Below are 144,179 nucleotides of genomic sequence, written 5' to 3' on the forward strand. Positions count from 1 at the left end.
CTCATTAGCAGGTACAATTTGGGCCACGAAGGGTCACTAAACATAGTTTACCATCTGGTTTAGGTTAAAGGTTCTCATAATGTTCATGGGTGTAGATGTAAAAGTATAAGAAGTTATTTGAAGTTAAAGTAGTATTAAATCCCTCAGCACTAGTTAGTAGTACAGGTGTAGCACTACCCCCATAGGGGTTGCAGATGACAGGGTTCCCCACTCCTACGCAAACAGCCTCTTCAGCTTTCATTCAAACACAGTTAACAGTCCTTGAGCTTTGTTTTGTGTTTTTATTAGGGGTAATGATGTAGCACCCTGGAGTTTAGGCAGGGTTGCTCCTCAAAAATGTACTTGCCAGGAATAGTCATCTTGGCTAATTGTTAGAGATCAATTAATTTCTCCTTACGTTTGACATTATTGCACTTTTCTCTTCTACCACTAGGTGGCCGGGTACCTGGTGGTACTAGATACGAGAAGGGCATTGCAAGATCGGATTATGGGGTATATGGGGTGTCTTGGCCAATGGGCAGGGGTTTTCTTGAGGCCTGCTGAGAAAACCTATATATTCGGGTGGAGTCAGGTGATCAGTGTTTTGTGCCACCTAGACGGCTGTCTGGGTGGACGTGTGTTTTACTGCCAGGGCTGCTAGGTTGGAGATTGGGCCTATCCCAAGCACACCTGGCTGCTAGGCTGTCTGAGGGCCTATCCAGAAGCAGGAGAGAGCAGCACAGGGTTGGGACTGCTGCTTGCAGTCCAACCAAAAGTGACGGTTTTGCAGGCCAGAGAACTTGTCGTAGTCGGAGGTAGATGGGAAGCTGTCGCCACTAAGGAACCAACCACCTTGTAACCAGGGACCATAGTGAGTAACTGAAGCAAGTATCGGAGCAGCATCCTCACCAACCGGAGACGGTGAAGAATCGGGATACTTTAGTGGGTATCAAGCCAGGGACCCAGCCAGCATGGGTTACACTTGCAGAGCAGCCTTGTGTGTCAAGCCAGGGACCGAGCAGGCCAGTGGGTTGAAGTTTGAGAGGTATCTTGAGTGCCAATCTAGGGACCCAGCAGAGAGGCACGGGTGACGCTTGAGGAGGATACCACTGTGAAGATTGGAGGTATTCAGTGGCAGTGAATCATCTAGTCTAGTGAGAGACTAGGAGCTCAGTGGGCTGAAGAACTATAAGAAGTGATTGTAGTGGAATTAAAGAACTGTTACGCTTTATGTTAGGAACTGTTAAAGACTGTTGCCATGGGAGACAGCATTCCTACACATGCAGATGTGGCATCTCTCTGGATGCCTTTCCCTGCATGGTTGTCCTCCTGTCTCGGAGTCTGCCAATTGAATTTGCAACTACCTAAGGGTGTCCTGGCCCTAACCCTCTCTCCCCCAAACGTTTGTTAAGAGAAATAAACTCTTTTTTGCATTCAAGAAGTGTCTGGCGCCCAGTTACTTTAACTACCTTGCACCCACTATGCCACACAACCCACCATATACAGAAGGATGTCAGCTGACCCTGGAGGTTCTCATTAGACCAAAGGAGGCCTGGGACCTTGCTACAATAACTTGGATGGGGAGAGGAATTATGAGATGCCCAACTTTATAGCAATAAAACCAGGGACCACTTCCTCCCTATGTACAGCTCCAATTGATTCTTCTCCTTTACTATGTACAACTCCAATTGATTCCTCTTCATTGGTCTGTACAGCTCTGATTGATTCCTCTTTTAGTAGCTAACAGTTTCTGTTAGATCAGCAACAGCCCCTTACAGGCTAGGAACTCTCAGTGCCTTTGAGAAGTAGCACAAAGTGTTGTAAACTGCATCCTGGATTACCCCATTTCATTTGTAGACACTGATCCTAGCTCTACCACTCCGGGAAATGCTAGCCCACCTGGCTGCTTCTCCATCAGCCCACCCGACCGACTTTTCTCCAGTTTACCCGACTGACCCTTCACCAGTATAACCAGACTGACTCTGCTGAGATCTCCCAGGGCAAGGTTTCAGGAGATTTAGACACACTGCTATCTTCCAGATAAACCTGCTACATATGGCAGTCTCTCCCCTTGTAAGTCCCTGAACCATGCTGTAGTACTCACACTGTTCTCTCAGGGAAGACTCCTTTCAAGCTTCCCCTGTTGTCAGGATCCTCCCAGGGCAGCTCCTGAGCCCCCAGCCCAAGGAATAGCACCCCCCCCCCAAGAATAGGGGGTTTGCCTCAAGGGCCACCGACAGTCCCCTCAGCATTCTGTCTCCATCTTCCACTGACTCCCCTGCTGGCATGACTCATTCATATTGAAGGGCTCACTTAGTCCCTGCCAGGCCCACCACCTGGGGATTGGCTAAGCTACCCTAAATATGCAGGACAACCCTCCTGGCTTCTGCCCTCCAGCTTCCAGAATGTTCTTCAATTTTCCAAAACCAGGGGGAGGCACCGGAGAGCTGCCTGCATGAATCACCCAGCCCTGAACTATAATAACACTGACCCAGATTAAAACTCACAGGTTTTAAACATGAGTCAGAGTTTAATTTTCCTGCACTCACAATAATAGCACACTAGAGGGTGATACAGAGGCAAGAGTCAATGCTCATGATGGACCCGAAAATTCAGACTATACCTGATTTCAGTGCGCTGCTTGGCGCTCACATGACTGGCTCTCTCCTCCTCTCCTCCCGACTGCCGTCAGTGAGGGATTCTGGGCCCCTCCCACTGCAGCTGTCAGTCGGGGAGAGGAGAGAGGCAGCTGGTCACATGAGCTCCAAGTGGCGCTCTGAAATCAGGCATAATCTGCATTTTTTTAATAAATTACACACACACAGGGGCACACAGGTTTAGGAGAAAGAGCGGATAGTATAATGAGCTCAGAAAGGCTTAACAACCACTTTAAGTAAAACAACCCCTATTGACTTACTTTGAGTCTAAAGTTAAATAAAAATTGAATACCAGCACAACTAACTCAATCAACATTTGTTATTTCATTTAAACCCAAGACTTTTGTTGTTGGATGGGGTGGGTAGTATGCTAGCATAGGCTCCTTTTTGGTTTGTAGAAAAAATGATCCGCACTCCGGTTGTTGCTCTTAAAATTTCTTCATTTTATTGAATAGCCACAGTGAACAAACGCAGATTAAGTCAGTTGACGTGTTTTAGCCTATAAGGCCTTAGTCATAACCACATTACAGACCTAAAACTTTGAAATAAATAGTAGCTCTAAAGATCACAGGCTCCATCCATTGATTGTCTTAATTGACCGCAGGCAATTATCCAAAAAAGAGAATCAGCTGCAATACATATTGGGTGATCCATGTGTATGCCACTAATTTTCACACACCTTGTAGTGTTAATATGCACATGTATGTACACACATGTGCATGCATTCATACACGTATAGACATATGCATAAGAATGTACACCATAAAATTCAAAAAACATGAAATAAAAAAATGAAAATAATAATCCAGGTATGTGAAAAAAAAACAGAAGAGAGAAAGGAAAAGAGAGAGAGGAGACTTTGGGGAGAGGCATTCTTAATTTAAGTGCAAGTCCAGATCCCACCTCAGGTTTAACACCTGAGGCGATCTAGTTTTTAATCTAAAAATCCACAATGCTTCTCTCCCCAGTAGCCTTCTCTCCCTGTCACCTCTTTTGGGCGAGGGAAACCACCGTTCTATTCCTCTGAAGCAAAATGAGGAAAGATCGCCCCGATGACATTATCTAAAGTGACGTGTTGCATTCGAAATATTTCTAGCATTTGGGTTATTTGTGTCACAGTAATGTTGCCCTATACAGGCTCTCAAAGGATGTGTGGTACAACCTACATATTGGAGGCTGCATGAAATACAGGTGATCAGGTAAATTACATAGTTTGTGCCACAGTTGTATTGCTGTATAATGAACTCTTCATCTGTGGCTGTGGCAACAAACTTTTTACCCAAAAGACACAAATTACGGTACCTACAGGTTTTTGTATTACAAGGGTAACTTCCAGGATAGGAGAGCCAGGTGGGTTGGCATTGTTTAGATGAGAAAAGACTAGGTGATAGTGCAGTCCCTAATGTGGGCGCACATTGGCTAGAAAAATGGCAACCTGCTTGCAATATCCCATTTAAATCTTTATCTGTGTATAGTATGGGCAGATTCTTTTTTATTATTCTGACTATTTGATGATATTCTTGGGAAAAATTTAGTTACAAACGTAATAGCTTTGCCCGTTCTTCTATTTCTAGAGTTGTAAGGTTTATAAGATTTATTCTTATTTTTATACTCTCTCTTGGTTTTAGGCTTATCTGACATTAATTCCTCTCTGTCCATTATCAAAACCCTTTCCAGTCCTTGGTATATAACAGATTCGTTATAACTTCGGTCCAGTAATCGCTGATGAATGACGTTGCATTCCAGCTCAAAGGCTGAGTCTGTTGAACAGTTTGGTTTGGCTCGAATAAATTCCCCATGAGGGATGGCATTAATGGTGTGGGATGGATGACAACTGGCTGCAAAAAGTGTAGTGTCACCAGAGCATGGTTTCCTGTAGGTGCATGTTGAAACATCACCTGTAGTTGGATTGCCCATTAGGGTGATGTCTAAAAAGTTGATACTGAAAACATCATGCTTAATTGAAAAATGCAAATTTTACTGACTGTCATTAAAGCATTTCCAAAATGAATGCATTCCTTTAGTGTCACCATCCCACACCATCACGAGGTCATCGATATAGCTACCATAACATACAATCTGCCTGGCAAAGAGGTTGCTGGGAGAGAAAAAAAATTGTTCCTCCCACCAACCCATGTAGAGATTCGCCATGGACAGTGAGGATCTAGCACCCATCAACACCCCACAGCGCTGGACATAATACACGCCATTGAATAAAAAATAATTGTGCTTTAATAAGAGCGCAACAAAATAAACTCCTGTAGCTCCAGAGAATAGGAGCTATAGCATTGAAGATGATATTGGATGGCCTGCAATCCAGCGCTGTGGGGGATCGACGAATAAAGTGCCCTCACATCCAGTGTAGCCCACACATAGGTAGATGTCCATTAGACAGATGTAATATGGGATAGGACAGTGATCGCATCTCTAATGTAACCAGGCAATCTGTGTACTAAAGGTTGTAGGTGCCAGTCTACCCATTCTCCCAAACACTCCAATAAGGAACCAATTCCGGCCACGATTGGTCGCCCCTGTAAAGGACAATCAATTTTGTGAATTTTGGGGAGATGATGGAAGACTGGCACGACAGGTTTCCCATGAATATCATCAAATAGTCAGAATAATAAAAAAGAATCTGCCAATACTGTATACAGATAAAGATTTAAATGGGATATTGCAAGCAGACTGCCATTTTTCTAGCCGATGTGCGCCCACATTAGGGACTGCACTATTACCTAATCTTTTCTCATCTAAACAATGCCCACCCGCCTGGCTCTCCTATCCTGGAAGTTACTCTTGTAATACAGAAACCTGCAGGTACTGTAATTTGAGTCTTTTGGGTAAAACCTTTGTTGCCACAGCCACAGATGAAGAGTTCATTATACAGCAATACATCAACTGTGGCACAAATTTACCTGATCACCTGTATTTCATGCAGCCTCCAATATGTAGGTTGTACCACACGTCCTTTGAGAGCCCGTATAGGGGAACATTACTGTGACACAAATAACCCAAATGCTAGAAATATTTTGAATGCACTTTAGAGAATATCATCAGGGCGATCTTTCCTCATTTCAGTTGAGAGGAATAGAACGGTTGTCTCACTTGCCCAAAGGAGGTGACAGGGAGAGAAGGCTACTGGAGAGAGAAGCATTGTGGATTGGTAGATTAACCACTTCAATACTGGGCACTTTTGCCCCCTTCTTTCCCAGACCAATTTTCAGCTTTCAGCGCTCTCGCACTTTCAATGAGAATTGCGCGGTCATGCTACACTGTACCCAAATGAAAATTATATCATTTTGTTCCCACAAATAGAGTTTTCTTTTGGTGGTATTTATTCACGACTCTGTTTTTTATTTTATGCGATATAAGCAAAAAAAGAGCGGAAATTTGGAAAAAAAACATTTTCTTTTTTCTATTTTATTTGCTATTTTAAAAGAAATCCAATAAAATCAAATTTTGTAATAAATTTAAGCCAAAATGTATTCTGCTTCATGTCTTTGGTAACAAAAATCCCGTTAAGTGTACAATAATTGGTTTGTGTGATCATGGACATTTGTATGCAGATGATCACGTACAGATGTGCGCAGATGATCACATACAGATGTGTGCAGATGATCTCGTACTGATGTGCGCAGATGATCACATACAGATGTGTGCAGATGTTCATTGGGACATCTGATTTTACTGTTACATATGTGGGACAGGTGTTTTTACTGGGTGGGGACATGTGTGTGTGGGAACGTGTTTTGGGGACACTATTTTGGGGACGTGTGTTTACATTGTGTGGGGACAGGGGACATGTGTGGGGACACTGGGCCGGTGATCAGTGTGTAAAAAGCTGTAAAAAACAGCTCATACTCACTGATCACCGGCTGACTGCAGAGATCTGCTCTCCTCTCCTCACTGACAACTTCCGAGTGAGGAGAGGAGAGTCGATCGCCTAACAACTGGCTCTCTATTTACATCACATGATGGCTGTGATTGGACACAACCGCCATGTTATCAGGAGGGCCAATCACAGAGCCCTCCTGCCGATCGGAGATGCGCCGTGTCCGGGTGACACGAGTGCATTGGGATCACGCAGCTGCGCGGGCACGCTTGCATGCGATCTCCCTCGTTCTGAGTGGGAAGTAGTTAAAAACTAGGTGTTAAACCTGAGGTGGGATCTGGACTTGCACTTACATTAAGAATGCCTCTCCCCAGATTCTCCTCACTCTTTTTTCCTTTTTCTCTTCTGTTTTTTTTTCACATACCTGGATAATTATTTTCATCTTTTTTATTTAATGTTTTTTGAATTTTATGGTGTGCTTTCTTATGGATATGTCTATATGTGTATGAATGTATGCACATGTGTATATACATGTGCATATTATCACTACAAGGTGTGTGAAAATTAGTGGCATACACATGGATCACCCAATATGTATTGCAGCCGATTCTCTTTTTTGGATAATTGCCTGCGGTCAATTAAGACAATCAATGGGTGGAGCCTGTGATCTTTAGAGCTACTATTTATTTTAAAGTGTTATGTCCGTAATGTGGTTATGACTAAGGCCTTATATGCTGAAACGCGTCAACTGACTTAATCTGATCTTAATTTGTTCACTGTGGCTATTCAATAAAATGAAGAAATTTTAAGAGCAACAACCGGAGTGCAGATCATTTTGTCTACATTATTCTGCTCAGCCAGCGACTGTGGATCGAGCACCTGGGAGATCTGCTATCTATGTGGTGTATGGGTAGTAGCACTGACTTTTCTGTTTATCCTTTTTGGTTTCCCAGTGTTCTACAGCCTTTCCAAGCTTGAAAATGTGTCTGGTGGCGCATTGTAGCAGGAGCACACAATGATGTTGATAACACAAGAAACTACAGTTGATGGTGGTATTGACATTGGAGACTATGGATAATAACATTTCTCCCCAGGCACAAAGCTATCATAAGATGTGGGGATGAAATCTCTGTGCAAATATCATATAAACACATATAAAATCTGCTGAATTGCAAGACACTTAAATAAAAGATGACATCCTTTTAGCGCTGACAAAACACTGCATGTCAGCTGGCAACAAGCCTCCACACACAGAGTGATTGGCGCACTCAAATCGCATGATCATTCATGATTGTGATACCCATACAGTGGGGCAAAAAAGTATTTAGTCAGCCACCAATTGTGCAAGTTCTCCCACTTAAAAAGATGAGAGAGGCCTGTAATTGTCATCATAGGTATACCTCAACTATGAGAGACAAAATGTGGAAACAAATCCAGACAATCACATTGTCTGATATTTGAAAGAATTTATTTGTAAATTATGGTGGAAAATAAGTATTTGGTCACCTACAAACAAGCAAGATTTCTGGCTCTCACAGACCTGTATGTTCTTCTTTAAGAGGCTCCTCTGTCCTCCACTTATTACCTGTATTAATGGCACCTGTTTGAAGTTATCAGTATAAAAGACACCTGTCCACAACCTCAAACAGTCACACTCCACACGCCACTATGGTGAAGACCAAAGAGCTGTCGAAGGACACCAGAAACAAAATTGTAGACCTGCACCAGGCTGGGAAGACTGAATCTGCAATAGGCAAGCAGCTTGGTGTGAAGAAATCAACTGTGGGAGCAATAATTAGAAAATGGAAGACATACAAGACCACTGATAATCTCCCTCGATCTGGGGCTCCACTCAAGATCTTACCCCGTGGGGTCAAAATGATCACAAGAACGGTGAGCAAAAATCCCAGAACCACACGGGGGGACCTAGTGAATGACCTGCAGAGAGCTGGGACCAACGTAACAAAGGCTACCATCAGTAATACACTACGCCGACAGGGACTCAGATCCTGCAGTGCCAGATGTGTCCCCTTGCTTAAGCCAGTACATGTCCAGGCCCGTCTGAGGTTAGCTAGAGAGCATTTGGATGATCCAGAAGTGGATTGGGAGAAGCTCATATGGTAAGATGAAACCAAAGTAGAACTGTTTGGTAGAAACACAACTCGTCATGTTTGGAGGAGAGAGAATGCTGAGTTGCAACCAAAGAACACCATACCTACTGTGAAGCATGGGGGTGGCAACATCATGCTTTGGGGCTGTTTCTTTGCAAAGGGAACAGGACGACTGATCCGTGTACATGAAAAAATGAATGGGGCCATGTATCGTGAGATTTTGAGTGCAAACCTCCTCCCATCAGCAAGGGTAATGAAGATGAAACTTGGCTGGGTCTTTCAGCACGACATTGATCCCAAACACACTGCCTGGGCAACGAAGGAGTGGCTTCGTAAGAAGCATTTCAAGGTCCTGGAATGGCCTAACCAGTCTCCAGATCTCAACCCCATAGAAAACCTTTGGAGGGAGTTGAAGGTCCGTGATGCCAAGCGACAGCCCCAAAACATCACTGCTCTAGAGGAGATTTGCATGGAGGAATGGGCCAACATACCAGCAACAGTGTGTGACAACCTTGTGAAGACTTACAGAAAACGTTTGACCTCTGTCATTGCCAACAAAGGATATATAACAATGTATTGAGATGAACTTTTGATATTGACCAAATACTTATTTTCCACCAAAATTTGCAAATAAATTCTTTCAAAAATCAGGCAATGTGATTGTCTGGATTTGTTTCCACATTTTGTCTCTCATAGTCGAGGTATACCTATGATGACAATTACAGCCCTCTCTCATCTTTGTAAGTGGGAGAACTTGCACAATTGGTGACTGACTAAATACTTTTTTGCCCCACTGTATATTAACCCCTATATGGGAACTGGGAGACATATTAAGCTATCATTATACAAGAGTAGGGGAAGATAATGCTATCAGTACCGCCACCGCTTAATGTGCCAGCATAAAAACCTTTTGTTAGGTCACCTTGAGGCTAGTTGACAGATGCACACCGTTGGGATAAGGAGTGCACCGCAAGGTAGTGGACCCTGTGGTTGACTGCTGCGGATGGGAGTCAGGGTGGTAAGGAAGGCAGGGCCGCTCGAACGCCAACAAGGATCCCACTGGGGTTAGAGCGTAAGATTCATAGGCGTGCACAAGGGGTGTGCCAGGGCACACCCTAATCCTGGAATTGGCAACCCATCAATTGTGGGCAGGTGACAGGTAAGCCGCGATCCTTACTTGCAGACCATCAGTACCTGGACAGGATATGCGGCTGGAGTGGAAATTAAGGGACCGATCTGTATTTTCTTCTGCAGCAGCTGAAAGTAGGCTTCTCCTCCTCTTCCTCTCGCCGATGTTCAGCTGCCACGGGAGGAAAATACAGGGGATTGGTACCAATGCATGCCACCCCTCTTGTCCCAGTTCCTTTTATTTCTGCTGCCCAGGTCCCCCTGTGTGCTCACCTGCTCCCCCCCCCATTGTTTTAGAATGACGAGTGGGGAAGAGGCCGGTAATACGTCACAAACGCATATGTGCTGGAGCTTTGAGGTGCACACCCTAATACAATAGGCTGCGCACACCTATGGTAAGATTCCCTGGGGCGCAGAGTCTATGAGCCAGCAGGTGTTCACCAGAGCCTCTAGTGGTGAGGATGGACTGGGCTGCAACTGGCTCCAGGTCGTGACCCCCAGGGTCCCCCAGCTCACACCCACAGTAGGCAACAGGAGGATAGGGATAGTAAGGGAATAAGGTTGGGCCACAAACAGATAAGGACAACAGAGTTCACGCCAAGGTTCAGGGTCACAGGCAAACAGGGATAGTTGGGGACACGCCAAAGGTCAGGGTCACAAGCAGACAGGGAAAGTCGAGAACAGGCCAAAGTCGGTAACTGGAATCAGACATAGGAAACACAGCAAGTACACACAAAGGCTAACACACAATGGTTGATCAGCACTGCTGGCTTGCAGTGCACAGGTTAATATAGGGTTCCCTGATAGGGCCTGGGGTGGGGTCATGCTTAGAGGAGAGGTTAAAAACCAGCCAGGTGTGAGTGGCTGGCCTGTTTGTCTGAACACATGAGGAGAAGGTAAGCTGACAGAGAAATATTACTGCATAACCATGACACCTTTGCACGTACACAAAGCGATCGGTGCATCCAACCACGAACCGCCCATTGGCCCCAATGCATATCGGGCTCAAGCACCACTTACACTTGCTGAAAAGGAGCAAGGCTAATTTGTGAGATCTCTCATGACTAACGTATACTGTACTTCCACTTCCATTCATAGTTCCAGAACCTATAAGGACGATGAACAAATAATGTGGGTTAGCATTATCCAGCAACCAAACACATAAAGTCTGTGCAAACGACCCACAGATCAACAAATGTCTAACCTGCATCCCAGTGCACAGACCCATATATTTAATGTAACAATAAGAAGGTCAATGAGATTCAATCGGCAAAAAGGGGGCAAGGATGACCGGTAAGGGACTTGCTACATATGTCAGTGACGCACTAACACCCACAGCGACTGATGTGCCCGATAAAGATCCAACTCTGTGAATGTATCCCAATATGTAGTCTAGTCATCCTTTATCCCCAAAGGTCAATCCATAGAAACTTTGCCATTGCATATATGTACGTACTGCTTATTACTCGAATTTGCACTTCATGTTTACACAAAAGCCTGAATGGCTCCTCTCTTGGGGGTAACTACTTTTTCAATCATTTGTATTTGTATACCCATATGCCCCGTACACACGGTCAGATTTTCCGACGGAAAATGTTCGATGAGAGCTTGTTGTCGGAAAATCCGACCGTGTGTAGGCTCCATCGGACATTTTCCATCGGAATTTCTGTCACAAAAAATTAGAGATCTGGATCTCAAATTTTCCGACAACAAAATCTGTTGTCGTAAATTCCAATCGTGTGTACACAATTCCGACTCACAAAGTTCCACGCATGCTCGGAATCAAGCAGAAGAGCCGCCCTGGCTATTGAACTTCCTTTTTTCTCGGCTCGTCGTTGGTGTTGTACGTCACCCCGTTCTTGATGTTCGGAATTTCCAACAAGATTTGTGTGACCGTGTGTATGCAAGACAAGTTTGAGCCAACATCCGTCAGAAAAAATCCATGGATTTTGTTGTCAGAATGTTCGATCATGTGTACGGGGCAATAGTGTTTCCAACATGTATGTCAATCTATGTTTGTGTCATGTTTTTTTATGGTGTTGTATTAATGTTCTCTAAGGCGATCATGTAATCGCCTTGTATGTCTCAAGTATTGTATGGCACACTCTGTGCATGTAATAAGATACACTATATTACGTGTTGCAGTTCATGAAAGATCTCATCTCAAATTCTTTACCACTAGTAGTTGATCTAAATCTGCTGCCCTCCATAATCCTAGGACAACAAGGGCAATTATCACTGTTGCATTTAAAGTGTCCTTTAAATTTCAACCAGTGTGTACCCCTGGTGCTTGTTGTGGAAAAATGACTGGTAGATATTGGCTCAAAGAAAGAGCTTGTCTATAGACTACCCTGACACCCCTTTTTAGGACCTTTTGCATAGATCTCATCTCTATAAAATATGGGGACGTACCGTTCAGCTATATTTCTGACTAGGAAATTTCAAACTATATGAAGTGGAAAAAACTGATATGCTTTATTCCTGCTTCTTCATTTTCCTTTCTTTTAATAGAGATGTTCTGGTTGTACTTTTGGCAATGTCTAGAGCTCTATTCAACACTGGTTGTGAATACCCCCTTTCGTTGAAACGTTGGCACATTGCTTATGACTCTTGCTTGAAGTCCATATCTTCTGACAAGATACAGCGGACTCTTAGTAGTTGTCCTACTGGGAACCCCCTAATCAATTGTGTGTCTAGGATGACCCAAATCCGCTCTAAGGACTGTATTGTTGATAAGGATTTCCTATATATGCCCGTCACCACCCTTTAATATTGTATGTTCATCCTTATTTGCTATAAATTTTAGTTTAAGTGTATTGTCATTAAGATATTCAACAAAGCGTTCTAGAGAAAAATCATAATCCTCAATGTCAAAAATTAGGTCATCTATGTAGCGATGGAAAAACTTTATCTGACAGTAAAGCGGATTTCCCTCACCATAAATGTGTGCCCTTTCCCACCAACCCTTGTATAGGTTGGCAAGAGATGGGAAAAACCTAGCGCCCATGGACGCTCCACACCTCTGGCAAAAGAACTCACCGTCAAATTTGAAAAAATTGTATGTCAGAAGATAACCCAAACTATCTAGGATAAACTCCTTCTGGATGCACCTAAGGCTACTATATCTATCCAAATAGAAATTGATGGCTTCAAGGCCTAATCTGTGAGGGATTCATTAATACAGGCTGGTCACTTCACGTCACCCAAATATAATTTTCTTTCCATTGAAATTGTTCAAGAATGTCCAGTATATGTTTGGTATTCCTTAAAAAACTGGGCAAAACCTTCACTAAAGGTTGTAACTGAGTCTCAACCCATTGGCCCAGCCTCCCACTTAAGGACCCAATCCCAGCCTCCCTACTAAAGGGATAAGACCCTTATGGGTCTTAGGGAGATGGTAGAACACAACCATTACTGGAAATTGAGACACCAAAACTTCACCCTCCTCTTTATCCAGAACCCCTATTCTCACTCCTTTTTCTATTAATGCTGTTAATCTTTCTTTATATATTTTTGTAGGGTTACTTCTCAAAGGTCTCATCATCATATAACTGTCACAAGGCCTCATCTTTATACATGGTAGCATCCTGAATGATAATGAGTCCCCCTTTATCTGAACTTTTCCTAACAATACTAGGAGCCTTACTTAAGTTGTTAAGAGATATACATCAGACCTATCTCTATCATTACTGCTAACATCATCTTCAGAATAATAATGTTTGTGTAATGTAATTGCTCTCACAAATTTATTCACATCGAGTATTGTGTCAAAGAGGTTAAAATGTCTTTTTGGACAGAAATTTAGTCCCTTGGATAGCAGGGCAATATCCCATTGTCAGTTCTTTTCTAGAGAGGTTTAAAACAATACAGGTTCCCTCCTGCTCAGTCCCCTTAGCCACCCTTTGTATTCCTCATCTTGTTTTCTTGAGCAATGTTTTTTTCTTTTTCTTGGCGCCACCATGCTGATTCCTGTTTACACGGGAGTCTCCTGGTGTACTTGCAGCAGCTCCCACTGTTGGACGATGATTCCTCTCCTGATGTGCCCCAAGTTTGATCCAAGGTATCTGTCTCTGTGTCTGAAAAGCTCACCCTTTTGCCGGCATTACCCGGACTATTTTCCGTTTCCTCTATCTCTGTTGGAACCAATGAGGTTTCCTCCATAAATAAGGAGAAAAAAGGGTTTGGGACTTTATATGAGGCACAGTGCATGTGCCTCCATCCCTAATTGCTGAGATACATGGGAGAAGGGTTTGGGGCTTTATATGAAACATGCAGCCAGGGAGGCATCACGGCATTTATGTGTCTGGCGGGTAATTGTGAGTTTGTGACCATATATATTGCACAGTAACATAATACATACAAAAATGTAAAATAGGTAGAGTTTTTTCCATACAAAATACATAATAACATGGTAGCATAATAGCATAGCAAAATATTGGTTCACAATGATATCATCATATAAAACACCAAACTCATTATTGAATATTTTGTATATCCCCTATTTCTTTCTATAATTTATCAGATTCCTGGGTTTTTGCTGCAATAATCCACTTAAGATCAAACAAACAGGCAGTCACTGTATTAAGCTACTTCTTTTTATGGTCTTCATCTACAATGTTAAATGTAGGAAATTTTTTGATTCTGCGTCACCTTGGGATCATTGCAGTAGTCGTCTTTCACCATTTAACCGCTCCAACTTGCGGAATAGCAGTTTCAAAGATTCTGAGCCGTCAGTATTACTGGTCTGTAACTGCTGTCTTGGTTCTATTCTGAGTGGGTTATCGCTGGGGGTCCACAAAGTTCTACTGTATCTGTCCCCAACACCGTTGTCTTGTGAAGAAGTTATCTTCCAATGTAAAATAGCAGTAGGAATCCACAAGTATATAAATGTTCAAAGATTACACTCACTGAGCTGGCTTGAATGAGATCCGGAATACAAACACAAAGAAAAGCCTGCATTTTAAGAGTGAAGGTGCAAGCACAGCTCGCCTGCAGATTCACACTAAAAAAAAAAGGGATCCGGAATTCACTGCAACTCTTCACCTTTATTATTCCTCTTGTAAAACAGTGACAGTGTGGGGTACAATAAAAGTTTATGCGTTTCACACATGAGTTAGCACTTACTCATAACCTACCATACTACAATTGAATCAACCCTTATAAGCTCTATGCATCAAAAAAATCAATTACACCAGTTAGAGGTTCCCTCCCATCCCTTCGGGAGGAGGGGAGATGTGCTCACATAATCCATTTCCAGATCCTTTCTTTTTGAGTGTGCATTTGCAGGCGCGCTGTGCTTGAACCTTCACTCTAACATGCAGTAGATGGATGGCTGATTACTCACCTGGAGCGTTTTTTCCATGTGTTTGTTAACCACCACTTCACTTTGAGATTTGACATTGGCACTCTTAGCAATACCGGACAATAAGTGAGATGTTTCAGATGAGGAAGAGCTTATAGTGCACAGTACTTTCTGCCCATCCTTGCTTTGCCCACATGAAGGATAAATTGTAATTTTGAGTACTTTGAGATGCTCAAGGCCCGTACACACGATTAGAAAATTGTAAGTAAAATTTCGTACAACGAACGATCCGCCGATTATCTGATCGTTAGTATAATGCTTTTGACAGCCGATTCCAACTTTTCAGATGACAAAACCTGAAGTTTTTGTGGAGCACTCAGAATTTTGTGGAGCACTCAGAATCTGGCGCAGCGCTGCATGGTAGCCAATCAGCTTCTAACTACAGCTTGTTCGATTAAGCTTTGGCAATAAAACCTGGAAGCTGCACAAGATTTTGCACCCTCTAGTTTTATTAAATAACCCCTATCAGGACTGATACTAAAGGCAGATGGGCTGTTCACTTTGCAGATTTTCACTTAGAATGTGGTGGAAATTCCATTTGCAAAGAATATCCATTTATGTGCGAGGAAAATAAAAAATAAAAATTTTGGCTTGCACATAATTAGATGATGTAAGTCAGCAGAGCTTTACCTCGTTCACTAAGCTAAGGGAAAATTCCCTTGGAAAGTGAAAAGGATGTTTAACTTTATTAAATCAATCCCACTGTCTTGTTTTCTTGCTTTTACGGTCAATCTGTGCTACCTGTGTGTTTAAATGCTAACATTTCCATGTTGGACTGAAGTGTACCTTAAAATGCATGCAAATACTGACACTCATTTGGATGTTTGCAATGCACTATCATAATTTTTTTTTGTTGTCCATACCATATTCATATGGGTCAATAGGACAGTGAGCATACTCCACCTGTAGTAAAGGGACTATTCGTACATTTAAAAATATTTATATCTTTTTAAGATGATTGCATCTTAACAGAATAACATGTAATGATGTACACAAAGGAACAGTCTGGGTCCCATGTAAGTGACAGGTTCCCTTTAATCCTCAGTCCTTAGTCTCATTATTTAGATACCCTTAAGCCGATTATACACACTGGATTTATGTAGCATAAGTACAGCAATATTCAAAAGCTCAGCAGAAGCCACCACTACACCCTGGTATATAAATATCTGCATAATAGTAAATTTCCTCTTTCTGCAATCTCCCAATGTTGGTATTCACAGAGTGCACATTAGCCTTGGCTCAGTTAATCATTTCTTTAACGTGTGCTATCATGCGTAAATATATGTATGCTGCATACATGTGTTGCCCTTACACGTTTTAATTGCTTCAGTTTGATAGCTTATGGCACAAAAGTAAATTTATCATGGTATACCTTGCCCTTGCTTTTATCACATTTCTTAAGAAGTGTTCTTGTTCACAGTTGCCTAGTTATTATGTTTGTTTCACAGTATTTATGCTCTTTGGGTTCTTGGAATTACAGTATCTCCAAGAAGTATCCTTTATTATGCAATGAAAGCAATTTCTATTTTGGCTGGTTTGCTGCAAGTCATTGACATAAAAGGTGAAACCTAGCTAGGGCAAAATTAACCAGCAACATTACACAGTCTGTAGACTGAAAAATAAAGGGTCCAGTTCAGTAACCTGGTAGACCTCTTTTGGCCCTGACAACAGCTACCATATCATGGGAGCTACTCTGCAGTGGCCCTAAAACACACCCATGCAGACATAAATATATATTGCAAATGTCTAAGTGGCTGAGTTCATCTTCATACTGAAGACATTGTACCATAACCTGAGTCTACCATCTTGGTGATTGCGCAAACATCCCAACTTTGTGAAATAATAAAGTGGGACACCTGCTAGCACATAGTGAGGTTGATTAACTAAAACTGGAGAGTGCAAAATCTGGTACAGCTCTGCAGAGAAACCAATCAGCTTCCAGGGTTTTTTTTTCAAAGCTTATTTGAACAAACTGAAGTTGGAAGCTGATTGGCTACCACGCACAGCTGCAACAGATTTTGCACTCTCTTTTTTGAGTGAATCAACCCCAGTTTTTAGGCAAAGGATATTTCCCTGCCACAATCCTGATCAGGGCTGTCTTTAACATGGGGCAAAAGGGACAGCCATTGTTGTGGGCCCCAAAGCAGCTGCCCATGGAGCCCGTGCTGCGCACCGGCTTTTTTTTCAGACGGAGTTTAGTTCACCTCCAGGCTCTGCAGCCTCACTCACTTTTTTTAGGTGGTGGGAGAGGATTTGGTGTGGGAGGAATGCTTTGTATTGAAGGGTGGGGAGGAAGATCTAAACTGGAATCTGGGGGAGGAGAGCTCTGTATTTGGGAGGGGGGTCTTGAATGTACACAATACACCCCTAAACCCTGCACCCTGTACATAGAGCACCCCTCAACCCTGCACTTTATACAAAGCACACCCCTCAACTCTGCATCCTGTACATAGCACACCCCCTCAACTCTGCACTCTGTACACAGAGCACCCTTCAACTCTGCACTCTGTACGCAACGCATCCTTCAACTCTGCACTCTGTTCACAGCACATCCTTCAACTGTGCACTGGGGCACCCTTCAACTCTGCACTCTGTACACAGCGCACCCTTCAATTCTGCAGTCTGTATGCAGTGCACCCCTCAACCCTGCACAAAGTGCCCCTTCAACCCTGCACTTCAAGCAAAGTGCACTCCTCAATCCTGCACTCCATACAAAGGAAACCCCTCAATTCTGCACCCTGTACATAGCGCACTCCTCAACCCTGCACTCTGTATATAGCGCATTCATCAACTCTGCTGTCTGTATGTAGCACACCCCTCAATCCTGCACTCTTATATAGTTCACCCCGCAACCCTGCACTCTGTATGTAGCACACCCTTCAACCATGCACTCTGTACGTAGCTCACACCTCATTCCTGCACTCTGTACGTAGTGCACTCCTCAACCCTGCCCTCTGTACATAGCTAACCTCCCAACGCTGCGCTCTGTACGTAGTGCACTCCCCAACCCTGCACTCTGCATGTAGCGCACTCTTCAACAGTACACCGAATGCAGCTCACTCCGGAGCTTTACACTCTGTATGTAGTGTACTCCTACAGACTTAAATGTAGTGGAATCATCAACACCAGTATGTAGGCAAAGGATACTTCCCTGACACAATCTTGATCAGGACTGTCTTTAACACAGGGCAAATTGTTGTGGGGCCCAAAGCAGCTGCCCCTGAAGCTCCAGCTTTTTTTCAGCCGTAGTTCGGCCACCTCCGGGCTCTGCAGCCTCACTCTGTATATAACACACTCCTCAACCCTGCGCTCTGTATGTAGTGCACTCCTGAACTCTACACTCTTTATGTAATGCACTTATCAACCTTGTACTCTGTATGTAGTGCACTCCTGAACCCTGCAGTCTGTATATAGTGCATTCCTGAACTCCTGGTATGTAAAAATGCCTCACTGTTAGTGCAGTTTGGCCACACTTACAGTCTGATGCAGAGGGACGTCCCCGTCCAGCCCCCTTCCCTTCCAAAGTGCGGCGAGGTTGAGTTCCTGCACCTATTCTCAGAACAAAAAGTCTTGCTGGCCGCAAATAGCTTTGCCGACTTTAGCTTTCCAGCGCGCACACTGTGCAATAAGTGGACACACAACACATGCAGCCTCCACCCCAGGAGTACTGCAGCATCCTGCCCAATCAGCAGCAGCCCGATGGTAGAGAGGAGAGAGAGGTTCTGGCTGCCTCTGGCCACCCGACAAGGAGCTGCACCAGGAGGACAAACTTTGTATAAATCTCACTTGTCCTGTGTGACTTCTCTATTCCTGGCTGGTCCTTCTACTGCAGGCAGCATGACTTGGGCAACCAATGCTTGGGGATACTCCTCACATTGGGCTCTGTTCCTACCTGCACTCAGTTAACCTTCATAGCTGTGTGTGCTCTGCTCATTGCTAATAGCAAGTTCTAGGAGTTTTCTATTGGTGGGTGCCCTCACCTCCTCAGTCCATGGTGTGCAGGCAGTGAGAAAATGATATGCTGTAACCTTCAGCAACCAATTAGTGAGCTGTGACGATGTGCTGTAACTTGATCTCAAAAGAGGGACAATCCCTCCAAATGAGTAACAGTTGGGAGCCATACAGTATGTGTAGGATTTAACAGAGCAAATAATGCTTACATTTTTTGCAGTCATTAACCACTTCAGCCCCGGAAGATTTTACCCCCTTCCTGACCAGAGCACTTTTTACAATTTAGCACTGCGTCGCTTTAACTGACAATTGCGCGGTCATGCAATGCTGTACCCAAACTAAATTTTCGTCCTTTTTTCCCCACAAATAGAGCTTTCTTTTGGTGGTATTTGATCACCTCTGCGGTTTTTATTTTTTGCGCTATAAACAAAAAAAGAGCGTCAATTTAAAAAAAAAAAAAAAAAAAAACAATATTTTTTTACTTTTTGCTATTATAAATATCCCCCCCCCCCCCCAAAAAAAAAAAACCACTAATTTCTTCAGCAGTTTAGGCCAATATATATTTTTCTACATATTTTTTGTAAAAAAAAAAAAAATAATATCATAAGCGTATAATGATTGGTTTGCGCAAAAGTTATAGCATCTACAACCTATGGGAAAGATTTATGGCATTTTTATTATTTTTTTTTTTTTACTAGTAATGGCGGTGATCTGCAATTTTTAGCAGTACTGCGAAATGGCAGCAGACAGATTGGACACTTTTGACACATTTTTGGAACCACTGACATTTATACAGCGATCAGAGCTATAAAAATGCACTGATTACTGTTTAAATGTCACTGGTAGGGAAGGGGTTAACACTAAGGGCAGATCAAGGGGTTAAATGTGTGTTCCCTGAATGTGTTCTAACGGTATGGGGATAGGACTGACTGGGGGAGGTGACATAGTTTGTTCCTAGTAAGTAGGAACAGCAATATGTGTCTCCTCTCCCCTGACAGAACAGGGATTTGTATGTTTACACACACAAATCCCCGTGCTGTCTCACGTGCCCGTGATCGCGGGTGGCCGGCTGAGATCGCCCACAGCAGCTCTTAAAGGGAACAACGTAACCATACGTTGCTTTGCCCAGCCGTGCCATTCTGCCAACGTATATCGGCAATCGGTTAAAGTGGATGTAAAGCCACCAGTCACCCAGTATAAACAAATGGCACAGTATTAATGTATATATACACATGCAAGCCTCCTGCATGTATCCCTACCTTGCAAATGTCACCCCCTCGGCAATAGGAGCCCCATAAAACTCTGGAATCAGTGGGTGGGCCTATTTGCTGTAGCTTGGTGGGCGGAGTCATGATGTCACAAGACTCCCCGCCCACTTCTACACACTCCTACTCTTCAGTCACACTGATCATGCCCCATGATGAGTAACATCCCGTCAAAACTCAGGAAAGGCACCACATGTCTTCAGCATGCCCAATCATGCTGAGGTGTGGAGTAGCCAATCCTGGGAGAGCTGGAGAAGAGAGGAGGGGGTTTGTAAGGCTGGGTTCACACTATCGTCGCATGCGGCTCACAGCAGGGGTCTGGCGCGTCTCCGTTCAATGTTTCAGGTCCGATTTCAGACCAAATTTTGAGGCTGAATTCGTACCCGAAATGGACCAAAAGAGACTCGGGGCTCCTGTGTAAATTCACACCGGAGCTGCAGCAGAGATATGTGAACCGGCTCCATAGAGAGCAGGTCAAAATCTCCTGCTATTACAATTGGATGCGGATTCTCCACATCCAATTCGCAATAGCATGAACCCAGCCTGAAGCTGGAATTGTAACACACACTCTGCTCTCTGCTCAAATAAATGAGATGTCAGTCACAGCAGTGGGGGATGTGGCAACTTATCTGTGTGTTGTTTTTTATCTTACTAAAAAAGCACAAGAGGATTGCTCAGAGCTGTATTAACTCTTTGTGGCAAGACTGGGCACAGATGACTTGACATCCTCTACTGTACCAGGTTAATATCCACTTTAAAAGTACAGTCCAAATGTTTGTTAGGTGAAAGCAAACACTTATGGTGGTTTACTAAGGCTGATCATACACAGCCCAAATTTGTTTCGCAAATTCGCACAATTCCCCCACAGCAATTATTGCTAGCAGCTATAGTAGTCGATACAGAAAATTGCAAAAGAATTCCTGCAGGTTGGTTGTACCCAAGTTGACTGATCAACTTGGTACATTCAGCCTGCCCATTAACGGTTTGAATTTGAACCGTGTATGGCAGGCCTAAGTGCGATTTAGCGAAAAAGTTCCAGCAGTATCTGGAAGTATTGTAACTTTGCCTGCTCAGAACAGTCCCAAAAGTCAAGTCTATTCTTTTAATGTATTTGTTTGTGAGATGGAAGGTGAATACATAACCAAAGGAGGCAGTAGCATGGATAGCTTTTTGCCATGGACTTACCTACAGCATACTTTTATACAGATGGCAATTGTTCACAATTTAGTCAACATCTGGGATCTAGTCAGGCACTGGAAGGTTTTTGGTGAATAAGTGCTAATTTGAGTAGTCTTATGATTGTTCCTTCCCCATTGCCTCTTCTGTGGCTTTTGCTCCACTTGCTTCCGCTGCTTCTTCCCCACTATTTACTTCTGAATCCATTGCTTTATCTTTTGCCTTCCCTCTTCCTGCCCTGTAAATTCTCTATGACCTAGCACATGCATCAGCTAGGCATCTTGATCAGCCTGGCTTAATTTTTAAGGACAGATCATTTTATTCTAGTCACTTGGAGTTTATAAACTCATGAACGCAGATCTGGCAAATCTAATACAGCCACAACTCGCCTGCCAAGAGATTTACAATGTCTGCAAAACACATTCTTCTTGGCCACAATCAGAATCGCTGCAATGTCTCCAACTTTATCCTGTATAGCAAGTGAAGAAGATGCTGCAGTGGAGGAAAGGAATAGATCAGGGAAAACTAATCCCAATGAGTTATCAGGGCATCTACCGCAAATCCCTAGGCATAGGCGTGCCCCCTTGCACCCTGCTCTTTTACATGTACCTGGATGGATGGGGCCCAGATCTAATAGAGGAGCTGCAGGATACTGGTGATTTCATTATATGTTGAGCGCTGAATCTTACTTATGTGCATTCTGGACATAAATAGGTAATACGGTTTCATCTCTGCATCACCTGAGGTTAGTCTTCACTTCATGGGTGTATGCAAGGGTTTACAACCAGAAAGCAAGATCTTCTCAATCCCCTTCTCTGGAATGGAGCATATGCTTTGCCCAAACTAAGTGCTTGGCAGACCCCTACCGCAGTCATTGCTGGCTGCAGAGCTGCTTCTTCCAGGGAGAAGGAAGCACCAAGAAGGGCCTCTACTCGCTTATCCATTGGGTCTTTAAAAACTAGGAACTCATGCCCCAGGACTGTCATGATCTTTCGTATTAAAAATTTGCACGTTTGAAAGCCATGAGAAAAAACAAAGAACGAGACAGCCCCAGACCTTGAGATTTCCCCCCAATAAGGGCTCATCTACAGCATATTGTCAATGCTTGAGAGCTTCACTCTCTCATCTGTCAGGATGAGACTAAGTGGTCTCATCTGTCCAAAAAAAGGGCAGTCCACTCCACCTTTTTCCTGTGCAAGGTCATGGCTTGCTGAGGTTCTGTAGGCCATTTATAACTTCAGGGATTCTACTCTCCCTCTGGAGGATCAGTGCCCTGAATCTGAAAAACACCCCGTAACCAATTTTTTTTTGCTACACTGTACCCTGGAGATCGCTGCCCTAAGGATCCAGCACCAACGTTAACAACTGATCCGCATGAAGCCCTCCTCTGCCCCAGGAAGGATGTTATGAATAGGCCAAGCATTCAAAAGCCAACAAAAGCTTCAGGGAGACATCTATAGGCACAGCCATCACCTAAGGCTAAAAACTGGGGAGGTTATGCCTGGGTGGGAACTTATGTCTTTTTGGCCAGTGTCGATACACCTGAAGGTTACAGCTTTGATCAAATAGTCATGAATACACAGTGTCTGTGTCCTGTGATTTCAAATTACACAATAAAAGGAGATCTATGATCACAAAATACTCATTTTAGAACATCAGCATTGTAATAGCAATACAAACAGTATATTGCAACATATGCTTACTTGAAAACTCTCCTTTCATGTCACAAGTGCTGCCTGCCTGCACACTTTGAAAGTAAATGGTAGAGAAGAAATTGCAATTTCTAAGGACTATGAGGGTTATTTACGAAAGGCAAACCCCCTTTGCACCACAAGTGCAGTCGCTGTAAATCCGAGGAGGGACATGCAAGGAAAATAAACAGCATTTTTTGCTTGCACATGATTGGATGATAAAATCAGCAGAGCTTCCCCTCATTTCAGATCTACCCCTCAGATTTACAGCGATTGCACTTGTAGTGCAAAGGGGATTTGCCTTTTGTAAATAACCCCCTATGTATCTTGTAGTACCCCGCTGCAAGCAATTATTTCTGTACTGACTCCACCTTTTGAAACTCCTACTTTCAGCACCTCTGTAGTTCAGAAAGCGAGCTCTCGGAAACGTGTAACAGCAGTGCTGACTTACAGGGCCTCCTGAATAGGTCAATGTGTGGGGATCTTCATAGTTTACAAACTTAGACTGTGCAGATTAACCGCTTGCTGCCCAACCACAGTACATCTACTGCAGAGGGGTGGCACATGCAGGCAAGATCACATATGTACGGTGTCTCCTGCTTCTCAGGGCGTGCAGCACACCATTGCCACAACCCTTGTGTCCACTAAGGGTGAGCACACTGCCAACAAAGTGGTTATGAATGAAATTTACTCATAATATCTGTGATTCCTATAGTGATGCTTTGCTTTGGCTGGCCCACAGCTATCGCATGGTACCTGGGCTAATCACAGCACCCTGTACACAATAGTAAAATCGCAGCTGTTAAGAATGTAACTCATTCAAAACATCGCTGTTACAGTAACCAACACTGTACCAGCAAAGTGAAAAAAAAAAAAAAAGTTGTCAGTTGGGTGTATTTGTAATGTCCTGGCATTTTAAGGGCCTCAAGAAATAAGCTAGGCCATCAGTAAATCAAATAATAAAAACTGAGCAATTTTCTACAATTTATATTATACACAGATTTTATTAAATCAAAGATATGCAGCAGAATGCGTTTGCCTAAAAATTTTTTTGGAGATAAAGAGTTTTATAACTGAATATAGAAAAAATAACTTTTGTTTCCTTAAAAGGGCTCATTCACACCTATGATTGCGATGCAACATATGCACACAGATGTGAATGGGCCTATAGGCCTCATTCACATGTGTATCTAACATACATATGGTCAAAGGGCCCTCTTTGCCCACATGGGATGCACAGATGGTCCATGCATGCACAGACACAGCCACTGGTCGCAATTTGACAGCCATGCAGGTGCATGTCCCTGAACACACACCACACAGTCAAATTTGGGACAAGTGGCTGCATCTGTGCAACTTCTGCATCCTAATCTCCTGAATGGCACCACACCCACACACCTGTGTCCGTGCAAGCAAAGACAGCCCTTTGCACAGGTGTATGGATATACCCATGTGAATGAGAACTATCTGTGCAACAAAAGACCCTGTTGTAAAAGACCGTGCCATTTTTGGGCCCACCTAGCCAAAATATACACCAGTACCAAGAGTATTGGCCCGCCTGCCTTTACAAACTTTAATGGCATCCCAGACTTTGTTCGTAGGGTTCAATGTAGAGTTGGCCCACCCTATGCAGCTATACCAGCTTCAACTCTTCTGGGAAGGCTGTCCACAAGCTTTAGGAGTGTGTCTATGGGAATGTTTGACCATACTTCCAGAAGCGCATTTGTGAGGTCAGGCACTGATGTGGATGAGAAGGCCTGGCTTGCAGTCTCCGCTCCAATTCATCCCAAAGGTGTTCTATCGGGTTGAGGTCAAGTTCCGACACCCCAAAACTCGTTCATCCTTGTCTACCAGTCCAAGTCATTGGGGGGGGGGGGGAATTATGGTGTGGGGTTATTTCAGGGCTTGGGTCCTTAGTTCCAGTGAAGGGAACTTTTAAAAAGGTGTCAGCATACCCAGACATGTTTGGCCAATTTTATGCTACCAACTTTGCAGGAACAGTTTGTGGATGGCCCCTTCCTGTTCCAACATGACTGCACACCAATTCATCCCAAAAGCGTTTAAATCAGGTTAAGGGCAGGAATCTGTGCAGGGCCAGTCAAGTTCCTCCACCCCATGGACAGCCTTCCCAGACGAGTTGAAGCTGTTATAGCTGCAAAAAAGGGCGGACAACTCAATATTGAACCCTACGGACGAAGTCTCAATACTTTTGGTAATAGTGTACCTATGCAAGATGCAAACAAGATGGCCAAAATTAGTGTACAGCGGACTAGAAAGCAAATACCAACAATACTGTGCAACACACATAGGGTGGACAAAACAGTGGAAACATAGCAAAATCACCTTTTTTCCCAAGGCATCCATAAGTTGCTTTGCCAGGCTACCCATTCTGTATAACATTTGGGGCATAGTCAACCTTTCTAATCAGTAACAATGGTGGCTCTGGGATCTCAGATGCAGATTACTGGTCAAATGGACAGGTCAGAATATGCTGGGTTCTTGACACGAGTGATATACAGTAGTGTTGCTAATACACAACCTTGTCTACTTATGTACAAACATTTGTATGCCATTATCCACCTAACCTATACTATTCCCGGAATGGGCACAATTTGCAAGTAAAATGAAAAAAAACACAATATACCACAGAAACATTTTATTTAGTTAATTTTAAATAAAAAAAAAAAAAAACCCACATATGGGTTTGTCTCAAGACAAATACATTTTGACCTCTATTTACAGACAAAAACTTATTGGGGGGGGGGGGGGGGGGGGACGCTGGGGGAAATGGGCTGTATAAAAAAAAAAAAAAAAAGAGAAGAAGAAGCAGGAGGAGAAGAGTGGTCTGACCAAAGCAGCAATAGAAAATTGAAATATACAGCAACTAGTTCTAGTAAAATGATGCATAAAAAACAATGGTAAAATACAATACACCGTTATGACTGGATTGTAGGCAGAGGAGGGTGGCAACCCTGTGTGAAAAATAATGAACACTCCTGTTCATGCAGGTTTTACCTTCAGTCATTACGCAGACATCCACTGGCATGTGTGCACGCCAACTCAAATCCATCAAGGTCAGAAAATATTGGTCCTGCCACTGACCACTTTGGTTAGAAGTTGCAAGTTCCCTGGCCGTTTGGCATGTCCTCCAGGTTCACCATTTAAAACCCAACTTAATGACTTTTTAAACAGAGGTTCACTTGGAAATGCCTTAAATACCTTTTCCTCTTAGAGGAAATGTGTTTCCTACCGCTCCCCCACAAGTGCTTGATGGCATAGCCAAGCAATTGCCTCAGCTCCTACAAGCATCCTCACTCAAACTTGTAGCGTTGAGGGAGGGAGATGTAGCTGACCAGATCTGTTAAGATTACAGGAATGAATTCAGAAGTATAGTCAAGGCTAGTGCTGAATGAACTGTGCAGGCATACAGACACCACTCAACCGATAACAGAATATTGGAGGCGAGAATAGTAAAAATGTATCTGTCAGATGTAGTCACAAAATATCAATTTCTGTGACTCCAATTGCTTTTCCACAAGTCACAGGCCCAAACATGTTCTGTTCTGCATACAAAGTCTCTGGCTCTCCAAATAATGAGGCTTGGAGTATGACACTCAAAGGAACTAGAAATAGCCCTAAGAAGAAGTCCCGCACTCATTTCTGTAATCATGGGTTCAAAGTAAAATGACCACACGACCCCATAGTACACCAACTTCAGCTATGGTTCTTAACAGTCATTCAAAAGGCCACGCTAGTTCCTACACACCCCGATTAGCATAGAAAAGAAGGCAAGTGTGTGTAACACACTATAGTATCACAACACTAAAGAGTGATACCCAACACCGCTCTTAAAAGAGAAAACAAGAGGAATGACAATAGTTTTACCTTGATAGCAAAAAAAACCTAGTTTACAAATGAGGTTTTATACATTATGAAAATAGCTTAGCTACCAAGTGCCATATTTTGTACAGGGATATAAAGACAGAAAACATCAGGTCTGCTCTTTACTAGTGGGTCTCCTTGAAATGCCTCATGAATTCTGCAAGCTTCTCAACATCATCCACAGTTACCGCATTGTATAGTGACGCACGGATTCCTCCCACCGATCTATAAACAAATAATAAAAAAAAACAAAAAAATAAATAAATAATTAAAGCACAGCTGTGACATGTCTGAAAGTTAAGGGAATTATAAAATTTAAGTACATTGGAGAATATATATAAAAAAACAAAAACAAATAACTCATGTGGTACACAGATTAGTCCTGTCAATTTAAGAAGGTGTTCCTAACGACAACTCCATGGGGGGGGGGTGCTCATTTACGAAAGGTAAATACACTTTTCAAAGTGCACTTGGAAGTGCAGTTGCTGTAAATCTGAGGGGTAGATCTGAAATGAGGGGAAGCTCTGCTTATTTTCCTTGCATGTCCCCCTCGGATCTACAGTGACTGCACTTTCAGTGCAATTTCAAGTGCACTTTGCACTTGTAGTGCAAAGTGGATTTGCCTTTATACACATAAGGGGGGTTTATTTACTAAACACCTGTCCACAGAATCTGCCTTCCATTCAAGCCTCACCATCACAGGCAAGACCAAAGAGCTGTTAAAGGACATCAGGGGCAAGATTGTAGGCCTTCACAAGGCTGGAATGGGCTACAAGACCATCAGCAAGAAGCTTGGTGAGGAGACAACTTATTATTTGCAAATGGTAGAAATACAAAATAACCATCAATCGCCCCATACAAGATTTCACCTCATGGGGCAAGGATGATCATGAGAAAAAGTGAGGGATCAGCCCAGAACTACACAGGAAGATCTTGTGCATGATCTCAAGGCAGTTGGGACCACAGTCACCAAACAAACCATTGGCAACACAATACGCAGCCATAGATTGAAATTCTACAGTATCTGCAAGGTCCCCCTCAAAAATCCACATGCACAGGCCCATCTTAAGTCTGCAAACGAACATTTAAATAATTCAGAGACGGATTGGGAGGAAGTGCTGAGGTCAGAGGAGACCAAAATTCAGCTCTTTGGCATTAACTCGTGTTTGAAGAACAATGCCAACTATGACCCAAAGAACACCATCCCTACAGTCAAGCATGGAGGTGGAAACATTATGCTCTGGGGCAGTTTCTCTGCTAAAAAGGTATAGGCCAACTGTGCTGCATTATGGGGCCATTATTGTAAAATCTTGGATGAGAACCTTCTTCTCTCAGCTAGAACATGGTCATGCTGTAAGACCCATCTTCAATGACCCAAAACATACCGCCAAGGCAACAAAGGAGTGGCTCAAGGAGAACATTAAGATCATGGAGTGGCCTAGCCAGTCTCCAGACCTTAATCCTATAGAAAATTTATGGAGGAAACTGAAACTTCGAGTTGCCAAGCGACAGCCAAGAAAACATAAGGATCTAGAGAAGATCTGTAAAGAGTGGACCAAAATCCCTCCAAAGATGTGTGCAAACCTGGTAATCAACTACAAGAAACATCCTACCTCTGTGCTTGCTAACAAGGGTTTCTCCAGTAAGTCAGGTTTGGCTTGGGGATCAAAATATTTTACTCGCTAAACTGCAACGCAATTTATAATAATTTGTATCTTGTTTTTTGGTCCATATTCTGCCTCATTTAAAATACACCCATGATAAAAATTAGACCCTTAATTTCTTTGTAAGTGGGCAAACTTACATAATTTGCAGGGGATCAAATATTTATTTTGCCCACTGGTGAGCTTTAGAGAACTCAAGACCTGTAAGCTACTGCCTGCCCAAAATCAGTGCTCCCAGTAAAGGGTCAGTAGGGAGAAGCAAGTTATTGGTTTAGTTGAGGAGAAACAGCTGCAAAACTAAGGCAGACAGTGACATTTGTCCACAGTGGGATGATAATAATGATAATCTGTTGCTAGACAGTTAAGCAAAGAAAATACTGCATGTACCCCTCTATACCACATGTCAAACACAAGGCCCTGCCAGGCCATTTCATGTGGCCTTCGCACCCAGCTCTTTTTAGCTGCAACCTGGTTGAACTGTTACACCACCTCCGGCTCTCGCCCTCCGGTCCCCTCTGACTTGCAAATATAGAAGCCTGCTGCGTTTACAGACAGCTTTCCACAGTGGCTCAGATCCCTGTCTGCCCATACTCATGACAGGGGACAGATGCCAACCAATAGGGGGGGGGGGGTGTAAGATCTACACTGCTGGGGATGGGGGAAAGTTGTGCAGGAGGTCAGAGCCGAGGAGGAGGGGTGGATGTGAAATAGGCTGAACTCTGCATTCTGTATGTAGCACACTCCATCCTGTACACAGTGCAGCCCCGAACTCTGTACATAGCACACTCCTGACGCCACATACGCTGAGACTCCTCTGTATCAGAGTACTGGAGAGTTCAAAATCTTGTGCAACTCTGTACAGAAACCAAATCAGCTTCCAGAAGAAATTATATATATATATATATATATATATATATATATATATATATATATATATATATATATATATATATATATATATATATATATATATATATATATACATATACACACACACACACACACACACACACACAAAAAAAAAAAAAAAAAAAAAGGAAGAAGGAGAGAGAGAAGTCTAACTTCGGTTTTCTCCCATCATCTTCCAGGACAGCCTCTGAGATAAGCAAGAAACTTAGGCTGGCCATATAGTATACAATTTTCTTATTCAATTTCCTTTAGATTTACCTACAACTATGTAGTGCGAGGGCCAGCCCGATTCCATACACATTGAGAGGGTTTAAGTTTGACTTCATATTATATGGTTTTGGTAAATCTAAAGGAAAGTTGAACAAGAAAATTGTATAGTGTATGACCAGCATTACTCTGCTAGGGCAGGACCACTGCCTGGGAGGACCCTTTCGCCCAAATGCTTGTTCTTTATCAGAAATGCCTCGCGAACGAGGAGTAGCTGGACCGCGTTTCTGCTCTGCAGATCTCCTCCGGAGTGGCTCCAGTTTTCTCTGCCCACAAAGCTGACACCGCCCTGGTTGAACGCGCTTTAAGTAGGGGCGCTTGTTTCCCGGTCAACCTGAATGCCCCAAATTGCCATTTTTATCCATCTGGCAATATTGGATTTTGCCGCTTTATATCCCTTGCATGCTCCTGCAAAGTTCACAAATAAAGACTAGGGATGGGCGAATGGTTCGGCCCGAGCATTAGTTCGGGCCGAACTTTAGTTTTTCGGCGAACAGCCAAACAAACAGGTCGTTTGACCGTTCGTTCGCCCCCCCAAACCGACCCCAATGCATTGTGGCGTTGAACAGTGCATTGCAAGCCCTGATTGGCTGAAGCAGTGAAAGCTTCAGCCAATCAGGGCAGAGCACTGTCAGAGTCATGATTGGACACGGTCATCATGACTTTATCCAATCATGGCTCATTCCCGCCCCACAGTATAAAAGTATTCTTTCAATGGCAGCCATTTTCAGTGTGATTTTGGTGTGGAGAGAGATAGAACAGGGCTCTGTTCAGTGCTATTAGTGTGCTATACTGTGCTATTTTGCTTCAACTGTCAGTGTAGAATATTAGTTTAGTGTCAGTCTAGGGATAGTGTGAGTGTAGTGAGGAGGATCATCATTCAGCTTGTCATAGTGTGAAGCTAGAGTAGGGACAGCTCAGATAGTTTCAGTGTAGTGTAACCGTGTCAGTAATCTTGACATTAGTATATAGCTAGAGTAGGGACAGTTCAGATAGCTTCAGTGTAGTGACGGTTGAACACCGTCTATTTGATTGCGTTACTGCCAGTTTAAAGCCATTTACTTCTGTGTGCGTTACTGCCAGTTTAACGCCATATAGTTCTGTGCATCACTGTACGTTTGGCGCATTATATTGCAGTATATTATATTGTATCCATGGAGTGTGTCTGTGTAGTGTGAGTACTCAAATTAAAGGGCACCAAACACCTCTTTACATTGATGAAAGTGCATCTACGTACAGATTTCAACTTCTCCTTTACATTTGCTTATAAGCACTGCCCCCTCCCTTCCAATAATGTCTGGGAGAACAAGGAGAGGCAGACGTTCCCTTGGCACTGTAAGGGGGCCAGCAGGCTGCCTAGCTTTGAGGGTGTTCAATCATTTAATCTGGAAGAATGTTTTTGGTATGGTTTCATGGGCACAATTAACACCCAAAGAACAATTTTTCTGACAGGTGCATATCATTGCAAATTTTTTTGCCTTCATCAAGTGCACCTATATAGGGTTACGATGGGAAAGCGCCCCGACACCCAAAGAGTAATTTTTCTGCACCTGTTTGACAGGTGCATATCATTAAAATTTTTTTACAGCAAGGCAAATTCTTGCTTTCATCAAGAGTACCTCTATAGGGTTACGGTGGGAAGGCACCGACACCCAAAGACCAATTTTAAACGCACCCGTTACTTCTATCCAAAGTCAAAGTGACACCAGAATGTTTAAAAAAAAAAAAAAAAAAAAAAAAAAATTATATCTCTAATCTTGTTCCCAGTGCACTACATTGTGGCATCATACACACTGGCTCCCCAGCTGTTGCTGAGCAAAATAAAGGCAGCTTGTAGGAAAAATGTCTTTTTTTTGGCTTTATAAATTCAATTATTGCTGCAGCAGATTCTAAACATGGTACAGATCCGCCACTTTACAGTTAGACTAAGGGGACCCCCCCTGGCACTATATTGGAAGGAATTTTTCATTTTTAGACTTTCACCAAAAAAACTTTTTTTTATTGATCCATGTCCCCCAGAGCAGGACCCGGACACCTATAACCATTGTATGCCTAATTACTTGCATTTAAAGCCTTCAAAATGGGCAATTTTGATATTTGACGTTCGGGTCCCATTGGCTTTAATGGGGTTCGTTATTTGGGTCCGAACGTTCGCGGTGTTTGGAAGTTCTGGTCCGAACCGAACAGGGGTCCGTTTGGCCCATCCCTAATAAAGACAGAATTCCTGAAGTCTCTGCTGACTTCTAGTTAAACTAAAAGGCTTCGCCTGACTTCTATTAAACTAAACTTTCCTTCCTCATCAGCTTCTGAGGAGGAATAAAATGTTGGCAGGATAATGTCCTGTGAAAACGTAGAAGATACTTTGGGGAGGAAACTAGGATCTGTTTTGAGCACAACCCCATCCTCCAAAATCAACAAAAAGGGCTCTCTGATTGAGATCGCCTGCAACGCACTTGTCTGGCTGAAGTGATTGCAATAACAAAAAGCTGCCTTTAGAACTACCCACTTAATTTCAGATTTCTCCTGTGGACCAAGGATAGATCCCAAGCGTGACAAGCCTGGACCCTCGCTGATCTGGATCTTGAGGGGGCCTTAAAAAAAAAAAAAAAAAAAAAAAAAAAAAGTTCCTTACAAATTGATCTTGCTGCAGGGAGACCTAAAGAAACACTCAAGGCGGCGGCCTGTACTTTTAGGGTGCTAATACAGAGGCCCAATTCCACTCCTGCCTGAAAAAAGTCCAGCATCGCTGGAATTCCCGGTTCTTCTAGCCCTGCTGTTCTGTAAATGGCCCTGGTTACTCGCTTACGGCATTTAAAAAAAAAAAAAAAAAAAGTCCCGATGACTGAGAACCATTGAGTCAGGTGTTACTCAGATACCACGCTGTAAGTTGGAATGTCTTTACCTGAGAGTGCAAATAGGTCCCTGTGGGATCAGATTCTCCCTCACCAGGAGAGGAATCGGGGGATATTAGGGCAGCGAACCAGGCCCTCCTTGGCCAAAATGGAGCAATCAGAATGAGATCCGTTTTCTCACTCAAAAACTCCTGCAGAACTGCCACGACTAGTCTTACTGGGGGAAAGGCATAGCAAAAGGCTAAAGTGCCATGTATTGGCGAAGGCATCCATCGCATGCAGGGAGAAGAACTGGGCGACCTTCTTGTTGCTTTTTGAAGCAAACAGATCCACCTCCGGCCAGCCCCAGGTCCTCACAATCTGATCGAACACTTCCTGGTTGAGAAACCACCTGTCTGGTCTTACTCACTGGTGGCTGAGAAACTCTGCCAGAGAGTTATGCGTCCCTTTTAAGTGGGCTGCTGTCAATGAAGCCAGGTTTAATTCGACCCAACCAAAACATTTCAACCACTATCAACTGCAAGGCAGGGCTCCTGGACCCCCCTGCTTGTTTATGTTGGAGACTACTGCCACATTGTCTGTCCCCACTTGTAGCTGCTACCCCCTTATCCTTTTCTGGAAGGACTTTAAAGCCCTCTGCACTGCCAGTAGCTCCCTCTGATTCGAGGTCTGCCTGGCTTCCACCTGAGACAAAAGTTCCTTGAGCCAGCTCTTTTTCCAGGTGGGTTACCCAGTCAAAAAGAACTGGCGTCTTGTCACCACAAGGGCTGTTGATCTGGACCAGAACCGACCCCTGTCTAGATTGCAACTGGTCCACCACCAGAGCTCCCTTTTGACTTTTGGCCGAAATGACATAGGCTGATCCAAACTCTGCTGACTGACATCTCAGCAGTGTAGTAGGAGAGCCTGCAATGAGTGCTGGTGGAACCTTGCCCAGGGGACTGCTGGGAAACAGGATGTCATTAAGCCCAACACTCTCATGACATCTGATATGGGCTTCCTGATTGCTCTGAAGCTGCGCCACCGCTAGACCCACTTTAGCTTCTCTAACGAGAGAAAGACTTAACGATATTTTGTATCCCAGGTACTGTACTTCCTGGGCTGGGATCAGCTGGGACTTGTCCCGATTGATCAGCCAACCCAGGGAGCACAGGAAATCCTGTGCTTCCTGCAAGTTCTCTTCCAGCTGCTGATAAGAATGGGGCGACAGAAGATTGTCCAAATAGGGGATCACTTTAATGGCCCTGACACACAGCGGGGCTAAGGCTTCTGCCAGGACTTTCGTGAAAATCCTCAGAGAGTATGCTAGTCAGAATGGCAGTGCCCTGAATTGGAAGTGAAGAACTTCCGAAATCACCTTGACTGCTAGTCCGTGGAATTTCTGGAAATCCCGATGCAAATATGCGTCCCTGAGATTGATCGTTGCCATATAGCAATCGGGAAACAGGAGATTAGTTACCGTGAAGAGACTCCACCCTGAAACGCTTGCATCTGATAAACTTGTTCAGAGGACAGATTAAGGATTAACCTGAACTTGCCTGATGGTTTGACTAAATACGTGGGAGTGCACCCCGTGGCAGTGTGACACATGGCTGATGACTTGTTGATCTACCAGCTCCCCTAACAGCAAACTCAGGGTCCCTGGGTAATCAGAAAAGTAGGAGTGGGAAGGGCATCGAATTCCAAACTTGTAGCCGTTTATTATTTCCAATATAGACAGGCTTGAAGTTGCGTTGATCCATTGTGAGAGGAAGTCCCCCAATCTTCCTCCCCCCCAGGACACAGGAGTCACTGGGGCTTTGAGGAAGATGGAAGAAGAATATTATTCAATGTCCCTTCTGACTTGTCCAGTGTTTTTTAGAACTGCCCCTTCGGTTGAGTCTGTTGCCGGTAACCTCGAGAAAAAAAAAAAAAAAAAAAAAAAAAAAAAAAGTTTATATTGCAGCTTACCTGTAAAATCCTTTTCTTGGAGTACATCATGGGACACAGAGCCCTAATTACTTAATGGGTTATAGGCCACCTTCAGGTGTTGACACTGGTAAACCCAATCAAAAGGAAGTTTACTCCCCTATATAACCCCTCCTCCTGCCAGAGCACATTAGTTTTTGTAGCAAAGCAATATACTTGTATCCCAAAAAAGAGGGGAGGGACCTCTGTGTCCCATGATGTACTCCAAGAAAAGGATTTTACAGGTAAGCTGTAATAAAAATCCTATTTTATTTACCGTACATCATGGGACACAGAGCCTTAATTACTTAATGGGATGTCCCATAGCAATGCCACATGAGGGGTGGGAGAAAACCACCCACAGGGTACAACACCTAGACTTGAGGATCTTATACTGCTGCTTGCAGGCGATATCCTCATACCTCCTAAAATCCACCTGATAAGTTTGTGAATGTATGCACTGAAGACCAAGTTGTGGCCTTACAGATCTGAGCCATGGAGGCCTGATGACGCACTGCCCAAGAAGCACTAACCGACCTGGTAGAATGCACCTTAACTTGAAACGGGGGAATCTTATCCCTTAAATCATAAGTTTGAATTATCACTTGCCGAATCCACTTAGCGACAGTGGATCTCGACGCTGCCTGTCCTTTCTTAGGACCCTCCGGCAAAATAAATAAGAAATCAGTGTTACGAATCTGAGGAGTTTTCTTTAAATAGATTTTCACTGCTCTCACCACATCAAGACATGTAGTGACTTTTCTTCCCTGGAACATGGTTTTGGGGGGAAAAAAAAAAAAAAAAAAAAAAAAAAGGAGGGGGGCAGGACAATATCTTGATTCAGGTGAAAACCTTAAAATTACTTTTGGCAAAAAGCCTGGACGATTGGCATAACCACTCTGTCCTCATGAAAAATCAAATATGGCTCTTTACAAGAAAGCAGCCAAATTCTGAAACCCTCCTTGCTGAGGATATAGCAACCAAAAATACCAACTTCTCTGTCAGAAGGACTAGGGGAGTCTGTTGTATTGATTCAAATGGCTGTTTTTGGAACACAAACAAAACTAAGTTTAAGTCCCAAGGGTTCAAGGGAGGTTTGACGGGCAGATTAAGACATGTCACCCCTTGTATTAAGCCCCGGACTAGAGAATGAGTAGCAAGTGGTCTTTGAAATAAGACCAATAAAGCCGAGACTTGGCCTTTAATAGTACTTCAGGCCAATTTCATTTCTACCCCCAATTGAAGAAAGGCAAGAATTCTGCCTATGATACATCTGAGGGTGCCAACCCTTGGATTCACGCCAGGAAACATAAGCCTTCCATACCCGATAATATTATAGTTCTGGAAGCTGGCTTCCTAGCATTAATCAGGGTAGAGATAACCGACCCGGAAAGCCCATGCTTCTTTAGAATGTGGGTTTCAATAGCCAAGCCGGTAAATTTAGAGACCATAAAGAAGTATGGAATATCGGTCCGAGAGAAGATCTGGCTGTAGTGGGAAGGACCATCCGTCCCTCATGCGAATGGATCACTTGTTCTGGCCACAAAGTTGACCAACTTCATGCTGAACCTGGATGCTAGAAGATCCATGTCCGGAGTCCCACATCTTTGACAAACAGCCCAAAATATGTCGGGGTTAGAAGAGACCATTCCCCTGGGAAGAACTGCTTCTCTACTCCCAGAATGAAGATTGCAGAAAGTCATGGATAATTCCTTTCTGCCCAAGTTAGAATATGGTGCACCTTTCTCTGCACTGAGAGACTTTTGGTGCCCCCTTGGCAATTGATATAGGCCACAGCTGTGGCATTGTCAGATTGAATCCTGACAGGACAATCCCGTAACCTGAAAGTCCAGGCCTTTAGAGCCAGGCGTACTGCCCAAATCTCTAGGATATTGATGGGCAAGATTCTTTCGGTTCTTGACCGCTGTCCCTGGACGGTTGTCTTTTCTAGTACTGCTCCCCAGCCTGAGAGGCTGGCATCCGTCATTACCACTTTCCAGATGACTGTTCTGAAGTATTTTCCTTTCAGCAGATTCTGGGTTAATAACCATCAAGTGAGGCTTTGGGCCACGCTTAGGGACAGCCACACTGGCAAGTCTAAAGCTTGAATTGTTTTGTTCCAAGCAGACAGGATACTCTTTTGCAACAGTCTTGAATGGAACTGGGCATAGGGAACTGCTTCAAATGAAGCTACCATGGTTCCTAGCAACCTCACGCAGAGGCGAATGGAGGGATTGCCATTTGACCTGACCTTCTGCACCAGCTCCCCTATGCAGTTGATTTTTGCTTGAGGCAAGAACACCCTTTCCGGGGCTGTATCTATGATCAGACCCAAGTACTCCAGCCTTCTTAACTGTATTAAGGAAGATTTCTCTAGGTTGAGAATCCAACCCAAACTTTTCAGATAGTTAGTTGTAGTGCGTCGGCTTTGCTCCAAACGAGTCACTTATTGATCTATAAGGAATAGATCATCTAAGTACGCTACGATTGTTATGCCCTGTGCCCTTAACCTGGCTAGAGGTGGGGCCAGCACTTTGGTGAACACCCGAGGTGCTGTGGCTAGCCCGAAGGGCAGGGCTACAAATTAATGCTGCTGTTCTAACTTGAACTGCAGAAACTTTTGATGAGCAGGAAATATAGGGACATGCAGATATGCATCCCTGATGTCGATTGACGCCAGAAGTTCTCTTCCTAAAAAGAACAGAAACTACCGACCTGATAGTCTCCATGCGAAAGGAGCGAATCTTCAAGAATTGGTTTAGCTTTCTTAGATCTAGAATGGGTCTGACATCTCCATTTGGTACCATAAAAAGGTTTGAATACAATTCCAGACCTTGCTCTTTTCTGGGTATCTGTATGATCACCCCTTGAGATATGCCCGAAACAGAGACTGTTTTTTCTCTGGATCTTTGGAAGGCTTGACCTCAGGGAGCGAGGCGATGGAAAGTCCCGAAATTCCAGCTTGTACCCCAGCGTTACCATGGAAAGGACCCATCTGTCCTGAATTTCCTTTTTCCAGACTTCTGAAAATTGCAGAATTCTTCCCCTCACCTTGGTGAGGGGGGTTGCCTCTTGATGAGGCTTTAGGATTCTGTTTTGCACATTTCCTACCCCAGGGCTTCATTTAAGCCTGGGTCTGACCCCGAGTCTTTCCGCTAGAGTCTGACGGCAGAGGCCGTCACCACTGCCTAGAGGCGGAAGTCCCTTGTGCAGGGGAAAGAGTCCGTTTAAATGCAAGGCATTTATATTTTCTTTTGACTGGTAAAAGAGTACTTTTCCCAGCAGAAATTGTCTTGATATATTTATCCAAGTCTTCTCCAAATAGTCGCTCCCCATGAAAGGGGAACCCAGTTAGGAGGTTTTTACATGGTGTTTCAGCTGACCAATTTTTCAACCACAGGATTCTGTGCATATATACAAGCATAAACGTGAGGCGGGATGCCTGGTGAATTGAGTCTTTAAGGCATTATATTTTGCCATAGATACCATTAGGTAGTTCAGCCAAATCCCAAGCTTGTTGTGTAGGAAGCTCTCTAAGAGCCTGTTTAAATTGGTCCTTTAGGGATTGGCAGACGACTATCGCGGCGACTGCGGGCTGAGCGACAGCACCTGCTATGGAAAAAGCAGATTTTAGCAAGGATTCCAACTTTTTATCTGTTGGATCCTTAACCACTTCCCGACCGCCGCACGACTATATACGTCCTAAGTTTGAACGGTGATATCGTTGTTATGGCAGCAGCTAGCTGCCATAACCCCGGTATCCCCGTTTTCGTGCGGCGGCCGGCTTTCAGATAAAAGTGGTCCCTGCGGCGGATTCGCCGCGAGATCACTTTTATCGGTGGCGGGAGAGGGGCCCCCCCACCTGCCGCCGCGATCCGGTGTCCTCCGCCGCTTACCGGAGCCGTCGGTAGCGGCGGAGGCGATCGCGTCCTTCTGCGTGGTGTGTCTGGAGACGAGTGAGGCCAAGATGGCGCTCACTCGTCTCCATGATACTGCTGGGCGGAAGCGACGTCAAAACGTCACTTCAGTCCACGCCTCTTAAAAGGCATATTTTTTCAAATGTCATTTTACTAAATGACTTTTTTTTTTAGTGTAAATATGAGATCTGAGGTCTTTTTGACCCCAGATCTCATATTTAAGAGGTCCTGCCATGCTTTTTTCTATTACAAGGGATGTTTACATTCCTTGTAATAGGAATAAAAGTGACACAATTTATTTTTTTTTTTTTTTTAAACAGTGTAAAAATAAATAAAAAATTTTTTAAAACCCCCCTGTCCCGACGAGCTCGCGCGCAGAAGCGAACGCATACCCGAGTAGCGCCCGCATATGAAAACGGTGGTCAAACCACACATGTGAGGTATCACAGCGACCGGTAGAGCGAGAGCAATAATTCTAGCCCTAGACCTCCTCTGTAGCGCAAAATATGCAACCTGTAGAATTTTTTAAACGTCGCCTATGGAGATTTTTGAGGGTATAAGTTTGACGCCATTCCACGAGCGGGTGCAATTTTCAAGCATGACATGTTGGGTATCAATTTACTTGGCGTAACATTATATTTCACAATATAAAAAAAAAAAAAATTGGGATAACTTTACTGTTGTTTTATTTTTTTTATTCAAAAAAGTGAATTTTTTCCAAAAAAAGTGCGCTTATAAGACTGCTGCGCAAATACGGTGCAAAAAAAAGTATTGCAATGACCGCCATTGTATTCTCTAGGGTGTTAGAAGAAAAACCATATATAATGTTTGGGGGTTCTAAGTAATTTTCTAGCAGAAAAACCTGTTTTAAACATGTAAACACCTAAAATCCAAAACGAGGCTGGTCCTTAAGTGGTTAAGCATCTGTGCATTGTCTACAGGACATGTTAAGTTATTATTCACATTGGAAAATTGCAGCGTCAATTGCAGGTACTTTCCATCTTTTGGAGAATTTCTCCTGCAGAGGATAGGGAATTGAAAACCTCTTAGGAGGGAGAAAAATGTTTATCCGGTTTATCCCATTCCGAAAAAATAAGCTGTTCAAGTAATGCATGTGCAGGAAACGCATGCAAAGGATGGGAAGGTTTTAAAGAACCGAAGGAAGAGGCCAAGTTTTCAGGGGACTCTGTTAGAGGCAGCATGAAAGTGGAACAAACCATCTCTGTAAGAGTTTGTATCAGCAATCTTTCAGATTAAGAAGCTGAAAAAGGTTCATCTACAGTTGTTTCTGCTGCAGAAACATCTGCTGCTTTTTTTCTTTTTGATCGATTGAGGGTAAAACCTCATGTGCCCACTGTTCCCCTTGCAAAGCTGAAGTGGGGGAGGGGGACCTAGTATGCTTTTCTATCCATTTGAATGGAAGATGCGATTAAACCCGCTAATCTTTCTTCCAGACCCTGGCGAGAGAAGGAAAGGGCATCTTCAGTCACGTATACAGGTGCTGAGATGAGAGGCAGCAGCACCATCAATTTGCTCCAATGGCTCACCCAGAGTTGCCATAATTGGTAATTCAGGCGAGGATGAAAAAAAAAAAAAAAAAAAAAAAAACCCACCACCTCACACATGGTCCAAAAGGACCCACCCCCCATGTGTAAGACATGGCCAGTCCTCACCACGCTTACCTGGGAGGTGCTGGCGCCAGAAGAACTGGAGTCAACCGCCTGAGATGCTGCAGTGCCCTCCATGGGTCCTCGGTGTATGCCACAGCCTCTGCTGGGTCTTCACTGGCTCCAGATGCCTGCACGCCACACCTAGAGACCAGAACCTAGTCTCCCCCTGATTATGCAGTTCCATCGGAAGCTACATTACTTCCTCTCATTGGAGCACAAAAGCCCCGCCTCCGACGCACACACATCCTCCTTTTTAAACCCGGTGATGGACGTCGCCCACCCGTCGGGCCGAGGACCAATGACAGGAGGACTGAAGCCATACAGGTAACCCTGTCGTGTAGTGTAATGGCAGTGGGGTCTCGCCATATGCTTCCAACTCTCTCCAGAGTTCAGGTAGCAGTGGGACCAGCAGCCTTACTCTTCCCTAGAAGGAGGAGGAGGAGAAGGCAACACCAGGACAGCCCTGAGACATGGATCTCCCAGGTTCCTAACATGCTTCCTTCCCATCTGGCTGGAAACACAAAAAACCTGAAGGGGAAGGCCTGGAGGACCGCCTTTAAAAAAAATTTGGGTGAACGCGTCCTGGAGGGAGGAACCCTATGTCTCAGAGGCTGTCCTGGAAGACGACAGGAGAAAATTGGTTTTGGAGGTTATCAAATCTGGGATTGGGAATGAAGATATTAGAAGCTTCAGTTTTTTTGTAGATTAAGTTGGAGATTGACTATATGTAATCATTTCTACCAGGAAGTCAGTTGATGTCTTACAGTGTAGGTATGAAGACTAAAAGAGCAGCAAAAAGGTCAATATCTTACGCAGGAGTAACAAACACACCCCATTTTAATTTACCTGTGTCCTTTAAGCGACAACATGCCAAGTGCTGCAGCTTTGTCCAGAAATTCTCTTTCTAGTTTACTATCACCTTTGATATCTCCAATGCGGAACGGAATATTCATTCTGCTCCTGCTCTTTTTTTCTACTGGACAGCTAAATAAAAAAAAAAAAAGAGAAGAAGGAGGGGGGGGGGGGGGGGGGGAGATGACAAGAGAAGGAGAAGGTTAGCAAGCTTTATTTCTTCAGTTGGAAAATATAACCATTTTGCAAAATTCCTAAACAAGCTAGATTGCACAGTGTAGTAAGTAGCGATTCCAACAGCAGGGCAATGCTAAAAACAATTTCAGGAGAAATTCAGTGCTCCCAAGCACTGCAACAAACTAAAATGTTCCGATAACATCTTAAATTATGGTTTTTTTCTGAGATGGTCACACTTTGCTAAAAGTGTCTTCTCCAGGATTTGAGTTGCAACTATGCAGAATTGTTGCATAGACTTTGCCAACAAGAGTAATCAGATTTGTGCATTGTTACCAGTTTTCTAAAAAAAAAAAAAAAAAAAAAAAAAAAAAAAAAAAAAAAAAAAAAGGGGTTCTTCTAGACTTGGTGCAGGCGTGCATTCCACTACACTATGTCAACCTACTTCCACGCTCCACCCACATAGTGACCCAAGAATGAAAGGCACCCCTCCGCACCTGTTCGTGGGTGTGATGGCTGCTGTAGTTCTAGCTACTGCTGATAGACTACGTGCAACCCTGCCTGGGCACAGCATCATCCATGAGAGAGGCATTTGCCTGGGGGTGCCTCTGTAGGAGAGTTCAGGCTGCAGGCACACAGGCTTCACAAGGTACTTTTGCCGGGCTAGGGTGGCTGTGCACATCCCCACCCAATCCTCTCCTCTCACCGGAATGGGATAAGGAACTGGGAGGGTTCAGTACAGGCAGCCACAGGGAGAGGAACCGTCACTTGTTAACACACAAACCTTGCTTCTGTGTTTAGAGGTGACAGGAGAATGTGGCAAGTGCAGGGCAGTACCTCAGGTAGTTCCAGCTGAACAAAAAAGCCAGACGCAGGCACAAAGAGCATACATCATGCAAGCGTGACACTGCATGCTAGAGGAGGGAGCCTCGGGTCTCGGGCAGTCCACCAATGTTGCCCGCTTACTGCATCCCACCCACACAATAGTCCCACTTTGTCTCCCAATCTGCAAATTAGGATCTCACCAAGCGCCACCACACATCCTTCCCACATTTCCTGTAACGCATTAGGTTTCTATTGTCAGAGATCACTCCTAGCATTATGAAAGCCCCTATAGCTAGACTCTCAAAGTTTAAACTGTATGCAGAGAGGCTCAACGCAAGGTGTAGGTGATAAGAAGAGACATAATCTACTCCAGCAGTTATTGTATTTTGATAAGCAGCCCTGTTGGCTGTCGAAATTACTGAAGAGCAGCTGCAACAAATTTCACCCCACTCCTTTGATTTTCCAACTGGAGGCATCCGCTGGATTCTTCAGAGAGGAACACACAGGCTGTGAAAGATTAGAAAATGGAACAGTTTTTTTTTTTGGTAATTATAAATGATTTCCACTCACAATGGTAAGTAGACATACATAACCTCCACCGCTGGATGAAGTAACATGAATAAGTAACAGACATATCACCTAACACCCTCATTCACTCCAAAGCACCCCCACTGTAAGTCAGCTACTATAACAAGACCCAGGATTTAGAACAGTATTAACATGGTATTGGGAAGCCAAAATAAAAAGTTCCATGTGAAAAAAAAAAAAAAAAAAAAAAAAAAAAGGGGAAGAAGAGGAACGAGCAAGAATGTATTTCAGTCTGGTTGTGCACTAAAAAGGGCTGTCAAAAACCGCACAGTATGCACATAGCGAAAACAGAGGTTTCTATCCATATATCCCTAATAATTAGGGGTCTAAAAAGACTGCAAGATTACATTCATTATTTAAGCCAGCAGGCTGAAGACTATTTAGAAGATAAATCCACATTTTTTCTTTTTGGTATAGAATACGATCAAAATCCCCCCTTCTGAGGGGGAGGTTTAATCTGTAGAAACCTTTGACTCGAAGACCACTTGGATCTCCTCCATGTTCAGTTAGAAAGTGTAGAGGTAGTGGTCGTTCGTCGTCTTTTTTGAGGATACTTTGGAGGTGTTCACTGATCCCGATTTTGAGTTGTCTTTTGGTTTTACCAATATAGATTTTACCACAAGGGCAAGTGACCATATACATCACCCGTGTGGTAGAGCAGTTGATAAATTCTTTGATTGTAAATTCTTTTTTGCCTGCAGAATCAGTGAACATATCCATCCTCTCCAAGTATCTACATATAGAACATTTTCCACAAGGGAAACTACCCCACAGAGGGGGGAGATCGGTCAACCAATTTTGTTGGGAGATCTTATATATTCAGAGTGAGAAAGGGTATCTACAAGATTTTGAGACCTACGTGCTGTCATCACTGGGTGGTCCTCAATAAATCTCCCCAGAATCGGGGCATCAGATAAAATATTCCAGTGTTTGGTGAGGACCTCTGACCTGGTCCCACTGAGATCCAAGCCTAGTAATAATTCTGATGGGATTTTGGGGGCTATATTCACATTTTTCCTTAGTTGTATCGGTCAAAAGGTCCTCTCTTTTGGTATTTATGGCCCTATTTTTCGCCTTTCTGATGGACCTGTGTGAATAACCTCTTTCCCTAAATCGTGTATAGAGCTCAGATTGAAATACAACTGCTATGTTGCTGTAGTAAACCACCCTGAAAGGCCAAAAAATGGTCAAATACATGTTGTGGGGATACAACAAAAAACACCCTACATGTTTCGGAATAGACTCAATTCTTTTTATGATGTGCACTTCCTTCCTCAGGGGTTTCAAAGCAGCAGATTGGTGTATTTCTAAAAAGTATATATATACACACACACACACATACACACACACACACACACACGTGTGAGTAAGTATATTTAGCACCTACATATACCATAAAGGGAATAATAGGATGGATTGAAGGGTTAGAGATTTTCTCTCCCAACAGGGCACAAGGACATCATAAGAATATATGTATATACACTCACAAAACATTTGTTTCTTCATTGCAAATAATGTACACAGAAATGTTAGGAGATGAGCTCCCACGTCCTTGGGTCCAATGGGTTAACTTGGTTGCCACAAGTAACTCCCAGAGATGGTTGTTACAAGGGGGTAAAAGGGAAATCTTGGGTACTGCGAAGGATTAACTTTGGTGTCCCCAAAAGGAAAGACGGCAGGCCAGGACTCACAAGAGCCGCCACTGATAGGCATAAATGGCGCACATCTAAAAAAATGGTAAAAGATGAGGGACATTGTATGTGTCTGAGAACTGAAAAATCCATGCACTTTAAAGTGATAGATCTATCTCTATCTCTATAAAAGTTTGCTATCAGAGAGATAAGGAGAATCTCACTTTGAATGGTTAGATATAGACTGGGCATAGGTAAAAAAAAAAAAAAAAAAAAAAAAAAAAAAAGATTTAAATTGGGTAACTAACCTTTGTTGTTTGGTTGCACTGGTCCCTCTGCAGGAAAAAACAAACTCCTGTCAGCTGTGTAGCAGGGATATGTGTGTGTTATGTTTGCACTAAATACCTGGTGTTTTGAGGGTAGAGACGCAGAACAGCCAATCATTCACATTTAAGATGAGTGTGAGCCCAGGAGAAAATTGTCAACTTTAATTAAAGGCAGGCGAATAGACCTTTCAGACGATCAGGTGTGTATACAAAGGACGCCAACCAATCGCGGCTCCCCGGCCTGAGCGGCGTCCAACGTCAGCACGCTGGGGAGCGCAGTGATGTCAGACGTCGATGGAGGCCACCGACACGGAAAGAGGGCATCCTGGCAGGGTGAAGATGGGAGGAGCCCCCCATCACGAGATACTAGATTGGGCGCATGCGTGCTGCTGACGATGTGCCTACGTCCCCACAACGTGAAAACGGAGACCTTTCCCTGTCGGGGAGCACCGACGAGCCATCTCAATGGGGGCAACAACAAAAGATATCAGACCCAGACAGTTCAATATGGCTATAACGAGAGGGAAAGAAGGAGTCATGCTTAAAATCAAACTGAACAGACTTAGCCAATGTGCCCTCGACTGTCAGGACGTGGGAATCACATCTGTACAAAAATGGTAAAGGTGATAATCCCTAAAAAAAAAAAAAAAAAAAAAAAAAAAAAAAAAAAAAAAAAGGGGGGGGGGGGGGGCTCATCTGTAGGTGACTAGGGGCCTTCAGTGGGAACTCCGCTGGATATCAAAACTCGATGCGACAATGCCACCGGGCCTTAATGAAGCCTTTAATTTGAAACCGTTCCTCCCAGGCATTGCTACACGGGGCTATGATAAGGAATTATAGAAAAACTAAATGTTCTTGTGTTGCTTACCATCCCCCCTCCTTGTGCTTTTTCCTTCTTTCTGTTCATTATTTAGTTTTAATTTTATTTATCTTTTCCTAATTGGGTCTAATTTGATGTCTATCTTTGGCTTGCCAAATATCTGAAAAATGTCTTTAGGTAAACTTTACATCAAATATTGTACCATGTTATTGAATTAAACAGTATACACTATATCTTGGTATTCAAAAACATTATTTGTTTTTCCTCTTTGCTTACACATTATATGTGGAATATTGTCCTTTAATGCCCCCCCCCCCTTTTTTTCTTTTTAGGGATTATCACCTTTACCATTTTTGTACAGATGCGATTCCCACGTCCTGACAGTCGAGGGCACATTGGCTAAGTCTGTTCAGTTTGATTTTAAGCATGACTCCTTCTTTCCCTCTCGTTATAGCCATATTGAACTGTCTGGGTCTGATATCTTTTGTTGTTGCCCCCATTGAGATGGCTCGTCGGTGCTCCCCGGCACGGAAAGGCCTCCGTTTTCACGTTGTGGCAGCACTGATGCGCATGCGCCCGATCCAGTATCTTGCGCAGGCACAATGGGGGGCTCCCATCTTCACCCTGCCAGGCTGCCCTCTTTCCGTGTCGGTGGCCTCTGTCGACGTTCGACGTCACTGCGCTCCCCAGCGTGCTGACGTTGGACGCCGCTCGGGCCGGGGAGCCGCGATTGGCTGGCGTCCTTTGTATACACACCTGATCGTCTGAAAGGTCTATTCGCCTGCCTTTAATTAAAGTTGACGATTTTCTCCTGGGCTCACACTCATCTTAAATGTGAATGATTGGCTGTTCTGCGTCTCTACCCTCAAAACACCAGGTATTTAGTCCAAACATAACACACACATATCCCTGCTACACAGCTGACAGGAGTTTATTTTCCTGCAAAGGGACCAGTGCAACCAAACAAAGGTTAGTTACCCAATTTAAATCTTTTTTTGTACCTATGCCCAGTCTATATCTAACCAAAGTGAGATTCTCCTTATCTCTGATAGCACACGTTTTTTTATACTATATCTCACTTTAAAATGCATGGATTTTTCAGTTCGCAGACACATACAATGTCCCTTATCTTTTACCATTTTTTAGATGTGCGCCATTTATGCCCATCAGTGGCGGCTCTTGTGAGCCCTGGCCTGCCGTCTTTCCTTTTGGGGACACCAAAGTTAATCCTTCGCAGTACCCAAGATTTCCCTTTTACCCCCTTGTAACAACCATCTCTGTGGGAGTTACTTGTGGCAACCAAGTTAACCCATTGGACCCAAGGACGTGGGAGCTCATCTCCTAACATTTCTGTGTACATTATTTGCAATGAAGAAACAAATGTTTTGTGAGTATATACACATATATTCTTAGATTGTTATCTATTCTTATGATGTCCTTGTGCCCCGATGGGAGATAAAATCTCTAACCCTTCAATCCATCCTATTATTCCCTTTATGGTATATGTAGGTGCTAAATATACTTACTCACACATGTATATATATTCTTTCTTTTTAGAAATCTGCTTCTTTGAAACCCCTGAGGAAGGAAGTACACATCATAAAAAGAATTGAGTCTTTTTGTGCTATTCCGAAACATGTAGGGTGTTTTTTGTTGTATCCCCACAACATGTATTTGACCATTTTTTGGCCTTTCAGGGTGGTTTACTACAGCAACATAGCAGTTGTATTTCAATCAACTATTGTTCTCTTTATATTCACTATATGTTTTGTATATCATGTAATAATAATAATAATAATAATAAAAAAAAAAAAATTTTGATAATTTTCTAAATATTTTTGTATTCTATCTGCATCTACAAAAAAATTCTTTCCTGGTGATATACTGCCCATAATATACCTTTTGGGGCATATATAATTTTGGTCTTTATAGGAGGGACTCGAAGTCGATCCCCACGAGCAAAGCACTCACCGGGCAGACCACTTCCGGAATTTTCCGAAGTACATCCCTCGTGTCCCTAACAAAGGATGGCAGATCACTTAGAAATTGTTTAATCAGTGCGTCTGTATATCTGCCAGTCCTCTTCAGAGGTCCCTTAATAGCAGAGGCTATAGGTCTACCTGGGGGGGTTGGTAAAAGAATTGTGCAGCTTGGGAATAATATAAAATATTGGTGTATTAAATTCCCGTACTGTTAGATAATGAAGTTCTGTCTTGGAAATAAGGTTGCTCTCTGATGCAACTGTCAGTTTTTCCATTGAGGGTCTGAACTATCCTAGGAAAAGGATTCTCAGTAAGTTTACTATAGGTAGAAGTATACATCAATTGACGCATTACTTCTTCGTATTTCTGTCCCGACATGGACTATGCCCCCCCCCCTAAATGACTAAATCAGGTGCTTCAGTTCTTTAAGCGTATGTCTTTCCTTTCTATATAAATCTAGCCCCTCCAGTCCCAATTTATTTTCCTAAGGTCCTTTTGTACTTGGTCAAGAAATAATCTTATCCATTTATTTTTAGAGATGGGGGGCATAATAACTGGGAAAAAGAAAGTTTTTGACCCTACTCTACAGAGGGGGAAGAAGTCAAACACTTAGAAGTAGAAGCAGAAGGAATCCGCCAGCCTCTAAACATACCCTGTCCACAGACAGTGAAAAGGACACTCCAGCTAAGTCAGTCAGTCAGTTTTTTTTTTTTTAGAAAAGGGACAAGGGAGGGATAGACACCTCAGATGTGCAAAGTGAGGCACAAACTTCCAACACACAAAAAAAAAAAAAAAAAAAAAAAAAAAAGAAGAACCCTAGGGAGCCAAGAGCCAATTCACGTAGACGATAGAGGGGCCTGTCTCAAATACTGCACCTGGAGGCACCTTCTATGGAATCCCAGAATCTGAATGTCATTAACCTAACTGATTTTCTCCTTAATAAATATCATATTTCCCTATGGGGCCTGTCCTTTTCACCGAAATCAGCTATGAAAGAATTCAAAGTATTTAAGGATATTAACTTTTTCTTGCGAAAGGTGATGATCAGATCCTGGTATGCCAATCGTAATAATACACAGAAGGTAGTTGCAGCTAATCAAGAACAGGAAGCACTAAATAAGTTAATATCCTTGCTGCATGAGAACTCAGATTCTGATTTGGAGGCCTCCATACACCCAGATATGACTAACAGACCTCCAAAAAACTAACCATAAAATCCTTAAAAATGCCCCCCATCTCCAAAAATAAATGGATAAGATTATTTCTTGACCAAGTACTAAAGGACCTTAGGAAAACAAATTGGGACTGGAGGGGACTAGATTATCTAGAAAGTTAAGGCATGCGCTTAAAGAACTCCAGGAAGCACCTGATTTAGTCATAAATGGAAGTGATAAGGGGGGGGGGGGGTGAATACATAGCCCATGTCGGGACAGAAATACGTAGAAGTCATGCGTCAACGGATGGATACTTCTACCTATAGTAAACTTACTGAGAATCCTTTTCCTACGTAGGATAGTTCAGACCCTCAATGAAAAAAAAAAAAAACAAAACAAAAAAAACACTGACATTTGCATCAGAGAGCAGCCTTATTTCCAAGAAAGAACTTCATTATTATATTATTTCAAAGCTGCACAAATCCCTCACCAACCCCCCAGGTAGACCTACAGTCTCTGCTATTAAGGGACCCCTGGAGAGGATTGGCAGATATACAGATGCACTGATTAAACAACTGGTTAGTGATCTGCCATCCTTTGTTAGGGACACAAGGGATGTACTTAGGGAAATTTGGGAGGTGGTCTGCCCGGTGGGTGCCTTGCTCGTGGGGATCGACGTAGAGTCCCTCTACACGTCGATTCCCCATGAGTTGGGTCTCCGCGCGGTGGGCCACTTTTTTGAAAAAAGTCATCCATTACTTGCCGCGCAAAATTAGTTAATTCTCAAGCTCCTGGAGTTCATGCTGACCAACATCTATTTCCAGTTTTTGGGCTCCTACTTTCAGCAGAGGAGGGGTACCTCAATGGGAGCCCCCTGGGCCCCCTCCTTTGCATGTCTTTACCTGGGATTGTGGGAGGAGGTGGCGATTTATCCTTCGCCACTGAAACCTCAGCCATAGTAAATTGTGGCTGAGGTACATTGACAATGTTTTCATGATTGGGGGGGCACCCCACATCTGCTGGACATGTTTATGCAAGAACTTAACATGACAGAAATTTGCGTTTTACATACACGTACCACCCAAACAATTTCATTTCTGGACCTAGAAATTAGTATTACAGGCTGATCGACTTGTGACAAAGACAGTCCGTAAAAAAAAAAAAACCCAGCTGCCAACACCCTTCTACAGGCGTCTAGCCATCATCCCCAAACCTTGATCCAGGGAATTCCAATTGGTCAGTTCTTGGAGGATCAGACGGAACTGCTCCTCGGACGCCGACTTCCGAGAAGAGGCCTCTGAGCTCTATACACGATTTAGGGGAAGAGGTTATTCACATAGTTCCATCAGAAGGGCGAAAAATAGGGCCATAAATACCAAAAAGAGAGGACCTTTTGACCGATGCACCTAAGGAAAAATGTGAACATAGCCCCCAAAATCCCATCAGAATTATTACTAGGTTTGAATCTCAGTGGGACCAGGTCAAAGAGGTCCTCACCAAACACTGGAATATTTTATCTGATGCCCTGATTCTGGGGAGATTTATTGGGGACCACCCAGTGATTACAGCAAATAGGTCTCAAAATCTTGGAGATACCCTCACTCTGAATATATAAGATCTCCCAACAAAAATTGGTTGACCGATCTCCCCCCTCTGTGGGGTAGTTTCCCCTTGTGGAAAAAGTTCTATCTGTAGTTACGTGGAGAGGACAGATGTGTTCACTGATTCTGCAGGCCAAAAAGAATTTACCAACTGCTCTACCACACGTGTGATCTATATGGTTACTTGCCCTTGTGGCAAAATCTATATTGGTAAAACCAAAAGACAACTCAAAATCAGGATCAGTGAACACATCCAAAGTATCCTCAAAACGACCACTACCTATGGATAAAAACCTCTGTTTTCGCTATGTGCATACTGTGCGGTATTTGACAGCCCTTTTTAATTCACAACCAGACTGAAATACATTCTTGCTCGTTCCTCTTCTTCCTTTTTTTTTTTTTTTTTTTTAATGTTCAATTGATCCTCTGACCCCCATTTTCCTTTTTATGGTCTCAACCATATAGTACTCATTTGTGTTTGAGATATGAATAGATATTATGCAGTTCTGAGGACCTATAGCCCCTTTCCTTCCTTTGTTTCATCACTATCTTCTCTCACTCACCTATTCACTGTGTGTTTGACAGTTTTTTTTTTATATGCGTTTGCGTTTTTATTTGCACAGTATCACTGAGTTTTTAGGGTTAACTTTTGAACGTGGGCAGTCTGACTTGATCTCCCAGTAGCTAATTAGACTAATTACTTCAGTATTTAGCTTCCCGTTATCCAGTGCATCTCTAGCTCTGAAGAAAATCGCCTGTCGATTGAAACGCGTCAGCTAGACGCCCCTACATTCACAGCACCCACCTGGAATCCATTCCATACCCCCCCCTTGCCAAATTTTTTTACCCCCCCCCCCCCCCCCCTTTTCTCTGCTGCCTGACGCACGGATGTTTCCACTGGAAGAGTGTGGACCCTTGGGATCTTTACACATCCTAAACAGCTGCTGCCCAAACAGACATTAATTCAATTATCCCCATACACAGCAATCTGTGTATGATCATGGAGTGCCATACCTCCGCTGTGATCCCTTTCACACAAGCTCCACTCCCAAGGCTGTACGGCTGCTGTGCCTGGTGTCTGAGGGGAGGCGTCCACAGAGCAGTGTGTTAACCCAGCCCGCTCTGGCCGGCCGGTGATTCCTGGATCTGGACTTGGCTGCCTACTTGTGCGCTGAAATTAGGAAGGCTCTCCTTCCCCAGACACCACTAGGGGATTGCTGCTCAGAGGGCAAGTGTTCACCTTTTCACCAGCGGCTCCAGCCAATTGAGGAGATAAGCTGTACTCCCTCCTACACACAGGACTATCAGTGCAGGAGTGGAGTGAAGGTATGTTTTATGTTTCATCCAATTTCTTTACCTCATGCTGCTCATATTGACTTTTCTCACCGACTTTGTATTATAATGGATGGTACGGCAAGCTAGAGAACTATTAGTATTTTTTCCAAGCGTCCACCCTGAATAACTGGTCAGTAGTTTCATTTCCATCCATTTTCAAGTGAAACTACTTCACAAGTGGCACATACATCCCATGTTATTTTAGGGTACATGGAACTTGTATTTTGGCTTCCCAATACCATGTTAATACTGGTCTAATAAATCCTGGGTCTTGCTATAGTAGCTGGTTTATAGTGGGGGTGCTTTGGAGTGAATGAGGAGGGTGTTAGGTGGTGTGTCTGTTACTTATACATGTTACTTCATCCAGCGGTGGAGGTTATGTATGTTGACTTACCATTGTGGGTGGAAATAATTTATAATTACCAATAAATTGTTCCATTTTCTAATCTTTCACAGCCTGTGTGTTCCTCTCTGAAGAATCCTGTCTCTTAACATTATCACATGGTCTGTAACCCCTAGTGCCTTATCACCCTCAATGCATTGAACAAAAACACAGGATAGAGAAAAAAAAAAAAAAAAAAAAAACCCACACAAACCCCACTTACACAAACAGTCCATTTGATTCATCAATGATATTATAAATCATCTCTGATTTCAGGATGCTCATCTTCTCCATACATGCAGCTCCTCCGTTATTCCTAATCCATTCCAGCACAAGTTCCATTATATAGATGCTGAAAATTAAATAGGTGTGCTAAGTTAGCCAAATAAAAATATACAGATGATTGCAGCAGTGGTTATAATAGAGATATTCACAGTTTGTCAACTGGAAAATGTAATTCTAAAGTTTTCATTACATACCTGGTGACCATGCTATGATGGTCCTTGTGCATGCACTTCTATCCCCCCCCCCGCCATCATTGTCACCATGTTAGAGGTTCTGATACAGACAACCTACATAAAATTTAAACAAGTATGGTCTACCGCTATCACCATTAGGGATGAGGTTAAGGCACAGGTTTGCTGCTCCCATGGGCCAGAGATTCACTGTCCTGCTGTATTCACATGTACTACTGTACATCACCCAGGAGACTTTTTTTGAAAAACGAAAAGGTTCTACATGGCCTTTGATCTATGGTTATCAGGATCAATAAAAAGGATGCTTAATAAGCTAAACCCGCTCTCCCACCACCGATAAAAGTGATCTCTGAAGTTCTACAATAGTGATCCTATCATTTCTGCAGACGTCCAAATGGAAAAACACATTACAAGCAGCAGTGTGCACATACCCTTACCATACCATTCTGTTTTTTGGAGGAATTAGGCTGGGTTCACGCACACTTTCAGTGTGGCAGTCCAGTGCATTTCTGTTCAGGTGCAAAGGTATAATTGATACAGAACAGAACCCTTTTTAAAACCGCACTGTTGCCGCCACGCACATGTGTGAACCGGCTCCATTAAAAGCCGGTTCGATTCACACGTTATTTGAATTGGATGTGGTTAAAAACGCATTCCAATCTGCATATATGTGAACCGAGCCTTACCATTGGTCTGCATGCAAGCATGTGATCAAAGAAGAGAAAAGGAAAATTAATGGTTTTAGAATGAAGAAAAAGCAGCATATTATTCATGAAAAGTGTGTGTTACGTGCAACTAGTAGTTATGCCGAGTTTACCTGAAACATGGAGGAGTATTATATAAGGAGCCATTTCCCGCTTGGATTTTGTAATCCAAAATTGTAGGACACTCTTTCACTGCAAAGCCCAACAAGTCTTCCCGGACTATGACAACTGTGACACCAGCACATCCAATGTTCTTCTGAGCACCAGCAAAAATAAGTCCAAACTAAGAGGAAAGTAAAGGTTTAGAGAGCACATGGTTTTTGGTTATTATCCCAATCCTAATGTTTCACTGGGTCACTGCATGCAACACTGCTTCTTACATTTTGCAGATTTTTATTAAATCAGTTTGTTACTAACAGCTTTGAGGCTGGGTTCACAATATTGCAAATTGGATGCTGGAAAAATCCGCATCCAAGTTGCAAGTCAGGAGATTGTGTGACCGGCTTCTCTATGGAGTCGGTTCACACATCTCCAGAGCGGCTCTGTGAATTGCACAGGAGACCTGTGCATCTTCTGGTCCGTTTCAGGTCCAAAGTCAGCCAAAAATTTGGACCTGAAAACTGTGAACAGGGACGCACTGGACCCCTGCTGTGAGCTGCTCCATGCTTCTGTAGTTTTAACGTCCTGCCAGTGCATTGCCTCAGTGTGAAAGCACTGAGACGTTTTTTCCAGACGCCATTTTTTGCCCAAAAGCGCCTGAAAAACACCTCAGTGTGAAAGGGGTCTAAGTTTAGGCAGAGCTCCTAAAAATGACTGATTTTTTTATTAAAGGAGTTGTAAAGGTTCCTGTTTTTTCACCTTAATGCATCCTATGCTTTAGCGCTACTAAAAAACTATTTTATGTTTTATAAAAACAGTTGAGTAATGGTCTGACAATAGCCTACTTTTTAAACTTCGTCCACATAGAATAACTTTTAGAAATGGCATTTGTGCGTTAACATTCAGGATACAATTAGGGTTCTTTCACACAGGACGGATCCGCGATTATCTGCCCTGTGAACATGAGCTTGCTCAGCGGGGATCACTCCGTTGATCCACGCTGATTCGGTGGATGACCGGGCAGTCCCTGCACACTGTGCAAGGACCGCCCTGTCAGATCTCCACTCTCCCCAGGGGGGGGGGGGGGGGAAATCGGATGTCTGTGTTCATTCGATCCGATAGCGGGGACGGATGATATCGGGTGTCAGCGGATGTTCATTCGCTGACACACACTATCCCATAGGGATGCATGTATGTCCGTATTTCATCTGAAAATGGATGGAGATGAAATACGGACATACTGCATACTGTGCGCACGTGTGAAAGGGGCCCAAGTAGCAAAAAAAAAAAAAAAAAAAAAAAAAAAAAAAACCCTGAACCACCAATATTTATCTACACAAATTACAGATAACCATTTTACATGGTCACAGTCTATTACAGGAAAACCTACAAACCTTTGAAACATCAACTGGTCTAGATAGGAAGTTTGATGACATATCACAGACTAGAACAGCGCCATTTACATCTGGAATATACTGGAACTCCACACCATGAACAGTTTCATTGGCACAATAGTACACATAGGAAGCCTCTGGATTAAGATTCCACGTGTTTGGATCTGGAATTTCTGAAGAAAAAAAAAAGAATACATTTTCAAACAAGGTTTAAAAAGACGACCAATTTATTTATTTTAAACTGGAGCAGTTGTGGATGGCAACCAGTTAGCTTCTATCTACAGCTCGTTGAGTTAAGGTTGGAGAATGAAATATAGAAGCAGATGGGTTGCCATACAGATTCTGGGATTCTGGCTGCTCTAGTTTTAATAAATTCCCCTCATTTTGCGTTTTAATCTGTACAATCCTATACACTTCATATCTTCCTATCACATGAAAACCTAACCCAACCATAGAGATGATAGCATTAAACAATTAAAATCAAAAAGCATGTTATCATCCCTTGTTGTGGCATTTCTATAACAAATAAAATCCAAAACACACAAATTTCTCCATGTTGCACTAAAGCAAAGCATTCACAGTACAGTGCTAGATATTTTTTTATTTATATATATACCTGTTTTTAATGTACTTCGGTGGCAGCGCCGCTCCCAGGTGATTAAGTAGTCAGGCAAATCCCTTGGACTCCTGGGATATCAGCAGCATCTATCCCAGGAGTCTTCAGAAAGCATACACCCCCCCCAACACACACACACTTCAACCTGTGTGTGCTTTTACATTAATGGTACATTGTATATCCCTGTATGTTGTGGTAGTTAAGGTACCTAGCTACCAGTTTTGAAATTTTTATCTTAATGTGTAGCAGACTCCCCAGCACCCCTTTAATTACCTACCCGAGCCCCTTCTCTCTCCAGTGATGTCCTTGATCCCCTTAGCCATCCAAGACACTTCTGATTGGCACCTGCGGCTGTCAAAGTCAGCCATGCAATCAGGGGAGAGGCCACGTTGGGGCTCCACATTTGAATGGATACACGGAGTGCTGACTTGACTTGGGTGCCCCCTGTAGCAAACTGCTGGCTCAGAGGCACTCAAAGGAGGGAGGGGCTAGGAGCAGCGAAGAGGGACCCGAGAAGAGGAGGATCTGGGCAAAACCAACTGCACAGAGGAGGCAAGTATAGTATGGGAAAAAAAAAAAAAAAAAAAAAAAAAAAAAAACACCCCCACACGAGCCTTTTACAATCACTTCAAGGTTAAACCACTCATCATCCAACGCCAGTGTAATCTTGTAACCAGTGTGCATGCGCAAGATCCAGAGGTGCATGCTGGGTAACCCAGCAGAACTACAGCGTGGAACTCAATGGCGCTGGCTTCAGATACTCACACCCAAGATGGCTGCTGCCAGCATTTCATCATGGGCAATTAACCCGGAGGGCACTGGGTCATTTAAAAACCATTAAACCCTTTCACAGTCACCAATCACTTACTGTAATTAAACCAAAAGGACGTCTAGATATGCAGATTTGTTTACCTGTGTAGCTTGAAAGTTTGGGGTGCACAATGTTGACCTTTCCATATTTCTCAGCTTCTTTGGCTGCTTTTGCTGACCAAGCACCGGTAACTATATAGTCTGCACATTTTGATTCCTTTAAACCAATTAGATTAAGGGGGATGGCACTAAACTGCCCACTTCCACCTCCTTGGAGAAAAAGGACTTTGTAATTCTCTGGAATATCCCTGTTGGGTGGAGAAAAAAAAAAAAAAAATGGATAGAATTTATTTTTGCAATTAAGATCGTAAAAGGTTTGGAAGTTTATAGGAATATGCACAGGAAAAATACTTACAATAGCGCTCGTAGGAACATCTCCGTGGTGTTCAAGATTTTTGAGAAGTCCGATGATCTGTGGCTCATTTCTGTGTTAAAACGAGAAGTGCAAATTAGATGTAATAACTTCATCAGTGCTTTACTACCCGCTTTACAAATATGCAATGAACATACCAAGAACGCTGATCCCAAGGCCCTTGTAGTCAATCAATTCTTTCTGGGCTTCCAGCAAAACCTACAAAAAAAAAAAAAAAGTTCAAAATTTAATTCAAAACTTCAGCAGAACATTTTTTCTTCCACGCTTTTGGATATAGCAGAATAAAGGTTATAAACAAACAGAGAAGGAGAACCCAAGTGATGGCTCAGGTATTATCTGCACTCGTAAAAAAGATTTTGGAAAGTGCTGGTTTCTTGCCATTTTGTTTATGCATGCCTAGATTCTCACGAAAGCAGAAGATCAGTAGGTCTCTTCGCCATTAGGCCCCATGCACACTGACTTAAAAAAACATTGCTTCTACAGGAGTTTTGTGTTCTGCCTGTATAGGCTACTCAATGTTATCCCAAGCGTCTATGCACATTATGATTTCAGGCATATTTTGAGTTAAGGCTGGGTTCACACCTATGCGAATTGGATGCAGCTTACACCGCATCCAAGTCACAGGACATTTCAAAATCTCTTCATTTGAATGGGGCTGGTTGACATATGTGCGTTGCAGTCGCATTCCGTGTGCATTTTCTGAGCATTGCAGGCACATAATCTTCTATGGCAACGCATCTGATTCCCAGATGCGTTCTGTTGTGAAGAATTCTCGCTGCCTCCTCAGCTGATCCGAAGATACAATGGCAATGGGGGGGGGGGGAAATCGCTGAACAGCTGCTTTTTCTCTTCACAGAAGAAACTGAGCTGGAATTCGCACATGTGAATCCAGCCATAGAGGCAGGAAAAAAATAAATAAATAAAAACCTTCTGGTTTGCATTTCTGATTGGAGCTTACTAGCAGAAAAATATATAAGGATTTTTAATCAAAATTTATTTTAATAAAATTCTTGTGCAGTAAAAAATAAAATCGAAAGATACTGTGATTGAATAGTTTCTAAAATCGCTGTTTTGCCAACCTGACAGCTTATTATTCCAAATAGGAAACCTTCATTTTGTTTGCAAATATTAAAGATTCCAACTACCAGCAAGAATAAGTCCTTACATTTAAAGAGCACCTGTCACTTCAGATCCATCCTGGCAGCGCCTGTTAGCGGGCATCCACCTACCTGCTGCCACGTCCCTCACCTTGTTGTGTCACTGCCGCATCACCAGCCATCCCATTAAAGTGAATGGGACTGTCGGTGAGTCAACAGCAGATCAGACATGACAGTTGCTCTTTAAAATGATTTAAATCAAGCCTTTTTACTAGTGATTTAAATTGTGATTTAAAGTGACTTGATTTAAATCAAATCCACCCTGCTGCATAGATCCTGTTCTGCAGCATGCTCCATTGGCACCCCCACAATTATGATGGCGCAGTCACTGGCAACTACTGACGATCAGAAGCGGATAGGCATGGCTCTCCTTGATGCCAGCATTGTGAAGGAGGATCAGCAGCCCCACTACCAGCATCATAGCCCATTTAAAGTCTAAGTCCACCTTTTGCCAAAAAGAAATAAAATGTATTAATAATCTCATATATTTGATATTTTTTTTTTGCAACTGAGCATGCAAAGCATTGCAACTGATGTGGCTGTGCAGAGTAACCATGCCAATTTCAAAACACGATCAGGGGGTGGAAAGTTTTTTCTAGGCACCATTTTACACTTAAACATATAACATGGTCTTAAAAAGGTAGAATTTGCCTTTAAAGATCAACGTGACAAGGGTCAAGTCACATAGTAAGGAAAGGGAGTCCTAAAAATCGCACATCACAGCAAACCCCTTTAAGGAGGTGTATGACAGCCTCAGCCCAGGCTCCTACCAGGCCACACCCCCAAAGCTCAATCATGGGGAACCAAGCCAATCACATGACCTGAATGCCTGCCTTCGCCTCCCGGCTTTTAGAATTCTTAAAGGGCCGGAAGGTGGTTGACATAACTAGGTTAAGGGTCAAGCCACGGGGAGGCAATGGTGTGGTTGACAACACTGCACCGAACCATCTCAGTATTAGTGATAAAACGGAGACGGTCTGGTACAGACTATTTTTTTTCCATTATTTTGTTTATAAATACATATTAAATTCATGTATATGGTTTAGGCATTGGAATAATGAAGCTATAGGAAGTTGATATTTGTCACTGTTAATACAATGGTGCATTCTTTTCACTTGTAATTGGAATATGCTTTGCTTTGTGAAATGAGATTATGAATTCAGACAAAGACCCCATACACATACGATTAGATTTTCTGCAGATTGTCTTCAGATTTACCTAAACCAGTGGTTCTCAACCTCGGTCCTCAAGTATCCTCAACAGTCCATGTTTTCAGGTTTTCCTCTACAGCTGAAATCAATATCAATGACATGGTATTGATAAGAGCTATTTTATCTAAGGGAATTTCCCAAAACATGGCCCTGAGGACTGAGGTTGAGAACCACTGACCTAAATCATATAATATGAGGTCAAACCTTAAGAGTTTCAATTTGTATGCAATCAGGCAGGTCCTCGCACTACATGGTTTTGGTAAATCTGAAGACAACAATCTGCAGAAAATCTAATAGTGTGTATGGGGTCTAAATTCAGCGAACGATAAAGTCTTTGGAATAAAAGCTGACAGTGCAAATGCATTGTTACATGGGCTAATACCCTGCCAACATGACCACACCCCCTACGTGTGCTCCTCCTATGATTGGTCAGAAACTGACAGGCGATTCAACTTCTCCCTGTATTGAGTCCCCTATCTGCAGCAACAGAACAAAAGCACTGTTGTGCGGTCCATCGCAATCAAAAGATGCATTCCTGAAAATCGTTCAAGCAGACCTGCTCCGAGCGCTCATTTTCTCATCCAATGAACCGTTGTACTGACAAACTGCGGCTTGCTGCTGCAGGACCAAAGGAGCACAGGGACACCATCAGAATAGTAAGTGGAATGCAGAGAAAGGAATCACCACAGCAGACTACCTAAAATACACACTGTAGATTCTCAGAAATGAATGGGAGATGTTCATAGAGCTGGATCATGAGAAAAGCAAAGCCAGCACCATTTCTGTGCTCAGGTACCCCATATGCTTCTTTCTGTTAAGAACTGGCGTCTCTTGGAAAGGAGATCTGGGCTTAAAAAAGACAGATAAAACAAAGCAACGTACACATTTTTCACAGCACGCTGCAGATGCCATAGCCAGGAATTTGATGTACGAAGAGCAATAAAATAACCACATCTGGTCTACTTTATTATTGACTTATATAGTGCATCAATTTACGCAGCAAAAAAAAAAAAAAAATATATATATATATATATATATATATATATATATATATATATATATATATATACACATATACATATACATATATACACACACACACACACACACTACCCTCAAGGAACTTACAGTCTAAGGTCCCTAACTCACATGCATACATACTATGGTCAATTTGGACAGGATCCAATTAACCTACCAACATGTCTACATGCAGGACATACACAGCACAGGACCCCCTCCCAGCTCTTAATTCATACCGGCTCACACATTCAGAAGCATTTACTATGAAATCAAGCTGCAGCATCAATGAACAAAACCTTGCTGGACCCGTGCAATGCAGTGACAGGTAGGAACACATAGCAACCAATCAAAAAACAGCTGGGACCCTTGCTGGAACTATGGGGGTTATTTACTAAAACTGCAACATTTGGGTCAGCTGTGCATAGGAAACCAATCAGCTTCCAGGTTTTATTGCCAAAGCTTAACTGAAGAAGATGAAGTTAGAAGCCAATTGGCTACCATGCACAGCTGCACCAGATTTAGTAACCCCCCCCAATATGTGACACAGGGACAGGTAGCTAAATGCATTAACAAACAGCAGCCAATCAAAAGACAGCTTGCACCTTCTCACTGTTGTGTCACTTATGAGAGGTGGCTCTGATTGGCTGTATTTAACATTAATTGATCCTAAGCACTACAGTATGAAAGCAATGTGAAAAATACAGATATGTGAACTCACCGAAGGTGGCAGCTTGGCAGGTCCAGCTCCAAAATTGAGCACTTGTGGGACGATATCCATATTTACAGCAAACGTTGGAGGATCGGATCACAAATCTTCACCCTTCCCAAAAAAAAAATGCTTCTGCTGTAATTTCCAAGCGCTTGCATCCCTGCCTAAATAGCCACCAGATGGGCTTCTTCTCATTGGAGGCTTTCACATGGTGATTTCCAGCGCCGCGCTTTGGTTGGCTAAACGCTGACAGCGCGCCTTCGGATTGGCTGAGTGTCCACGAGCTCGGCGCGTGATCGCCCGGCAGCGATGCAAGGCTGGAAAGAGATTGCACCATCCAACAACACAGCTCCATGTGGAGGGGGCGGGCTGATGTGTTACCTGAAAACACGGAGATGGATGGCGGAAATCAGCAATGTCTCTTCTGGGGGGGGATCCGACCCATTGTACACTGCAGCACCATTTCCTGCCCATTGCCATTACATTCCAGGTGCAAAGTCTTCACATTCAAACCTATGGATGTGCGGACGGTTGGTGCGTTGTAGCAGGTGGTTTTGGGGCCAGTTCACACCTCATGCAGCGCAGTGCGTTTTTTTTTCTGCATCAAAAACGCATGGATAATAGGTTATATGGTTTTCAATGGCATAGTTCACACTAGTGCATCCCGGTTCCACAAAAAAAAAAAGTAGAACATGCTGCATTTTTTTCTGCACTGGAACACAGTAAAACACATCAAAAATGCACCGGAACAAATCAAAAACGCACCAGACCCCGATACAGCAAGGGCCCGTTCACACCATAGAAACGCAGTATGGATGTGTCCTAGATTCTTTTCTGCATGCACGTTTTTGATGTGTTCCAGTGCTTTTTTTTCTTCACTTTAACCTCTTGCGACCAGCCGCCGCAGTATGGCAAGGTGGCTCGGCTGCGCGAATCGCCGTAGGTATACATCGGTTCGTGCACAAGGTTCTGTGGGCGCGCACCATGCCGATTGGCCGGTGGGGGAGCCAATCAGCGGGTTTGGCCGCCTGTTCCCGTGCAGAGACAGAACGGGGATCTGCTGAAGTAAACAACTCAGATCTCCATTCTGTCAGGGGATTACACTGAGATCTTGTATTTCTGCTATGGATCTGGGTGTTGTCCCAGGCAGCCCATCCCTTATACAGCTAGTAAACACACCCAGGGAACACAGTTAACCCCTTCATTGCCCCTGATGTTATCTCCTTCCCTGCCAGTGTCATTAGTACAATGTCAGTACATATTTTTAGCACTGATCACTGTAATAATGTCACTGGTTCCCAAAAAAGTAAAAAATGTTAGGTGTCCGATCTGTCTGCCGCAATGTCGCAGTCCCGCTAAAAATCGCAGATCACCGCCATTACTATTAAATAAAATAAAAATGCCATACATTTATCCCCTATTTTGTAGACACTATAACTTTTGCGCAAACCAATTAGTATACACGTATTGTTTTTTTTTTTACCAACAATATATAGCAGAATACTTATTTGCCTAAATTGATGAAGAAATTTGATTTTTTTTTTTTTTTTTTTTTTATTGGATATGTTTTATAGCAGAAAATTGACGGTATTTTTTTTTTTTGTCTATAGCTAAAAAAATTAAAAAACTGCAAAGGTGATCAAATACCACCAAAATAAAGCTCCATTTGTGGGAAAAAAAGGACATAGATTTTATTTGGGTACAACATCGCACGACCGCGCAATTGTCAGCTAAACTAACGCAGTGCCATATCGCAAAAAAATGGCCTGGTCAGGAAGGGGTAAATCCTTCCAGTCCTTAAGTGGGTAAATAAGGACATGTGTGTTCTGGTTTATTTTTGGTGCGTTTTTGATTAGTTTTACCCTGGTCCAGTGAAGGAAAAATGCAGCATGTTTTTTTTTTTCTGGAACTGAAACGCACTGAAACTGACCGCACTGGTTTGAACTATGCCATTGAAAACTATATGACCTACTATCCATGCGTTTTTGATGCAGAAAAAAAACGCACTGAACTGCATGTGGTGTGAACTGGCCCTGGAATAAAGAAGAAAAAAGCATCTGGAATGCATCTGGAAACGCATCAAAAACACACTGGAACGTGCCAAAAGCACAAATGCAGAAATGCATCCGGAATCGATCTGGAGTGCATTTTTGTGGTGTGAACCTCTCCTTAATGCATTTTTTGGGAAGTGTGGATGTTGCTAGGAGGAAGTGTCTGTTGTCATGCATGAAAATGCACTAAAAACATGCAATTCTATTGAAGTCTATGGGAGCCAAAAACTGCCTGTAAAAAAGTCTCTGGCACCAAAAGACACAAGTCCATCCAGTTCAAACAATAGGGAAAACAATGTATACAATCCTATATACTCAATTCTATACCCACAGTTGATCCAAAGGAAGGCAAAAAACCCAATAAAGTATGATCTAATTTGCTCCAGCAGGGGAAAAAAATCCTTCCTGATCCCCCAAGAGGTAATTGGAAATTCCCTGGATCAACTTTACCTTTAAATATTAGTATCCAGTTATATTATGTAGATATAGGAAAGGATCCAGGCCTTTTTTATCCACTTACCGACCACGCTATAGCCGGATGACGGCTACAGCGCAGTCAGCCAGTTCTGAGAGGCCGTCGTATGATGTCCTCCCGTGATCGTGCCTGCCGCAGCGCGTTCTGTGATCACTGCATCCTCCGGACAGAGCTGATCACAGAGATTGGGGTAAAGAGCCAATCCCGCTGATTGAGAGGTAATTGGAAATTCCCTGGATCAACTTCACCTTTAAATATTAGCATCCCGCTGATTGGCTCTTTACCACATGATCAGCTGTGTTCAATCACAGCTGGTCATGGATGTGAACACAAAGCAGTTATCGGCATTCCTTTCCTCACGCTGACAGCTTAAGAAGAGGAGAGACGATAATCGGCTTGTGTGAAAGGGACATCGGCTCTGATTATTAGTGCAATCCCAACAGTGCTGCCAATCAGCGTCCACCAGTGTCACCTATCAGTGCTGCCTATCAGTGCCGGTTATCAGTGCAGCCTCCTCATCATTGCCCATCAGTGAAGGAGATGGCAGGAAAGCTGATAAGCTTGTGTGAAAGGGACATTCAACTGATTATCAGTTCAGTCCCACCAGTGCTGTCAATCAGTGCCCACCAGTGCCGCCTCATAAGTGCACATCAGTGAAGGAGAAAAATTACCTGTTTGCAAAATTTTATAACAGACTATGAAAAAAAAAAGTTTTATCTTTCAAAATTTCTGATCTTTTTTCGTTTATTTAGCAAAAAATAAAAAACCCAGTGGTGATCGAATGCCACCAAAAGAAAGCTCTATATGTGTGAAAAAAGTGATAAAAATGTCATATGAGTACAGTGTAGCATGACCTTGCAATTGTCATTCAAATTGGCATGGACAGGAAGGGGGTAAAAGTGTCCAGTAGCCAAGTGGTTAAAGCAATCTACTGAGCTGGCCAGAACCACCTCTGGAGGGAGTCTATTCAACGTTTTCACAGCTCTTACTGTGAAGAAACCTTTCCGTATTTGGAGATTAAATCTCTTTTCCTCTAGATGTAAAGAGTGCCCCCGTGTCCTCTGTTATGACCTTAAAGTAAATAACCCAACACCAAGTTCACTATAGGACCCCTTATGTATTTATACATGTTGATTATATCCCCCTTAATCTACTCTTCTCAAAAGAGAATAAATTCAGATCCTCTAACCTTTCCTCAAAGCTGAGCTCCTCCATGCCTCTTATCAGTTTGGTTGCTCTTCTCTGTACTTTCTCCAGTTCCCCGATATCCTTTTTGAGAACTGGTGCCCAAAACTGAACTGCATATAATGAGGTCTTGCTAATGATTTGTACAGGGGCAAAATGATATCTCTCTCTCTGGAGTCCATACCTCTCTTAATACAAGAAATAATTTTGCTTGCTTTGGAAACAGCAACTTGGCATTACATGCTATTATTAAGCTTATCTAAAAAGTAAGGGTCCCAACATTGAACCTTGGGGTACACCACTAACAACCCTAGACCATTCAGAGTATGAATCCTTAACGACTACTCTCTGAATAGTCAATTTTCTATCCATTTATAAACTTTTTTCCAGGCCTGTAGACTTTACCTTACACATTGGGGCTGATTTACGAACATGTTGGCGCATTTGCGTGAGTAGGAATAGTTATTGCGACATGGCGCATACTTAAAGGAATAGAAACCAGCTGGTGACTTGTGCCGGATGCGCGGAATCGTTGCGCGCATGGGCGCAGACACATTCTTAAATACAGAACAGACATCAGGCACTTGCTCATTGTAATGCTGATCATGTTAATGAGCTTTTCCTTATCACATGGAGAATATTTCTTCCAGTTTTATTCCATTCATTAATTTCTTTTTGAAACAACTCAATAATCATTCTAGAGATCTTCCTCCTATCAACAACTGTGCGGATGTTCCCTGGACTTGGATGTGAAATGTCATAATTGTCAAAATGTAATTGTGTGCATTTTATGGTGATAATCTATAATCATTGGTGGACCTGAAACTTCCATGAAAACATCTTCTTAATACATGTCTGTATATTATGCATTCTGGACAATTCATTTCCCCATACACTGTGCAATGTGATTGGATGACATATAAATCTTCTCATCTATCTGAGCAATTCTTTCCCCATACACTGTGCAATGTGTAAAGGGTTAATACCCAAAAAGAGAAAGCAGCTTGTGTCTTGTGGTGTAGCTGATTAGTAACTCCTATTCAGAATGTGTCAGCACATTTTTTTCTGCCCTGAGGCTGGATTCACATCTATGGCATTTTTAGTGCTTTTTGCATTTTGCAGATTTGCACTACAGAACATGTTCCATAGGAAACAATGTTAAATGGACTGTACTGCAAATCTGCAAAATGCAATAAGCACTAAAACTGCATAGGTGTGATTCAGCCTCAGGGCCAGTTTACACCAGATGCAGTTCCGTTTTTTTTTTTTTTTTTGCACCAATACAGTCAGTTCCGGTCAGTTTCTGCACCAGAAACTGACTGCATGGTGTAAACTAGAGCCATTGGAATAGATGGAAAACACTGTGCATGCATTTTTAGTGCAGAAAAAAAAGGCACAGAACTGCATCTGGTGTGAACTAGCACTAAAAATGCATGCAGTGTTTTCCATGTATTCCAGTGGCTCTAGTTCACACCATGCAGTCAGTTTCTAGTCAGTTCCGGTGCAGAAAAAAGCGCTCGGAACTGCATCTGGTATGAATTGGCCCTCAGAACTTTAGTTCTTAAAGAAACCAAAGGTAGTAATGTTGTAACCCATTTTTTTCAACAAACGTGAAAAATATATTGCTCACAAAGAGGGGAGTATTTCCAGCATATTATCTGTGTGATCATGTGTGTGTCTATATATATATTATAATAAATCTATATAAAAAAAAAAACACACTCACACAGCATACATTAAGGCCCGGTTCAAACTTGTGCGATGCCAGAAATCGCATGTAATTTGCAGCACACTGCCGTTCACATTACATGATATCCATTGTACTCTGCTAAAAATATATATATATATATATAATGTTTGAGGGTTCTAATTAATTTTTACGCAAAAAAATACAGATTTTAACTTGTAATTTGCAGCACATTACATGCAATGTCTGTGCGGTGCAATATCAGCCATACAGATAGTATGGCTGATATCGCACCGCATTCGGTGCAAACACGCACAGGACCCTTTTTTCTGTTCGGACCAGAATCAGATCGCATGGGTGTTCACACATATGCGATCCGAATTCTTGTCCGAACTGTCAGTTCGCAGTGCGATATGCAAGCTGAACTGGGGATGTTGTTAACAATGTATTGACACTCCCCAGCGATTCGCATATGGCAGTGTAAACTGACAGTTCGGACATGAATCAGATTGCATATGTGTGAACACCCATGCGATCTGATTCTGTTCCGAACAGAAAAAAAGAGTCCTGTGTGTGTTTGCACCAAATGCGGTGAGATATCAGCCATACTATCTGTGAATTACTGCGGATTACATGCGATGTCTGGTATCGCACAAGTGTGAACCGGGCCTTAAGGACCAAGCCTATTTCTATTTACAAGTTAAAATCTGTATTTTTTGGCTTAAAAATTAATTAGAACCCTCAAACATTATATATATTTTTAGCAGAGTACAATAGATATCATTGCTATAATTTTTTCACACGGAGGCATTTTGCAGGTGCTAAAAATAGCGCCTGCAAAGTGCCCTGAAAGAGCGGCTCCATTCACTCCAATATGAAAGCCCAGAGGGCTTTCACACTGAAGACACAGCAGCGGCTGTTTCAGGGCGCTTTGCAAGCACTATTTTTAGCGCCTGCAAAACGCCTCAGTGTGAAAGGGGTCTTCATGTACAATCTGTGGCATGTAAACCCAAGATAACAAAAAACAGGGAAAGTCTTTGGGGTTGATTTACTAAAGGTAAATCCACTTTGCACTACAAGTGCAGTTGGTGGAGATCTGAGGGGGCCATGCAAGGAAAATAACAAACAGCATCTTTGCTTCTACATGATTGGATGATAAAATCACGAGTGCTTCCCCTCAGATTTTCAGTGACTACACTTGTATTGCAGAGTGGATTTGCCTTTAATAAACTCCAAAATACCTAAGAATTTGGTGTGTACACAACAAAGTGCTAGAGTGCAATTTGCCTAATGGGGACACTAGTTAGATTGACCTGTGTGTCCCCAAGGAAAGACATTGGTAGGGTTTTACCCTTACTTCCTGTTTGGCTATGTGACAGAAAGTGAAGACAATTTTAAGAAAAGGGACACAAAGCCCAACCTAAAAAAGACAAGCAGGGGTTCTAACACTCACTTGGCTTCCCTCAAATGCCCAAAATTAGAATAGGATTGTCTGGAGCTCGATTTTAGCTCAGTGCTCTAAATCTCAACCCTGTCCTCAAGTATCCACAACAGGCCATGTTTGCAGGTTTTCCTTCATCTTGCACAGGTGCTTTAAATCAGTCAATGGCTTGGTATTTTGGACAGCTAGTTTAGCTAAGATAACATTCCCTAAACATGCCCTGTCAGGGGTACTTGAGAACTGAGAACCACTGCACTAAAATGGAAAATTGAAGACTTACCTCTCGGTAATTTCTTTCCTGGTGCCTATCCATGGCAGCATACACACAATCCATGCATGTGCTACCATGAAGGCACCAGGAAAGTAACTTAGACAAAGCACACGTTTTTGGGATTTGCCATGCCAATCAGCCTAGTTAAGCTGCAGCTGGGAAATGTGTTGCATGAAAAGTAACAAAAAACACAAAAAAACGGAAAATTCCTATCAAAATACTTACCGTAATTTTCCTTTCCTGATGGACTCCATGGCAGCCAACGTGTGGGTTTAGTCCCGCCTCTACTACCCTATAGGACACTACTCCCATAAATCTTTGCTCCTCACCAGCAGCCGTGTTCGATAACTAGCCTACTCCAGTCATTTGGGAGGGAACTCCTGCTGCCATGGAGTCCATCAGGAAAGGAAAATTACGGTAAGTATTTTGATAGGAATTTTCCGTTTTCCTGACAGACTCCATGGCAGCCAACGTGTGGGAAATAACTCGCCGTACACACCCGGGTGGGCAAAATGCTGAAGAAAACAAAGATTTATTTAATACCGTCCACCGACAGTACTTTAACACCAAAATCAACTGAGGATAGAGCAGCTGGCTCAACACAATAGTGGGACATGAAGGTATGGATCGATGACCAAGAAGCCGCCCTGCAAATCACTTCAGGCGAGACGTGACGAGAAGCTGCCCACGAGGTCGAAAGACTTCTAGTCGAGTGCGCTGTCACCGCTTCTGGAGGAGCCAAGCCCTTCTCTCTATATGCCCATTGGATCGCCTGTACAATCCATGCAGCAATGGATCTGACTGAGGCTCGGAGCCCCTTGTTCTTCCCGTAGAACGACACAAAAAGATAATCGGATTGACGGAAGGGAGCCGTTACTTCTAGATATTGCTTCAAGGAGACACCAACATCGAGTGGGTGTATTTCCAGACTTCCGGCAGTTCTAAAGGTAGGAAGTGAGATCTCTTGATTCTCGTGAAAGATAGAGGTGACCTTAGGGTTTGACCCTAGCATTGGAATTAGAGTCACTCTGTCTGGAAAGAAGGTTAAGAAAGGTTCTTTTGACCCTAATGCCTGGATCTCGGACACCCTCTTGGCTGAGGTGATGGCAATTAAAAAGGCAGTCTTGATAGTAAGATCTCTAACAGACAGTGGTTTAACGAGTTGAGAAAAGAACTCAAGAACTAGAGGTAGATCCCATTTAGGGAACCTGGGTTTCCTCTGAGGTCTCATTCTAATTGCTCCTTTGAAGAATTGTTGAATAAGGGCATGTCTGGCCCAGGACACCCCAGTAAAGGCTGAGATCGCTGAAACCTGTACTCGCAACGAGCTGACAGATAAGGGCAAATCCAAGCCTGATTGGAGGAAGCTCAAAATGTCCTGGACTGCAGGTGCGCCACATGACTTGGCCCTGGTTGACATATGGATCGAGAACCTTGACCAAATACGCTCATACACCTTGTTAGTGCTTTGTCTTCTTGCATTCAGAAGTGTAGGAATAACCTCCTTAGGGCAACCTAGTGCTTCCAACCTACCCCTCTCAAGAACCAAGCCCTCAACTGTAGGTGAGCTGGGCATGGATGGAGAATCGTGCCTTGGAAGAGTAGATCCGTTCTGGCTGGAAGAGGAACTGGTTCCCGGAAGCTGAGGAGTGATAGGAGAGGAAACCAAGGCCTGTTGGGCCAGTAAGGAATGATGGCTATTATCTCCACCTCCTCCCACCTGAGCCTCCGCAGGAACTGGAAGATGATAGGTGTCGGAGGGAAGGCATAGGCTCTGTGGAACCACCAACGTTCTGTCAGTGCGTCTATCCCGTAGGCCTGTGGATCTCGAAACCTTGCATAGTACCTCGTTAGTTTTTTGTTGTACGGGGAGGCGAAGAGATCGACCTCTGGCGAGATCCCTAGTGTTAGAATCCATCTGAACACATCCTCGTGGAGAGACCACTCGTTGTTGTCCAGGTGGACTCGTGAGAGAAAATCCGCTTGGACATTGAGAATCCCTGGAACATAGGTTGCCGTTAGGTTGACCAGATTCTTCTGGGCCCAGACCATTATTGGTTCCACTTCTTGAAGCAGAGACAGGCTCTTGGTACCCCCTTGTTTCCTTACATAGGCTACTGCCGTCGTATTGTCTAGTCTGAGTAACACGGAAGTCCCCGCTATCAGATGACGAAATGCCAGCAGTGCCTGGAAGGCCGCACGCAACTCCAGGATATTTGACACCAATCTCCGCGCTGGGAACTCCCAGGAACCTTGAGCCACTTCCGCTAGGCAATGAGCACCCCAGCCTCTCTCGCTGGCGTCTGATGTCACAGTGATCCAAGTGATGGGAAGGATGGAGTGACACCTGCGTAGATTCTCTTTCTGAAGCCACCAGAGGAGGGAACCCCTCATGGTCTGAGAGATGTAAACGCGCTGATTCTTGTCGCCCGACCATTGAAGAAGAAACCCCTTCTGGAAAGGACGCATCCTCCACTGAGCCCATTTCACCATTGGTATTGTGGATACCATGGTGCCTATGATTCTCAGACACTGGAGGGCCCGGAGATGAGAAGAGGAGAGAGCCAGGCGAATCCTGTCCCGAACTATTGTGATCTTCTCCTCGGGTAAGGAAATTGTGCCTTTCGCTGTATCGAAGAGGGCCCCGAGGAACACAAGAGACTGAGAAGGCTCTAGTTGGCTCTTCTCCCAGTTCAGGAGCCAACCGAATTCTTGGAGAGTTGAGATGACCGTATCTCTGTGTTTCAGGAGGCAATCTCTGTCTTGCGCCAGTAGGAGGAGATCGTCCAGATAGTGGTGAAGACGGATCCCTCTGGTTCTCAGTAGAGCCACAACGGCCAACAGGACCTTCGAGAAGACTCGTGGAGAGGTGGACAGACCGAAGGGAAGGCATGTGAACTGTAAGTGTAGTTGGCCTATGGAAAAACGGAGAAAGCGTTGAAAGTCTGCTGCTACTGGAACGTGGAAATAGGCGTCCTTGAGATCTATTGAAATGAGCCAGTCTCCTGGTTGAACTGACTGTCGAATTGTGGACAGGGTTTCCATTTTGAACCTTTCCTTTTTGATGAAGAGGTTCAGGTGCGTCAAATCTATAACAGGTCGCCATGCTCCACTCTTTTTCTGGACCATGAAAAGAGGAGAATACATCCCCAAGCCACGTTGGTCGTCTGGGACAGGAATAGCCGCGCCTTGATCTAACAAAGATCTCACGTAAGCTAGAAGGATTTCTCTTTTTTCTTCTGCGGCTGGAAGAGATGTGGGGACACATCTGAGCCTGGGAGCACTGCTGAAAACCCAGGTGTGACCTGAGGAAATCGTCCTTACGGTCCAAAAGTCCTGGATCGAGGCCGCCCAAACATGCCGAAAGCGGAGGAGGCGAGCCCCCACTTGGCCTGCCTGGGCGGGCCCCATCTCAAAAAGACTTGGTCGGTTCCTTCTCACCCGACATACTGGTCTTAGCCGTCTTCTTAAAAGAAGATTGTCTGGCCTTCCAGGATCTGGAGAACTCACGGCCTGGCCTGTATCCACGTGCTTCCCTGGCACGATCCTGGTTCTGTTTCCTTGGAAACGATCTTCTCTGGCCTTGTAATCGCCTGTCCTGGGGGAGGAACCCCGACTTACCCCCGGTGGCACGGGTTATGGCGCTGTCTAATTTATTACCGAAAAGAGAGGACCCATCGTAGGGGATACGGCACCAAACCTGCTTTGATGCTGGGTCTGCCAGCCAGGGGCGAAGCCAAAGGGCACGCTTGGCAGTAACAGCAGACAACATAACTCTAGCCACCAAGCGGATAATGTCGATTGAAGCCTCCCCCAGAAAGGATGAGGCTAACCTTAATTCCTGGATGGGCGAATTCTTGGCCACTTCCTCCGAGACACCTCTAAGTGTCTCGTCCACGCTATCTGACCACGTCTCCATGGCCCTGGACATGGCGACCAGAGCCAAGGCTGGTTTACATGCCATGCCCGCTGTGAGATAGACCCTCTTCAAATCCGAGTCTATCCGTCTGTCCAAGGCGTCTCTGAACGAGACCGTGTCTTCCAGAGGGAGGGTCACATGCCTGACCAATCTCATCACCGCTGCATCCACTAGCGGAGCAGACTCCAGTTGCTTAACATCTTCTTCCTTGAAGGGATAAAGCCTCTGAATTTTAGAGAGAAGGGAGTTCTTCTTCTCTACCTTTCCCCACTCATCCGTGATAACTTCACCTAATTCAGTGAAAAAGGGGAAGCTGACACGTTCCTTCTTCAGCTGCTTGAAGAACTTCCTCTGTTTTGCAGGGGCCGTCACTGGCTCTTCCCAGCTTAAAGTTTCCTTTATGGCTTTAATCAGAGGAGGGAGTAAGTCAAAACTAAATCCAGTATAAGGGTCTTCTCCTTCTGAATCACTATCTGAGGAGACAGCAGACAGGTGACTGGGTAAAGAGGACTCACAAATGTCCTGAGCCTGGGTATCTCTGATTGGTGGGTCTGGAGGCTCTGTAGGAGAAACATGGGATTGGCTAGACCCCAATTCTCTTAGATTCTCTTTCACGATCTTCTCCACCAGAGACTTGAGTTGCTGATCTGATCCACCTCTTTCACCTGTTGCTTTTATATAGCAGGTATCACAGAGGGATTTGCCTAAAGGAACCTTTGCCCTACACCCCCAGCAGGCTCCTTCGGTTGCATGACTGGAGTGAGATTTGGAAGGGCGAGATGGTTCCCGGCTACGGTGTCTCGACTTCGAGGAGGAACCGTGATGTCCAGATCTGGAAGAGGAATGCCGGTGCTGTGATCTAGAGGAACCACTTCTGTGCGAGCTACGTTGTTGAGTAGACCTAGAAGGGCTGAAAAAGAAAAAACACAAGTCCATCTGTGTTAATGGAGACAACAGATAACTGATGTTCCATAACCCCCCCCCCCGCAACACCCAGGCAGGAACCCCCCCTACCAAGTACCTGTTGCGAGAGGGCTGGCCAGGGGCAGGCGGTGAAGCGCTAGGGTTCCCAGAGGGATCCATCGGGGCTGAAACAACAAGGCAACCAGATAGGAATTAAAAAGCAGTAAGGGCAGGCCACAAAACCTGTCCTCAGAAGCCTCCTCACCTGATATAGCAGACTCAGAGCAAGGGGATACACTGCCGACAGTCTGAAAGCATTCCCAAGCCTGCAGACCATTTTCCCAAATTTAAATCTGGCGCCCCTGTGACGTCACCGCCGTGCCGCTAGTGCGCACGCGCAGTTACCGCTATGCGCGTGCGCGAACCAAGCCTCGTTCTCGCGCCGTACCCGCGCATGCGCAGAACGGCCGCGAAAACGAAACCAGGAAGTGAACGGCGGCTGGAACGCAGAGGGAACCAGCCGCCATGTCTGCCAGCTGCACTGTACCCGACAGTGCGGGGAAGGACACAGGCACAAGCAGAGACAAACACAGGGAAGGGATACACAAACTGCTGCCATAACAGAGAAAACGGAACGGACTCACCACTCCTGCTGCGATCGAGACCTGGGTCAGGTAACACCGCACAAACCGGACTTATTCCTGGGCAACAAGGGTCACCTGCTAGTAGCTAGGCTGTATGACCAGTTGGGGTTCGCCTGCCAGTGGCTAGGACTACACCGTCTCCAGAGCCTCTTCCATATGCCCCTTCCATACCCTGCTAGTAGCTAGGGCTTATTGGAATACTGCGATCCCAACCTAGGAATCGCTCGCCAGATCTGATCGCAGGGAGAAAATAATCTTCGGGTAGAAAGACCATTTTACTAGGTCCTTGGAGGAGGACAAAAAAAGAACACGGCTGCTGGTGAGGAGCAAAGATTTATGGGAGTAGTGTCCTATAGGGTAGTAGAGGCGGGACTAAACCCACACGTTGGCTGCCATGGAGTCTGTCAGGAAATAAACATTTGCTACAAATTTTATTGGTCAACAAAACAGGACTTGGAAAAGAGCAAGGAAAGCAAAAAACACATGTATGATAATTTGAGACACTAGAATATGGTTAACAGGAGTTAAAAGGAGTGCACCCACAAATGGATAGCTATTAAGGATTTAAACAGTCAACATCTTGAGAACGTTTTTGCAAAATAATGCAGCACAGACAATTAAATCAAAGTGAATAACCTACACACGACACACATTGACATTAAATATATTTCAAGGGAAAATATCACCCACCTAAAAAATACAATAAACCAAAGTAAAAACTTGCTTGAAAACACATCTGTTTTGCAAAGACATAAACAAAATACATAAAGAAAATACATGTATTACAAACTCGATAAGGACACCCAAATGTACTCTTTTTTTTTTTTTTTTTTCTTTATTCCACGTCAGAAAACTCTCGAGAGACTATTCAGCTTGACGCTCATTCACTGTCTCCAACAAGGTCTTGGATCATCGTGGAAGAGACTTAATTTTTAATCAACATTCTTCATTTTTTAAATTTCCAGATGCCTTCGGCATCCACACCCTTCTTTTTATCCAACACGAAAAAAAAGTATAGCTTGCTTAGCCATAATCCTATACATTGTTTACTGTCTAACGAAACATTTTTATATACATACAAGTTGCGTGCATCCTACAACACTTCCTTTAATGCACATATCACTAACCACAATACTCTCTGTTTATCTTTTTCCAGTTTCCCCAAGCCATACATCATCATTTTCCACTCACTCACCTTCACTCCTGTTATTTCTTTCACCAGATCTTGACTCTTATTGATCACATCTTTCGCTGCACCACACCCCCAGAACACATGCTCACTGTCTTCTACACCCCCACAATTAATTCTCGGACAAATATCAGACACACGCGAATCCCTCCTTTTCATAAATAGCCTTGTAGCTAGACAGTCATGCAAACTCATCCATACTATCTGTCTCTGCACATTTGTCACCCCATATATACTCATTTTCTTCCATACTTCCCCAGCCACTGACGCATTAACTCCCCTAAGGTTACACACATACTCCTTCTCTATCAACCACTTTCTCACCTTCACTTTATCCCGCTCCCCTTCTCCTAAATCTGCCAACTTAAACTCTACCCTAAACGTTTCCAATACCCAGTAGTCGCGTGCCACCACATAAGCCACTGGTATCCTTGAATCCCTTCCCAACCACCCCCATCTCCTAAACAACCACCCACCTGAAAAAGCTATCATCATAGCACACACTCCACCATTCCTCAAAACTTTCAACACACAGAACCAATAATGCATTAACAAAAACACTCTCACATTCGGAAAGCTCAACCCACCATTACATTCACGTCTACACACATATTCTCTCTTAACTCTTTCCATTTTCGACCCCCATAAAAAGGTAAACAATAACTTATTAATTTTCCTCAATCCAATGTAAGGGGGGATGCTGTGGACTCTGGTATAAAGGGGAACTCTGATGTAAGGGGGACTCTGCTCACCAAAACGCCCCTTTCATCAGAGTCCACAGAGCACCCCTTACATCTGAGTCCCTCTTACATTAGTACTCTCTGGGAGGCATGAAAGAGAAGGAAGGGGGAGACTTCACTCACAGTGGATAGATGGTGAGCATCTGTCGACACCTTTCCTCTTCTGGCTGCTGGGTTTCAAACTGCCTGCCCACACTTCCCCTTCTCTGAAGCATAGCACTGCTGGGAAATGTGGGTGGGGGAAACACAGAAGAAGAGGGTGAGAGGAGAAGAAGCTGATCAGCTCTCTCCTGTCCGTACTTGGGGGAGGGGAGGGGGGAACTTTCAGCGCTGGCTCTGGGCTGTGAGACAGAGACACTCGTAACTCAGAGCCCTGCAGCCGCTGGGGAGCCACCGTCCGGGGTCTTGGAGCCCCCACAGTGGTGGAACTCCAGGACCTGGTCACAAGTGTGACCTTTGTGACCCTGGTATTTCCACCACTGGCAATCCTAATGTGTGTCTCACTGTTGCAGCACAGCTCCATTCATTTTAATAGGTTGAACTGCAGTACTGCTTTCTGAACACAACATAGAGGATAATTTTAGTTTGTGTAAACCCTTGTATTGCTACTTTTGCAACTTAAAGGGTAGCTCCACTTTCGTGGTAAAAAAAAGTAATAAATAAAAAATAAAAAAAAACCTAGCATATACAATTGCTACACGCCATATTGTAATGTTATTTAAAACAAATTTTTCTTTTCAATTTGCATTACTGTAATTTTCTGTAAAATTCAGTGCAATATGACAATCTGGAGGTGTTGCATACACAGTTTGTATACAGAGCGCCCACCAGAAATGTAATTTCCTGTTAGTGGGATTGGCTCACTGATTTTTCCAGAAGTCTTCACTAAGATACAAATCAAATTTTAGGACTGCCTTACAACACAACATTACAACAAAGAAATTATTTTTTGTTCAGATACTCCCAAATGATAACTCACTTCTAAACAGATGCAGACCTTGCAGCTTTCCTCATTAAAACACTGCAAATGCACCAGCTGATTAACCACTTCAAACTCGCTGTATTATAAAAATATGTCTGGGCAGTGACTTTTCAGTTCTAGAAGGGTTGCCCTGGGATATCCTCCTGCTGGGTCACAGCGGCGCAAACCTGTGACCAGGCAAAAACTGTAGAAAAAAAAAAATTATAAAAATGGTAAAAAAAAAAAAGACCACACCGCCACACCACTTACCGTTTCCCTAAATACCACCACACCAGTTACAGTACAGTTTTTTTTTATTCAGATTTTTTTTTTTTTTCTAACAAATAAACATCAACAAACGCATCCAGTAAAAACAACAACAAAAAAAGCACACTAACATTTAAACCAAGGTCAAATCACCATTCCAAACAGTATCAGCATTAGTACATTTGATACATCAACATCTAATTCTACCAGAATATTCCCAGATATTCAAAAATACAGAGATGCTCTGGAGCACATAATATATAAGAAAGCATTCATTTCATTTCTTTTCTTTCCTTTGACAGGCCTTCCCCCTCCACTAAAAATCTATTCAATCTTAATTATAGATTTAAATTAAAATTAGAACTTGATGCATCTTTGCATTTTCTCCATATCTTTTCAAACTTCTGAGAGGTGTTGCGTTGAGCATAAGTATGTTTTTCGAATATTGCATATTTATCCATTTCACAGATCCAGTCACCAAGACTATGAGGGTTCGGTGAAAAACTGGAGTTTATCATCTTACGTGCTATAAATAAAGATCCCATAACAAGCACGGTCTGGTCACAATCCAGGCCATTGGAATTTACATAACCCAAAAGACATAAAGCAGGAACTTGGATCAGCATGGTATCAATATACAGAATTTAACAGTATTTTTAATCACCGCCACACCAGTTAGTGTCCCTGATCATTGCTACACCAGTTACAGAGATCAGTATAGAAAGATCAGGAAAGTGCTGCAAAAAAAGTAAGTATTTGTCGTGTGTTCCTATTATTATTAGTACTTTCGTGCTGGTCCATGTGCTTTTCTTTACTGTTGTACAGTTTAAAATGCCAAGTTTGAGGTTCGTGGACACAGGAATCGTTCGTATTAAACATCGTTCTTTCGACCACTAATATGTCGTTTTTGGCAGATACAGGTTAACTACATTTGTTCATGCCTATTTTGATTAAAATAAGTTTATTACATTGTTGTCTAGATGTGTTTGAAACTATAATGAAATAACTTTATTCAGTGTCAGGAGAGGACACTCAGCAGCTGTTTACACATCTTGACGCAGGAGCACTAGTGTGGGACACCATAACACCCTTGTTATGGTGTCCCACGCAGGTGCTCCAGTGGATACTAGGGGTCTCTCCATGTATGAAACTTGCACAAAACAGGTAAGTATTACGCTTTTGAAAGGGAAAAAAATCATGTCTTCAGCTTGGAACTCTGCCAAAGCAGACAACTGGAAGACACTTCCCAGCAATGTTTCATATTACTATTTCTAGCTCAACATATCTGTCTGCTAAGTATACCTTTTTTGTATTCACATAGGGGAGAAAAGAATAGGGACATCTGAGGACACCAGTAACCCCACACCGAATTAAGAAAGGGAACTCACGACACACCATGAAGATGTGGATACAGATGTTCAGGAAGTGCTGGGTGAAGTGGTAGAAATGGTGTCGACAACAGGTCAGTGTCTGAGACCACAGCTTCCGGTAATAGATGGATGCCTGCATATTTATAATACATGGTGTGTTTTTTTATTTTAAGGTGATGTGGATGTTGTGGAAGAAGAAACTCACTTCAGCAGTGCAAGTGCACAAGTCCTGATCAGTGAGATCATGGTGTGCAAGCGTGATTTGGAAAAGATGAAACAAAACATCCATGATGTTCTAAAAAAGACTGAGCAACATCATAGATATTTTAGGCAAAATCTAAACCAAAAAAACATTTTAAAGTTGTCGTTATGTTGTACGTGTTTTTACAGTTTTAAATGAATTGCAAAGCCAAATTTTGAAGATGCGCACAGTGTGTCAACATGTGCTATCTCCCATCATAGGATATCAATTTACGCGTTTTGTGGGTGCAACCCCTTCCTCCAAACTAAATTAGGTGAGAGGAAAGGGTTGCACCCCCAAAACACGTCCATTGATTCCCCATGATGGGAGTTAGCACATGTTGGCACACTGGGGCTTATTTCAAAAAGGCAAAACCACTTTGCCCTACAAGTGCAATGCAAGTGCACATGTAGGGCAAAGTGGATTGTCCTTTCTGAAATAAGCCCCAGTGTGTCAACATGTGCTAGCTTCCATCATGGGGGATCAATGAACGTTTCAGGGGTGCAACCCCTTCCTCTCACCTACTTTAGTTTGGAGGCAGGGGTTGCACCCACAAAACACGTACATTGTTATCCCATATGGGAGCGAGCACATGTTGACACACTGTGTGTTTTGTGGCTTTAGAAAAATAGTTGTAGGGAAAAGACACACATTTTAGGCATGGGATTATGAGGGAAATACAAATTTTGAGTCCCAATTTGTGTGCATCTTCAAAATTTGGCTTTTAGAGGGGTGAGATCACCCCATCTGATGAAGGCAAGATCAACACAGTTTTGACATACTAATGTCTCATATGGCCTTCACTTTAGAAAAGTCAAACTTTGTAAGTTCCTGAGTTGGGGATGTTTATGTTATGTTTATAAACATGCCAGTTTAGCCCCAAAAAAGGCAAATTTATGTCAAACATACATGTTATACATCAAGATGTTCGTTTGTTCCAAAACTGTTTATAACGCACATGTAAATGTGCTTGGAGTAAAATGTTTTATACTCAACAATGTGTGGCTTCTTATTTCAATGCCCAATACCAGTTTATTTGTTAAGTTGGTGTAGTTACAGTGGCAATGGGGGTTATTTACTAAAGGCAAATCCACTTTTCACTACAAATGCACTCTCAGTGCACTTGCAGTGCAAAGTGGATTTGCCTTTAGTAAATACCCCCTACTGTGCTGTAAAATGTGCCAAAAGCAGGCCATTTTAGGGACTCCAAGCAATTAATTAAGTTGAAAAGGATGAATATTTTTATCATTAATGCATTACATACATTAATAACAATAACATTGTGTGTGTGTAGCAGACCCACAGCATAACATAATAATTAGCTGAAGTAGAGATTGTCACCTCATGTATCAAATAAGTTACGTTTGCACTATTTAAGAAAATGGCCAAAATTAAAAGGCCATTTGAGAACCTAGGAGACAGATAAGAAACACAAACAGTAATTCGAATGAAATACGAGTTTAGTTTTTCAAAAAAAATGTATTCTACATCCGCAAGATTTTGTTGTAAAGCAATTGCCCCCCTACCCACAAAGTAATCTACATAGCTTTGCCTGACTTTGCAGGCGCTTTGGATGGGCAATCAAAATAAAAAAAATTTTAAAAAAATACTGCGCTATCCCTCAGATCAAATAAGCATGCTAAAAGTGTGTCTAGTGAAAAAGAGAAAGATCCAGGTGCTGCTGCAACCTTAAATGTGAGACAACCCCCACCACAATAATTCTAAATAGGATAGGCTGCGCTGCTAATATGTGAGCGTGATCGTGGTTAATTACGTGACCACCCCTAAAACATCCTTAAGAAGGTGAAATACGATAAAGAAGAAATTTAAACAAAACAAATCAATATTTGCTCATAAATAATAAAAAACTTGGGTCCCACAAATTAAAAACATTCCAGCAAGAAAATAAATTGATGGAGAATAGGAGTCAGGGACCAAGAGGTTGTGTTAAATCCATACAGTCAAAAAAAAGTCCTTGTTGATAAAAGCTTCTCTGATAGAGGGAGAAAAAACCTTTCTTCAAACAGTGTGAGGCATGCAAGAAAACAGTCTCCCTGGGGAGCGTGATGATATAGGGAGTTCCTCCACCTCAAATCAATCAGCCCCTTACCAGATCCACAGATCTCCTGTCACAGAGATCATGCAAACAAGTGGCTGTGTCCCCCAGCCACTGGGTCTCTGTTATGATGTGTCTCACAGGTCACCGCTCCGGAGCTCAGCTAGGTAGAGGTGTTACCGCTCACATCCCAAAGACATATATAAAAAGAAATGCTCCATAGCGTAATACAGTTAACATTTTATTAATTTAAAAAGAGTAAAGGATGCACTTACAGTGTATACGATACAAATTCGCCTCTAAAAACAATATGTGCCGGCCGGCTCGCAACTGCTGCCCGTTCCTTCCGGGATCAGCGTGGTGTAGTGGTGACGTCAGCACGCCACTCCTCCCTACGCCGTTTCGACAAATCTGTCGTCTTCCTGGGGTATGGGCAGCGTGCTGGCTTTCGATGGGCAAGCCAGGACGGCCACTTTCGAGCGCCGTCATTGCTGCGGGTTCTGCTGAAAAGTCGGCCTCAGTCGCAACTGAGGCCAGATAGCTGGCTGCATTCTTTCGAAGGTAGTTGTGCAGAATGCAGCAGCTCAACACAACGTGGTTAAGTTTATATTCGGCCAGGTTGATGGACGTAAGGAAGAGCCTGAACCGGCTGGCCATTATGCCAAAGGCATTCTCCACCACTCTTCTGGCACGGGCCAGCTGGTAATTAAAAACCCTCTGCTCTGGGGTCATGTTCCTCATGGGGAACGGCCTCATCACATGTTCCCCCAGAGCAAAGGCCTCAACCACGACAAACACGAAATTGAGGCCTCAACATTCTCCTCCGGAGGTGGCAACCCCAAGATGCCATTTTGTAGATGCCAGTAAAACTCCGTCTGGGCGTTCACTCCTCCGTCACAGTTATGGCCGTTCTTCCCAATGTCCAGGTAGATGTATTCATAATTGGCCCTCATGACCGCCAACATCAATATACTACTAAACCCCTTATAATTATAGTAGTACAACCCCAAGTTGGGTGGTGGGATGATCCTTATATGCTTCCCATCGATAGCACCACCACAATTGGGAAAGTCCCACTGGTGGAGAAACTGGGAAGCCACAGTCTGCCATTCCTGTGGGTTGGAAGGAAACTGTGGAGTCAAACAAGAAAAACATAATTAGTACTTTTGCACATAACATTGCAAGCAAATTAGACACAAACATTCTTGGCCAACATAAGCATAACATTTATTGAAATGAGTATTTAAAGACAAAAGTATAAGGTCAACTTATCCGATTCCTCACCCCCTCTGGTGGCCCATTGTAAAAAATGTATGGTGGGGGGGGTGGGGGGTGGGTAGATGTATTGGACAGGTGACCCTCTCCACTTCATTGAGAGCTGAATGCATAAATAATGTGTGTTACTTTGGCCAGCCCCTCCTTACACTATTGGCAGCCCACTGGACAGGTAAGACATGTCATAATCCAAAAATATGAATACACACTGTCCAAATTGAAGCACATTTTTACATTCTGCAATTACCTATCAAGATATTAGGAGAACAAAACTTTAATCAGTACCATTTGAAAGTATTCAGGCAGGCACTTGCACTACATGCTTTGGTGAATTAATCCATAAATATGACCACAAAAGAGTTATAGGTATAGGTATAGTGTGTGTGGGTTTGGCAAAGTCAGCTGATAGAGTATTGGTATCAGTTGTCTTAGCAGTTGGGGGGTTCCAAATGAGTTTGGGCCCCTAAAAAAAGCCTCTTGCACTCTGCCTGAATTTAAGGACAACAATAACATTTGGACACATTTTAGGGGGTGTTTAGCGTAAGCACTACAATGGAGCTGACAAAATACATTGTCAAGTGATTAGGATAGATGTGTATGGGCCCAGGATAGCATGCTGGGGAGGTTAGTGAAGGCAAATATGCATGAATGACAAAAAAGGAGCATTAAAAGCTTACAGCATGCATGAGGACAAAGAGGACATTCACGGCATATTACAATCATGGTAATTATGGAATGAAGAAATTAATACAATAAATTAGCAAACATTAACTACATAGAATGTGATGTTAGAGGATAAAACTTACCCGAATATAGTCCTTTTGCAGGACTTGTATGATGGCAGAACAGGTCACTGGAATAATGATTCCCAGAGCCTGGGGGAGATCGTGAACTTGAGGTCCTGGAGACTTCTCCCCGTCGCCAAGTACCGGAAGGTGGCGACGAGCCTTTGCTCAGGAGTGATGGCTTGCCGCATGCAGGTGTCCTGCTTCCTAATATAAGGGGACAGCAAAGCCAATAGACGGTGAAAGACGGGGTCTGTCATCCGGAAATAATTCCTGAAATCATCAGGATTATTCTCCTGGAGCTCCCGCAGCAATGGCATATGACAGAATTGGTCACCATTAAGCAACCAATTCTTGGTCCAAGATCTCCTCCTCCCGGTTCATGGACTGGACTTGGGTCAAAGCAATAACTCCAAGCCCAACAACAGCACGTTCTCTTCGACGAGAATGCAACATGGCTAGTACATGAACGGTTGCTCAGAATGAACTGACAGAACGCACTGAAAATCAGAAAGGAGCTGACAAGCCCGACCTGAAAATCAGAAACGACCGGTCAAGCAAGCACTGAAAATCAGAAGCGAACTTTAAATAGAACGCACTGAAAAACAGAAACTACCTGACAAGCATGCACTGAAAAACAGATACGAACCGACAAGCACAACCTGAAAAGCAGAAATGAACTGAAAAGCACGAGGCTGAAAAGCGCAAATCGTCACTCACCAAACTTCTACTAACACTAGATAAACACAAGATTAGCAGAAGGAGCCCAAAGGGTGGCGCACGACTATTGAACTTCCTTTTTATCGGCTTGTCGTTTGTCTTGTATGTCACTACGTTCGTACTTGTTGGCCAACATTTGTGTGACCGTGTGTATGCAAGACAAGTTGGAGCCAACACCCTTCTAACAAAATTCCACGGTTTTGTTGTCGGAAAGTCCGATCGTGTGTGCGAGGCTTAAGGGTTCATTCATGCCTCTGAGTTTTAGTGTGTTGCATTTGATAAGGGTTTACAAATAAAAACAAAAAAACAAAAAGTTGAACACCTCTCAACAGCAATAGCAATAAATGATATCAGATATAAAACACATCCAAATGCACTTATTGCAGGGTTGTGAATGTGGTTTAACCACTGGACTAGAGGTCGACCGATATATCGGCCGGCCGATATATCGGCCGATATTTGGCTTTTTTTACTTAATCGGCATCGGCCGATTGTGCTGATAAAAAACCGATTATAACTTCAGCGGGACTTGCAAATGACTTCTGTAATAGAAGTCAATGCAAGTTTCCTGAAGTTATCTGTGAAGAGGATTCTCTCCTCCTCTGAGCAGCCTGCCAAGTCTGATAAGAAGATACATTGTATCTCTTCAGGTTCTTTTATCAATGAGCTGAACTCTGTGTGGAGGAGTTCTCAGTTTAACTATTTATAGACTAAATCTTTTCTGACACTTGTTGCTTACAAGTAAAAATCCAGTATTTTCTGCTAGAAAATCACTTAGAACCCCCAAACATGCTATATATTTTTTTAGCAGAGACCCTAGGGAATAAAATAGCGGTTGTTGCAATATTTTATGTCACACGGTATTTGCGCAGCGGTCTTTCAAACTCAATTTTTTTAAAAAAAATGACACTAATGGAAATAAAAAAAAAAATAAGCAGTAAAGTTAGCCCATTTTTTTTCGTCCAAAAGTTTTGATTACCTGTTTTTGTGTATTTAATATTTAAGATATAGTTATTTTTTTTTAATCTAAATTATACATACAGGTGAACTGATTGGAGGTTTGTTTTGTTTAATAAATGTTTAAATGTAAAAAATTTTCTGTATCACTTATTACTTAAGGTTGCTTTCACACTGGAGCGGGCAGGCGTTGACGGTAAAACGCTGTTAGTTTTAGCGGCGCTTTACCGTCATTTTAGCGGCGCTATTTGGCTGCTAGCAGGGCGCTTATAACCCAGCTAGCGGCCGAGGAAGGGGTTAAATGTGCCCATGAAGCGCTGCTGCCGAAACGCTTTGCAGGCGCTTCGGCAGCGGTGCGCATTCATTTCAATGGGCAGGAGTGGTGGAGGAGCGGTATACGCCGCTCCAAAGATGCTGCTTGCAGGACTTTTTTTTAACATCCTGCCATTGCATCGCCTCAGTGTGAAAGCACTCGGGCTTTCACACTGAGACTGCAGTGGAGCCGTTTTACAGGCACTTTACAGGTGCTATTTTTAGCCCAAAAGCGCCTGAAATACGCCCCAGTGTGAAAGGGGTCTAACTGTTAGATTTTATGAGATGAAGGGAAAAAAAAAGGAAAAAAAAAAAATCGGCCTAATATATCGGCCCAAAAAAATCGGCATCATATATCGGCCATCGGTCACCGCGATTTCTAAATATCGGCATCGGCCAGAGAAAAACCCATATCGGTCGACCTCTACACTGGACCTTCGGAAGGTTTTATCCCCTTATTGACCAGGCCAATTTTTGCTATCCAGCACTGTGCTACTTCACCTGGCACTACTTCACCTGGCAATTGCTCAGTCAGTCAGTGCAGCACTGCAAGCAAATGAAATTTATCTTGTTTTGACACATATAGAGCTTTCTTTTGGTGATATTTGATCACCCTGGATTTTTTGTTATATAAACGAAAAAAGACAGAAAATCTTGAAAAAAAAACAAATAATATTTTCAACATTCTGTTATAAAACATAACCAATAAAAATCAAATGTCTCGGGGGGCGTGGTTTGACTGGAGTCCGAAATGGCCGCTTGAATACAGAGCTCCGGCCACCCGAGGATTAAAATCAGCCTTTTATTGGGGACTGACGCAATATTCCACGATGGGAAAACCTAATAGGAGCGCCTCAGCTTCCCGGACACCGAAGGAGCCGATAACCCAGCTCAGTCGCAATATCCCGGAGATTTTCCGTACACTCCGGTCCGGCGACCACGAGGCCTTGCAGACGCCACAGGCCTCAGGCTCTATTTCACCCAGCCATGACTCGGACTCGCAGCTGACAGACGGGGATACGCGACCCCACCGACACAGCCAAGCGGTCAATCTCTCGGACCTACAACATGTTGCAGTGGACATTACCAATAACATTACAGGCACCCTGAAAGCAGCCATATTAGACCTCAAGATGGACATTCAAGCTGTGGCGGCCCGGATCACAGACGTGGAGCAAACCATGCAGCTCCACACAGCAGCTATCAGGCAAGTGCAACATACATATGATGCCCAATTATCATATCTCTATGATTTACACCGCCAAGTCGAAGACCTCGACAACCGAGGACGGAGGCACAATATCCGTGTCAGGGGGGTCCCGGAGAGCTTAGAAGCGGGTTCACTGCCCCAAGTAGTTTGTGCCATCTTTAACGATCTATTAGATCGTCCTCCGGACTCCCCAATTGAGATGGAGAGATTACACCGAGCCCTCAGACCTCCTCCCCGAGACAATGAGCCCCCGAGGGATGTTATATGTTGTGTGGTGAACTTTCCGTTGAAAGAAGAAATCTTGAGAAAAGCTAGAGAGAGAGGCCAAATACACCACAATGGCACTGAGATCAAGCTTTTCCAAGACCTCTCCTCAACCACTCTGCAGAATAGACGGGCACTGTGCCCTCTGTTGGACCAACTCAGAGCGCGGAACATACAATACCGCTGGAAATTTCCTTTCTGTTTGTCCGCCACCGCCAGGGGCCGCACTGCGCTCCTGAGATCACCAGACGATCTAGCAGCCTTTTGTGATCAGCTCGATCTACCGCTGACGGAGCTTCCGGACGGGTGTGCGTTCCACTTCCCATCCGAGCCATGGAGACCACTCTCACACAACTCCTCGCCTAAAGCACAGAGGCATCGCTCCAGACGAAGAAGATCGGGGCCCCCTTCTCCCGGTACTCACACTTCCCGCCGAGATTCGACATACCGCGACATGGGACAACCTGTAACCCCCCGAAGGAACAACCACGAAGCCTGAAATACACAGCACCTGATTCTACCTGAGTAGGTCGGTCTCTCCAGAGAGACTCACACCACTGTTACTGACTTTTAATTTGCCTCGTTTTATGCTTCCCAGCCCCTTCCACGCTTTTCTTTCAGCATACATGCAAGGAAATTCTACTGCTTGCCCTATGAGTAGCAGTAAATAACCTGTTAGCCAGCCACAAAATAGACTCCGAAACACTCAAACAAACATAAGGAGCCATTATGCTGAGAGGAATTGAGCACACTCCATTTACCCAAGAACAGCAAGGAGAAACAGAATATGAGGAGACAGCAAAAACAAAGAACTGACCGCACCAGCCAAAGGGTCTTGAGACGAGATCATCATTTGGACACCACGAGCTGCAGGAACTACCCAACAAGCGACAGAACCAGCACTACGTCACTGATGAAGCAACCCATACAGAGGACTCTCAGAACAATCTCTTCCCATTAAAGCTACCGAAGATGATCACTTCAGGTGATAAACAGACATACTGTTTTTAGTTTAAGGAGAACAACCATTGCAATGTCACTGAAGTAACTGGGTCACCAATTAACCTTATTGGACCTTCCCCTAACCCCTTCTCCCTATATTTGCTCCCATGCCCTCCCATTTCCACTCCTGACCTCCCACCTTCCCTGCACCCTTCCCCTTTCCCTTCCCACCACCTCTCCCTCCACTACCCCCTCCCCTCTTCTACCGACCTCCACCCACTGCACTCTCCTCTTTCCCTCACCACCCTTTCCCAGTCCCCCCTTTTTCCTTTTCCTCCCCCTTCGTCCCATTCCCCCGTTACCCCGTTAATCTTCAACAGGGTCATCTGTATTAAATGATAAAGTGCATGGATAGCAGGAAGACATGTGAGGGACCTGGAGTCACCAAGGCAGCCATAAGCGGACCCCCCCCCCTTTTTTCTAAAATAATGCAGACGCTTTTTAATGGTTTGCACAGTAGAGGTCAGTGATACTTAAACAGACTGGGGATTAGCACTCCTTAATACTGCCTATTAATACTGCCCACTATTTCCCCAACCATATAAGGTACATCATTTAAACTGCCTTGAGGACTCCTAGGACCATAGTTACATCAAAATTGGCGAGATTCGCTGACTCAGAAGATTGATCTCGGATCTCCTTGCAGAGAAGTTTTTTTTTTTTTTTTTTAATATAATACACGGGATAAAAGCAAAAGCTATAGACCCACACCACTCCACATTTACATGTAAAAGGTTTAGAATACGTTCACTTGTGGTGAAGCAATCACCATGCACCCACAAAACGAAGAGGCTAGCGCATGGAAGCATGAATCACGACACTTAGGCTCATATTTATATTAATGTTTACGTTATTGTTTACCACATGGTTTGAATTATTAGTTATCTCTGGATGTTTATGTTATTATATGCACTTACTCACTAATGACAGATATTCAGGCTGTGTAACCTCAGGTGTCCGAGAGCAAAAACCAAATGTACTACCATTAATACTGCTCTATTCCCCATTACACTACTATCAACTCTAAATCCTCCCCGTGGCCACGGAGTAGGATCCCAGACACTCTCACCAACCCCCAGCAGCGGCACTAGATTCTAGTCTGCTGATCATCCGGCCTTCTTTCTAATAGGTGAATTGGCATTTCCATTTTCACCTCTGGTACCTCTCTCTTCTTCACACTTCTCTTGCTCTCTCTGACTTTTTTCCTTTGTCGGTCTGTCGTGCTTGGCGCGGGACTCTCCCCCCTCACTGATTAGTATTTACTCCCTAAATTCTACATAAGAACCGTCCCATCACTCCCCCTTTGTCGCTAGTGTCAGGTACACCTCGTTTTGAGCTGATCTTCATAAAAGAAGATAGACAAACTCCCGGGCATTGAACCTCACATCAGAAACTAGTCACCTGATTACGTAGCAAAATGCCTCCTCAAGCTCCTCTATCATTAAAATGTGTCTCTTTAAACGCAAGAGGCCTCAATGTGCCTGAAAAGCGTTCGCAGGTCCTAGCCTCCCTCAATAAACAAAAGGCTCATTTCATTTTCCTTCAGGAAACCCACTTTAGATCTAATTCCATACCAAAAATGACCAACAACATATTCCAAACTGTTTTTCATGCTACCAACCCTATTGCAAAAACTAAAGGAGTATCTATACTCGTTTCTAAACATGCCCCATTTAAGCATACAGACTCCTTGCTAGACCCGGAGGGGAGATTTGCATTTATCAAAGGTTACCTATGCCTCTAGACCGATCACATTGGCCAACATATATGCCCCAAACGAACACCAAGTGTCATTTTTTAGGAACGTGAGCGATCTTTTGCTCTCCTTCAAGGAAGGGATAGTTATTGCGGGAGGTGACTTCAATGTTCCCCTTAACCCAGACCTAGACACTTCCTCAGGTACCTCAGCATTACCCTTTCGGGCCCTGAAACAAATCAAATTACAACTCCAAGCCCTGGAACTACACGACACTTGGCGTACATTGTACCCATCCGTTAAAGACTACACATTTCATTCCACCCCCTTTCAAAAATACTCACGACTAGACTATCTTTTCCTCTCCCAACCTGACCTGACCTACCTTACGCAAGCCACAATTGAACCCATGTACCTATCCGACCACCATCCTATATCAGTCACACTGACTTTCCCAGACTTGACCTCAAAGACAAAGACTTGGAGACTTGGAGACTTAATTCCTCCTTATTAAAAGATGACATTTTCGCTACTCATCTGACAGCTACCATTAACACCTACTTCAAGGAGAACTCTACTCCCGACGTATCGTCCACCACTCTGTGGGAGGCTCACAAATGCGTGATTAGAGGGGAGTTGATGGCCCAGGCAGCGAAAGTCAAAAGAGCCCATCAGACTATCATAGACGACCTGATCACCAACATTAAAAGGCTAGAAGCCACACACAAAAAGTCCCAATCACAACAGACTTTACAGGAGTTGACGCATCTACGTACAACGCTCCTGGAAGAACTAGGTAAACGCGTTAGACGTAGATATGTCCTTCATCAACGAGTCTTTTACGAACAAGGCAACAAATGCGGTAAATTACTAGCCAGGGCAGTACGAGTCTCTAAACCATCTAACACGATTCACCATATTAGAACCCGGCAAGGCACTTTGCTGTCTAAAAATGAAGACATAGCCCGTGCTTTCGAACAATATTACAAGAAATTATATAGCCTAGACCCCCCTAAGACGAACTCTGCCCAAGCCTTAAGCAGAAAGGAAGACATACAAAACTTTTTGTCCCAATACAGCCCACAACCACTCACACAAACACAAGCGGAAGACTTAGAAAAACCCCTCTCCACAGAGGAATTACAATTGGCTCTGAAACAGATGAAAACAGGTAAAAGCCCGGGCCCAGACGGGTTTACCTTACAATATAATAAATGTTTTGTCCAGATTCTAGCCCCTAAAATGTTAACCGCCTTTAACTCACTAGCAGACTCTACAATGAACATGGGACGCATGCTGGAGGCACATGTCACAGTAATCCCTAAGGAGGGAAAGGATACCACACAAATACAAAATTACAGACCAATCTCACTATTAAATGTGGATATTAAGATCTACGCCAAAATTTTAGCTAATAGATTGTCCACCCTACTACCAGGACTTATCTCATTAGACCAGGTGGGCTTTGTCCCCGGCCGAGAAGCTAGGGACAACACTATTAGAGCGTTAAACCTACACCATTGGCTCACGACCACAAAAACGCATGGCTTCTTCCTGTCTTTAGATGCTGAGAAGGCATTCGACAGAGTGGCCTGGGACTATATGCGTGAGGTTCTAAAGAGGATTGGCCTCCACCCGCGCATGCTGTCCCACATCTCAGCGCTGTACTCTAACCCGAACGCAGCTGTAAGAGTAAATGGCCACCTGTCGAACGCCTTCCCCATCAGTAACGGCACACGCCAGGGCTGCCCCCTTTCACCTTTAATTTTTGTGCTATCTTTGGAACCCTTCCTTAACAGACTAAGGGCCAACTCTGACATTGCAGGCATTACAATCAAAGGACGAGACTACAAAGTCTCAGCGTTTGCAGATGACATTCTGCTCTCCCTGTCTTCCCCAATCACCTCTATACCCAACCTGCTCAAGGACATTGAACACTTTGGGACTCTATCACACTTTAAAATTAATTACGCAAAATCACAAGCCTTAAATATCACGCTTATGCCACAGGAATTAGAACGGTGTCAATCCTCCTTCCCTTTTCAGTGGAGTCAACGCCCAATAACATATCTAGGCATTCAAATCCCTTTCAGACTAGACGACCTCTACAAGACCAATTTCCTTCAGGCCTTGAAAAAAGCTCAACATGACTTAACAGAATGGGGGCCCCTCAACATTTCCTGGTTCGGCCGCTCAGCCCTCTTAAAAATGATAACTCTACCAAGATTCCTATACTTCATCCAATGCATACCTATCAACCTACCGGCCGCTTTTTTTGCTACATATAGGAAGATGTGCAATCTATTTTTGTGGAAAGGTTCCCCCCCACGCATACAATTCACTCGACTTACGCGACCAAAACTTAAGGGGGGCATAGGTCTTCCAGACCTCCATAAGTATTTCCTGGCAAGCCATTTGGCTCGGGTGGTAGACTGGAATGTCCACGAGTCGGGTAAAACCTGGGTTACTCTGGAGAAATCATTCTCCCATCTCCCACTGGAATCTCTACCCTGGATTCTACCTGGACAAGCTCCACAACAGACATCAGCACACCCTCTGATATCAGCTTCGCTCAACTCGTTCAGAAGAGCAACCAAACTCTCTCACATATCCTCTATACCGGGCCCCTTGACTCCCTTGAGGGGGAACCCTTGCTTCGCGCCTGGGCTATCACATTCCTTCCTTAAACAAATATGGCCGTACGATAAAATACTTGCATATCAGTTTTTTGCTGACAAAACCCCTAGATCATACGAGAACCTAGTCGACCTTTCTCTGCTCAAATCCTTCCCCTTCTGGACGTACAGACAGATTCGACATTTCCTTTCTACTCAAGGAACAACCCCGACCTGGACCAGACAACTAACTTTATTCGAGGACATATGCACCCGCACCTCTCCACAGAGACATCTCATCTCCCACATATACAATGCACACTCAGAAGGCGCCACATGCGCTCCTGACTCAGCACACAAAGCTTGGGAAACGTACCTCCAGATAATCTTGACAGAGGAGGACTGGACATGAATCAATGAATATATACACAAGGGCTCCCCTAATGTAGCCATTTAGGAGAATGGATATAAAATCCAAACACACTGGTATAGGACTCCATCACTTCTACATAAGTTTTGCCCTACTGTCCCAGACACTTGCTGGAGGTGCGGGAAAGCTAAAGGGACTATGTTACACATATGGTGGGACTGTGACCTATTACAACCCTTTTGGAAGGAAGTACACGACCTTATCTCACATATCACAACATACACTTTGGCCTACTCGCCTGCTCAGTATCTTCTCCACCACACCCACCTGAATAAAAGTGAGTATTTCAAATCTTTGGCTATGCATTTGGTGAATGCGGCTAGGCTCTGCATACCAACACATTGGCGATCCACCTCCATCCCCACAATAGGGGAATGGTTCCGGAGGATCTCCAGGATAGAGGAGATGGAGGAGTTAGTACATATCTCTCAGGAACGAATTCAAAAATTCACGACCACGTGGTCTTGCTGGACCTACTTCAAATCAACCCAGCGATACAGAACATTCCGACCTTGACAACTACGCTGGCCTATTCAAGAAGTTAAACAGATATATAACTGTATTATCCAAAATTATTACAACTTGAGAAGCATGGGGGGGGGGAGGGGGAGTCCCGCGCCGAGGGTTCGGACGGACTAAACTTTTTGCTAATCTTCCCTTTGTTTCTTTCTTCTATTCTTTACCTTTCCCACTAAACACATTCCCGGCTACCGCAGGGGGGCTACTTACACCCCCCTTCGAGCAGATTATGAGCGGTTACGCTCAGTACCATACGATTGTACCAAACAAAGAATGTAAACTTGTTTATGCATGTACCTATCTTTATTAATGTAATACATATGTAACCTGGATCAATATGTACAAAAGGAATGTAAAATACCTTTAATTCAATGCAAGTTGTTGTACAATTTCATCTGCTAATAAACATTATTATGGAAAAAAAAAAAAAAAATCAAATGTCTCCATAAAACTTAGGCCAAATGTTATAATGCTACATGTCTTTGGTAAAACAAAAATCCCAAAAAGTGTTTAATAATTGATTTGTGTGAACGATATAGCATCTACAAACCATGGTATATATACTGGAATTTACACAGCTATAGACACTATACTGTAATGGCGGCGACCAGGGACTACTTCTTCTTTACTACTAAGATTGGGAGACCTGATGAACCATGTGGTTTGCATGCAGGGCAATGTTTTACGATTTGTGAGTTTCTAAGTTCATTTCATCTTTATCTCATGTGTAGATGTGGAAGAACCACGTGCGGTGTATGTGCACAGACAGACATGACCTAAATGAACTCCACTTGGCTTTGTTTCTAAAGTCTATCTACCAAGTACTTAATTGTACTTTTAGCTAAAGGTTAAATATTACCTAAATGTACAGTAAAGAGTTGCAGACTCAGTGAAAAGCGTAAAACAGAGTTCAAACATTCACAAAAACTGCTATCTAGGAAAAAAAAAAAAAAAATTTATTTTGTTTAAAAGTCTATGAGAACATGCTGTATAAACAAAACAAAAAAATTGGGACAAAGAAATGTTGGCAGAAAGGTAAATAAGAGGAGAATCAACTACGGTATTGTTTAGCAAAATATATATATAAGACTTTATTGATGAAACACAATTAACAGGCAATAAGTCTACCAGGGGCGGCACAAAGACCATCCCCGGTAAACCATGCTCCCACAATGTACCAACTTATTAAATAAAAACTAAATCACTGTAGAAAGTTGACAATACTGCCATTAAAAGACACTAGGCGCAGGTAGTGAGTCAGGAGGTCAACTGGGAGTGAAGACGAAGCACTTCATACAGTTACTTTTTTTAGAAAAGGAACTCCTGGAATTGGAGGATGTCTCTCCACCCAGGAGTATACTAAAAGGAGACAAACCAGGAGCAACAGTAGGAGGAAAGAATCAAGGAAAAGGAAAACAGCAAACATCAGGGGAGTCCCAGAGGTCACAACGCACAACCACCAGGAGTCAACGACACCCCCGATAGATGGTTCAGTGTCTGAATACTCAATAAAGGAGGACTTAAAAGTTATAAACCTAATCTAGTTTTAAACTCGAAAAGAGACATACTGACCTGCTAAGTAGAGGCTTATCCTTTTCTCCCTCCATAGGCATGGATCACTTTGAGATTTATAAGGATCCGTGCCTATTCCTGAGGAGGGTTTACTTCAAATGGCTCTATTCTGACAAAACATCTCAGAATAATACACAGACTAGTGAAGTTAACCCCAATGATATGGAGGCAATTGATCAACTGGTGTCACTGCTGAAAGAGGGCACAGTCTCCACTGACGATGAAGAATCCTCTAGTTGGAGGAGAAATGCTGGTTTAAAAATAAGGTCAACCAGTATGCCCCCATTTAGAAAAAACAAACAGCTAGGGGTCCTCCTGGACCTGGTACAAGAAGACCTAGAAAAACTTGACTGGAAAAACTCCATTGGGGACAATCTGTCAGGTGATGAGCGGAAGGCCCTTAAAGAACTACAGAAGGCTCAAGAGATTGTTATCAAACAAAGTAATAAGAGGGTTAACGTGGTCCTTCTCTCAGTGGATATGTATGAAAGAGAGGTACGACGCCTTCTTTCAGATGACGAAACTTATAGAAAACTTGACCACAACCCCTTTATAGCTTTAGTTGAGCTTATCAATGACAAATTACGTTGGGCATTCGAAGCTGACCTTCAAACCAGAAAGGAATTGGATTATCTAAGAGTCACTGACTTTAATTTACCAACATTTTATATAATCCCCAAAATTCATAAAAAATAGGGATAGTCCTCCGTGGAGGCCAATTGTGTCGGCAATGAGGGGTCCCCTTGAGAGGGTGGGCAAGTATATAGACTCTCTTATCAAAGATCTAGTCAAATCCTTGCCCTCTTATGTACGTGACACAGGCGATGTATTAAACAAGATCGCCAATTTGACCTTCCCAGAGGACTCCCTGCTAGTGGGTATAGATGTAGAGACGCTGTATACATCTGTCCCACACGAATGGGAAATGCTGTTTACCATTTCCTTGAGCAGCAGTTTCCAAGAATGGAGGCTCAAAATGAGTTTATCATTGAGCTTCTGGAAATTGCACTCAAGAATATTTTTTTCCAATTTGCAGGATCCAATTTTCAACTTCGAGGTACTTCCATGGGAGCACCGTGGGCACCCGCTTATCCCTGCCTCCATCTAGGATGATGGGAGGAGTAAGTTATCTATACCTCATCGATGTACCTTGGCCACGCTAGGTCCTGGCTAAGGTACATCGATGACGTCATGATGGTCTGGGCGGGTTCAAGACTGGAACTGACAAATTTCATGGATGAGTTAGCCAACAATACACGTAATATACGTTTGATGTTTGTGGCTGACCCACATGAGATATCGTTCCTTGACTTGTCTATCAAACTTCTAGATGGATGTCTAACTACTAAAACCTTCAGAAAAGATACAGAGGCTAACACCCTGCTCCAGGCTGATAGCCACCATCCTAAGTCTTTGATACGGGGAGTCCCGGTGGGACAGTTCCTCAGAATTCGGAGGAAGTGTTCCACTGAGGATGACTATAGATGCGAGTCTAACCAACTCTACTACAGATTTAGAGAGAGGGGATATTCTCACCGAACGCTCAGAAGGGCTAAAAAAAATCGCAGGACAGAGATCAAGAACTGACCTGCTCCAGCCCCGTGTCAAAACCCAAGCACAAACTGATGCACCGGTGAGAATAATTACCCCCTATGGTACACATTGGCATCAGGTCAATTCCATACTCCTGAGCCACTGGCATATTCTTACCCGCTCTGAATGTCTGAGGGAGATTGTTGGTGACAGACCCTCGTCCATTCCGAATTCAAACGCCCTCAGAACAGAAATTGGCTAACAGACATGCTGAAAATCAAGGGCATATTCCCGTGTGGCCACCGTGGCATGTGGTAAGTATGTAGACCGATCCAAGGTATTTAGAGACTCTGGAGCAAAACATGAATATGAAATTAAGTCATTTATCAATTGTGCTACTACCAGGGTCCTATATGCCTTGGAATCTCCCTGCAAGAAATTGAACATTGGAAAAACAAAACGACAGCTTTGAGTTAGATTTAATGAGCAACTGAAGAGTATAAGTCTCAATGAAGACACCCCGATGACTCTTCGTTTTTTGCAGTATCACCAGGGGAACCACAAGGGCTGAAAGTGAAAGGCTTCTACTCTCTAGACCTCAGTGACCGGAGAGGAGACTTTGACACAGTACTGCTTCGTAAGGAAAAGTCCTCAATTATCAGGCTCAACACGCTCCAGCCGATGGGCCTGAACAATGAACTGAGCCTGAAGATATTCCTTGAACCCTAAATTAGCCAAAGCTACCCCTGCTATAGTTATTTACCCATCCCTATCTCCCCCTCCAATTCCTTTCCCCTCCCTCCACTTCCCCTTCTTTCCCCAAGCCCCTTCCCCTCACCTTGTGTTTCCCCTTTCTCTCCCCTCTCTTCCCCCTCCCCTATTCCCCCATCCCCCACCACTAACCAATCCTTGCCTCCATGATTCTCCCCTCCCCCCTCTTTTGTTCCTTCCCATCCTTTCTCCCCCTCTTATCTCTAGCAGGGATGTTTGCTCCAATGTCTATATGGAATTTGTCTTTGTTACTAGATACCAGATATAGCACTATTGAAGGTTTAGGTTCTGGAATATTGCTAGGCTGTTTCCAGTTTGCTCCTGACATCGGTATACCCATTGAGGTATGTACTGAATATATTTCTGTTACCAGATGCCAGATATAGCACTATTGAAAGTTCAGGCTTTATATTTTTGTTAAGCTGTTTCCAATCTGCTCTGGTACTGGCAAACTGTTCCCTCTATTCCTTTCTTGACTTGGCTTGAGTTAATTTTAAAATTAAGGTGCTCTAAAAACGCCTCTGTAATTATGAGATTTATCTCTAAGCCACCCGGTTTATCCCATTCCCCTGCTGTGATTGTCCTTGAATTTTACAGTTCTGGACCATGCAGAGAGCCTCGAGGACCAGGATTAATGTTATGTCTTGGTAGCATCTAGCATAGGCCCTATGTGCTGTTTCTTTGTGCTTTGGTATTTTACCTATTTTATTTGAACTGTAGTATCCCAAGTCACCACAAGGTGGCAGCATAAACAAGATATTATGTAGGAACGTTTTGATTGGACACTGTCTCCTATAAATAGTTTACAACAACCTACGCATAACGTCCAGATGAAGTGCACAGCTAAGTGCACGAAACGCGTCGACATAACTGACGCCAACTCACCCCCGTACTCCTTTCTGGTCCCCATCCCAGAATGTAAAGTGTCCCCTTACGTTCTAACATCCAGGGATCTGACAGTGCTCTACTTCTGCATCCTTAGTGAACTAATCCAGCCACCGTAGGCCTGCGCTCTAGCCGCTGAACCGGAAGCCTTCTGGAAACCTCCCTGTAACCACCTGTAAGCCTTTTTGGGCCATTACAACGGTATACCACGGAAGCGGTGGAAAGCGCAACTTGGAGGAAATTATCCTGTCTCCTGGACTAAACAGACGGACACTAGCATTAAAAACCTACGGTTGGATCTAAGGAGTAAGACAACACAGATACCGTCCACGGCTATGGAAAGGCTCCCAGTGAGATAGTATCACGGCCAGAATCTTATGGCAAAAGGAGGGGTAAGCGCCTGTTCAGGGTGAACTCTTTCTACACTACTAGCGATAATCTATGGACACTGTTGAATTCTGTGTTGACTGCCTAAATTTTATAGCACCATTCTATTAATCCCAATCTGGAGACAGGATTCCAGGAATGGAGTTTATGGGGGGTTACCTGAGCCTAGTGTCTTTTAATGACAATATTGTAAATTTTCTACAGTGATTTAGTTTTTATTTAATAAATTGGTACATTGTGGGAGCATGGTTTACCGGGGACGGTCTTTGTGCCGTCCCTGGTAGACTTATTGCCTGTTAATTGTTTCATCAATAAAGTCTTATATGTATTTTTGCTAAACAATACCGTAGTTGATCCTCCTCTTATTTACCTTTCTGGCGACATTTCTTTGTCCGAATTTTTGTTGTTGTTTATATAGTTTACTGTTGGTACTTGAGGAGGTATCCCGTCTGAATGACGAATCGGTTACTGCTTAAATATATTTCAATTCTGTCTGAGTGGTGAGGATTCATTAATTTTTTTAAATTGTATTCAGTATGAGAACATGCTTGCTGAGGAATTATCTGTATAATTTGTAAAATGGAAATGTTAAAAAATGGGTTATGAGAGTTTCCAAATACTTTGGTGAATGTTCACTCAACTCCTAGTTAGATAAGAGATTGATTTGATGTTGTGGATTACCCCCAACCCAGGGACCAACATTCACCCCAGTCCAAGCCCCCTTAAGGAAATAGTTAATTGGTCTGGATTTCCCAGACTTCTCTAAATTGTTTTCCTCTCTTAAGCAAGTTATCGCCAAAACCTTCCCTAGGCACAAAGATGTAAATTCACCCGGCAGCCAGATTATGCATTCATGGTTAACCATTAACACTGGTTCCCAATATGATCAGTTGAGTCCCAGATACAGAGCCTTGAAAACGTATTCATACCCCTTGAAATTTTCCATATTTTGTCACGTTACAACCAAAAACATAAATGTATTTTATTGGGATTTTATGTGATAGACCAACACAAAGTGGCACATAATTGTGAGGTGGAAGGAAAATAATAAGTGGTTTTCATAATTATTTACAAATAAATATCTGAAAAGTGCGACGTGCATTTGTAATCAGCCGCCTTTCCTCTGATACCCCTAACTAAAATCTAGTGGAATCAATTGCCTTCAGAAGTCACCTAATTGGTAAATAGAGTCCACCTGTGTGTAATTTAATCTCAGTATAAATACAGCTGTTCTGTGAAGCCCTCAGAGGTTTGTTGGAAAACCTTGGTGAACAAACAGCATCATGAAGGCCAAGGAACACACCAGGTAGTTTAGGGATAAAGTTGTGGAGAAGTTTAAAGCAGGGTTAGGTTATAAAAAAAAATATCCCAAGCTTTGAACATCTCACGGAGTACTGTCCATCATCCCAAAATGGAAAGAGAATGGCACAACTGCAAACCTACCAAGACATGGCCATCCGCCTAAATGGACAGGCCGGGCATTAATCAGAGAAGCAGCCAAAAGGCCCATGGTAACTCTGGAGGAGCTGCAGAGATCCACAGCTCAGGTGGGAGAATCTGTCCACAGGACAACTATAGTGCACTCCAGAAATCTGGACTTTATGGAAGAATGGCAAGAAGAATGCAATTGTTGAAAGAAAGCCATAAGAAGTCCCTTTCGCAGTTTGCGAGAAGCCATGTGGGGGACACAGCAAACATGTGGAAGAAGGTGCTCTGGTCAGAAAAGACCACAATTGAACTTTTTGGCCTAAAAGCAAAACGCTATGTGTGGCGGAAAACTATCACTGCACATCACCCTGAATACACCATCCTCACTGTGAAACATGGTGGTGGCAGCATTATATTGTGGGGATGCTTTTCTTCAACAGGGACAGGGAAGCTGGTCAGAGTTGATGGGAAGATGGATGGAGCAAAATACAGGCAATCTTAGAAGAAAACCTGTTAGAGTCTGCAAAAGACCTGAGACTGGGGCAGAGGTTCACCTACCACAGGACAACGACCGAAAACATACAGCCGGAGCTACAATGGAATGGTTTAGATCAAAGCATATTCATGTATTAGAATGGCCCAATCAAAGTCCAGACCTAAATCCAATTGAGAATCTGTGAAAAGACTTGAAAATTGCTGTTCACAGGTGCTCTCCATCCAATCTGACAGAGCTTGTGCTATTTGGCAAAAATGTCACTCTACTAGATGGGTAAAGCTGATAGAGACATACCCAAAAAGACTTGTAATTGCAGCGAAAGGTGGTTCTACAAAGTATTGACCCAAAGGGGGGTGAATACAAATGCACGCTATATTTTTCAGATAATTATTTGTAAAAAATTTTGAAAACCATTTATCATTTTTATTCCACTTCACAATTATGAGCCACTTTGTGTTGGTTTATCACATAAAATCCCAATAAAATACATTTATGTTTTTGGTTGTAACATGACAAAATGTGAAAAATGTCAAGGGGTATGAATACTTTTTCGAAGCACTGTATTCTGGCAGTTTTCTTAAAAGTGAAGTTCAACTTTTAAATAAACTGGTTCATGCAGACAAGGGGTCTCAGTAGTTAAAATACTATACTCCATATATAAAATATTGTTTAATACAAATGTATGCCTTTTCTGTCACCTATCAAACGTGGCTGAAATGCTCCCAAAGTTTACCCTCCTAAATGCTGGCTTATTTCCAAGACATAAGAATAAGTACCCCTAAATGGACTTTAATGATCTAAGATCTATACAAAAAGTATTAGAGAATGTTTGAAATTTTACAAATTATTTATTTTTCAAAACATTTTAAAAGCATGATGACTGAAGACAGAAAATGGTTGGAATATATACAAATCTGTATGTGGAAACACCAATATAACCACACACGGTCAAATGTGATCCTTCACCCAACGCGTTTCAGTTAAATTCTTTCCTCAGGGGTGTTCTTCAGGAAACACACATGTGCATCTATAACAGTGATGGCGAACCTTTTTGAGCCCGAGTGCCCGAACTGCAACACAAAACGACTTATTTTTTTCAAAGTGCCAACACCGCAATTACACCTGAATACCGAGGTTTTAGTTTAGAAAAAACAACTCGTACAGTTGTCAACTAATTAACAACATTTGTTTAAAAAGAAAAACACAATAACAAAGCTTTCCATTAAACATTTTATTTTGGGCAGAGTATTGCAGAGTATGGGCAGAGTACTGCAGAGTATGGGCAGAGTATGGGCATAGTATGGCAGAGTATGGGCAGATTATGGAGATTTCACAAAAAAGGTACATAATAAACACAGAATTGTAGAAGAGCAACTCACGATTTTGTCCAATGTGCTGTGAAACCGCTGACACCGCTCTGCTGGGTCTGCTGTAGATACAAAGGGCTGGAATGAAAAAACAATTCTTATTGTTGTCCATAGGCCAGGACACAGGTTCAAAGTACTGCAAAGTATTGCAGAGTGTGAGCAGAGTACTGCAGAGTATTGCAGAGTGTGGGCAGAGTACTGCAGAGTATGGGCAGAGTATTGGTACTGAGCAACCCTGTGGGCTGGATCTGTAGTGCCCACAGCGCTGCTCAGTAACCATACTCTGCAAACGATCTCTCCCCCTCTCCCCTCACACTGTAGGGCGCGCAGGAGCAAGATTCTGGGAGGACGTCCTCCCAGAATAAGCCGACCGCGCTGTAGCTGTTTTTCGGCTATGGCGGGTCGGCAAGTGGATAATAACTCACATTTGACTCTTTGAAATCTGTGTCAGTGTGGGGTCAGTTCCCGTGCGCGCCGGTGGTGTTCCATAAAGGGATTTCCAACACGCAGGTGCATCGGCAGGGAACGTCAGATAAAAAGACGTCAGATAAAGAGAACGGGGGCGTGGCTTCAGCGCCCTTGTTTGGAGCGTGCGCCACGCCTACTCGGACACATCACCAGTAGCCCCAGAGAACTGCGGGAGATGTGGTGCGGTGTGAACGATTCCAATGATGATTTTGTCAATTGTCACGGCGTGCCCACAGAGATGGGTCGACGTGCCGGCAGCGGCACGCGTGCCACGTGTTCGCCATCACTGATCTATAACATTATTAGAAATATGCAATATCAATAAGCATTATTCCAAAGAGTATATATGTATCAATAAAAAGTGTAATTTTTGTATATTAGATGCACTTACATGTGCTGAGATGGTGTCACAGATGAAACATTCCATAATATAAAAACGAAGAAAAGTTGTGTTTCATAAAACGATTTTAGTCACCCCACAGAGGTGATTGCCTCTACGTTGAACATACATCGGGAAGTCAGGGATGACGGGCCTCCCCTCCCCCAAACAGTAGTCCCCCAGGACAAGGCAGACAGGAGTACTGAGGCCAGCAAGTGGAAGGACAACCTAAATGCAAAAGATAAGTATAAAAAATATGTGTCGAATAGTAAATATATATGCCCTATTATTGGAACTAGGGTAAAAAAATGCCATGGAAATTATTACCTGAATAGTGCGTTCATCCAAAACAGGGACGCTAATATTCATAGAAGTCATATGGGTTGCCAATATCTATATAATGAGCAAAAATTTACTTGAATGAGTATCTACACTGATGTATCAGTCAGTTAATGTATAAGAGATAAGGATGCTTCAATGTAGTAAATAGATGACCTTCACATGTGAAGTAAAACATCAGTTCAAAAAGTTTAGAATAAATCATTACCTTCAGGGAGATTGGAAAAGCAAACAGCGTCCTGACATCCAGCTACTCTGGAGCTGATGCCATGACTGGGCTGCCGTGTGCTTATAACTACTTCCTAATTGCGTAATTGACTAGTGTCCGCTGTGTCACGTTGTGTGTCTGCCTCCCTAAAGGCCTCCTGAGCTGCACACGCACCACTGCGCCCCAACCGCGAATGCGCGATGTCAGCACGGCGCAGTGCGCCTATTCCGAGCTGACGTTGCCCTTGCGTGGTTGGGGCGGAGCGGTGCGCACACAGCTCAGTTATAAACACACGGCAGCCCAGTCATGGCATCCGCTCCACAGTAGCTGAATGTCAGGACGCTGTTTGCTTTTCCAATCTCCCTGAAAGTAATGATTTATTCTAAACTTTTTGAAATGATGTTTTAGTTACCATGTGAAGGTCATCTATTTACTACATTGAAGCATCCTTACCTCGTATACCTTAACTGACTGACATCAGTGTAGATACTCATTCAAGTTCATTTTTGCTCATTATATAGATATTGGCAACCCATATGACTTCTATGAATATTAACGTCCCCATTTTGGATTAACGCACTATTCAGGTAGTAATTTCCATGGCATTTTTATACCCTAGTTCCAATAATAGGGCATATATATTTACTATTACAAATATATTTTATATACTTATCTTTTGCATTTAGGCTGTCCTTCCACTTGCTGGCAGTGCTCCTGTCTGCCTTGTCCTTGGGGACTCCTGTTTGGGGGAGGCCCGTCATCCCTGACTTCCCCATGTATTTTCAACATAGAGGCAGTCACGTCTGTGGGGTGATTAAAATGGTTTTATGAAACACAACTTTTCTTTGTTTTCATATTATGGAATGTTTCATCTGGGCCATCATCTCAGCACATGTAAGTGCATCTAATATACAAAAATGACACTTTTTATGGATACATATATACTCTTTGGAATAATGCTTATTGATATTGCATATTTCTAATAATGTAGATGCACATGTGTGTCCTGAAGAACACCCCTGAGGAAAGAATTTAACTGAAACGCGTCGGGTGAAGGATCACATTTGACTGTGTGTTTGTGTTGCTATATTGGTGTTTCCACACACAGATTTGTATACATTCCAACCATTTTCTGTCTTAGGTCATCCTGCTTTTAAAATGGTTTTGTCAAATAAATATTTTGTAAAACTTCAAACATTCTCTAATACTTTTTTTTGTATAGATATTAATGCCTTTAAAGTCTGTTTAGGAGTACTTATTCTTTTGGTTCACAATTTCTGGATGTGGCATTATATCTATGTGAACACAGTTGCCGACCTTCCCATTTTTTTGCCTATTTCCAAGACATGGGCTACAACAAAATGGCTGTAATGAGGCAGGGATTGAAAAGTTCTCGGCCCGACCCATTTCCCAACATGGAACACCAATTTTGTTATTGTAGTTGTGATATTTCATATGATATTATGCAAATTTGGAGAATTAGAGCTCTATTTTTCTCAATTGCTGCAGGCAATGGAATGAACCTTGGTGGAAAAGAAGGCAGAATTCACAAACATTGAGCAACGAGCCATCATGAATTTCTTCTTGCTGCAGAAGAAAATTCATAAACATATGATGGAAAACACTGGGTGAGCAAAGCCCATCAAATTGAAGGGTGAAGAAATGTGTGCAAACTTTCTGCATGGTGAATTTTCGACCAAAGATGCTGCAAAATCTGGAAGGCCCATCACAGTGTAATCTCCTGAAAATGTTGATTGTGTGCATGACATGATTTTCTCAGAGAATCTACAGATATCCAAGGAACGTGTGGGGTTCATAATTCATGATTATTTGGATATGAACAAGATTTCAGCCAAGTGGGTATCAAAATGTTAGAATGCTGTAAAAACGTGACAGTGAAAACAGCCAAGTTGATTTTGCAGCATTTTATGAAAAGTGCTAAGAGCAGTTTTTTGCAGAACAGACTTAATTTTTTTTGGAAAGGTTAAAAAAATTGGAGAGATGATGTGCTAAATGTGTTTTACTTAGGATAGAGAAATAGGCAAGTGTCATTGCTCTAGTTCATTTCATTCTTAGTCGGGCTAAGAAATTTTTAACCCTCCTCGTAAGTTGATCTTTTCCTATCTATATAGGACCCCTTAGTGTGGAAGCATTGAGGTGTTCCTTTCTTCCCACAATTGCCAGATTCTTGCCTGACCAATAGAAATTGCATTACATAACTTTGACTATCTGTGTGAAACCAAAAGAATTCTTTCAAAGAATCAATGTATCCCAAGCTGCCTGCAGCCATTAAACATTTATAAAATGGCAACAAGCAGACCCATTATCTCTATGTGTCTACATGCAAAACAAAAATTCAACTTTAATGGAATGAATTTTACAAAAAGAAAAAAAAAAAAAAAAAAAAAAAAAAAAAAAACTCAGCTTCTTCATCAGTACTAGTCTATAGGCTATAAAAGGCTTCCTATATATATTTTTTTTTTTTGCCACTTCAGCAGACAGCATTAAGGGACTTGAATCAGCCTTGCAGTTCATCTCTTCCGTCCCTGTCATTGTCACATCATCGTAGCAGTTTTAGAAGTAACAAAATTTACTAACAATTTATTCAACCTAAACAAACTAAACACAATACCCAATGTACCCCCTTTAACCCTACCCCAATAAACCCTTCCCACCTCTACTATCCCACCGGTCGCTAAGTTAAGACCTATGCCGGTCGACTCCTTGCCAAAGGACTTACAATCTCAATTCCTGGGCGTAACTCCATGTCTTTTTTAAAGCTGTCCATCCCTCCCATTTTGCCGTGGCTCTGCTGATCTCCTCATCCATATTACTTCCCCAGCATTCCATTATATATGTTTCCTCGACCATATCTATCCACTCCCAGATTAATGGGGTTTCCTTCTTTTGCCAGTTCTTGGGTATAAGTCTCTTAGCGGTGTTTAAAAGATGAGGGGTCAGGGACCTTTTATATTGTTTTATATCACCCACCCCACCATGAAACAACACCACCCAAGGGTCTTCCACTACTTCTTTTTTTTGTAATCTCCTTGATGAGTTGCAGAATCTTTTTCCAGAATTCCCTAATTTTAAGGCAGTCCCACCACAGATGTGTCATGGAACCAACCTCTTTACAGCCTCTCCAACAATCTGCTGATGTATTGCGCTGAAATTTGCTTATTTTATCTGGGGTAGCGTACCATCTTACTAGGCACTTACAGTTCATCTCTGCTGTTCGGCTGTCCACTGCCGAGGCATGGGCAAGGTTCAAGATTTTTCCAATAAGCTTCTTGTCTCGCATTGTCCCCAATTCCCTCTCCCATTTTCTAATGAATGGCGGTATCTCCGCTTCGTCTGCCCTCAATAATACTTTGTACATTTTTGATATAGTATTTCTCGGATCCTTTTCCACGAACAGTCGTTCAAAAATGGAGAGGTCTTCTCCGGATCTAATAGGTTGAGGTAAGTTTTTAACTAAATGATTCAGGTGGAGGGACCGCCATTCAACCATCCCCCGTGCAAGATTGTTGTGCATCAAATCCTGTGTAGGAATCATTTTTCCTTTTTTTATTATATCCCTTAATTGTGTGACACCCTTTTTTAACCAAACTCCTCCTATACTATTCATTCCTGGTGGGAAGTATTCTTATCTAACAGTGTAATTAAAGGTGAATTGTATTTGCCATTAAGCCGTTTATATATCCCATCCCAAATTTTAAAGACATTATGTGTCAGTGTATCAGTGTTTTCGTCTAATCTTCTGTATTGTGGGGGGTTCCAAATAATACTACCCAATTGTGCTTTACTTAGTGTTTTCTCTATCCTAACCCATTTTTTCTCATTTTTTTTCCTTGACCCATTCTACTACTCTGGACAATACAACAGCTTTGTAATAGATTGAGATGTCAGGGACCGCTAAACCTCCCTTCCTTTTCCCCTGTTTCAACGTTTGAAAGGAGACTCTCGGTTTTTTATGTTTCCAAATTAAATTCAAAAGCAACATTTTTAATTTTCTCAAGTATTGTTGAGGGAGGGCTATTGGCACCATCTGAAATCTGTACACGACCTTAGGGAGGATCACCATTTTTATAATATTAATCCGTCCTAGCCAAGATAGTGACGTTCTGAGGAATTTTTTACAGTCAGACCTGACTTCATCTAATAGGGGAATATAGTTTATTTTGTAAATCTTCTCCCGTGTATTAGCTAATTTAATTCCCAGATATTGTAATTCTTTTGTCCAAGTAAATTTAAACTTGTTTTTTTAATATTCTTTCTTCTGTCTGGCTTAAGTTGATATTTAATATCTTGGATTTTGCAAGATTTATTTTAAAGTTGGAGATTTCCCCATATTGTTTCAGGGTATTTGTTAAATTGCGCATTGTTTTCCGGGGGTTCATGACATAAAACAGTATGTCGTCTGCAAAAGCGGATAGTTTATGTTCTTCCTTTCCATGCTTAACACCAGATATGCTAGAGTCATTAGGTATCGTGGCCAGAAGTGATTCGACGAATAGCATTGGGGACAGGGGGCACCCCTGCCTCGTCCCATTTTTCATCTCAAAAGGGAGAGACACTAGACCATTTACTTTTATTAATGCAGTTGGATGGTGGTACAATGATTTAATCCAGCCAATCATTCTTGGGCCAATGCCCATAGTCTCCAGAGTCTGGATCATGAACCCCCAGTCTACCCTGTCGAAAGCCTTTTCGACGTCGATCGACAGTAGCAATCCTGGGGGGCCCCTCTCTTATATCATTTGGAGTAAAAGTACAGTTTTTACCCCATTATCCCTCCCTTCCCTTTTTGGGGTAAAACCGACCTGATCCGGGTTTACTAGTATGTTCATTAATCCCTTCAGCCTCCCAGCCAAGACTTTGGCGAAACGTTTTATGTCAGCTAATGAGATTGGCCTGTAGCTAGAACACAATGTCCCCTCCTTTCCTTCTTTTAAGATGACGGTGATAGCCGCTGATAATGCATCCTTACTGATATTATGCTCTACCCCCAATCCGTTCATATATTGGCAAAGCTTTGGGACCAGGATGGTTTTGAATTTTTTATAATAAGATATTGTGAATCTGTCCGGCCCTGGACTTTCCCCCGGTGCTGATTCTGACATTTCTTCCTCAGAGATCGGGGCCTCCAATGCTTCCCTGGCCTCTTTGGCTATTTTCGGGAGTCCTGCAGTCCTAAGAAAATTGGTTATTTTTCTGTTCTTTTCACCAGGTCGGACTTCCTGCTGCTGTACTGAGTATAATTCTTGGAAATAAATTCTAAATATATCTGCAATTCCTTTGGGAGAATAGACCATGTTACCATCCTTAGTTTGGATTTTCTCTATATAATTAATGGCTTTTTTCTTTTGTAATATTTTTGCCAGCTGTTTACTGGGTTTATTTCCCCACTTATATCTTTCCCTTGCAGTCCTATTCAGGACCATCTTAGTTTCGTGGCCTAATAAAGCCTTTAGCTCAGCTCTTTTATTTATTACCTTTTGATATAAGTCTTGATGACGGGCCAGACGTTTTTTATGTTCTTGTTCAGCTTTGCCTAGTTCATCCATAAGTATACATATTTTCTCAGTTCTCTCATTTTTTTTACGTGATCCTAACTCGATCAGGATCCCTCTGATGTAGGCCTTATGGGCCTCCTACAAGGTTGACCCCATTACTTCTCCTGTGTCGTTTAATGAGAAATAATTTTCAAGTTCCCTTGCTACCAATGCTGAGCCATCCTCATCTCGAATCAACTCTTCATTCAAGCGCCATCTGACCCAGTGGCCTAGTTTCCCTGATGCTGACATTTTCATCCTCACCGGGGCATTATCCGATGTAGTAGATGTAGAAATTTCAATCTTAGACTCCATCACCTTATCTATGTTCCTATGTTCTACAAAAATGTAATCTATTCTAGAGTAGGACCCGTGCACGGGGGAGTAAAACATAAAATCTTGTGTTTTAGGGTGTTGAATCCTCCAAATGTCAACCAATTGGCTGGCATACAGTTTTTGTTTAACCTCTTTCAATTGAACGTAAGTAGTCTCCCATGCCCGGGTCCTACTGTCCAGGCCGGGTGTCATACAGAAGTTCAAGTCTCCCATCATAATCGTATGTCCTTTCCTGAAATCCCTCAGCTTTGCCAAAATGCTTTTAAGGTATTTCATCGGGTTTTTATTGGGAGCGTAAATATTTGCCAGTGTATATTCCTCGTCGCCTAATTTCCCTTTTAAAAACAGGAATCTACCCTCAGGATCGATTAACCTATCTTCCAGTGCGAAACGGGTTCCATTCGTGAACCCAATTGCTACCCCCCCTCGCTCTTTTAGTAACTGTATCCCCGTAAAACCATAACGGAAAATCCCTAGATGACAATTTAACATTTGACTCGTGGGAAATATGTGTCTCTTGAAGAAAAACCACTTCCGCCCCGTACCGTTTGAGCTCCTTCATTATCATGTGTTTCTTGCTGGGAATATTCAGTCCCCTAACGTTGTAGGTCATAAAATTGTTGTCATCTCTTTAATCCAAAATTCCTATCTAAGGCTTGTTTTATTGATCTATAGCTAATTATAGCTGTTTTTACAGACGGTATAGCAGAGGAATCCCCCCTCCCCACCCACCCCGTTCCTCCCATCCACCATTCTCCCCCCCCCCAGCTCCTATCGGGCCCTTAGACCCTCGAAGAACACATTGTCTCATGTTCCTCCGAAGATCTCCAACTCCAGAGGTGGAACTCTTGGTGTGCCCCATCTTCCTCCCCATCCATTACAGAGTGGGTTTTTGGGGAGGTTGGCCGGCCACCCGCCGCGCGCCCCTCTCATGACTATTTAACCTTTCTTCTCTATGCTCTCCCATCCCGCCACCCCCCCGACCCCACCCGTCATTTTGCTGACATACTGTATTTCTAACCAAGTCCCATAGCGCCCCCCTCCTCCCACTCATTAAACCATTCTGGCAGCTGTGGTTCTTGTATTTCTACTTTTTTACAGAAGTCCCCAAGTTCATTAGGAAATCTTAGCCTAGCTGATCTCCCATCTTTTGACCCAATGAGGCAGGCAGGGAAGCCCCAGCTTTACTTTATGTTCTGTGTCCTCATCTGGTCTAAAAGAGGTTTTAGCATACGTCTTCTAGCCAATGTCTCCGGAGCCAAGTCCGAAAAAACCTGGATTTCAGCGCCCTCATACTGCAGAGGAGTTTTCCCTCTTAAGTTTGCCCAAATCCTGGCTTTATCCTCATATAATCTAAATCTTGCTATAATGTCCCGCGTTCTATTTGGCCTGTTAGTGTCGGATCTCCCCACCCGGTGTACCCATTCGATGTTCGAAAGTCCTCCACGCCTACACTGAGAATTGGGGAAAATATTTCTCCTATAACCTTCCTCAGATCTTCCCCTCTTCTTTCCGGTACCGAGCGTACTCTCAAGTTATGTCTTCTGTTTCTGTTTTCTTGGTCCTCTAACCTATAAAGGAATTTGGCCTGGTTATGTTGTATATTTTCAACTTGATCCTTGAGCGCACGGATCTCCAGGGCTTGTTTGTCCAATGTGTCTTCTGCCGTCTCTATTCTAGCCAGCAAGTGTCCCAGGTCAGACCTCAGCATGTTAATCTCAGTTTTAATGGAATTTTCCAATCTCGTGAACATTGCCAGAATATCTCCTTTTGTGGGGAGTTGGGCCTCAATCCTTTGATCTTCTAGTCTGGTTGATTCTAGTTCGCTTTCAATTGCTAAGTCCTCCTTAGACTGATTTGGGGTACCTTCTTTCCTCTCCTCAGATCCCTTCTTATCCGCTTTACCTTGCTTTGGGGGTGCTGAACTGTTGTTATTTGGGCTAAGCCCCTGGGCCAAGTACTGTTTAATTGTACTTCCCGAGCTGTTGTCCCTTGGGGTTTTGGGTGCCCCCCCTCCAGCGGCTTTAGATGAGGATTTACTCATGATGGGTCAGCAGACCCCCCCTGCAGTATAGGTGTCCGGTCCTGATTTTTTTTTTCCCTTTATAAATACAAGTTTAATAAACTCTTTATTTCCTCATACTAATACCCGCATTCCTCTACGCCAGGGTCCTATTCAAGGCCTGCCCTTACCTCCTTTACTATCTACAAACCCCTCCAACTTCCCCCTGCAGAGAAACCAGGTATAGTGCTACTGACGGAGGGTTGCAATGAATCGAAAGTTCATAAATAATTCAAAAGTAATTCAAAAGTTCAGCAAATCAGTAAATCCAGCTAAAAGTGTTCAAGCAATCCTCTACTCAGCCCCCTTCAGTTAAGTAGCATACTCCTGAGTACTTTCAGTGAAACCACATCACCAGAATGGAGATACGACTTACAGCATATACACTTCCTAGGCGCACAGTCATATCTTGATTTTCACACTGTGGGGTGCTCCACTCTTACCTCTCTCTCCAGGGGTGTTGGGCATCAATGCTGTACTTACGAAGAACCTTTTGATGGAGCTAGGGAGTTTCTCCTTCTATAGCGCAGTGGTTAACTATTCGTCCTATCCTCCGCGCTCAGCCTTCACACTCCAAGACAGAGCCGCTGTGGACGAGGATCCGGGGGGGGGAGGGACGGACGCCGGACCCGCACTGTGTGTCTCGCCACCTGGGCTGCACAGTGCCAGCCCCATGCCCCACTGTGCGGATAGGCATTTCCAGCGCCTCAGAGAGCTAAAATGCTTCCGGCGAGATGAGGTCTCGGCCCCGGCTTCTCTCTTCCCCTTCTCATTCCCACCGCTGCATCCGCGTCGACGCTCGCCGGCTGGCCTACACACCCAGGCTCCTCCCTCCCCGTCAGACGCCGTCTCACGTCATCCCCCCATTCCGCGGCTTCCTATATTTTAACTATATAAACAATGCCAAGCTCCACAAGATGTTGCTGTCTGAAATAATTAAAAACTAAGTGGCTAAGCTGATATCTGTATATACACTATATGGCCAATTGTTTGTGGACACCTGCCCATCACACCTATATGAGCTTGTGAACATTATTCCAAAACCATGGCTAATAATATGTAGTCACCTCTGACACTCTTTTGTGGCCACACCAGCCTCAAGACCTCTGGGAAGCTTTTCACAAGATTTTTAAAGTGTGTCTGTGGAAAATTGTGCCCATTGAGCGAAAAAGAGCATTTGTGAGGTGAGGAAAAACACTAGTATAGGATGAGAATGCCCAGCTTGCAATCCGATTTTCAATTTATCCTAAAACCTTTTAATAGGGTTGAGGTCCATGCAAGGCACTCAAGATCCTACACACCATACTCAAATGGGGCATAGTCTAACTGGAACAGAAGCCTGCCTTCCCCAAACCGTTGCCACAAAGTAGGAAGTGGACAGTTGTTATATTGTGTGAAATACCTTTCTTTGTATGTGCTACCATGAACAGTACTGACTGGAAACACCTGAACTCTAAAATTTGGAGGGGTGTAGAAATATTGGAGTCGATTTACTACAGGGAAAAAGACTGAATTTTGCACAGTGCAGTTGCTCCAGAGCTTAGTAAATGAACAGAAACTCTGCGTACTTCCATCATCCAATCGTGTGCAAGCAAAAATGCTGTTTTTTTTATTTTCCTTGCATGTGATTGGGTACTCTTTGCAATGTGAAACTTTACCTCATTCACCAAGCTCTGGAACAACCGCACTTGCAGAGGGCAACTGTTTATTTGTATCATTACAATATGTCATGGAGAGGGGAAGGGAAACCTTTGGGGTATGTTGATGCTATATGAATAAAATAAACCACACTTCCTTATATTAGAAGATAAAAGTAATATAATGTGATAGCACAGACAATAGATTATATAAATGCATTTATTTACAAGTCTTAACAAAAATATGTAATAAACACTGTAATAAATATTTAAAAAAATACAAATTGCTTTCCAATCATGACTAGATCAAAAATGTTTGCAAAAACAAAAATAGGAAGTAGGAAAAAAAAAATGGCTTGTGTCACGTTTTTAAAAACAAATGCCATCAAGTAGTCTTAATAATCCTATGACAATGCTAGTTGAAGCAGTATTGTGCAGCCAAATTTTATTTCTTTAGCCAATTATACCATATCAGCTGTTTAAAATGGTAATTTTTTTCTTGGAGAGGATTTTAACTGCTGTGGAGAAAATCTGGGAACAGCTTCAGCACTTCAACAGGGCTCATTCATTTTTAAACAAATTCAGCAGAAAAATAAAAAAATAAACTTGATATGGTAAGTCAAGGTTCGTGGCTCAATCTAAACCACTGTGGCTGTTGCTGGTGGAGTGAAGGTTTTCTGGGATATCTGATTCTAGAACACTGGCATCAGAAAATGGTGAACTTTTGTGACCATTTTGATGTCCAGCTTCCTCAGAACAAACCTTGTATAAGCCCACGGAAGGTTTTCTTTTTGAAGATTGCCTTCTATCCTTTCCGCTAGATGATTCTTTGGATTTTTTACTTGCACTACTTTTTCTACTTTTGCTGGAATCTGATGCTGAGCACTCGTTACCAGCTCCTTTCTTTTCCGGCAGGAAGGCTCTTTTTAAACCATCTGTATTCTGTTGTTCAGAAACCATCGTGCTGTTCTGCTGTGACTCCAAATCCTTTATAGGAAGATCAAACGCTTTGCTCTTCAAGCTGCTGGTGTGAATTTCATCAGGTTCACCAGAAGGAGGGAAGGCTGCTGCAGTCATGACACAGGGTTCTACGGAAAGACTTGGGGGGGCACCTTCCTCATCCCTTTTCTAAGCCATGAAAGAAAAATGAGCAAAGAAAAAGAGCAACTTAAAAACCAAATCTGGAAAGCACAGTTTACATCTAACCCAGGCACATAATATAAATCCAATACAATTTCAGAAGAGCAACTGTGTGTCTGAAAATAAAAATGTATACCGTTTTATAAGCCTCCCATTTAAACACAAGTTATACACATATGGAGAATTTCAAAATATAAACTCTGCACACACCTCCATAAAATGTCTTAGCTGTCAATTGTGATAAAAGCAGACTCAGTTACAAAATAGCTCCACTTATTTCCAAAGAACCTCAAGCAGTGTGAGACAAAGTAATGTTTTTTCAACTTTGCTAAAATGTCACAAAGTGACATTTCATTAATCTCTATTCACCACATCGGGTTGCACCATGCGGTGTACTACATTGCAACATGCTGCAATATGAAAAAAAAAAAAAAAAGTAGTGTATATCCTGCATTTCTTTTTCAGCAAACGCCACTGTAGCACAGTGGTGTAAAATGAACTCATTGGACTTAAGCCAAATTTCCTTGTCTATGCGTTAAGACTGCATTGGGCAATGCTGTCCAGCACAGCCCAAATCTTATGGTGCAAGCCTGCCCTAAAAAACAGAGTATTACTGACCTTAATCCATTGTTCTACAATCTTCTTCCTAGCAGGTTCTGGTTGTAATGGCTGGTCCCCATTTTCTTGCAAGTCTCTGACCAGTGCTGTTACCATCCCTCTTAAAGTGATTGTAAAGTCTTGTTTTTTTTTCTCCTATAAAAATAAAAAACATGTTATACTTACCTGCTCTGTTGCAGTGGATCAGAAGATCCTCCTCTTCTCTGGTCCCTCTTCGGTGATCCTGGCCCCTCCCTCCTGTTCAGTGCCCCCAGAGCAAGCAGCTTGCTCTGGGGGCACCCAAGCCAAGTCACAGCTCCCTGTGTCCATTCAGACATGGAGCCCCGACCCGACCTGCCCTCTCTCTCCCCTGATTGGCTAGCTGACTTTGATCGACAGCAGTGGCAGCCAATGGCGCCGCTGCTGTGTTTCAGCCAATCAGGAGGGAGAATCTCGGACGGCTGAGACACTCGTGGACATCGCTGGACAGAGAGGGACCTTAGGTAAGTGTTAGGGGGGCTGCTGCACACAGAAGGCTTTTTATCCTAATGCATAGAATGCATTAGGATAGAAAACTTTCTGCCTTTACAACTCCTTTAACGTCATTATTATACAAGGCAGGTCCAGCTACCAATGGCTGGTCCTGCATTTTGCATAATGATTAAGAGGGCCAACCCACATGTTGGCGTTGAGGAAAAGAAGGCCAGGGCGCTGGTTGTTGGAAGACTGCAAATTATGTTAAGTAATACTCGGTATCAGAGCATTACATCAACAAAATAAACATTACATTCTTAATTTGCTAGGAGAGCGATACCTTTTATCATTTTACCAGCTTAGAGTTCAACTTTAGAAATAAAATATACTGTTTGCTGCATACTGTGACATATCCGGATTGAATTCACCTACACTTGTCAAATTACACTTCGATACAACCAGTTAACACCTTTGTTTGCTTTCTTGCAATGGCAAAGCATTTATTAAGATATACTGAATAGGTGCCAGGGTTCACATACACCAACCAGTACATGATAGGGGAAAGAATTAGACAGGATTCACACTGGTGCGATGCGGGTACCACAGAGGTTCCAGTGCAGGTTCCCGCACCGCATCAGAATTGCAGGCAGTTCACACTGCTCTCTGTGATCTGCTGCGGGTGTCAATAAAAAGTTAACGACACCCCCAAATCAGTTCGTAGATCACAGTGCGAACTGTGGAATTGGGTGGAATAGAATCGCATGGGTCTGACCACCTATGTAATCCGATTCCAGAGCGGACAAAAAAAAAAAAAAAAAAAAGGTCCTGTACCATTTTGGTGCGAATGTGATGCAATTTCAGCCATACAAACTGTATGGCTGAATTTGCACTGCACAGACATCGCATGTGATCTGCACAGGCATGTGGTGCAAATCACATGTGATGTCTGGCATCGCACCAGTGTGAACCCAGCCTTACTGTTTCATCTGAAGTTAGGATCACATGTAGCCAGTTTAATCGCAGTAGGATTAGCGTGTTTGAGGATTTCTAAAGAATAACGATAAGAGTAGTAAAAGAAATTATCAACCATCATCAATGAATATTCTAAACTTCTGATTACCTGATCAACTAGGAAGGTTTTTTGCAGGTCATTGTGGGTTTCAGAGGAGGGTGGTTGGGCTTTTCCAATTGTAGAAGACAGCTGTGGATCTCCTGGCAGGGCGAAGTCAGACTGTTCAATGCCTGCCATACTGGCAAGCTGACCTAAGCTGAAGAACAGAAATATGGATTTTTAGAATGCAGTGAGCAAAAATTTTTTGTACATTCACCAAAAAACACAAAAACATGTAAGCACAGTTCCAAGTGTTTTTAGGCCTAGTACACACCAGTGCAATTTCAAATGCAACTTGAGATGCATAGAATTGCGTGACAATGGAAATCACATTGCTTTCAATGGTGTCCATTCACATCAATGCAGCACAGTACGCTGCAAGGTGAACTAACACTTTAACCACCTAACCTCTGGAAGGTTTTACCCCCTTCATGACCAGGGCATTTTTTGCACTGCGCTACATTAACTGGCAAATACTCGGTCATGCAACACTGTACCCAAATTAAATTTATATCATTTTTTTTTTTTTTTGCAAACGAAATTTTTTTTTTCATAAAATGTATGCCAAAATGTATTCTGCTGCATTTCGTGGGTAACAAATAACCCAAATCATATTATTTAGTTTGTTTGAAAGTTATGGAGTCAATTAAACTCCTGGGATATTGATCTGGTCAGTTAAGTAGCAGAGGGGGTTGTTAATCTAATTAACACTAAAGCAGCTGAAACTGATTAACAATGGGTGCACTAGATGGGCAACAATGAGCCAACCTCCAAAACAGGAAAGGCTTTACAGGTGAAGGCCACTGACATTTTTTTCCCTACTCATCCTTTCTGACTGTTTTTCACTAGTTTTGCATTTGGCTAGGGTCAGTGTCACTACTGGTAGCATGAGGCGATACCTGTTCCCTATAGAGGTTGCACAGGCAGTCCAACTCCTCCAGGATGGCACATCAATATGTGCCATTGCCAGAAGGTTTGCTGCATCTCCCAGCACAGTCTCAAGAGCATGGAGGTGATTCCAGGAGACAGGCAGTTACTTTAGAACAGCTGGACAGGGCCATAGGTACTTAATCCATCAGCAGGACCAGTATTTGCTCCTTTGTGCAGAATGTCTCTGACAAAACAATCAGTAACAAACTTCATGAGAGTGGCCTGAGGGCATGACGCCCTCTAGTGGGCCCTGTGCTCACTACCTGGCACCGTGGAGCTTAATTGGCATTTGCCATCGAACACCAGAAATGGCAGGTCCACCTCTAGCGCCCTGTGCTTTTCACGAATGAGAGCAGGTTCACCCTGAGCACATGTGACAGCCATGAAAGGGTCTGGATAAATGAGAGTAGGTTCACCCTGAGCACATGTGACAGCCATGAAAGGGTCTGGATAAGCCGTGAAGAACTTTATGCTGCCTGTAATATCGTTCAGCGTGACCGGTTTCGTGCTGGATCAGTGATGGTCTGGAGAGGCATATCCATGCAGGGACGCACAGACCTCTACAGGCTAGACAATGACACCCCGACTGCTATTAGGTATCGGGATGAATCCTTGGACCTATTGTCAGACCCTACGCTGGTGCAGTGGGTCCTGGGTTTCTCCTGTGCACGACAATGCCTGGCCTCATGTGGCGAGAGTATGCAGCCGACGTCACCAGGTTGCACCTCAGCCTGTCCAGGAGCTCGGTGATGCCCTGGTCCAGATCTGGGAGGAAATACCTCAGCACACCATCGTCTCATTAGGAGCATGGCCCGACGTTGTCAGGCATGCATACATGCACGTGGGGGCCATACAAACTACTGAGTACCATTTTGAGTTGCTGCAACGAAATTTCAGCAAAATGGACTAGCCTGCATTTTTCACTTAGATTTTTTGGGGGTCTTTGAATTCAGCCCACTGTAGGTTGATAATTTTCATTGCCATCAAACGATATGGCATCTTTTCGTTCCTAACATATTACCCAGTACATATCAGTATAGATATCCTGCACGATATTTTTCCCCATTGAGATCTGATGTGTTTTCAAAGTGTTCCTTTAATTTTTTTGAGCACTGTATATATGAAAATTGATCAATCCTATATATATATATATATATATATATATATATATATATATATATATATATATATATAACATTTTTTTTAATGTTTTTCCTTTTTACATACTGTCATCATAGTAATTTAGTGTCACCATAATAACACTGACTATTCTGGGGGAGGGGTTGTGTTTGCTGTGACAGCAATTATTTGAACTGTCATTAATGGCTTTCATTATTGGCTCATTGTTTACTATTGTGATGCTGTGATTGGCCACAGCTATCACATGGTACAGGGTGCTGTGATTGGTCCAGGTACCATGTGATCACTGGTGACAGAGATCACACACAGTAGTAAACAATTATGTCATGAATGTTGTTTACTAGGCAACATGTGATCGCACAGCAATCACGTGGTATCCTGATCGCAGCGGCCTGATACTGAACACCATTGCGTACCCCAGTGCGCATGAACAGGGCGACGTACTCGTGGTTTCTGCTCAAGCCTCCAGCCAACAGTAAAATACTGTTGGATGGTAGGTAAGTGGTTAAGGACAAGTGTTGCCAAATGTAGCCAAATTTTAGCTGTCTCTGGAGTTTGTAACCAACACTGCTGTGTCCGTAAAACACCCAATAGATAATGATGTTGATGGTCTAGCGCTAGATGTTGCAGATTACACAGAAAATATTCACATTGTTGGTATGGCGTTTCCCTTACATATTGGGGTGTGTTTACACCATATATGTTTTTGTTCATTGCGATGCTATTCATTTTGCATGACACCCCAAAGCCTCAAACAGCGCATCTGCACTGCAATGCACCTCATCACTGTGGTGTGCTGCAAACAAATGCAGCAATCCCTATTTTTCCATTCATTGCAGCTTATTCATTTTGAATGGGCTGACTAATGTAGCGCAATTAAATGCACATAACTGTGTGGACTGTGGTGCAGGGTGTTTTGGTGTAAATGGGCCCTTAGCATTCAAACAAACATAGGTAAATGTTTGAATAAGGTTAAACATATCAACCCCCCAACATAAAGCAGACATGCTGACACATCACCGGCGGGTATGGCGATTGGCACTACAGAAACTCGAGATTCCACAGGTTCATTCCCACACCCCCCTTTGGTTCAACACGCGCCTACCTGAGCTGTTGTCTATTCCGGACCCCGCGGTCTGGATACGTTGCGGGATCTTGTATATATATCAGATCATGACGACTACGGGACTTAAAACATTCCAAACACTAAAAGACGAATTCTCACTTCCCAATCACCTGTTTTTCAGGTACTTACAACTTCGTCATGCTATACAAACTCAGTTTTCTGGCTCCAACCCATCCCTGACAGTCCCCTCCATAATTGACACGATCACAGGCGCTGAGCCAGCGAAACTAATCTCCACTCTTTATTCCACCATCCGTCTTCCTAACTCCACAGCCCTAGCTTATAGTGCTAAGAATAGATGGGAGGTGGAGGTTGGAATGCTTGGGGATGAGGATCGGGATGAGATTTTGGAAAGCGTAAAAAAAGTTTCCCCTAAACTGTCGGACCGCCTAACACAATTATATATCATACATAGAACATATCTGACTCCCCAGAGGGTGGCGCGTTTTGAACCCACGCATAACCCAGGATGCCGTCTATGCGATCACACCCCAGGCTCTTTCTATCACCTCATATGGTCCTGTCCAATTATCCAAGAGTACTGGATACAAGTGATACGCTTCCTCCACGATCAAATGGGCTCTCCTGCTACCCTAGACCCAAAGATGTGTCTGCTTGGCCTGCTACCTGACTTAGATACTGACAAACCCCTCCGTACCTTTCTACATGAAACGCTATTCTCGGCGAGAAAAGCGATTGCCCGTAATTGGATGCAGGCCCTACCCCCTACAATCCAATGTTGGAAAAAAGAAATCAATGACACTCTCCCATATAAGAAGCTGATTTATGTACATAGAGGATGCCCACTTAAATACGAGCAGGTCTGGAACAGATGGCTGGAGGATGGTGAAACATGTACTTGAAATGTTGATATGTTCCTCTCTCTCTTTCTTCTTTCCTCCTCCTTCTTTACTGTGTGCTGGCTTCATGTCCGGCGGATATCTCACCCTATATTATGTAGATAACTCAATGTGCTCATGTATGTACTGCTGATTTGGCCATGTTGGCTCATATTATTTTTCATGTACCAAGCATATATTTTCTTAATAAAGTTGGTTTTCCAATTAAAAAAAAAAAAAAACATATCAGGAAGTTTAGGAATGCTTGGGTACACGTTTTTTTTTTTTTAAAACCGTTTTAGTGACGAAAAACATGCACTAAAGAACAATGAGGGCGCATTTTACTTCAGTCTAAAGAGATTGTAATTTCCACATTAGGCAAAACAGCCAATTGTCTGTAAATGATCATATCTTGGATTAGTAGTATGACACATTAAATATTCATTTAAACAGATTACACAGAAGACCTGATATGCACTGTAAACTGGCTACAGCAGTGTTATCCAACAGAGCTTACAATTACCATAATTAGTTGCAGACAGACACAAAATATCAGGCTGGGTTATTACTCATGAAGTTACTGCAGCCAAGCACTACCTGGCAAACAGCTTCCTAGCAAACATAATACAAAGTCCATTTATGTTGTATATTGTTCAATGTTTTATATATTCTTCAAATTGTGCTTTAATAAAACGGTGGTTTTATAAACACTAGCAGGTATGCAGAACCACATAACAGTGTGGAATGTATTCAACAAGGGGGCATAAATGTATAGGACAGGGAACATTAAACACATTTGTTAGCCTCTTCAACCTCCTTATATAAAGGCAGTACAGCAAATGAGATCACCATTCTAAAACAATATCTACTGTATATCACCTTTCTTCATAGCAATATCAAAACTGTATATTCATGTTGATGCATCATTTGACAAATCATGATGGCACCACTCTCTCCAAGTCTCCTGAAGTCAGTCCCCCAAGATTTTCCACTTCAACAACTACATAGGCATGTCAGACGGACAACAATTCCATTCAGGACAGGCTCAGTTAATAAGTGTAGCTACTCTATATGATAAAATAGGATTTGAAATTTAACAAAATGTGGGTGTTTTGTGAAAACTTTATTGTGTAGAGGGCAATCAATGTGATTACACACGCAGCAATGCGGCCTTTAATAATGTATACGTATCCCAGCAGATATTGTATCTGTCTGCATCCAATGGTGGCAGTAGTTGGTACAACGAACCATTATTAGTGGTCTAAAGCCCCTTTCACACTTGTACGACCTGAAAGTAGCACGATTTTGCCACGACTTTGACGCGACTTGAAGCAATGCCTGTGTAATCTTGAGGTCTATGGACCTCAAGTTGCATCAAAGTTGGACCAAATTAGTGCAGGGACTACCTTGAAGTCGCACAGATATGAATGGTACTCATTGGAAATCATGGGATGCGACTTTGCAGTGACAAGTCATACAAGTGTGAAAGGGGCCCTAAATGAAGCAAGGTAATCTGTATACATAACGGTAGACACCCTTATTCTTGTACATCAAATCTAGTGCATCAACTTTCCAGAGTGCAATAATCAAAAGTAATTAAATTAAGTCCAACTGATGCCTGTGTTATAAAGCACATCACACAATTACCCTGCATCTTTCAAAAGATCCAGGAAAGCGTGGAATTTACTGAAGGATTTTTCTATGCTGTCAAGAACCCCTTCATCCTCCAAAAGCACAGATGTTACCGTTCGCGTTTCAAGTGCCTCCGAAAGACTGCGATTGATTTGCCTTAATCGAGTATTTTCAACTTCCAGCTGAAAGAAAAACATATAAACCAAGAGTTAGAAGCTAATATTTTTTCTCATAAGTTGCTATGGATTTATAAGGCATTTACTCCTTCTGAAACTCCTAGTTTTCAGGGTGTGTCAGAATCTCTGCTTTAGACTCAGAACATGCATGCAGCAATTTAAAAAAATGAGAGAAAAGTTGTAATTCCTTATCTCAGTGAGTCTTTAACCTTCAGGCCGGGTTCACACTGGTACGACAAACGCTCTGACATTGGGAGCTCATGTCGCATGATGTGTATAAATCAATGTTTCCCTATGAGAGCCATCTTAACTGGTCCGACACAAGTCGGTCCGACTTTGAAAATGCTCCCAGCACTACTTTGGTCCGACTTTGATCCTACTTCAGCCCATTGAATATCACTGAAGTCGGTTCAAAGTTGGATCGCTGTCTGAACCGATGCAACTTTGGTATGCGACTTGAGCTCTTGAAGGGGAACCCCATGCCAAATAAAAAAAACAAAACAAAACAAAAAACGGCATGGGTTCCCCCTTTAAGAGCATGCCAGGCTCTTCGGTCTGGTATGGATTTTAAGGGGAACCCCCCCACGCAGACAAAGCGGCATGGGGTCCCCCCCAAAATCCATACCAGACCCTTATCCCTGCACGCAGCCGGCAGGTCAGGAAGGGGGATGGGGACGAGCGAAAGCCCCCCCCCTCCTGAACCGTACCAGGCCACACACCCTCAACTTGGGGGGGGGGGGTTGCTTTGGTGCAGGGGGGGCCTTGCGCCCCACCACCCCAAAGCACTTTGTCCCCATGCTAATGAGGACAAGGGCCTCTTCCCGACAACCCTGGCCGATGGTTGTCCGGGTCTGTGGGCGGGGGGCTTATTGGAATCTGGAAGCCCCCTTTACCAAGGGGGCCCCCAGATCCCGGCCCCGCACCCTAAAAAACACATTACACAGGTTTTTACAGTAATTTATTAAGGCAACTCCAGCGTTTCTTCCGATTTCTTCTCCCCTCTCTGGCTCTTCTCCCTCCTCCGCTGATGTCTTCTGCCTCTGCCGGCTCTTCTCCCCTGATGTCTTCTAGCCCTCTCCTGTTCTTCTCCCTCTGTCCGCTGTCTTCTGCCTCTGCTGGGTCTCCTCTCTCCGCTGTCTTCTCTGATGCTGACTTGAAGCTCTCTCCCGCTCCAATGCTGGGTGCGTGCTGTGCCACCACTTATATAATGACCGCCCTGGACGGTGACGTCAGAAGGGGGCGGGGCCTCCACATGACGTCACCTGGTGACCCCGCCCCATGCCAATATAAGTAGTTGCACACCCTGCACCCAACATTAGAGCGGGAGAGAGCGTTGAGTCAACATCGGAGGAAGAACAGAGGGTAAAGACAGCGGAGACAGGGAGAAGAACCGGAGAGGGCTAGAAGATATCAGCGGAGAAGAACTGAAGAGGGGAGAAGAACCGGCAGAGGCAGACATCAGCGGAGGAAGAAGAAAATCGGAAGAGACGCCGGAGCTGCCTTAATAAATTAAATTTAAAAACCTGTGTACTGCGTTTTATTTTTGAAACTTTTTTTTAGGTGAATGGGTACCCCTTACTCAGTCACATAGGGTGGGGGGGTCGGGATCTGGGGGGCCCCTTGTTAAAAGGGGCTTCCAGATTCCGATAAGCCCCCCGCCCGCAGTCCCTGACAACCAATGGCCAGGATTGTCAGGAAGAGACCCTTGTCCTCATCAACATGGCTGCAAGGTGCTTTGGGGTAGGGGGCACAAACACCCACCCCCCCATGTTGAGGGCATGTGGCCTGTTACAGTTCAGGAGGAGGGGGCGCTCGCTCATCTCCACCCCCTTTCCTGACCTGCCGAGCTGCATGCTCGGACAAGGGTTTGGTATGGATTCTGAGAGGGGAACCCATGCCGTTTTCATTTTATTTGGTGTGGAGTTCCCCCTAAAGATTCATACCAGACACAAAGTGCCTAGCATTGTTAGGATCAAAGTCGGATCCCCGTTCATTGAAGTTGGTTGGATGTCGGACTTTAAGTCGCAGGGCAAAGTCGGATCCACAGTTGTAGGACTGTCCTGTCGTACCAGTGTGAACCTGGCCTCATTCTTGAAAGTTTAGCAGTAGAAATACTTAAGCTGATCATTATCTTTCACACACAGCAATAAGTCAATCATTCAAGTAAGGCCGGGTTCACACTGTTACAACACGACCGTTGTAGACTGCGATCCTACTTTGCCCTGGGACATCGGTTCTACATCGGTCCTACGTCAGTCCGACTTGAATGAACAGGATACAATTTTGCTCTGACTTTGAGACAGTCTGACTTGTCCTTTGACCAATCAAAACAATCCCAGTGTGACATAAATTCCTTTAACCACTACTGTAATCACCATGTCGGATGTCACATGTCGAATGGTTAGAACGAGGATCCGACTTTGATCCGACTTCAATGATATTAAATGGGCTGAAAAATGACCAAAGTTGGACCAAAGTAGTGCAAAGTAGTGCAGGAACCTTTTCCAAAGTTGGACTGACTTGTGTCGGAACAGTTAGGAGGGCTCTCATAGGCAATCATTGATTTGTACACATCATGCGACACGCGCTGCTAAAGTCAGAGCATATGTCGTACCAGTGTGAACCAGATATTTTTTTTATTACCTAACCCTGCTTTAAACTTCTCCACAACTTTATCCTTGACCTGTCTGTTGTGTTCCTTGGCCTTCATGATGCGGTTTGTTCACTAAAGTTCTCTAATAAACCTCTGAGGGCTTCACAGAACAGCTGTATTTATACTGAGTTCAAATTACACATAGGTGAATTCTATTTACTAATTAATTGACTTTAGAAGGCAATTGGTTCCACTAGATTTTAGTTAGGGGTATCAGAGCAAAGGGGGCTAAATACAAATTCACGCAGATATTTATTTGTAAAAAATGTTGAAAACCCATTTATCATTTACCTTCCACTTCACAATTATGTGCCACTTTGTGTTTGTCTATCACATAAAATCCTAATAAAATACATTTATATTTTTGGTTAGAACATGAATGTGGAAAATTTCAAGGGGTATGACTACTTTTCAAGGTACTGAATGTAACTGTTCACAATGCAGGCGTGCTGCACTTTGAAAAGTCCTGCATGCTGGATCTTTGGTGGTTTTTCAAAAGCACACCTTTCATCATAAGTTAATGGGAACGCATTAGTGTGAAAGGACCCTAAGGTAATGGAAAATTGAACGTTTTGTGTTGTTACTAAAACAGGTGGGGGACACTTCCAAATAGGACAATTGTTCCTGTGACAATTAAGAAAATATTCCCCTTACTTTGGAGAGATTATCTCCCACTTTCTGTTGCATCTCAACTGAGAAAGTGAAAGAAAATCAACCCAGTGGGAAACAGGGATTGTGAAAAAAAAATAAAAATAAATGCACATATTTTTGCAGGAAAAAAACAGGCACCTGCAGAGCATTGCACCTGTAAATCAGCGGAATATGGGAACAATGTCAGGCTCCTGCAGATAAGCCCTATAGCTTTCTGCCCATACCTTTGTACGGGCCGTCAGTCTGAATGCTGCAGGGCTTGTGAATGAATTATGAGCATGCTCATCAGCATCCTCCCAGTTCATTGAGCTGCACTGGCAGACGAGATTTGTTGTTTTCGCATTCACAGATTCCTGTAAATGAATGGCGTAGCTGTGCAGGCAGAGCCCCGCACAGTTGTGCAGTTTTAAAAATGTGATAGCGGGTGCAGGGAGAGGATCCCCCACCCACTTTCAGAGGGAGGGGGGTTCTGGCAGCTGCAACCATGTAAAGAGGAGCATGTTATATGTTACACTCCAAATAGGGTGTAATATGCTCCTAAAAGGTGAGCTTATCTTTTAAACCTGTAATAAGAAAAATAATAATTGCTTTTATATAGGATAGTTACTTTTATGATTTGTGAACCTGAGCTAAATATGGAACCAGCTGTTTTAAACTCGCAAAAGAAATCTCCATACAGAGAGTAACTAATCTTTGCCATCTACCAAGGTTTCTCTGGTCACCCTCGTATCTGCTGTTAAAAAAACTGCTGTACTGGTACAAATTTCTCAGAAAACAGCAAAAAGCCATGTTGTAATTAAAGGCAAATGCAACAAAGCTAGAATATTACTATTTTACCTCCATTATCCTGTCATCAGCTCTTAACCTTGCTTTTCTTTCTTCTTCAAGTCTTAGCTGGCATTCCTCCAATGCAACCTTGTCAACAAAAAGAACAATACTTAAAATACTGAATAAATTAATGGATTAACAAAAATAAAGTAAAGTAAAGTAGATGTCAAAGTTGCAGCCACTCCAAGGAAAGGGTCTGACGCACTCAATAACACAAATGTGTGGTTGGTATACACTAGTCCTATACAGCAAAGGGCCAAGTGCTCAAGACCTCATCCAGCCTGTCTAAATTCATCATTAAAAGTAACCTCACTAATTCAAATGATCTGAAAAACAAAGAATTGAATTATGTATAGTTTGGCAACTTTTCCATATCATGGTTAAAACAATAACAAAAAGATGTGCAACTATGGAGTACTGGCATGCAGGCGAACAAAAAGATTAGCAAGAGAACAATATATGCAAAAATAGGATAGTTGTACTCACAATGAATTTATTTTCTTGGAGTCCACTGAGGGACACACCTCCTTCACCTTTGCATTATATTGCTGCCTACAGAGGGTACGGTACAAAAATCCTATTTTCTTTCTCGTTCATAAAAGGACACAGGATATCTCTCGACTTCTGGACATCCAAAAGCAGTTCAACTAAGAAGATGGGCAACACAGCAAACACACACTAGCAGGCCCAAGAAAGCAGCAGAGATTTCAGAACTGTCTGCAACTCAAAGAGCCACCTGAAGGTCCTTATGCCCCAAGCTGGCTTCAGATGAGACTGCAACGTCCACTTTGCAGAACCTGAAAATGTGTGGAAGAAGACCAGGTGGCAGCCTTGCAAACCTGGAAATCAGTTGATTGATGCTGAAAAGCCCAAAAAGCACTCAAAGATCTAGTAGAATGTGCCTTGCCAGGGAAGGGTAGAACAAGAAACTGATACACCTTATGGGGACCACCTTGGATGAAATAAAGGGAATCAGTCATTCTGAAAGATACATCGGTAAGTATTAAAAAATGGGACCATAAGAAATTACACCACCAAAACTCTTTTTGCTTTCATGTGTTATAGAGTAAAAAAAGGTATAAATATGTAGACACATGAAGTATAGTACATAACTCATGTCAAAGCCCTAAAACAGTATTAACCCATATTCTTTCCTACTGGAGCTGTATAAAGCTTCAATAAATCATGATATTTTAAAGAATATTGTCCAGAGAGTTTGCTTGAATGAGAAAGGTGAACTGGGAAGCCTGTATTTAATACTCTACATGTTTCTTAGACCAAAGGTCCATTTCTTCAGGAGATAACAGTAGGCATATCTGAAATTCCACCTCTATATACATATGCAAAACAGAGTCAAGTGTAACAAAGTACACAATTATCACAAAAACCATCATAAAGATACTTGCAGAGACTATCACAATACATTAAGTTTAACTTCTTTAAAATGTAAAATTATTAATCTGGAGGTGGGTTGCATGGGATCAAGGGGAAGCCATACTCCACGACCAATGCTTAAATCTGGGTATAACAATGCAAAGATAAAGTCAAATTTAGGTCTGTAATATATTTTGCCCTGTTTCATTTAAGGAATGCATACCAAATAGAAATAAACACTTTAATTCCCCAGCACATCAAAGGATGCCTTAGCATGGATCCACACTTCTAGTGTTTAATGATGTAAGTAATGCAGGTATAAATATAAACCTACAAAACATTATGAATGATACACATGTATAATTAGAACTTTATATTATAAGGCCAATACAAAAATAGCACAAAGAGGTAAGAAAGTTTACCCATGAACATTGTAGTGTGAGAATGCAATGTAGTGCTGCTCTCCAAGAGCACAGTGCAGGCTTAAAGTGGTTGTTAACCCACATTTCATAGTTTATACAATCCTCCTGGTCTCCTAAGGATATGTCCCCCTGTGTGTGTGTTTTATTAAAATAACTCGTCCTTTACCCCCACTGATGTCAGTCTGGAGGGGAGCAGGAGAGAGCCGGTGGGTCACATGAGAGACGATCGGAGCTCTGAGATAAGGTAAAGGACGACTTATTTTAATAAAACACACACACACACAGAGGGACATATCCTTAGGAGACCAGGAGGATTGCATAAACTATGAAATGTTATTTCAGCAGCAGCAGCAGGAGGGGGCGGTCCCTGACACAGGAGCAGACAGGTAGGGAGGGGGGGAGAGGACGGGACAGCTGTAGATGACGGAGGCACGTAAGCTGACCACAGTGTCAGGGCTCAGCAGCCATGATAAACTGTGGTCAGCTTACAGAGGGGAGGATAGAAACTGGCAGGATCAGCCAAGCTTTTTTCAGGTGTTACATGGGGCCAAATTACACAGCACAAGCACTGTGCTGTATAACATGCTTTAAGGGAATAGGATCCAATTTTTTAGTTTTTTCTTAGGTTAACAAACGCTTTAAAACAGTTGTAAAGTCACTAATCACAAAATCTGGAATCCCCGCTGTTACAGCAAGATATACTGTGCAGTGTAAGTTATACAGTGAAATACTTTATTTTACAGCGCCGCTGTGTGGTCACGTGCCCTCCAGGCACTCTCCTTTCCCGATCTGAGCACTACAGTGGGAGGGGCTGAGATTCACTGTACTAATGACACTGGCCAGGAAGGGGTTAACATTTAGGGGCAATCAAAGGGTTAACTGTGTGCCTAACAATGTTTACGATGTGTAGTATGTGCTGCTTTTACTGAGTAATATGCCTGTTTTTACTCCTTGCTTTGCAGGGAGAAAAGAACTGACACATTACTGCTGTCTGTAGAGACCCCTGTGTTGTTTACCAACACAGGGCTCTCTTCTGTTATTCACTCAGCCGATCAACAGGTTACGGCCATAGATTATTGGCCGGGACCAACTGATCGGCTTGTATTGTATAAAAAAAGAAAGCTTTTTTTTCTACCAAATTAAAGGCAAATTTGTCCTGGAAAAAAAAAAAGGTATAATCCACCTGGATACACTATGCACCTGTAATGATAAGTTAGTACAGTTTCAATAACTGAAGTCAAAGTTGCAAAATTGTGTTCAGGCGTTAGTATTTGATTTACCCTCCATCATGAAGGGGTTTAATATAATAGGAAAAAATATAAACATAGAATGTAATTAATTTCTATGATGTTATACTCACCAATATTTGGGCATTGGTGGTGGAATATGGATTGCCCTTGATCCCGTGCAGCCTGCTTCAGACTTTATTTATTGTGATAACTGAAAACTTTTTGCACGCTACTCCAATATACTTATGTACTGTATATCTCTGAAATTTCACATATACTTTTGTATCTCCTGAAGTGGAACTTTGGTCTAAGAAACACATAGGGTATTGATATTTTTCTCAAACAGCCCTGGTGGCAAGGAATAAGGAGGTATTCGGTACCGGTTTTAGGGCTTTGATACATTTTTTTTTTACTATACCTCATGCTTCCAATATTTAAACAAATTCTTTGACATTTTTGTAATGTCTTAATTAAGGTAATTGTAATAGCTTAAAAGTCCCATTTTTTAATATTCATCAATCTATAGAAAAAAAATTGGATGCTGATAAAAAGCAAACGTTCTTGCAAATAAGGGGTTCATATAATTTTAACTTTCTTACTATATATTTCTGAAAGAAGCAGTGGGTGAGAAAGGGACTCTCACAGTTCGAAATACATCCAGACAATGGAGAAAAGTTTCCTTTTGATGAACTGAAGCCAGAAAAGGGAATGGGAGATTAACGTCCTGGATGAGGCAGGAAATGTCTTGAGCAGGAAATATTGGACCTCTACACTACCTCATCACTATGCTAAATGAGAAATGGTTCCTTGAAGGAAAAGGCCGTCAGTTCAGACACTCATCTTGCAGAGGTGATGGCACCAGGTGATGCCTGCCAATTGTGCATGCCTGGAATGCCACCAAGCCAGGGACAACCTAGTTCTGAATGCCGAATAAATCTGTCTGTCCAAAACTGGTCTATGATGACAAAAGGTTGCCATGACCTTACAGGAGGGCTGGAAAAAAGGACAATTAACTCCTGAAGTGGAAAGATCAAATCTAAAATTGGAGATGCTAAAGTTTCTCCTGATAGCTGTAAATAAAAAAAAAAAAAAAAAAAAAAAAGCAGAAGAAGGACACAGGTCATGCAGTGTAGTAGAGGCATGCAATCACTAGAGTGGCTGCACATAATTACAAATCCTTTAACAGCTGTATTTAGCTGAAGATGCCACGATTTATAGACCTAAATGTTTAAGAAAAAAGGTGTTTATTTACTAAAGATATCCTACCTGCAAACGTTTGTAGTTTCTAGCATTTGTCTTCTGTGGAGTGTCAGGCACCCCAGGTCTGTCAATAATTAGGTCTGCAGAGCCCTCAGATTCATCACTGTCACAGGAGGTCTCACTATCCATAGACACTTTCACCGGACTACCTGCCTAATAACAGAATACAGAAACGGCATGTGAACATTTTAAACATAACAAAGGCTTACTGTATGCTCATGAGATGTACCCTACACAAACCATTCTAAAAAAACACAAAAACCCAAACAAATGGTATCATTTTTTATTACTTTATATTAACAAGGGAGGTCTACAGAGTCACAGGGTCTAAACAATATTTTACCAACAGTCAGAACATATGTGTGAACATTCATTCAGCCAAACTCCTAGGCTATGGCATTTCAAGACCCACACTGGTGTATAAACCAACACAAATGGGATTTTTTGTACTTACTTTCCCTTTCTTGAAGTCCATTAAAAGACAAAGGAATTTAAGTAATAGCCTGTGGGCTAAAAGGGGGTGCACCTGAATGCCTGAGAGGGAAACTACCCAAGGACCAACCAGGATGCACAATAACCACCCCACATGTAAAAGAGGGGGTGCACCTCCATGCAAAAGGCTTTTCAGGGGGGGGTTAGATGACCTTTACGTTCGAGTGCCATGGGCTGAGAGGGAGCCAAGCTCAGAGGGCCTGGAGTCACCTCCTGCAGACGTGGATAAAGAAGGGTGGGATTCAGTCAGGCTCTCCCTAGACCTCCTATGCTGGGGCCGGAGGACGATTTGTCCTCCCGCAGCATTACTGATCACCATGTCCAGTGCAGGGTCAAAGACATGATGTTCTTTGAAGGCCATGATGTTCCTTTGATATGTCATTAGCATCCCAGCCAGCATAACCAGAGTACCCTGTGCACCTGTATTGACCTCAGACCCCTGCAGGATATACAGTACGTGTAGATGCTTTTAATAAGCCATCCCAACTGAAGCATAATTCTGCAGACATTTACTCCACTGGTTCTCTAAAACAAAAGGAGGGGCTTGGGACTTTAAATGAGGTGTGTGGGTTTTTTCCACTATTTTCACACTTCATTTGTACTTAGCTTTCATCTTGGTGTTGGGCTCTTGTTACTGTTCAATACTTTTTAACACTATCATATACCTTCATGTACTCACAGTCTACCTGATTTACTCACCTTTACAGCATTGGAGCCCAAATGAATTTCTTTTTGATCATTTGTTTCCTTTCCTCTGGGAATCGTGATGCATCTCCGGCTTTCCTGCAGGCCCCTTCCTCAGCTCCCGAGATGAACATTTTAAGCAGCCACCAGTTTTTATGTTCACATAGTTTAGACTTAGTTAACATACAAGTACCTAGCGGGTTGAGTCATAGTCTCCCCTGTGTTTGGGTGTAACATTGGACCATATTGTTTTATTTATGCTTTTTTACAGACATTGGTGCACTCGCCCCTGATGATGTGGTAGGAATCCACGAAACGCGCGTCGGGCTAATTTTGATGCACTATTTTCTTTTTTGATGGTTTTTATTTCATCCACTCCCAAGTTACCCCACCATGTTGCTTTTCAAGCGATCCTATATGAGGGACAACTGTTTTATACCTCAATATGTCATCTCAAGGTTGCTATGATTGTTTTCATGAATATTTGGTTAACAATATGTGACCGATCTGCTTGTGTTACCATGCATGTAGTCATTTTGCTAGGTCTTGTTTTTTTAATGTATTGAATAAAACATTTCTTCTTACATTGACTAATCTTTCAGCCATGCTAGACCTACCTCGTTTAAAGTCCCAAACCCTCTCTTTCTTGGTTCTCTAAAACAGGAGTCCACCCCAGCTCAGGAAAGATCTCTTTGGAGGGACGTGGTCTAGCAGATTAGAGCCACTTCGGACACACGATAAAGAGCAGAACCAGACAGTTCAAAATCAGATTTCAGGAGGGATTCTAACTGCCTGACAGAATTTTTAAAGAGAAAAGCATATCATGCTCCTTTCAAAACATGTGAATGATGAAGTTCCTGCATATAAGGCAAGGGACATGGCCCCAACTGATGGAACTGAGGAAGACTCTGAAGAATAAGATGTGCCCTCAAAGACTGAGCAGACATTTTGCACCTAAGTAGAGGTAATGCAACTAGGCCCAAAGTCTGAGGCAGCGCCTCAGTTACTTACAAACCAAGGCAACAGGTGCTGATGAGGGTTGGGCAGCTGAAGGTGACACTCCTAATGAAATCATATTGACAAAATACATTGGATGGTGCTTGTGACACCATCACGCAAGTTGGACTGGACCGTAGCGCTCTGCTGTACGGGAAAGTGATGATCAATATACCTGCAGGATTGACACACAAGATACATGGCAGCCAAATCTACATACTTTTGAAAGTCTAATACAACTCATGCACTTTGGAAACATAAGTGTACATTTGTGAAGCAGTCACTTGGTTTTTTAATAAAATCAGTAATACACTATATGGAGCTTTTATTTTGTTTGAGTTCCTAATTTGATTTATAATCATTGGAAGAGGAGACATTTCTGCAGCCTGCCTATTGTGGATACATGCCTGATTACCTGCTACCAGATTGGTGTGAGCTTTGGCCTGCTTATAACTTGCGGGTAAAGTTTCTGCTGAGTGTCATTGCCATAGGTGGTGGGTCTCTCAAAGTGTGGAGTGCACAAAGATATCTTGGAGGAAGAGGAATATATCACTACATGTGGTATTTGCAGAATATCTTGGATGAATTCTATAAAGGGATTTAAACTTCTTGTTTTATTACTATTACTATAGGAGAATAGTGTAATTTTAGGGCTCATGCACACCGACACGTTCCTCCTTAAAGCCTAAACAACCTGACATTCTTTTTTGGTGTCTGAGAGCCCCTGGTGCTGAGCACAGCCACCTATAGACATGAATAGTCATAGGCAGCTGTGCACAGGTACTTGTGTAAAGTAGCGCATGCATACTGATGCAAGTCCCCGAACGCAGGCAGTCTGTGCGCATACCTGCATACAGACACCTACAACCATTGATGTCTTATTCACAGGCACCAAAATATGCTAAGGTGTTCATGCTTTAAGAGGGAATGTGCCCGTGTACATGAGCCCTTTTTCAACTGTAGGCATTTGGTATATGTTGCACATACTGTATTTCCGTTTATTTCATTAGGAGCAACACTGCACATGTTTGTAGTTTGCACAGTATTTTGCATATATTGCATGGATTTATGAGGTGTTTTGTTGCTCACGGAGTATATACTGTATAATGATCATTTGGATGCTACATTTGCAGTGTTGGGTGCTGTTTTTTTTGTTATACATTAGCACAAAAATGAGTTAAACTTTCCCAGCAGAGCTGGAAAAAAGAAGTCCATCCTCCTGAGACACTAGCAAAGAACTGGAAGCATGCTGGGTAGAGAAGGGGCTATATTTGGGCTGGCTTATTTTTTTTTTGTTTTTCAGTGTCCACTCCTCCTGTAGGTGGTTGTGCAACCCAACTATTTCCAAAAGCCTGTGTCCCTAAGTGGAGAAGAAAATAAAAGTTGTTTTCGGCATTTAAAAATCTACATACTTTTTTCTGTGCACAGAGGATTCCTTGCTTTTACGCAGGTTGTTTATTTATTAATTTTTTTACACAACATACGCACATATATACTGTGTATAGGTACATTAACCTCCAATTATCTCAAACGCCTCCAAGCTGGCATCTACAAAATTATCTATACATTATTTTAGCATCTCATAACATTTAAGAACATATGTAAACCTGTAACTTTGTTTACTGCCAGTGGCCAGTGGCACATGCAATCAAATCAAGCATCCCAAATGGGAACAAGGGGGTGCCAGGAATATAGTGATCTTCAAATGCCCATATTTATATCTTTATAGCCATACAAATATATGATATAAAAAATATATATCATATAAATATCAAATAAAAGGATGCATATGCCAATATAGCAAAGGCTCTTACCAATAAGAAAAAACATAATAAGCATCCATTTGTATGCTTAGTTAGGTTTTACATATTGGTAAGGAACTATGCTATAGCTGCACATGCATCTATCATCATGTTCCCTGCCACCCCTTCTGCCTACAGTATGTGGAAAGCTTAGTTAGACTGTATGTGCCCTATTGACCGACAGCAATAAACTAAGTTGTAAGAAGCTTTACATATGTTATCAGATATTATGAGACAATACAGTGATAGATTTTTATAGATTTATTACCTCTTTTCCTAAAGAAGCAGATTCAATATCAGGAAAAGTGTTGAAAAGTGATTAGTCTCAGCAAGTATACGCTGGAAAATTAAATGCTGACTTAATACTTGTTAGTAATATATAGATCATTTGTATAAGCTGACTTGGAGGTTTCAAGACAACTGAAGATACAAGAATCTTGCGATACCTATACAGTGTATGTAAAGAAAAAAAAAAAAAAAGGAACTATGTCATAGCACACAGATCTTTGTACTTTGATTTCTTTTTAATTTTTTAAGTGAAGAGAAATAAAAATCTTTAGATTTTTAAAAGCTGAAAATATATATTTTGCTGGTTTATTTATAATGAGTTATTGGTATCTTTAAAGTCTCAAGAGTTAAAGTATTTCTAGATTGCAATTAGGAATGTGGTAAAAGGAATTATAATTTAGTGAATGTACTGTAAGTGTAGATGAGTACTTGTGTTATTTCTGGGGCAACAAGAGCTAAAATCAAGGAATATCTGAGATCAATTTGTGCCCCCACCCTAAATAGGACTAGATGAAGAAATCAGGATCATCAGTAACACAACAATGCAAATTGGATGGTCAGGCAATGTTCATTTAAATTGACGGATTAAAAAAATGATGTCAAGTATGGAGGGCTGCCACTGCTATCTGCTTTTCTTATGTGTCTTTAATAATTGCTGGTATGTTATTTTTGCTTAACCGTCTGTAGACCTGTCCACATTACAATGCTTTATTATCTCCCTTGTCTTACCCAAAATTATGGCCCGTTTAACTTGCTAGTCTGTTTCTGAAGTAAGAATTTTGCCCTGTTAACCAGCCAAGCTTTATTACCTCCTGAGTGATAATTGAAATCCACCCACACCCCACCCCTATCAGTATAATTGTAAGCTTCTTTGGGGGGAAGCATTTGCAGGGGGCACACATTTGCAACTGGGGCTCTTTCTCAAAAAGTGGGGCTATTTCTGGGAGCACTTCTGACTCTGCACTTCAGCAAATGCACTTCAGCAACGAGACAAAAGAAAACTTTGAAAAACACCACATAGACATCAGGTGACCTTGTTTACCCCTTTAGCTCTTTATCCTTGTAACACGCACTCTCTACCACTCCTTTTGACAGCTCTGACCTCTATACTAAAACTATCTCTCCTTCACCCCTCTTCTCCCCCCCCCCCCACAGCATATATATATATATCACCCTAACTTCTGTCCTCTCCTTATTACTGCACCCACCAACTCCTGCTAATTCTAAATCCACACACACTAAAAATCTCCAAGACCCTGGGCCATGTCCCTTCATATAAATCCCACTCCCATATTACCTCCCTCACCCTCCTGCTTCTCCTAACCTCTGGAGATACACCCCCAAACCCTGGGCCTCCATCATTTAACTGTACCCCATGCACCCATCACCCTGCACCCTCTGGCTGCAGCCGCAATCAACACAATTTAGTTCCTATTTCTATTCTTCCCAAGACCAGACTCCCTTTCTCTTGTGCCCTTTGGAACTCCCGCTCTGTATGCAACAAACTCATCTCTCTCCATGACCTCTTTATCGCCAACTCATTTAACCTACTTGCCATTACCGAAACCTGGCTCCACAAATCCGACACTGCATCTTCTGCTGCTCTATCCCATTGTGGTCTTCTCTGGACTCACTCCCCCAGATCCAGTGGAAGGGAGGAGGTGTCGGAATCCTTCTAGCCCCATATAGCACCTTTCAGGTACTTCAGCCACCTCCCTCTCTGTCACTCTCCTCTTTCGAAGCACACTGCATTCGTCTTTTCACTCCAATTTCTCTAAGGATAGCTGTGATCTACAGGCCCCCTGGACCAGTATCAACCTTTCTTGATGACTTCTCTGCCTGGCTACCCTACTTTCTTTCCTCTGAAATGTCTACAATCATTCTCGGGGACTTCAACATCCCTATTAATATTAACACTCCTGCCCCTTCCAAACTTCTCAGCCTAACCTCCTCCTTTGACCTGAAGCAGTGGATACATGCTCCTTCTCACTCCGAAGGCAATACCCTTGACCTCGTTTTCTCTCACCTTTGCACTCCATGCAACCTCTCTATCTAACTCCATTCCCTCTCTCTGATCACCATCTTATTAGTTTCACTCTCTCCCTCTCCTCCACCTCCTCTCCCTCCAACCGCCTAAAAGTTACCCGCAGAAACCTACGTCATCTCAACCCTTCTCTTCTCTACTCTATCGACAACCTCTACGACAAAATCTTACCCCTAGCCTGCACAAACCTAGCCACTTCTGTCTACAACGCTTCACTTCTAGCCTCACTGGACTCACTGGCCCCCCTCACTAGACACAGAATCAGGCCCCGACCCCTTCAACCTTGGCAAACAGATGAGACTAGAAGTCTGGAAAAACGTAGTCGTGCTCATGAGCGCCTATGGCGTAAGACTAATGCCGCGTACACACGGTCGGATTTTCCGTTGGAATTTCCGACGAACAAAATTTGAGATCTCAAATTTTCCGACAACAAAATCCGTTGTCGTAAATTCCGATCGTGTGTACACAATTCCGACGCACAAAGTTCCACGCATGCTCGGAATCAAGCAGAAGAGCCGCACTGGCTATTGAACTTAATTTTTCTCGGCTCGTCTTACATGTTGTACGTCACCGCGTTCTTGACGTTCGGAATTTCCGACATATGTGTGACTGTGTGTATGCAAGACAAGTTTGAGCCAACATCCATCGGAAAAAAAAACATGGATTTTGTTGTCGGAATGTGCGATCATGTGTACGGGGCATAAGTCTCAGAGAGATTTCAACCAATATAAATCTGACCTCCAAAAATACAATTCCAGCCTCCTCTCTGCCAAGCAGACCTATTTTATCACTCTCATTAGCAACTTATCATCCCGTCCCCATCAACTCTTCTCTACCTTCAACTCTCTACTTCGTCCTCCACCACCTCCACCCGCCAACTCACTGACTGCCCAAGAGATCTCCAATCACTTCAAACAGAAGATTGATACAATTCGCGGGGAGATACCCTCCACGCTTTACACTTCATGCCCGCAGGCACAATCATTACTTCCCTCTTTCAGCCCCACCACTATAGATGAGGTTGCTAAACTACTTGGTAATGTCCACCTTACCACCTGCCCTCTGGATCCTGTTCCCTCACAAATGCTACGTTCACCTTCTGGCTCTATGCTACACTCTCTAACCCACATCTTCAATCTCTCCCTCTCTTCTGGCATCTTCCCCAACTCTCTAAAACATGCACTTGTCAGACCCATACTTAAAAAGCCCTCACTGGACCCATCCAATCTTAACAACCTATGCCCTATCTCCTTGCTCCCCTTCTTATTCAAACTCCTCGAACGTCTGGTCTACAACTGACTGAGCGTACACCTCGCTGATAACAGCCTTCTTGATCCCCTTCAGTCTGGATTTCGTCCTCAACACTCCACAGAAACTGCTCGCCTAAAACTAACAAACAATCTACTAACGGCCAAAACCAATCGACACTATTCTGTACGCCTACTCCTGGACCTCTCTGCTGCCTTTGATACGGTTGATCACCCCCTCCTCCTCAAAAAACTCCAAGCCTTTGATCTCAGTGACTGTACCCTTCGCTGGTTCTCTTCCTACTTATCCAACCGCACCTTTAGCATTTCTTACAACTCTACTTCCTACTCTCTCGTCTTCCTACTACTCTCGTCTTCCTTTCTCTGTTGGGGTCCCCCAAGGTTCTGTTCTTGGACGTCTCCTATTTTCAATCTACACCTCCTCCCTGGGTCAACTGATAGCCTCCCATGGCTTCCAATACCACCTCTACGCTGACAACACCCAAATCTATTTTTCTACCCCTCAGCTCACTCCCTCTGTCTCCTCACGTATCACAAATTTACTATCAGATATATCAGTCTGGATGTCACACCACTTCCTCAAACTCAATCTATCCAAAACCGAACTTATAATTTTTCCTCCCCCATATGCCCCTTCCCCTGATCTCTCTGTCAAAATCGATGGCACAAATATAAGCCCATCCCCACATGCCAAGGTTCTAGGTGTAGTCCTGGACTCTGAACTCTCCTTCAAGTAACACAACCAATCACTGTCCAAATCCTACCGCCTCAACCTCCGCAACATCTCCATAATACGCCCCTTTCTAACCAATGACACAACAAAGCTCTTAATTCACTTGCTGGTCATCTCTCGCCTCGACTACTGCAACTCCCTTCTCATTGGCTTACCTCTACATAGTCTATCACCTCTTCAATGCATCATGAATGCTGCTGCCAGATTCATCCACCTTACCAATCGCTCTGTGTCTGCTACTCCTCTCTGTCAATCCCTCCACTGGCTTCCACGCGGCCAAAGAATTACATTCAAAATATTAACAACTACGTAAAAAGCCACCTACAATTTCACCCCCAGCTACATCACTAGCCTAGTCTCTAAATACCAACCTACTCATTCACTTCATTCCTCTCAAGACCTCCTGCTCTCCAGCTCCCTCGTCACCTCCTCCCATGCTCGCCTCCAGGACTTTTCCAAAGCCTCTCCAATCCTATGGAATGCCCTACCCCAATCTGTCCACTTACCTCCTACTTTATTAGCTTTTAGACGATCCCTGAAAACCCTTCTCTTCAGAGAAGCCTACCCTACCCACACCTAACAACTGTATTTTCATTTTCTCCATCAGCTCATCCCCCACAGTTATTATCTTTTTGTTTCCACTTGACCCTCCCTTCTAAACTGTAAGCTCTAACGAGCAGGGCCCTCTGATCCCTCCTGTATTGATTTGTATTGTAAGTGTACTGTCTGCCCTCATGTTGTAAAGCGCTGCGCAAACTGTTGGCGCCATATAAATCCTGTATTATTACAATAATAATAATAATAATAATATTTGCTGGCCTCCTTGTAAAAATGTTAATTGTCTGTCTTTACCTTGAGTCAATACTTTTGGGTTTACAGACCTACAACCAGTATGCTGTAAATTAGCTTTAGAAAAGTGGCAGTGGGTGTCCTACTGCAAGGCTGTTTTTTTTCATGTCCCTGAAGACCAGCTTAAAAGGACAACTATAATGAAACACTATGTCCTTTGTACGTGGATACTTAGAGGTTACCTGTGTTCACGATCTACTGCATAAATCATATGATTTTGTACTCACGATAAAAGCCCTTTCTTGAAATCCCCTGAAGGACACAAGGAGTCTTTTACCTTCGTGTTATACTGCCATCTACAGTAAGGTTGGACACTGGCAAGAAAAAAACAAAAAAACTGTAGGCCAACTCAGGATAACCACTTTTATACTACCAGTTTGCCTCAGTTTTGTACAATAGCCAAGCGGTTCAAAGAGAATGATCATAAACACATATCTATTTTCATAGGACATTAGCTTTAAACTGAAGCATAGTGGAAGTGGGGGGGGGGGGGGGGGTTCATACTGCCTATTCAACATTTTTTTAGCTGCTAGTGTCCAATTCTCCTGAAGGAGATTAATTCTAAGCGGTATGTGTGGAGAAAAACAGGCACTGCTCATCACCTGTCCAATACAGTCCTAACAGTGAAGCATGGTGGTGGCAGCATCATGCTGTGGGGGTGTTTTTTCAGCTGCAGGGACAGGACGACTGGTTGCAATCGAGGGAAAGATGAATGCGGCCAAGTACAGGGATATCCTGGACGAAGACCTTCTCCAGAGTGCTCGGGACCTCAGACTGGGCTGAAGGTTTACCTTCCAACGAGACAATGACCCTAAGCACACAGCTAAAATAACGAAGGAGTGGCTTCACAACAACTCCGTGACTGTTCTTGAATGGCCCAGCCAGAGCCCTGACTTAAACCCAATTGAGTATCTCTGGAGAGACCTAAAAATGGCTGTCCACCAATGTTTACCATCCAACCTGACAGAACTGGAGAGGATCTGCAAGGATGAATGGCAGAGGATCCCCAAATCCAGGTGTGAAAAACTTGTTGCATCTTTCCCAAAAAGACTCATAGCTGTATTAGATCAAAGGGGTGCTTCTGCTAAATACTGAGCAAAGAGTCTGAATACTTAAGATCGTGTGATATTTCAGTTTTTCTTTTTTAATAAATCTGCAAAAATGTCAACAATTCTGTGTTTTTCTGTCAATATGGGGTGCTGTGTGTACATTAATGAGGAAAAAAAATGAACTTAAACGATTTTAGCAAATGGCTGCAATATAACAAAGAGTGAAAAATGTAAGGGGGTCTGAATACTTTCCGTCCCCACAGTATGCTGCTCACCTTAGCGTGTGACTGAGAAAACACAAACTTGTGTCCTGGCTGACGAGCTTGAATAGCAGAAATCCACAATAAATTTCCAAGAGACCATCAAAAACACAGCCCAAGAATTGGTATACCACACTCAACATCAGCGCTGCTGGACATTAGGAGCCCACAAGATGCACTGATGTTGAATGTGGTACACCAAATCTTGGGATGCGTTTTTGATGGTCTCGTGGAAACTTACTGTGTATCCCAGCTTTTCAACAAAGGCACAAGTTGGTGTTTTTTTTGGACACTCATCAAGGTGAGCAGCATACATGGATTCTAATTTACCTGTCCATTTGCTGGATACTCTTATACAAGCTCAGCTTTTGTCTTGTTTTCTAGTATTTATTCCTTTGAGGATTTGCGGTCAGCTTCTCAAAGAGGAAACTACATATACAAGACTCTGGGTCACCAATGATATATAAATATAATGTAATGAAAATAGAATGGTGGGCTATTTGACTTTGAATTCTCCTGAAGGTGGCAGAGTAACCCAGAGGCTCAGACCAGACCCCATACATTGTGAACTCTGTATAAGTGCTGGCAATAAAGGTATCAACATGCCAATTTCTATAGTAGTTGTATTAAAATGTTGTGGATAGAGTTATAATTTAGCATGTCACTTTTATCTTGGAATATTATTACAACAATCAGTCCAATGATACACAAGGCTGTACTAATATGACTTGCCTGGCTCTAATGAACAGTAAAAATGGCTAGGGTCCTCTTTAAACTTAAAGTGCATCTAAACCAAAGAAAACAAACTTTAAAATTTTTTTTAGCTGGCCGGAATCCCGCTTTAATATTTAAATTTCAATTTTTTAGATATTTCAGTGCAGCACGGGCACAGTGCACAAGTAGTTGTTAGCCCAGTGGATTTCTGGCAAGATCAACATGTTTTTTTAATTTTTGCACTTCTCTAGTAAATATAAAGAAAAACACTTCTAACTGTATGTTTCACAGACCAAAGGGGCGCAAATAAGAAGTTTATTGGGATTTGCAGATACGTTAATAACAAAACAACATCCTGTGATCTTCTTCCATATGAGGCATGAATACTAAATTACAGCAATATTATTTGCAATTTAAATGCCCTATATTTGCAATCCCTAATCCATGTTGGAGATACAAAGCTGATGGAGACACTATGCTTCACATCTGTTGGTTACAATGCATCTGACCCTTCTGACAGGCTATTTTTTGACTCTGTGCCTGAAACACAGGTATATAACATCCACAGACCCCACAGGTAGCTCTTCTCACCATCATTCAAGGATCCATTAAGGTAGAAAATCAAGGTCTTTTAAGATTCCTGGAGGTGCACAGTATATGAGAATGGGCTACTGAATTGAACCTCAATATGAAGATGGAAGAGCTGACAGCTAGTCTGATCCCTACTCAATTTTCATTGCAACATGGGGCACCTAGATCAAATTCTCTAATTCTCTAATTCTACTCATCTCCAAACTCTTATTGTATAATGTCCTATCACCAGTGCATCTTTTTACAATTTTTAGGCCCATTCTGGCTGAACCCCCTTAGTGATTTTTTTTAATAACAAACATGTCATACTTTACCTGTTCTGAGCAATGATTTTGCACAGAGCAGCCCAAATCCCCCTCCTCTGTGGTCAGCCACTTGCTCAGTCCTGAGCCCCACTAACTGCATCCATAGACAGACAGTGGGGCTTTGCCCCCCCACCCTTGTCATAGGACTTGATTTACAGCATCAGGGGCAAATGGATCTCTCTGCTATCAATCTGTCCTTTGAGGAGGAAAAGAGCGGAGAGAGACGATGTTCTCATGCCCAGCACTGATTTGAGATCAGACTTGGGTAAGTATAAAAGAAGCTGGGATACAGAAAGTTTTTTTTTTACCTTAATGCAGAGAATGAATTAAGGTAAGAAAAACTTTAAGGCTTTAGATCTACTTTCCCCCACTGTCTGTACATTACCCCCTTTGTTTAAATGTAGTGGTGGAAGTGCTAAGCCCCCACAATGATAGTATACATTATGGTTGCTTGGTACACATTGAACGCCAGTTAAAGCTTTGCTTTTACATGTATTTTCTACTTTGAAAGCTGAATATAACAGAGGTTTTGCCTGCCCACCACTGCACACTTTCAGTGTATATGTGCTTATAGAAATGCTTCACAACAAAATAATAGGATTTTTTAAAACAGCTTACCTGTAAAATCTTTTTCTTTCGAAGGACATCACGGGACACAGAGCCACAGTAATTACTGATGGGTTATATAGGGTATCACTGGTGATTGGACACTGGCACACCCTATCAGGAAGTTCAACCCCCTATATAATCCCTCCCCTTGCAGGGATACCTCAGTTTTGTAGCCAAGCAATATAGTGTATTAGAAGAGGGGCGGGACCTCTGTGTCCCGTGATTTCCTTCGAAAGAAAAGGATTTTACAGGTAAGCTGTTTTAAAAAATCCTATTTTCTTTCTCGAACATCATGGGACACAGAGCCACAGTAATTACTGATGGGATGTCCCAGAGCAATGCTACCTGGGGGGGGGGGGGGGGAACCACGACCAAGTAGGGTGCAATCAGACCTGAGGACCCTGTACTGCTGCCTGCAGCACACTACGCCCAAAGGCGATATCCTCATGCCTTCTCACATCCACCTGACAGAATCTGGTGAATGTATGAACTGAAGACCAGGTTGCGGCCTTGCAGATTTGAGCCATAGAGGCCCGGTGATGCACTGCCCAAGAAGCACCAATAGCCCTTGTGGAATGTGCCCTGATCTGAAACGGAGGAATCTTCTGTTTCAAACCGTAAGCTTGAATGATCAATTGTCGAATCCATTTAGAAATGGTAGCTTTTGACGCTGCCTGTCCTCTATTGGGACCCTCTGGCAGCACAAACAAAACATCCGTCTTGCGGATCTGAGCAGTTGCCCCGAGATAGGCCTTAACTGCTCTTACTACATCCAATGAATGTAGAGATCTCTCTTCCGGAGAACAGGAATCTGGAAAAAAGGAAGGCAGAACAATGTCTTGGTTTAAATGAAAATCAGAAACCACCTTCGGTAAAAAACTAGGATGAGGGCGCAGTACCACTCTATCCTTGTGTATAATCAAATAAGGCTCCTTACAGGAAAGGGCTGCTAATTCTGAAACTCTTCTAGCAGAAGAGATGGCCACCAGAAAAATTTACTTCCTTGTCAAAAGGACCAAAGGAATCTGACTTATTGGTTCAAAAGGCTGTTTCTGTAACACAGCCAGGACCAAGTTCAAGTCCCAGGGGTTTAGGGGCGCTTTAACCGGAGGATTAAGACGCATCACCCCCTGTATAAAGTTTCGGACCAAAGAATGCGAAGCAAGTGGCCGTTGAAATAATACCGATAAAGCCGAGACCTGGCCCTTTATGGTACTCAAGGCCAGCGTCATCTCTAATCCTAGTTGTAAAAAATCAAGAATTCTACCTATGACATATTTCCTGGGATGCCAACCTCTGGATTCACACTAGGATACATAAGCTTTCCAGACTCTATGATAAATCATTCTGGAAGCTGGCTTCCTTGCATTAATCAAGGTAGATATGACAGGACCTGAAAGCCCGCGACTCTTCAGAACGTGGGTCTCAATAGCCAAACCGTCAAATTTAGCGTTTGTAAGGCAGGATGAACACTGGACCTTGAGATAACAGGTCTGGGCGTACCGGTAGGGTCCACGGGGAACCCACCATCATCCTTACTATTTCTGCATACCAAGTCCTTCTGGGCCAAGCGGGGGCCACTAGAAGTACCGACTTCCTTTCCTGCCTGATCCTGCGAAGGAGTCGTGGCAGTAGCAGAATAGGCGGGAATGCGTAAATCAGTGAGAACTGATGCCACGGAATCACCAACGCATCCGTCCCGCATGCAAGAGGATCCCTCGTCCTTGCCACAAATCTGTCTATCTTTTTGTTGAATCGGGATGCAAAGAGATCTACATCTGGGACCCCCATCTTTGGCATATGGCCCAAAAGACGTCGGGTGTAGAGACCATTCCCCTGGGAGTAACTGCTGGCGACTTAGATAGTCCGCCTGCCAGTTCTCTATCTCTAGAATAAAAACTGCCGATATGCATGGCACATGCCTCTCTGCCCAGACTAAGTTTAATTTTAAATTTCACCTCCTTTTGAGCAGCTCGGCTCCGGGTGCCTCCCTAATGATTGACATAAGCCATTGCTGTGGCATTGTCGGACTGGATCCTGACCGGGCAGCCCTGTAACCTGATAGTCCAGGCTTTTAGGGCTAGATATACCGCCCGGATCTCCAGAATGTTGATGGGTAAGGTCCTCTCTGTCTTGGACCATATCCCCTGAACCGCAGACTGTTCCAGAACTGCTCCCCAACCTGACAGACTGGCATCTGTTGTTACCACCGTCCAGGTAACCGGTAGAAAGGCTTTCCCCTTCTGCAGGTTTTCGGGTATGAGCCACCAATTGAGGCTCTGACACACCGCATGCGACAGGTACATCGGAAAGTCTAATGCCTGAACCTTCTTGTTCCAGGTTGACAGAATACTGTGTTGCAGCATTCTTGAATGAAACTGAGCATAGGGAACTGCTTCGAATGAAGACACCATCTTCCCTAGCAGCCTCATACAAAGGCGAACAGAAGGACCCTTCTTGGTCCTGACTGCCAGAATCAGCTCCCTTAAAGCAGTGATCTTTGCCTGAGGTAGAAATACTTTCTCCTGGCTTGTATCTATGATCAGACCTAAATACTCCAGTCTTTTTACTGGTTTTAGGAAAGATTTTTCTAGGTTGAGGATCCAACTTAGGTGTTCCAGATACTTGACTGTGGATTTCAAGTTCCCGTTCAAGGAGGCTACCGACCGGTCTATCAATAGCAGGTCGTCTAGGTATGCTATGACAGCTATACCCTGAGCCCTTAGTCTGGCCAGAGGAGGGGCCA

The 144,179-nt window shown here is 43.1% G+C and overlaps 2 protein-coding genes and 1 long non-coding RNA gene across 4 annotated transcripts in view; 1 reads left to right on the plus strand and 2 right to left on the minus strand.

Annotated features, from left to right (window-relative positions):
* Nucleotides 1–24,136: 24,136 nt before the first annotated feature.
* On the minus strand, nt 24,137–60,762 carry PSAT1 (phosphoserine aminotransferase 1). The gene is made up of 9 exons (XM_073633855.1): nt 60,569–60,762; nt 56,600–56,660; nt 56,445–56,514; nt 56,132–56,337; nt 54,604–54,776; nt 53,224–53,393; nt 52,154–52,282; nt 41,107–41,244; nt 24,137–27,259 (listed from the first exon to the last, which is right to left on the minus strand). The coding sequence occupies exons 1-9, from the start codon at nt 60,626–60,628 to the stop codon at nt 27,160–27,162; spliced, it is 1,107 nt and encodes a 368-aa protein (XP_073489956.1). The 5' UTR covers nt 60,629–60,762; the 3' UTR covers nt 24,137–27,159.
* LOC141146976 (uncharacterized) lies at nt 59,256–78,126 on the plus strand. The gene is made up of 3 exons (XR_012245002.1): nt 59,256–59,486; nt 77,614–77,754; nt 77,836–78,126. It is a non-coding gene; the product is annotated as an uncharacterized lncRNA (long non-coding RNA).
* A 33,302-nt stretch (nt 78,127–111,428) lies between these two features.
* CEP78 (centrosomal protein 78) overlaps nt 111,429–144,179 on the minus strand; it is a 109,622-nt gene continuing 76,871 nt past the window's right edge. For both annotated transcript variants that reach the window (XM_073633885.1, XM_073633875.1), the window contains exons 12-16: nt 128,756–128,902; nt 124,474–124,551; nt 120,172–120,338; nt 114,499–114,646; nt 111,429–112,295 (exon numbers count right to left, since the gene is read on the minus strand). In XM_073633885.1, coding sequence (XP_073489986.1) covers nt 111,801–112,295; nt 114,499–114,646; nt 120,172–120,338; nt 124,474–124,551; nt 128,756–128,902 — 1,035 coding nt within the window. In that variant the 3' untranslated portion in view covers nt 111,429–111,800. The remainder of the gene's footprint in view (nt 112,296–114,498; nt 114,647–120,171; nt 120,339–124,473; nt 124,552–128,755; nt 128,903–144,179) is intronic.

The sequence above is a fragment of the Aquarana catesbeiana genome, linkage group LG01 (genome assembly GCF_042186555.1).
Source record: "Aquarana catesbeiana isolate 2022-GZ linkage group LG01, ASM4218655v1, whole genome shotgun sequence".
NCBI lineage: Eukaryota > Metazoa > Chordata > Amphibia > Anura > Ranidae > Aquarana > Aquarana catesbeiana.

Bases quoted from the DNA above. Each gene is read 5' to 3' on its own strand.
- PSAT1 (XM_073633855.1), bottom strand. From the start codon at position 60,628: ATGGATATCGTCCCACAAGTGCTCAATTTTGGAGCTGGACCTGCCAAG. The intron at 54,777-56,131 runs GTAAACAAATCT...TTTTTTCTTCAG, and splicing joins CAAACTTTCAAGCTACACAG to AAATTCCAGATCCAAACACG. The intron at 53,394-54,603 runs GTTTGTAGGTTT...CTTTCCTCTTAG, and splicing joins GACCAGTTGATGTTTCAAAG to TTTGGACTTATTTTTGCTGG.